Source organism: Castanea sativa, chromosome 2 (assembly GCF_040712315.1).
Source record: "Castanea sativa cultivar Marrone di Chiusa Pesio chromosome 2, ASM4071231v1".
In the NCBI taxonomy this organism is placed as follows: domain Eukaryota; kingdom Viridiplantae; phylum Streptophyta; class Magnoliopsida; order Fagales; family Fagaceae; genus Castanea; species Castanea sativa.
Window position 1 is genome coordinate 22,056,987 of NC_134014.1, and position 112,996 is coordinate 22,169,982.

General features: G+C 34.1%; 9 protein-coding genes across 13 annotated transcripts; 6 read left to right on the plus strand and 3 right to left on the minus strand.

Moving 5' to 3' along the window:
• The first annotated feature begins 22,596 nt into the window (after positions 1–22,596).
• Positions 22,597–26,712, plus strand: LOC142623157 (plasmodesmata-located protein 2-like). 3 transcript variants are annotated; one of them, XM_075796559.1, is made up of 4 exons: positions 22,597–23,824; positions 24,042–24,155; positions 24,264–24,314; positions 26,362–26,712. In XM_075796559.1, the coding sequence occupies exons 1-3, from the start codon at positions 23,053–23,055 to the stop codon at positions 24,269–24,271; spliced, it is 894 nt and encodes a 297-aa protein (XP_075652674.1). In that variant the 5' UTR covers positions 22,597–23,052; the 3' UTR covers positions 24,272–24,314; positions 26,362–26,712. The 3 variants fall into 3 exon arrangements, with proteins under 3 accessions (XP_075652674.1, XP_075652673.1, XP_075652672.1); XM_075796558.1 differs by having other exon boundaries at positions 22,598–23,824; positions 26,418–26,712; XM_075796557.1 differs by lacking the exon at positions 26,362–26,712 and having other exon boundaries at positions 22,600–23,824; positions 24,264–24,522.
• A 2,467-nt stretch (positions 26,713–29,179) lies between these two features.
• On the plus strand, positions 29,180–34,201 carry LOC142623665 (putative pentatricopeptide repeat-containing protein At5g52630). Of its 2 annotated transcripts, XM_075797103.1 has the most exons (4): positions 29,180–31,075; positions 31,842–31,914; positions 33,564–33,627; positions 33,792–34,201. In XM_075797103.1, the coding sequence occupies exon 1, from the start codon at positions 29,310–29,312 to the stop codon at positions 31,005–31,007; it is 1,698 nt and encodes a 565-aa protein (XP_075653218.1). In that variant the 5' UTR covers positions 29,180–29,309; the 3' UTR covers positions 31,008–31,075; positions 31,842–31,914; positions 33,564–33,627; positions 33,792–34,201. The 2 variants fall into 2 exon arrangements, with proteins under 2 accessions (XP_075653218.1, XP_075653220.1); XM_075797105.1 differs by lacking the exon at positions 31,842–31,914.
• A 2,045-nt stretch (positions 34,202–36,246) lies between these two features.
• LOC142625700 (mitochondrial import receptor subunit TOM9-2-like) lies at positions 36,247–37,056 on the minus strand. Its single transcript, XM_075799389.1, has one exon. It carries the CDS (start codon positions 36,912–36,914, stop codon positions 36,609–36,611), a length of 306 nt encoding a protein of 101 aa, XP_075655504.1. The 5' UTR covers positions 36,915–37,056; the 3' UTR covers positions 36,247–36,608.
• Positions 37,057–39,675: 2,619 nt separating this feature from the next.
• On the minus strand, positions 39,676–49,681 carry LOC142625854 (uncharacterized). The gene is made up of 4 exons (XM_075799591.1): positions 49,397–49,681; positions 49,072–49,306; positions 47,022–47,174; positions 39,676–40,626 (listed from the first exon to the last, which is right to left on the minus strand). Exons 1-4 carry the CDS (start codon positions 49,598–49,600, stop codon positions 39,926–39,928), a joined length of 1,293 nt encoding a protein of 430 aa, XP_075655706.1. The 5' UTR covers positions 49,601–49,681; the 3' UTR covers positions 39,676–39,925.
• A 1,334-nt stretch (positions 49,682–51,015) lies between these two features.
• On the plus strand, positions 51,016–55,660 carry LOC142623947 (uncharacterized). Of its 2 annotated transcripts, none has more exons than XM_075797439.1 (5): positions 51,016–51,286; positions 51,411–51,500; positions 53,838–53,966; positions 54,066–54,161; positions 54,700–55,660. In XM_075797439.1, the coding sequence occupies exons 1-5, from the start codon at positions 51,274–51,276 to the stop codon at positions 54,819–54,821; spliced, it is 450 nt and encodes a 149-aa protein (XP_075653554.1). In that variant the 5' UTR covers positions 51,016–51,273; the 3' UTR covers positions 54,822–55,660. The 2 variants fall into 2 exon arrangements, with proteins under 2 accessions (XP_075653554.1, XP_075653553.1); XM_075797438.1 differs by having other exon boundaries at positions 55,238–55,660.
• A 2,645-nt stretch (positions 55,661–58,305) lies between these two features.
• LOC142624113 (uncharacterized) lies at positions 58,306–61,031 on the minus strand. Its single transcript, XM_075797624.1, has 2 exons — positions 58,722–61,031; positions 58,306–58,628 (listed from the first exon to the last, which is right to left on the minus strand). Exon 1 carries the CDS (start codon positions 60,961–60,963, stop codon positions 58,891–58,893), a length of 2,073 nt encoding a protein of 690 aa, XP_075653739.1. The 5' UTR covers positions 60,964–61,031; the 3' UTR covers positions 58,306–58,628; positions 58,722–58,890.
• Positions 61,032–62,667: 1,636 nt separating this feature from the next.
• LOC142623812 (28 kDa ribonucleoprotein, chloroplastic) lies at positions 62,668–66,680 on the plus strand. The gene is made up of 4 exons (XM_075797271.1): positions 62,668–63,383; positions 65,633–65,734; positions 65,912–66,184; positions 66,294–66,680. The coding sequence occupies exons 1-4, from the start codon at positions 62,910–62,912 to the stop codon at positions 66,345–66,347; spliced, it is 903 nt and encodes a 300-aa protein (XP_075653386.1). The 5' UTR covers positions 62,668–62,909; the 3' UTR covers positions 66,348–66,680.
• Positions 66,681–75,247: 8,567 nt separating this feature from the next.
• LOC142623811 (nuclear transport factor 2-like) lies at positions 75,248–86,472 on the plus strand. Its single transcript, XM_075797270.1, has 10 exons — positions 75,248–75,392; positions 75,620–75,778; positions 75,928–76,062; positions 79,686–79,992; positions 81,835–82,097; positions 82,185–82,374; positions 82,580–82,701; positions 82,786–82,851; positions 83,193–83,274; positions 86,014–86,472. The coding sequence occupies exons 2-10, from the start codon at positions 75,740–75,742 to the stop codon at positions 86,229–86,231; spliced, it is 1,422 nt and encodes a 473-aa protein (XP_075653385.1). The 5' UTR covers positions 75,248–75,392; positions 75,620–75,739; the 3' UTR covers positions 86,232–86,472.
• A 2,502-nt stretch (positions 86,473–88,974) lies between these two features.
• Positions 88,975–90,006, plus strand: LOC142623201 (metalloendoproteinase 2-MMP-like). The gene has a single exon (XM_075796595.1). The coding sequence runs from the start codon at positions 88,975–88,977 to the stop codon at positions 89,941–89,943; it is 969 nt and encodes a 322-aa protein (XP_075652710.1). The 3' UTR covers positions 89,944–90,006.
• Positions 90,007–112,996: the final 22,990 nt, after the last annotated feature.

Here is a 112,996-nt window from a genome sequence, read left to right on the forward strand (position 1 = left end):
AGGAGATGTGAGAGTTATATGATATAACTCTTTAGGTGATAGTCTCTTTCAAACTTATGTGATAAATTTGTAGAAAATATGATTGATTACTATCTACTTATCACCTTACATGTATCTCATGCTTTTGCTAGTTGCACATACTACACAAGTTGTTCTTTGCTAAACCTAGTACATGATATTGTGTTTGAATGTGTTTTGGCCATCCAAGATTATATGTTCCTTGATTTTAGTGCAAAATGTGTTTAAATGTTTGAGTTTTGGGGACAAATTATGTGAAAATCTTGTTTTTGGAAGATCTGGGTTAAAGAAAGAAGTTTACGCTCATCTTCTCATTGAGGGCGTCTACACTACCTAAAATCCTAAACATATTGGGGGCACACTAGGTAGGGGAAAGCCTATGAGCTATTAGATAATGTTAGGTTCTAAGACCTTAGGGACTAATGTATTAGAACTTCAATGTGTATTTTGTTGGCAAACCATCATCAAAACATATAGTCTAGGTTTAGGCCTTCTCAAAGTATGTTTTATAATAAAGTTAGAATCGAGTGACTGCAGAACTTATTGGACTAAATCTGCAGGTTTCGATCGATCGAAAATTAGACTCGATTGATCAAACCTCGTGCAGATTGTTTTACAGTAGAATTTCCAACTCAGCCCAAGCCCGTTTGTCGTGTAAGGCTGTAGGGTTTTATGTTTTACTTTACGTATAAAAAGAAAAACCTTAGCTACATTTTAGAGGCTTTTGATATGTTGTGTGTGTGTGAATCTCTTGTGAGATTTAGAGTTGTTTACCTTCATACATACTTAAGGTTATCAAGATTGATGTCAAGAGTTTGATTATCGTTTCAGTTGCTGCACAAAGAATATTCAAGAAGATCAAGAATCGCAAATAGGAGAACTTGTGATTGCAGCTACTTGTGATTGTAGTGGATCAAAGAAAGAAGTAGTCTGTGGACTTAGAGCTGTCATGTGGTCGTAGTAGTAAGTTTTCTACTCGAGATAGCAATAGGATGTTAGTGGTCTAAGTCTTATTGTAAAAATTTCAATTCTTTCATAGTAGATCTGTTTTACCTTGAGGATAGTTAGGCTAAATCCTCCACATGTGTTTTACCGGTTTGGTTTTCCTGGGTCATCAAATCTTTGTGTTCTTTATATTTTCCGCATTATATTTTTTTTACACATATTGGTTTAACCTAGTGTTAATTAACGAACTTGTTAATCAACTTGGCTTAATAATTAGGTTAATCATATTGTGTTAAGGGGTCTTAAATTTTACAGATAATATCTAGTAACTCTACCCATAGGGATTTTCATCCCTCCCTTTATGAAAGCAATCATGAGGATTACTACTTCTCCCTCCTACCTCGTGGTATGCCAGCCTCCCTGTTTATAATACCTAATAGACACCCCTGGTGGGATTCGATATTGAGCTTTAAAGCTCTCTATACCCTCTGGGGAGTCTACTAAATAGGCGAATCTACCCATTTGGGAGGGGCAATGAAAAGAGTAGGTAGACGAAGTGAAATTAGGTGGGCCAAGGAGAGAGCGGACTCTAAATAAAAAGAAAGACAAAAGAGACCGAAGTGAAGAAAGAAGGAAGAGATGGCTAGAGACTACTTACGGGAAAGAAGAAAGGCTCCTCGGACTAGCTCTTGAATTTTGAGAGTGCAAAAAGTGAGGTAGATGAAGCTTCTGAGCAATATATATATGAAAGAGAAAAGCAAGCGAGAAAACTCCCGCTCGCATTCCCATAAAATCTCCAGCCATTGGATCCACATTGCACTGTAGAACATGGTAAACATGGAGCCGCAGAAATTAAATGAAGGCGCGTCCTGGATGCCAAAGTCTCTGATGGTTGAATAAGAGATCTGGGGTTCAATCCTCGCCTATACCAAAAATTGATTGGTGTCTTGGTCTAATGATAGAGCTATCATTAGGAGCAGACGCCATAGGTTGAAACTCTTTCTTAAAAAAAAAAAGATTTTCGCCAGATTAATGTTGGATTTCTTTGCTAATGTGATTGCTTAACCATTTCATATAGCAAACTCAATTGTTTGTATCAATTAATTAAATTTTGGGTTCAATAAGCCTCTGTCTTGTTATTAGTATTAGTATTAGTATTAGTGGTAGTAATAAGTTACACACTTACTAATGGGCTTTAAACCCACCACCACCTCACCCTCCACTCTACTCTTATAAAGGATAGAGATGTCATTGGAGCAAAAGCCTGTTGGCTATGATGTTATTATTGTATGTTTATAGTGAGTAATCTGAGGTTCAAATTGATTAGATTTAACTAGGGTTGGGTTGTATATTTGTATTAAAGTTCACTTCATGGAGGTATTAGTGTGATAGTATTGTAACTACTGGGTAAAGGTCAATTTGATCTTTCAAGTATTAGTTCAGATAATTTAATTTGTTTAAACCTAAAAATAAAAGCCACGTCTAGACCTAGTACAATTGGACTCATACTAGAACCCAAAGGAAAATACCTAACCTAACCCATTTAATTTTGGACAAGGATTTCCTGCCCACAAGTGTGTAGGAATTGCTACAAACAGGGTTACGTGGCAACAATTCATGGTGACACTTGTCCTAGTATCATGTGAAACGCACATGATTAGTTTTAGTTTGTATTGTCTGTTAAGTTGCAACATTTCTCACTTTCTAAACATCAAACACGCATATCTATATCTCTCTCTTTGAAACCATCAGTCTCTCTCTTCTCTCTTCGAAATCATCAGATTCTCTCTCCATCATCAGATTCTCTCTCCATCTTTCTTCCTCACTTTTCCTCCTTTTTCGTTCCTCTCATCAGAAACCATAGCCACCTAAACCCATAAAAAAAAAAATCTTGCTGCCAATCCCTCCTAAAACCGAAGATTCAACATGCAACAAGGAATCCTCCAAAAATTTAGATTTGATCTGTGCATAGTGAAGATTTTGGCTCCAATATGTGCAAATTTTTTGGAAATTGGGCTTTAGATTTGGTGCTATGTGTGCAACCTTGAAGGTACACAAGTCTCACTAATTTCTAATCATGGTCATAGGCTCATAGCCAAACCCAAGATGGGCTTATAAGAAGCTGGGACATTAACAATAGGGCTTGGAAGGGATATGGCTTTACGAATAGAAGGGTTGCAGAGAATTAGAAAACTGACATGGTCACCACTGGGAGCATCATCTACCAGACAAACTAGACCATTACATGAAATGGCTATGAACAATTTGTTCAATTGGGTTTTATGGGGATTTTTATTTTGGGATTTTAGATTTTTGCTATTTGGATGCCAAGAAAATATTCAAGACTGAAATTAATGTACTTTTTGATGAATCAAACTAATTCAAAGCTTCTTAAGATGATGGCAGATTTATCTATGGCTAGTTTTAATGCTTGAGATGGCTGAGTGTTTTTTTTTATGTGTGATGGCAAAGAGAGAGAAGGGATGGACGAAGGAGGTGAAGAAGAGAGAAAAGGGATTTGATGGCTTTATGGGTAAAGAAGAGAGTGATTTTAAAATCCTCACTGTGCATAGATCGGAACGAAAAAGAAGGAAGAGTGAGGAAGAAAGATGGAGAGGGAGTCTGATGATTTCAAAGAGAGAGGAGAGAGAGTGATGGTTTGAGAGAGAGAGAGAGATATGGATATGCGTGTTTGACGTTTAGAGACTGAGAAATATTGCAACTTAACGGACAATACAAACTAAAACTGATCATACGCGTCTCACATGATACCAGGACAAGTGTCACCATAAATTGTTGCCACCTAACCCTGTTTACAGCAATTCCTGCACACTTGTTTGTAGCAAATCCTTGTCCTTTAATTTTTGTGTCAGGTTGGGTTAACCTACAACTTAAATGGGTTGACCTGTTTTTAAAATAATTATTTCTTTTAATCAGACCAAATGGATGGGACAATTTATAATTGACATTCACATTGCACTCACAGTATGTGATTTCTTACGCATGCTAGCCTAATAATTTAGTATATCACATATTATTACAAATAAAAATCTTAAACCTAAACCTAAATGTTTGAAATGTCATTGTCTTTGTCTCTACTTCTTAGTCTCATAGTCATATGTCATCATCTTAGTTCTCACATCCTCCTACAGCACATTTGATGTGATCCACAACATTTAGATTTTTTTTTTCTTTTATGGTGATGATATCATTAGAGAACTTTGGATTATGTAAAGTAAAGTTAAGAATTTATGTTAGAGATGGCAATCCAAGCCCAACTCGAGGGTACTCGGCCCAACTCGACCCTAATGGGTCGGGTTTTACCCGGCCCGATTACAAATAGGGTCGGGTATGGGTCTAAAGCAAAAAACCCGAAATGGGTCCGGGTCGGGTCTAGGTATTATGCATACCTAGCCCGAACCCTACCCGTATATATAATATTTTTAAAAAAAATTAAAAACCTAGTATAAATACTACTCTATCACTTCTAAAAACATATTCCTAGCCCTAATTGTTCACCTCTCAACCGCTTCTCTCTCCATCACTCTCAACCATCCCTCCCTCTCCCTTACTCTCTCTTTTTCACTTGCTGCCATCGGTCTCTCCTCCACCTCACCAGTCTCATCGGTCCCTGCCTCCCTCATCGAGCCGCTCACTCATCCCTCACCTTGCCACAGAGATCGCTCGCTCCTCCCTCACCACGCCGCTTAATCCTCCACCTCGCTGTAGACGCCACTCACTCTTCCACCTCGCCGCAGACGCCACTCCTTCCTCTCTCACCTCGCCTTGATTGGGAAAAGGAGGGATTTTTGTTGGTTTTTCGTGGTTCTATTTTTAAAGTTTTGGAGGAGTTGAAATAGTGGTAGGCTTAGACTGATCTGATTTGTATTTTAATTTTTATGAAAGATCTGATCTGTATTTAAGGTCTTAAACTTTGATTTGTTGGGGGGTTTTTCATGGCTTTGTTTTTGGAGTTTTGGAGGGGTTGAAATAGAGGTAGGCTTAGAGTCTGATTTGATCTGTATTTTTTTGTTTTTTTGATGAAAGATCTTATCTGTATTGATGGTCTTAGACTCTGATCTATAGTATTGAGCAGATTTTTTGTGCTTTTTACTTTGTTTTGCATTGTTCTTGTGATGGTTTCTGTTCTACATGGCTTAAAGATTCAGACAATGTTTTTTTTATTGGACCACGGATTGGGCTTGAGGTGGCGGGGCCCGTGGGACCCATGGAGTCCAATGGGGCGGGGTTGGAGTTAGAAAAAAAAATCGTTTAATAAACGGGGCGGGTTCGGGTTTTGGAGTCAGGCCTGTAGGTCGGGTTCGGGCATAAAGAAACCCACCCCAAACCCGACCCGTTGCCATTCCTAATTTATGTATTATTTAATTTTTATTTTTGAGCATTTTGTCATTTGTTCTCTTATTCACATTGACTAGGAAAGAGAGAAAAAAATCATTTTATTGTTGTTGTTGTTGTTGTTGTCGTCGTTGTTATTATTATTATTGCATGTGAAAAAATACAAGTCAAGATCGTAACACAATCAACCCAACCCATAACCTGATCGACCTGACCTGCTCACAACTTTTTAAAGATGACTCATTTTTTACTTAGATCTGATTAATCTGACTTGACCTAACCTGTTTTATAGGTCTAGCCTCATTGGCATTGATTTTACGAATGCCAAATGTAGGACCTTAGAATGATAATTACTATGAGGTCACGTATTAGAACTTGGATCATTATGCATGAATACAAAACATTAGATATACATGAAATCTTTATATCGAAAAGTCAAGAAAAATAGAGGTGATTGCATACCTTAACCTATGTCCCAAATTACACTTTGCATCCTAAACTTTCATAATGCATGGTTAGCACCCTAAACTATAATTTGTGTTACACTTTGCACCCCACTATCAATTCTACTGTTATTTTGGACTAAGTATGTGTTTGGATACCGCTTATTTTACTGAAAACTGAAAACTTATTGTTGAAAACAATAAAAAAAAATAATTTATGAGTTACTTTTCATTGTTGAAAACACTGTAGTTTTGCCTTAATGCATTGTTCATGTCCCATGAACAGTGCAAGAGGCGCTGGTCAAAAAAAAAAAAGGCAAAAACGCAGAACGTGAACGCTAGACTTGGGATCCAAACGGGCATTAAAAATTAAAATTTAAGGTGAAAACTTTAATCAAACATATAGTTTAAAGTTGTCAGTGTAATTTCTCATTTGTTTTTAAAAGATTAAAAAGAGGGACAATTGCGTTTTTTCACATGATTCCATCAAAGATAATGGTAGAATTAATGGCTGGGTGCAAAGTGTAACATGGATTATAATTTAGGGTGCTAACTGTGCATTTTAAAATTTTATGATTCAAAATGTAATTTATGGTATAGTTTATGATAAAAAAGTATAATTTTCCCATAAAAATATTTTAGAACATGAACGTCTAGTCTTACAAACTAAAAGTATAACATTTGATAGTCAAGAGTGCTGTGATTTATTGGTATTATTCAATTTTCTAGAAAAATGAATTTGGATTCAAATGCTTACTACACTACTTGTTATATATGTGCGCACGTGTGCGTGTGCGTGTGTGTGTATGAATGAGAATTTCATTATGAAATGGAAAATAAATAACATACAGATAGCATATACATATAATGATGATCGATCAAATGACTTTGTCACCGAAAATGACAAAGCACAAGAGTTCCTTCAAATTTTAACTTAAGTTATTCTCTAAATAAAAAAAATCCTCCTACTTAACTCTTCTTACCAATTTTCTTCTTTGGATTAATTCAACAACTGAGAGGCAATATTAATTAGTATATATTACTTAGCTATGCATGTTTTGGCTACTTACCCCTTCTCTCTCTCAAACATATTGAAAAAGTGGGAGTATATAAGATATTTTAGTTTCTCTCATTTGTATTTGGTTGGGGTGGAAAAATGGAGGAATGTAAAACTCTTTTATTTGATTGAGAAGAGATATAAGAGGATAGAAAATAATTTTTTTTTTAAATTTACTATCATGCCCCCCCTATTAGATAAAAAAAAAAAAACATGTTATATATTTATTAAAAAGTTGTGCATGAATAAACACTTTATTTTAAATAAATTTAAAAACTACAAGTTCAGGAACCCAAAACATTTTTCTCTCAAAAAATTTAAAAAAAAAAAAAAACCCGTTGAGAAAATAAAAGACAAAATTTGAACAAAAGGAAGAAAAAAAAATGATAATATAAAAAAAAAGACAAAATGGCAAAGGATGAGCGAGTAAAAAAAAAAAAGAAAAAAAAGATAGCAAAAGACAAAAAGGAAAAAGATAAAAACAAGTTAATAAAAATTTGAATGTTGGTTAGGCAATTTTGTCCTTAAACCCAGCTCCTTATTTCACTTATATTTTCTTCCCAATTTGGGTAGATTGAATTGTGGAGAGAAAATTATTGGGTCCCACCATTTTCTCTCATCCATTTCACTCTTAACCAAACACACATCTCCTTTATTTTCTCTCGTCTTTCCTCTCCCCAATTTTCCATCCCTCCAGTTTTCATTCTAACCAAACAAACCCAAAGGGATTTAGAGGAAAATACAATAAATCACCGCAACCAACATATCATGACTACCTAGTTAACTTCATGAATGCAACACTTATCTCATGCACATGCTATCTATCATATATTTATTTCTTGCACTTACCACTCATTTAGTACGAAAATTAACTATTTATGTCGTTCTACAAAATACAAACTCTTAAATTATATATTTTAGGATTTTTTTTTTAAATAACTATAAAAACCAAATAATTTTGTTAGTTAGCAACGTTTCCAAACTATTTAGAAAACTAAACATTCGAGTCTTTTAGACTCGATTTCACTGTAGCAAATCGAGTCTTACAGACTCGATTTCCATGAGGTGTGTAGCTGAGGTGGATTGAAAAAATCCACGTGGAACTCGAGTCTCTAAGACTCGAGTTCCCTCCAGAAAAAACCCAGAACACCCAACGCAGAAAACCCAGAACAGTAGAAATCACCAACGCAAAAAATGTAGCAACTAGAAACCAGAAAATAGAAATCACCAACGCAGAAACCCAGAACAGCCAGAAACCAGAAAATGCAGCAACCCATAATAGCACAAAACAGCAACCTAGAAAACACAAACAGACCAACCAAAAAAAGAAAAAAAATCCCAGAACATCAACCCATAAAAAACAGAAAATGAATCAAAAAGAGACAAACCAAACCAGAAAACACAGAAAACGGACCTTTGGTGCCGAGATCAACAAACCCAAGCCGCTCCAGTGCCGAGATCGTCAAACCCATGGTGCTTCGGTGCTGAGATTGTGAATTTTGGGTTTGAGTTTTTGCTCCGATTTCAAGATCGAGATTTTTGGGTTTGGGATTTTGAGAAAAGGGTTTGGATGTTTGCGGAAGGAGAAGAAAAAGAAGAAGGAAGAGCTGTCTCGAGAAGAACTGTTTTGGGATAGTAGATGGAGAAAAAAAAAAAGGAGAAAAAGAACGGAGGAGGAAGATGGTCTACAAGAACTTGAGTCATAGTTCCACGTGGATCTTTTAGTCCGCCTCAAAGTTGCCAGCACATAGAAATCGAGTCTCTTAAACTCGATTTGCTATAGTGAAATTGAGTCTAACAGACTCGAATTGCTAGTTTCCTAAATAGTTTGGAAATATTGCTAAACTAACAATATTATTTGGCTTTTATAGTTATTTAAAAAAAATCCATATATTGTAGTTTAGCAAATCCTAAAAAAATCCCAATATTTTGTTATCCCAAGTAAATAAGACTCAACTCTCAAAATTATGTTCTTATTCTCAAATATGTTGATTCCAAGTTTTCATATATTGATTAACACTTTTTAGGTTGAATAATTAAGATATTGGAGGAAATTAATGGTAGAGTATTAAATTGGGTTTGTGTTGTACAACAAAAAAATTTGTGTATGTTCTTGGTATCATAGGAAAGCTTGCACAACATACAATTCGAAGATTTTAGCTTTATGTAGTTTCGTGCAATCTGATACCAATAATGTACAAGATTTTGTCTATCAATTTTAGAGAGAATTTGGATAAAAAAATAAACCTATTTCTCATTGAATTGAAATTAACAATTACAAGTGCTCTGCCTTATATAAGGCGGCAAAATCCACCAAACCCAATTCCAAACCCACCCAATAAAATGAGATCTAAACCCATCCAATTAGTAACTAAATTAAACAAGTATTGATCCAATTAAACCCAATTAACATAAGTATTATTTGGGTCTTAACTAGGTACCCAATTAGACTAAGTATTACCTAAGTATCATTTACCAAATTACTCAACTCCAAAATATCCCCAAAATACCATTGAAACCACCAAAATTACTAAAATACATTTCAAATGTTCAAAATATCCACAAAATCTCTAAAATGACCAAAATACCCCAAAATATCTAAAGTGGGCCAAAATACTTAGAAACCTCTAAAAAGATCAAGAGTCTTTCGAAACCTCTAAAATGACCAAAATATACCTGAAACCTTTAAAATGACCAAAATACTCATGAAACTTATAAAATGACCAAAATACCAGGAAAAAAAAATCTAAAATGAGCCAAAATACCTAGAAACCTCTAAAATAACCAAAAAAAAACCCGTGAAACCTCGACAAAAAAACACCTAAAAATCTCTAAAATGATCAAAATATTAATAAAATCTAAAAAATGAGCCAAAATACACAAAAACCTTTAAAATGAGCAAAATATTCCTAAATCTCCAAAATCACCAAAAATATCATGAAACCTCTAAAATTACTAAAATACTCTGAAACATCTAAAATGACCCCAAAAGCAAATACCCCATTTGACACCCTAGTCTTATATACAAAAAAAAAAAAACATAATTAACTCTCTCTCACTACATTTTCTCTGTCTAATATGTTACATAATAAAGTAATTAATCTCCTTAATACATGTAGAATTGAACTCACATGATTGGCACATAACTGTATTAACTTGACTAAAGCTACAGTATAAGTAGTCAACTGTCTAAACAACTGCTATTTAATATCAATATGTTTATTCTTTTCTTGTGAACTCCACACTTCCCTCAGAGCTTCAAGTTTGTATATATCAACAAAGCTCGTCTTGAATAAAAGAGCAGGAAATTAATGTTGACTGATTGCTTGAGTTGATAGATCTGCCAGTTGAGATTGAGAGGCAATGTGAAGTACTTTAACCATAGCTTCTCCAACTTTATCCCCTTATAACATGACAATCAACTTCAATGAGCTTGATTCTTTCATGAAAAGTTGGATTAGAATCAATGTGTAATTCAACTTGATTGTCACAAAATAACAAGGCTAACTTAGAATGATCAATCTTGAAATCCTTTAAGAGAGCAACTAATCAAGTTAAATCATATACTACCATATCTCTATATTCTTTCTTTGCAGAAGATCAAGACATTGTGGTTTGTTTCTTAATCCTCCATGAAATTAAGGAATCACCCAAGAATATGCAATATCCTGTTGTAGATCTCCTCAAATCAATACAAAAGGCATAATCCCAATCAGCAAAAGCGTTCAAATACAATTCAAATTCTGCAAAAAAGAGAATTTCTTGTCCAAGACATCCCTTAATATATTGTAATACTGCATCTAAGTGAGGTTTTCAAGGGGTTGCCATGAATTGACTTAGCTTGTGGACTATATATGTTATTGTGGGGACTCGAGGACCGAGGAAGACTAAGAGTGCTATAACGTTTATTCATTCGTTGGTGAAAGCACCTTAGACCTAAGGAGTTGGTTTACCCAAGAAGAAGATGAGAAGGGAGGCAATATCTCCTGGAAGCTTGAGTGGAGAAGGTAGCCTTCTAGGAGAATGTCAGGGCATCTGAAAGAAGTTTCCTGTAAAAGCTTACCTACTGCCTCCGCATTAAATGTCTAACAATAACTTTATCAGCTGCATTGATGAGGAAATGATATCAGAACAGTAGATTCACAGCTAAGCAGCCCCTTCTACCACCTTCAACAGAAGTTTAATGGGACAAGTGTCCTAAGGAGAACCTAGAATAATACAGGTGAAATGCTAGGAAGCAAGAAGGAAAGGAGTATATAAAGGAAGAAAACTTCCAGATGAAGGGATTTGGGAGAAAAATCAAGAAAAAGATATTAGAACAAGAACAGTGGTGAGAGAGAGAAAAAGGAGAGTGCATATCCTTGTGTAAGAACTTATCCTCGGGTTAACCTGAGGAAAGCATTAATAATATTTGTTCTTCACTTCCAACTTTTTCTTCTTTCTTGAATCTTCGGACTTAGACCCAGACTTGATTTATTCATCACCAAACTTGTTTTCCCACTCTCATAAACTAGGGTTAATGAGAGGGTTAGGTCATGTCATGGATAAATATGAAACCTGTGTTTGTTTTTTTGGAAAATATGAAATTTTAGTGTCCAATTATATTAAGAGGAATCAATTACTTCATTCTAGCAGATCTGAAATTATTTTCCTCCATTTTTTTCTCCTTTGTTTTCCTGTCTTTATTTTAATTATAGTTGCAAGAAAGAAGCTGCTGCAGCAGAAACCTGAAACTATCACACAACACAATAACCAGGTACTCCTCTTTTTAATTAATGTAATTAGTCTTTAAAAGTGTTTGGTAGTTTATTATGTATTAATTAATTAATTTTAGTAAAGTAATAAATTAATTGCAATGACTCAAATCAAGTCTCTTTTAAACGAACAATGCCAACAAGCAAGAAAGTGTTATTATTGTTCTAAAACGTACCATTCTATTATTGTTTTGTTTGTGACACAATCATCTATTATTGCAATGGGTGTCTTAAGTATGTCGAGCTCAACTTTAATCCTCAACTCAGTTCCTCACGTTCTCTCTTTTGCCAGTCTCTCTTCCAAACGCAACATTTCGGTGTTGGGCCGCTACCCAAAAATAAAATACTACTTTTTTTTAGCTGAAATAATAACATACTACTTTTTAATGTTATTTAGAATATTTGAGTAAATTACATTTTTGTCCCTCAAATATGAAGTTGGTTGATTTTTTTTCTCAATTTTAAAAATATTTGATTTTTTTTTTAACTTTTTGAATTTTAAACTTGTAGCAATTAATCACTTTACTTCATTTTCCTTTATATATTATTCAAGTGATTAATATAAGGATGAGATATTGAGGCACACTGTTTTTTTTTTAATTTACTAACAAGGTACATTGTGTTTAATGTTCCAAAATCCAACCAATCACATATTTTAAAAGTTAAAAAAATGCAATTTATGAATGTGGCATTACTCATATCTCTCGTTATTAAAACTAACGTGTAACCCACACTATGTGCGGTTACAATTCTACATAAACTAAGATTTTTAGATCCTTTACCTCAAAAAAAAAAAAAAAAAAAAAGATTTGTAGATCATATGTTTAGCTATAGTATTTATTATTTTAGGTTGTATCTTTTGTTTTAATTCTCTTTCTATTTTAGCTTATATTTAACTTAAATCATGATAATTTCATGTAATTTTTTGTTAGTACTTATTTTAAAATTGGACAATGTTTAGCTACAAAATTAGTTGTAGTCTAAGGCTACAACTTCCTTTAATAAAATTAGCATTACTACATATTTTGAAAATCTAACCGTTAAATTACATGTTCTTTACTCTCTTAATTCATATGTCAAATTTTGTGCAAATCAGATATTATTTAATATATGATCTATAAGTTTCTATTTTATGCATAATTTCAAATTTTCCTTGAAAGCACTATATGGTTTTAAGGAGGTTTTTTGATCCTAATTAACTATATGTATTTACAATTTGGTCAATAGAAAATATTTATCGTTTTTTTGGGTAATAAATTATTAGTTGCCCACATAGTTCTTCTAGCATAAATACCATGTATTATCCCAAGATCAACCTTCAGGTGGTTTAGATCATAGGTATTTATACAAACAAAAAAAAATGATTAGATTAGGTGTATGATTGTTTTTTTTTATTTTTTATATATGTTTCATTTAATATTGGACTCTTTTTTTATTGAATGATTAAATTGGCACAAAAATTAATCTTAAATTGTTCATGTGGCACAAAATTGGACCTCAATTAAAATCTAATTTAGAATCTGTGAGGGCGCAGTTTGGATATTAAGCCCAAGAAGTAACTGAATTAGGGCCCAAAGAGCCCAACACAATGAATTTGTAAAGGATGAGCTAAAAAACTAGGCTTCAATGGATTAGACAACACTCACAATGGACTAAAGATGGTAAAAGAGCAAAGAAAAAGCAAAGAAGAACAGGTCTTCTGCAAATAAATTCTTCCTTTGTAAAGTCCGAGGAGAGTGGTTCTTGAATATATTACTCTAAGACTTGATTACAATTTTAGTTCTTGGTGCTACAGTGTTTTTCTTTACAAATTCTCCGATCCCCATTCCTGGAGTATCTCTTCCATTATATAGCTCATTTCCTTTCATCTTGACCCTCCATTTGTTGATTATATAGGCCACTACTTGAGTGCTTGTCCCATCAGGCACCGTCTCAAATCTTTTGTGAGTTGCGGCAACCAAGACAGCACTATTTAGAGGCCTTCTCCACATAAATGTGGTGGTAGCTACCACCTATTCAGTCACGTCAGGGCTAACCCCATCTCTGAAATTCTTCCTCTACAGTGTGGCCTCCTCTGGTGATGTGCCATTGACGTGACCATGGCTCGACTCTCTGGCCTCACTGTCCGAGGGTATATTCTCCTCGAAACTGCACTGGACTCCTCGGTCTTGGGTATGACACATGGCATTACTATCTTGTTAAATTACCGTATCCCACAGAATCTAATTAAATTTTCTCTAAGTTTGACTATGCATACATACATACATACATACATACATACATATATATATATATACACACACTAGTTGTTAACCCGTGCGATGCACGAGAAATAAATTGAATATAATATATGATTTAATCTTACTAAATAATAGTATATAATTAAAACATATACTGATAGTTATATGTTATAAAATGAAGAAAAAAAATGTCTTGTACAATTATTATTATTATTATTTACAATGCATTAAAGAAAACTTATGCAACATAAAAAAAATGACATTATATATTAATCGAATTACCCGTGCAATGCACAGGGAAGCTATCGAGTATGAGGTATGATTTAATAAAATACAAATTATAGCGATTTTGCAAGATGATATCTAAATAAAATTGAACATATATAATAAATTAGAACATAAAATCGTGAGTTCTAGTTAGCTCAAGTGGTAAAATTGAATACTATCCAACATCATTATAACTCTTTTGGGAATGAACCTTAAATGAGCACAATGTTTAGAAAATTTATTTATTTTTCTATGATATATGAATATTTTGCAAACATAACTTTGACAGATTTTTGTAAAAGATTTAGAAAATTCTTTGTTTCTTCTTCTTTGATTGCACATTAAGATTCTAATTTTAAAAATTCCTAACCTCAATATGAAATATGCAATTAAAAAAAAATTAAATAAACATTAGGATTCCAATTATCGTGCATGCAGACCTACTCCCTTCTCTTGAACAATGTACCTCATAACTATTCAAGATACTATTTAATGATGATAATTACATAAAAGAAAAAAAAAACAATATTAAACTGAAACACAAAATACTATTCTATCCAATAGATGTTATAAGGTCCTTTTTTTCTAAATATTTGATATTTGAAATTATTTTCTACTTTGATCTTGATTTTCAGAAATCAAGTTTCAAAAGATGCTACATAACAAAATAAGTTGCAATAGAAACTTTTTAACAAAACAATTTGCATAAACCAAATATTTAACAAAGAAAACACCAACATTGCAATGTTAAAAGAAAATTTTGTAATAAATTGAAAGACAAATATAGTTTTTCTAAAATTATTATGATTGTTTTGTAAGTTTTTAAATCTGCCAATCAGTTTCAAAAAACCGCCTAGTCCATAAAAGAATGATATCTAAAATCAAATAAATGTAAATTTAAATGTCTTAAAAACTAAGTTTATCAAAATGTATGACTATAAAACAACACAAATCAACCAATAGTAACTTCGAATTTCAATACTTCGCAAGAAACAACCAAACCCATTAAGCCAAGAGTTTAAATAATATTTTTGACATTCAAAATTAACGGTCTTCATCTTTCAAACATTTTGTGGCTTGAATGTGTACTTACTCGGATGTGGTCATAGCATAAGTCCCACCCTTTCTATGAAATAGCAGTTAATCTATGAATAAAACTTTGGCATACTTTTCTCTTGAAAAAAAAAATGGAAAAATAAAAAGTATAAAGAAAGGCTGCATGTTATCTATATTGTGCATGAGACTTGTTTACCTGGCATTCAATGAGAGTGCTAGATTGAACCAAATAAATAAATAAATATATATATATATATAATAGAAAAAGAAAACAAATTCACAGAAAAATAATACAGGTATCAAAATAGAAGTTAAAAAAATATACTGTAGCATTCCTATTCCTCCCCCAACTCCTTAAGCCAAAGTTTCATCAATCAAACAATCAATAAAGCCAAAATTTAAAGAACCCAACTTACAGAAAGAAGCGGAGAAGAAGGAAAGGACAGTAAAGTCAGTGAAGAAGACTTCTTTGTTGAAAAGGTTGTGTTTGTTTTCTAAATCTTTGCAGTGTTCAAACTTCAAAGGCTTTCATGTAGGGTTTACACGTTTTTGGGTCTTTGGGTTTTAATGAGAAATTCCTATATAGTCGAAAATTGGGGCTAGAATGAATGAATGAAGGAAAGAGAGGTGAAGGGTGTGGCTAGAGTCTGAGATAAAAACGAAGAGAAAAACGGATTAGTCTATGATCGCGTGCTGTATTGGGGCTGAGATTGTCAGCGTTGTTTTTCAAAAATAGAGGTGTGCAGTTGGAAAAGAGAAACTGCTTGCAAATCAAAGTTTTTTTTGCAGTCCGGTTATATTTATATGTACCGAGGGGAAAACAACTATATAATACAGTGTAACGACTTGTTTCTCTTGGTTGTGGTTAGTTGTTTAAAATCCCAAAAGATATAATTGTTCAGTGTCTTATGAAAAGACACAATTGTTCATTTTTTAATGTAGACGTGTGGCATAAATTTATGTAGCCACATGGCGCAATGAGACGCAGTCAACAAAAAGTCAAACATTTTGACTATTAATTATTGTATAGATATATGATTGAGCTTGACGTACTTACAACACCGATTGTAATTATAACATTTTCTTGTTGGCATTGTTCATTTGATTTGAATAATAGCAATTTATTAATTTACTAAATTAATTAATTAATATGTTATAATCTACACTTTTACATAATAATTAATTTAATTAAAAAGAGGAGCACTTGGTTGTTGTGATTTTAAGTTTCTACTATTACTGCACATCCTCAATGTGATGGTTACTTCACAAGTATAAGTACTTGTAAGTTGTGGGAGGCAAAGACTAGGGTTCAAGTCTCTAGGAGAGAACTTCACACACATATACACTTAAATTATACCAAAATAGAATTTTTATCTTGTATAGAAAAAAAAAATTGCTATTGAAATAAAGACAAGAAAACAAACCATTCAAGAGAAAATAAGAGAGGAGAAGAATTTCAGATTTGTTGTATCAAGTAATTGACTACTCTCATTTCTAAATAATAATTTTTTTTTAAAGTAATTGATTACTCTCGATATAATTGGACACTAATAATTTAATATTTTCCAAAGAAACAAACACAAGATTCATATTTATCTATGATAGGACCGAACCTCTCATCAACCCTTATTTTTTTGATAAGTAATCCAATTAAATTCACATTCATAAATAAATAAATATATATATATATATATACACACACTCAACTTTCGAAAGATATCCACTATATGGTTAGTTCATTGTTTCAAATTTGGTAAGCCAGAAGTTTTGGAAAGTAATATCAAACTTAAGTTTTTGGCCAAAGTGCAAAATTCACCCTTTAAGTTTCATCATTTTTCATTTCAGTCATTTAAGTTCGTATTTTGAGTCTTTGACATTTCAGTCTTTTAAGTTTCAATCCTCCTCAATTTAGTCATCTGTTAACATTTCACCCATTTATGCCGTTAGTATGCTAAAAACTACATCGTTTTGGCCTTAATTTAATATTTATTTCTTAATTAAAAAATCATTAATTATATAAAATAATCAGAAATTAAAATAACACTCACCCTCATTTAAAGAACACGAATTGGACACATGAACATAGATGGAACCTCTGATAAGTCCAAGTGTCCAACTCTTCAATCATCTTCTTCAGTCTACACCAGGCCCAACAACCCCACCCAAAATCCCATCTTTGACAGCAGTGTCCAGATCTAGAACATGCCCATCTCCACCACCTTCATACCCAACAACCCCATCTAGCCATCCCTCCTAGTCCTAGAGGGTTGAAACATAGGCATTTTTAGAATCCCCTTTTGAAACTAAAAACCAAACCAAAATATACACCAAGCTCACACATGAGATGTGAAAAAATGAGATAAAAGAGAGAATATAAAGGTCGTGAGTGGGTGGGTTTCTAGTCGTGTTCTTCAGATGGAGAGGGCTGCTATGTTAATTTCTGGGGTTCTTTTTTTTTTAATTAGCATTTAAAAAAATTAAGAAATAAATAATAAAATAAATATTAAATATTAAATTAAGGCCAAAACGGCGAGTTTTGGGCAGGTTAATGGCAGGAATGGATTGAATGTTAACAAAGGAATGAATTGAAGATGATTGAAACTTAGGGGACTGAAATAACAAAATACAAATTTAAAGGGCTGTAATGAAAAATGATGAAACTTAAAGATTGAGTTTTGCATTTTGGGCTAAGTTTTTTTATCACAAAATTCCCATTTAAGTATATTTATAAATTCTTTTTGTTCAAGTGAGATTTGGTGTGATCTGAGCTTTACTAGATTGAAGCCTGTCATGAGAACTTCCAACGACGCATTATTTGTTCTAAACCATAGTTGTTCGATTATGATGTAAAGGAGGAGATTAAATCACAATCAAGCTTTAGGACCTTTTTTTTAATTAATTTTTTAATGGCTAAGTGTCGGGCACCTTTTTTTTTTTTTTTTGCGATATCTTGCTTGCCTTATGTCCGATCTAGGCTCGTGAGCAGTCATTTTAAAAGGGATTTAGTTATCTATCATAAGAGCTTGAATTTATCTCGATCAAATTATCAAATTTTTGGTCAAATGTTAGTCAAACTTGGGAAGACACTGTTTTAGGAGATAGATTTTGGTGTAACATAAAGGAATTTTGTGGTTGAAGAGTTTGTTGATTGTCGTTCAACTCAGTCAAAATTTGGCCAACAAAGTATATTTTGGAATTTTGGTTCTCAAATCAAGAAATTGGCGCATCCAACGTCTAATCAAGACAAATTATTAGGGTGACAATTTAAACCCACACCCGTGGGTACCTGCCTCACTCAACTTTAATGGACGGGTTTTACTTGTCCCACATAACACATGGGGCAGGGATGGGGGTTAACATTTTCCCTTGCACTTGTCCCATTTATATTAAATAATTATAAAATATTTTTATAGGTTTTTTTTTATAAGATATACATGTGTTTTTAGCCTGTTAACTTTAAATTTATGATGATTTTTTATATTATATTATTGAATTTATACTTTTATGTTTTAATATTTATGTTATTTATTGATGATGTGCTAAAATCGTCAATGAATTGCAGGCTCTAAATCACCCCAATGGGTACTTGTGGAGTAAGAACAGTAGGACCAAACAGATGGCACCAATGTGGTACCGACCAAGGACCCTCCGAAGGTCAAGTCAGTGAATGAGAAACTTCTAAGAACTTTATAATGAGAAAGCTAGGGATTTTTCTGCGTACCTGAGGAAATTGGGGGCCTATTGCTTATATTGTGGGTGAGTGGTGAATTGGAATCCCTTCAAAGTAGGGATCTTTCCTTGCTGGAAAGGTTTAGTACTTAGGGTTTCCAAGATTTACGAGTATCTTTCCATATGAGAGTGGTATGGGTGAGTAATGGGCCTTATCACGCAAGATATTTCCATATGCAGGCATTCATGGGGATCAAGCCAAGCCATGCTGGACCTGTCGGCCTCTTTACCCCGTCGATTCACAAAGGTTCCTATCAGGTTTTTGTACAGTTAACGAGGCCATGGGAGCCGTCGGCTTCTTTGTGTGATGCATCCAGGGGTATTAAATCTCTAGCTAAAATACCCCTATCATTTAAATTTTTTTAATTGTTGTATTGCTAAGTTTGAATTGTTTTTGTATTTTGTTTTTTGAGAGACTTTCAACCTATGACATCTGTTCGCTCTTGATGATAGCTCTTTATTATCAAATAAAGACACCAATCTATTTTTGGTGCAGGCAGGGATTAAACCCTAAATCTCTTATATAACTACCAAAGACTTTACCAGTTAAGTTAACTGGAGCCCACGTATATCTTATTATTTGAATTGTTGGTTTGTTATGATTTGAGAAGGTTTTGTAATGTTAGAACTTTTTTTTTTTAATGTTTCATGAGTTTTAATTTAATGCGTTCAAAATAAACTTTTAATAAATTATATGTATAAAAAATTTGAGTGTGGCGGGATAGCTACCCGCAGGCACCTACAAGAACCGGGCGGGAAAAAAAAATCACCCTAAAGTGGAAGTGGGGTAGGGGTGGGGACTAGGAAACTCACCTCATACATGCCTTGTTGCCATTCCTACAAATTACTTCAGTTTTTATGATTATCTTGGCCTTAGAATTTAATAATGTGATTTAAAGATTTTTCAGGATCCCATTTAAAATGAAAGTTTTCACAAAAATTAAAAGCAAATAAAATATAATATCGATAGTTGTGTCTTACAAATCCTTGCTACAATTCCCCTCAAAATTTTGAAATTTCTTCCTATCTCACCCAATCAAAAAGCTTTTTTTTTTTTTTTTTTTTTTCTAAGTTTTTTGTTTCCCAAATAATTTAACATTTAGTCTTTTAAAAATAAACTAATTTTTACTTTTTGACACATATTTTAACATGAAAGTTATAAAAAATGATGGATAAACTACATATTTGGTTCACGTTTTTTACACCATATTTCAATTTAGTTCCTAATATTTTAATTGTATTAATTTAGTCCCTAACATTTTAATGTCATGTCAATTTAATTTTTGCCGTTATCTCTTGGATAAGAATTGCTGATGTAGTTAACGACTAAAATAAAAAATTAGTTTCCGTTGACGTGGCAATAAACTTTTTTTTTTAAAAAATTTGTTTGTTTGCCACGTCAGCAATTTCCATCAAAGAAATAACAGCATGTACTAACGCTCTGTTTGTTTCAGCATCAACATTTTCTGGAAAATGGTTCATTTTCCAAAGAGCATTTTCTAGAAAATTATATCATTTTCCAATGTTTGGTAACGACCTTAAAAATGAGCTTGAGAATGTTTTCTGGTGTTTGGTATGCAAATTTTTATTTTTATTTTTTATATTTCTTGTGTAATTTAAAACATGCGTATTATGTAAACTAACTAATGTAATCAATATTAAAAAAAAAAAAACCAAGGATGAATTTGGTTTTCATACTAAAATTTTGACAATAGATACAATAAAAATTAGTTGTCAAATTTTCATGATCTCTACCACTCATTTTACTTATATATATGGACAGGAACGTCCACACATACACACATTTATATATATTAACCATTTGTCTATATACATAAAATTGACAAGAGAATACATCTTTAATAACTACAAAATAACAATAACTTTTCATTGTCTACTCTTTTTGCTAATACACTAATTGTCTACTATGGTCAACCAGAAGTCTTTAATATTACTCAAAATTATGTATTTATATAATGTATCTATATAGTATATCATCACTACATAATATTTGCATAATGTATCTATCAACAAAAAAGATTATGCTATGTAAAAGTAATTTAGAGCCATATAGGCACTATGTTTAAAATTTTCGTCTTTTACTTCCTTCCTTCATTCTTTCTTCTTATTTATTTTTTATATATTTTTTAGCACTTTTATGTGCAAAAAAAAACTTATACAGGGAATCCATCAAACCAAAAGTTTCTTAGAGAAAAAAATAAAATCAAGTTTGAAATTCAAAGTAAAGAATTGAGATTTTGGTAGAGAGGAATGAATAATTACCGCTGCAAATATGTTCTCTTTTGCAAGTTGGTAGAGAGGAATGAAATAATTACTGAGCAATGAAGGAAAAAAATCTACTCAAAGAACTGTGTTATAAAGGGGAAGAAAAATATGGAGAGAAAGTGAGGGAGAGAGATCTACGGAAGAGGAGAGACCAGAGTGAGTGATAGTGAGGGTGTGAGGAAAGAAAAAGAAAAGAGAAAAGAGAAAGAGTGAGAGTGAGAGTGCGTACTGTGAGATAGAGATTGTTTTCCAAAAAATTTTTTTGGAAAACAAGCTATAAAAAACAAGCCTTATTTTTATTAGGATTTTTCATTGACTAAAGATAGTTTTTCGTTGACTAGTTTTTTTTTTGTGCTACCAAACATTGGAAAATGTGGAAAACTATCTTTACAGAAAGTTTTCCAGCAAAACAAACAAAGCGTAAATTGACACCATACTGTAAGGTTAGAGACTAAATTAACATAATTAAAATATTAAGAATCAAATTAAATTATAGTGTAAAGAATATAAACTAAATACGTAATTTACTCAAAAGTTATATTTTTTTTTATGAAGCGCCGAAAATAAGTAAAGGCCAAACTCATTGTCATTGATACCCCATGCTAATTATTGACACCCATATTAGCATGGATATCGATGAGAATTATGATCAAAGGAGGAGAAAGAAACAAAAAAAGAAGCTGTCTGCTAGAATGGCGAATACAGCTAAACGTCTGCACCTTAATTTTTATACTCTCCATACTTCGGTGATTTAAAAAAAAAAAAAATTTGATAACTACTTTCCCTACTTTAGTAATTTTACTATTTCAAACCATTGATATTATAAAACAATAGGGAGTACCAAAAAAAAAAAAAACTAAACTAAACTTTGTTGTGTGCTTGCTGCTACCATGTATAAAGTAACATTCACTCGAAGGAATAAAGTAAAAAAAAACACACACACAATTCATATCCAATTCAAATTTGAAACCTTGATCTTTACCAAAAATACCAGTTTGTTGGACATTGGTTCATTCAGAACACCGAATAAAAAATGAATCACGAAAAGTTTAGCAATAATTTATCCAAAAATCAATCTCCCAACTTTGTTTTAATATTCAATCTAACTGCTAACTGTGATGTGCTAGTAGTAAATGATTCATGTAGTTGTCATGAGTGGCTTCTCCAAGTTAAATATTCTTGGGCAAACGCTAGGCTCCAAATCTTAAATGGCATTATCACCTGTTTCTTGTGCCCCCTAGACCTCACGTACTCAAAACTTAAATTAGAATAAAAAGAAAAAACAATAAACAACCCCATTATTCAATTCATGGTTCAAAGTTCAAACCGTAGCTCAAGTATGATGTACTTCAGTCAAACTTCACGCACTTCTTTCCCACAAAATCAGATTCCTTTGAATTCAATTCACGCCCTCCACTTCTCCCCTATTACTGTATTACATGAAAGAATTTTGTCTTTTTTTTTAAGCTTTAGTTATTTTTATTTTTGGTGTGTTGTTTAGGACACTTTTGTTCTCATTCTCTGAACTGAATCTGTTCAAATATTAAAAGCTAACATTATTAAACCCAAAAAAATAGTTCACTGTTCCAAAAAATAATATGTTTTTATCAATTGTACACGCTGTACTCTGTGTGGAGTGGAGGCATAACAAGTAGCACAATCCCTGATACACCTGTGCCCTCATCCTCTGCAGCTGCACATCTCTTAAGACTTAAGAGTATTCAAAGGTAAAGTGAATCCCATCCAAAGCACCACAGAACCAAAAACCAAACCCTTTTTGAGCAAAAAGCAACAGAAATCAAAGAATCATAAACAAGACCCCCAAATATTTCCCACAGTTCCAACCACAAGAACCACTTCTCAAAAACCTGCCATGATTTGATCCCTCAACTCCAACCCAAATGGGATTTTCCTCAAAACACTTTTCCCTTTTCCTTTATTCTCTGATTTTCCTTACCAATTTGGAGCTTATCCCACTTGCCAAATCTGTTTCTAATACAGATTTAGTTTACAAGGGGTGTGCAAAGCAAGCCTTTTCAGATCCAAATGGGGTTTACTCACAAACACTCTCAGCTCTCTTTAGTTCCCTTGTTTCACAGTCTTCCAAGGCTAGGTTCTTCAATACCACCTCTGGTACTGGCCAAAGCACCATCTCTGGTCTCTTCCAATGCAGAGGAGACCTTAACAATGCTGAGTGTTACAACTGTGTCAACAAACTGCCCCAAATGGCTAACAGTCTTTGTGGCAAAACTGTAGCCGCTAGAGTCCAGCTCCTTGGCTGTTACCTTCTATATGAGGTTTCTGGGTTTGCTCAGATTTCAGGGTATGACTTGCTCTACAAGACTTGTGGCTCAACCAATGTGGCTGGAGTTGGGTTTCAGGAGAGGAGGGACACAGCTTTTACTGTGTTGGAAAATGGGGTTGTTAGTGGCCATGGCTTTTACACCACGAGCTATCAAGATGTGTATATGTTGGCTCAGTGTGAAGGGGATTTGGGGGACTCAGATTGTGGGGAATGTGTGAAGAGCTCTGTGCAGAGAGCTCAGGTTGAATGTGGGAGCTCTATTTCAGGCCAAGTCTATCTGCACAAGTGCTTTATTAGTTATAATTACTATCCAAATGGGGTTCCTAGGAGATCTTCATCCTCATCATCTTCCTCTTCATCTTCATCAGGTAAAGTTTCTGTTTTTACCTACAAAATTTTGATTTTCATCTTGATTAATGATGTTTTCTGCTTTATTTATTTGTTTATTCATGTACGGGGCTTTTTTGGCCTAATCCCAAGCGAGAATAGTGGTTATTTACTGTATGAAACATTGAACATTATATATATTATTAGTGTAGTTTATTAATATATTGATGTTGTGGGATGTGTTTTAAATTAATGTAGGGACAGGTGGAAATACTGGAAAGACAGTGGCTATAATATTAGGAGGGGCGGCAGGAGTTGGGTTTCTAGTTATTTGCTTATTATTTACTAGAAATTTGATGAAGAAACATGAAGGTATGTATGTGTATCTGGAACATGAGGTGGTTTTTTTTTTTTTTTTACCTGCCTTTTCTGCTTCTAATGTTGTTACCAATTTGAATTTTTTTTGGTATTTTTGTGCAGATTTTTGATAGGAGAAAGATGAGGTTCAAAAGAAACAAAAGTTCATTTGAGGTAGATTCTTTCTACGATATTATTTTTGTTTTTAGCCAAAGGAAATGGGTTTTTGTGGTGGATAGAAGTGGTAGAGTGAGAGAGAGAGAGAGAGAGAGGGGTTTAACTTTAATGTTGGAAATTGTTATTACTTACCTACCGTGTAGGTAAGCATTTGTTAAGCTTAAGTGAGGGAATGAAATTAAGAAAATGTTTACAAAAGCAAAAATTGTAAGAATGAATGTTTGTCATTTTGGGTGGTCATGGTGGATGAAAAAAGAAAAAAAGAAAAAAAAAAAAGACGGTGGACTAATGGGATTTGGCCTTTAGAAGAAAAAGAAAAAAAAAAAGTCATAGCCATAGCCATGTGGGTGTTTGTCTCTTTTTTCTAATCTCCAGATGAATGCATGATGCATCTCCATTTTCTTCACACAACTTTATGCTTTTTAGAAAGTTGCAATTGCAAACCTCTCTCTCTCTCTCTCTCTCTCTCTCTTTATTTTAGAAGTACATAGACACTCTCCCCCACACGCGTTTGTGTATATTTGTTAATTTGGGTCTGATAATGACACTGACAAATGTTTTAGAGCAAATATCACAATCTTCTATACTATCGGGAAGATAAATTAAGCAATCACTTTCACTGCCTTTGCCTCTTGCTCTGGCTTTCCATGCACTACCTTGATTGGAGTGTTACTAAGACCTGGTGATTGGTTTTCATAAATAAAAAAAGACCTGCCGATTTGCTTCATTGCATTTTTTAATAGTAAACATAAGAATTTCTCAATAAAATGCTTTTAAATTATCTCTCGCTTGCATTTGGGATTTACCAAAATCATTCTAATATTTATTTCAACAAAATACATCTCATCTATAAATTTCATTCAGTATGATATAGGTGGAGTCCTCCATAATATTACCTTCGAATTGGTGGATTTCAAATATTCTTTGTTGATGGACCGCAGCTTCTAGGATTTTTATATATATACGATATATTTATACACTAAAAAAGATGCTAAAGAAACAAGAACAATGGATATGCTGAAGATAAAAAAAAAAAAAAACAATGGAGCTCCTCGGATGTGGATTAGGAATGCCCCTTATCAAACTCTGATGAATCTCATTTTTAATGAAATTGCTATCATCTCAATAAATTAAAAAACTCAATTAAATTCCTTTTTATCCAACACAAAAATATCTTGGTGTGCAATGTTGGAGATACAAAAGAATATTACTAACTCATTGAGATGCTGTAATTAGTGTAACACCATTTTCATGTGATCTAATATCTGACACTATTTCAAAGGCACAATGGTTAAAAACAATGTGACAATGTTTTATTTTAGTCTGTGTGTATCGTGGTAGATGTCTAACAACTTTAAGGTCATATTGTTTTAATCAACTATGTCTATGTGTATTGTTTTATGTCGGGTCTTATTTATTTATTTTTATAAATATGATAAGTTTTGAATGTGCGATGCTAAAATAATTGTTTTTTTAGTGTAGGTAGGATTTAAACTCAAATTCCTTATTTGATAACAAAAGATTTCACTAATTGAACGGATAAAAACTTACTTCATGTCGGTCTTAATAATCTTTAGAACACCCTATTATAAAGTGCTTTTAATTATCTTTAGATCACCCCGATCATGAATTGCTTTGTGCTTTTAATTCTTTATTCTGCATCATGGAGGCTGGGATATTTGTATTAATAGAAGCCAAAGAAAAATCAAAACTCAATCAAGGCCCGCCCTAAATATCAGCTCATACTACATTTTAATTAATTGTTTAAAAAAAAAAACTCATAATCTGCTTTTCTCAAGTCGTGATAATATAAGAAAATTAAGTATCAAAAAGAAAAAATGAATCAAGGATAAGATATCTATAGCCTGTAGGGAGCACACACAATTGACAATAGATATGAATGCTCCTAAAATATTGACAATGGGTATGGATCCACTGAACCAACAGGACCTGTCCTTTCTCTCCAATTATTTTTGGATACCACAAGTGTTTAAAACTTTAGTAGGTTGGGATTGATGTATTAATTTCCCTTCTAAAATTATAGATTAAAGATATGGATATGGAAGCTTCGTGACACTCCTTTGTGTTGTGCATTGCAAGATGATGATGATGATGATGATGATTAATTGATGATTGATGCTCCTCCTCCTTCAGACTTCAGAGCTCCCTACATATGATGACAACGGATTTCACGCGGAAACACAATTGGACAGAGTTGTATTGTATACTTCGGCTTTTATATATGGACGTAGCAATATTGTTCAAAGCTGTTAACGTGCACTACTCCAGAATGCCGCTATGGGTCAAAATATTCGTGCTGTATACACACTCTAAGTTAGCTGTATACACTACACAAATACAAATAAAATACAATACAATACAGTTCATGCTGAATCAACTCCTACGTACACAAAATAGATGTGGATTCCATTCTGTTCATTTATTTATTGTTCATTTATGCTGGATGAACTCCCAAGTTATTGTTTATAACTTGGGAGCTAAGACTGCTTTTTAGCTTAAAAACTCTTTTTTGCTTTCGAGTTTTGATGAGTGTGCTAAGTAAACTCCTATCTTCAAGCTCTAAAAGCATAAATAAATAAATAAGGGTAAATGGTATTAGGATCTCCTAAACTTTTATCTTGTTTAAAACCGTCCTTTACTTCTTCTTCTTTGCTAATTTGGTACATGAAACTTGGATGGTGTACCAAATAAACCTTTCTGTTTGTGTCTCCTCAAATTGTTAATGGAGAGATCACATGACTTAAAAACGAAAACAAAAAAGTAAAGAGATGTAGAATTTTTTTTATGGGCAATGAAACATTAAATAAAATAACCCAATCCCCAATATCACGGCCAAACGAAGGTTGAAGTTCACCATTCAACCATTTCCAAATTCCTTCACTAAACCATCACCAAAACCCCCTTTTTAAAAACAATTTTTTTTTTAAAAAAAAAAAAAAACCCCACAAGTGATGTACTTGAGGAGATCTATAGCTTATTTGGTACATGAATTTAACACATGTTTTCAGTTTTTAAATAACATTACGCGTATTTTCATACATTTTTTCACTCATACATATTTCGAAAAAATATAAACAACGTTACTAGAACAACGTTACCAAACGGATCCCCATTTTTCCAAAGCATTTGAAGTTGATATGTTCAAATCTCTGCAGGCGTAGCTAACTAAAATTAATAGTTTAGTGTGACAAACTAACATGTTATTTGACAAATACGGTGATAAGAATCTTATAACTCAATTAACACTTCTTACTAAACAAACTTAAATAATTTATTGAAAAAAATAATAAATAAAATACAATACAAGAGAATCAAACTCCACTCATCCCAATTTCCAATAGGCAAAATTTGTAATGGAAGAAATGAGAATCATTCCCTCAAGATTACACAAAAGAGCCCACCTAGCTACATTATGAGCCACTAAATTTGCCTCCATATAGGTGTAATTTACAAAATATTATGAGAAATAGTTCAAAATGAGCCTAGCTTTGAAATATTATGAGAAATAGGTCAATAATTTGTCCAAACGATCAATGAGGAGATATTGAGTTTTGAAGTGGTGGAGTGACGTTTAATGCATCTCCTTTCACTAATGACATATTTGTATCCAAATCATTCTGCATATGTTGCTTTAGCCTTGTTGCTTTGGCTTATGCTTTAAGATGATCTTGATCATTTGTTAATTCCGGCCATGTGAATATAACTTCTTTGCTATGATTTCTACCTATTGCTTTTAGGCATGTTTTCTCTTCAAAATTTACTTTCACAAAAGGAGGGAGGTGTATCCCATGGACTTTTTCTTGAGTTCTTCTCACTTGCATAAATCCCAAGACATTACAATTTCCAAGGTATATTTTATTAATTTGACTACTTAACACCAAAGGATCTGATAGTTCCCTTTCATTTTGCTTTATGATGCGATTTATTGTCATCTATATTATATCACAACATATAGCTGTGAATAATATGAAACTTTTTTTAGTACTTTTTGGCACCTTCAATTTTGCTTTTGAATGTAGAATAGTTTTGAACCATCAGGTATGGAATTAAATTGCATATCATAGAACATGATTGGCCAAGGAGACAAAATCCAACGGATTTTTGCAATTAGGCATTCTATAAAGAGATGTGTTCGAGTCTCTTCTTTGACTTTGCATAAAACACATTATTTATCTTCAATTTTCATTCTTCTTCGAATTACACATTTAGTCGGAACACTTTACCAAACGATCTTTCGGAGGAAAAGTTTTAACCTTTCTTGTATTTTGAGTTTTTAGAACTGCTTCCAATCTTTGACTTTTTGTTTTTTAAGGAACCGTCTTTTGATTTTTTTAGAGAGTTGAATTAGTTGATAGACCAACTTAGTTGTGAACTTTGCCCAAATGGCTAGAGACTCATTACAGGGACAAATTCAAATCCTCAACTATCAAAGTTAAAAAAGAAAAGAGGGAAGTTACACTTTTCCACAATAAACTATATCACATTTTGTACTCTCTCATAATCTATTGGAATCATGATAAACTATTGAAATGCATGTATAGCTAATAATAAAATTTAGTATTAAAAGACTAATTTACCACTCCCTCCAAAGTAGACAATAGAGAGTTTATTGGTTTTTTGAAACTATATTTCATTATACCTAACATTAAAGTCTAAAACAGTTGTTTCTCACAAAAAAGTCTAAAACAGTTGTTTCTCACAAAAAAGAAAAAAGAAAAAAGAAAAAAGATAAAAAGGATAGAGAGTCTAAAACAGACATAAATGTTATTATTATTATTTTTTTAAAAAGGCATGTGCATTTTTGTCTTCAACATTTTGTTTAATTAATTAAACCAATTTGCGCTTCGCGCTTCTTCGTCAGTGGAGTTGAGTCAGCATTTGGACAAACAAGATCTTGAGTTTGAGCGTTCAAACGCATGCAGCGGAAGAAGACACCAAAAAGCTCCTCCATTCCTTTTCCATTTCCATAACATGAACGATGATGCATTAGACCCACGCACACTCCATGCCCAAGCCATCAAATCCATCAACACAGACCGTTTTGTCTACAACAACCTCATCACACTCTACTCCAAGTCCAACATCAACAACCTCTTCTCTTACTCTCTTCGCCTCTTCCACCAAATCCCATCTCCCAACGTTGTCTCATGGACTGCCCTCATCTCCGCTCACGCCAACTCCCTCTTTTCTCTCCAACACTTCGTTTCCATGCTCCGCCACCCCACTTTGCCAAACCAGCGCACTTTTGCTTCTCTCTTCAAAACCTGTACCTCACTCCCTTGCTTCCGTTTCGGCCTTTCTCTCCATTGTCTTGCGCTGAAACTTTGTATTTCTAACGAACCCTTTTCTGGGTCTGCGCTTATTAATTTTTACTCTAAATATCGGCTTCCTGGTGATGCTCGTAAGGTGTTCGATGAAATTCCTGAAAGAGATGAGGTTTGTTATTCCGCAATTATTGTGGGTCTCGCGCAAAATTCACGCTCTATTGATGCATTGTCAATGTTTGTTGATATGAAAGCTTGCAATGTGGCGTCCACGATGTATAGTGTATCTGGGGCGCTTCGTGCAGCTGCAGAGGTTGCTGCATTGGAGCAATGTAGGATCATACATGCCCATGCGGTTGTTACTGGTTTCGATATGAATGTGATTGTGGGTAGTGCTCTCGTTGATGGGTATGGAAAGGCGGGTTTTGTCTTGGATGCGAGACAGGTTTTTGATGAGAATTTGTCGGGAATGAATATCGTGGGGTGGAATGCATTGATGTCTGGTTATGCACAGCAGGGGGATAAGAACTCGACCCTTGAACTTTTCAATTCGATGGAAGCTCGAGGGCTTGTACCTGATGAATATAGCTTTCTAGCAGTCTTAATGTCATTTTGCAATGCGAATTTGGCTGTTGAGACTGAGCAGTGGCTGACCCGGATGGAAGTAGATTATGGTTTGGAACCAGGGTTAGAGCATTATACATGTTTGGTGGGTGCATTGGGACGAGCTGGTCGATTACAAGAAGCTGAGAGGCTTGCAATGACAATGCCTTTTGTGCCAGATGCTGCAGTGTGGCGGGCATTGCTATCGAGTTGTGCATATCATGGTGAAGCGGACATGGCTTGGGCTATGGCTAGACAGTTATTGGAACTGAATCCGCATGATGACTCAGCTTATGTTATTGCTGCCAATGTGTTATCAGCTGCAGGAAGGTGGGATGAGGTTGCGGAAGTGAGGAAGTTGATGAAAGATAGAAGAGTGAGGAAGGAAGGTGGGAGGAGTTGGATTGAAGTGCAAGGAGAAGTTCATGTGTTTTTGGCTGGGGATAGAAGGCATGAGAGAACAGAGGAAATTTATGAGAAGTTGGCAGAGTTAATGAAAGAGATTGAGAAATTAGGTTATGTGCCGGTTTGGAAAGAGATGTTGCATGAGGTAGGGGAAGGGGAGAAAAGGGAAGCACTTTGGTATCATAGTGAGAAGTTGGCAGTGGCATTTGGAGTGGTGAGTGGAGCTGCACCACCAGGGAAGGCCCTAAGGATTGTGAAGAATCTGAGGATTTGTAGGGATTGTCATGAAGCTTTTAAGTATATGAGTAGAATATTGGAGAGGGAGATCATTGTGAGGGATGTAAACAGATACCATAAATTTTTAAATGGTAGTTGTTCTTGTGGAGATATCTGGTAAATTGTAGGAAATGAGCCTCTATAATGCTGCTCAAGGGAGAAAGAATGCACGCCCTTTAAATGTTACGGGTGTGTTTTCTGTACTTTTTAATTTTTTATCATTGTTCTATCCTTCTTTAAGTTTCACTGATAAAGGTGTTATGGTCATAGTATAACAGTTGACTTACACATTACTTTCACGCAGTGAGTCTTGTTTTGTTAAATCCTTTGCCACCTAGGTATCCATCAGGAAAATCAATTATTCAACATTTTTCTTCTTCTTCTTCTTCTTCTTCTTCTTCTTCTTTTATTTTATTTTTTATTTTTTTTAAAAAATCAAATGGTAGAGGTCTCCCCCAGAATTCCTCTCGTAATAAATCCCTTCCTTAATATGTTGAACCCCGGACCTTCATATTGGTGGATGTGAAGTTTATGTTTTACTGGAAGTACTGTTTCAATATGTAGGTTCTATTATAGAATTCACTAGCGAACCCCATGCTGGCTTTGCAAATCTTCTTGTGCACCATCTGCAAGATCAAGTATAAGGGATACCTTTGAATTTGGTTGGATGATTCCGATAGTTTTCCTCCTTATGTATGTGGAACACATTACATGCACTCCAACAACCTGTTATAGTGATGCGGTGTGTGGCCTGCTAGTTCATGGCATCAGTTTTTGCTTTATTTAAATGAGTTTTTCCATTGATCGTTTTATTAAATAATGAGCCTATAATTTTTGTGGCTTAAGTTTTTCACTTTAATTCTATCATTGAAGATGATTATTCTTTTTCTGTAGTATTTGAGTTTCTCTTTAGTGTTCGATTGTGAGATTTGTTCCTTTCTTTCCATGCTTATAGGAACGAGATGTTGTGATGACAGATGCCATCCAATTTTACATGGAAAGAAAAACTACATACAGCTTGGCAAGAGGTAGTAGCAACTAGGTTATATGCCCAATAATTTTGGTTCACATTTTGAATTTGGTAGAAGATTTTAGTGTCAATTGAAGCATATTATGTTCTGGTTTTCATTTACATTTTTCTTAATTATTTAAATATTGTTGTCACATTGTGTAAGAATCCTTAAGCACTTTTGTCCCTACTCTTAAATGTTGTGATGGAGTCCTGACATTCTGAATTCTTGTCCTCAAATTAAATTGAAAGCTCTGTAATTATAATTATAAATGTGCATCTTAGAAAGGCCTTAACTTATTCTGAGGTACCAGAGGAACTTGATATTCAAAACTAATCCCTGCTTGAAATTGAGCCTTTATTGTTCCCAAGCAACCATCTTTGTATCCCTGCTCTGGTGTACTGTCCCGTGGTTAGTTTCTGGTTAGATGTTTATCAATTGGTGGCGATTACAAGCACCCTTAGGTGGTGAAGTCTAGGTTTTTTTTTTTTTTTTTTCTTTTTTTTGCTTTCTTATTTTCTTGCTTTCCCTCCCTCAAGTCCTGTGTCATCATCCTTTATTTGTCTCAAGCTACACCTCAATTATTTTTCCGGGTTGATGATCATTGACATACAAAAATGTTTATATAAGAATTGGATGGAGGGGCGAGGTTTTGAGATCAAGACCTGTTGGCTGTGTATGGAACTTACCAGTCAAAATAAAATCTATTTGATGTTTATTTATTTTTTAACACCGCCAAACTTCTTTTGGCGGTGTTACTGCTTCTATGTCACTCATGTTTTTTCTTCTTTACAAAAAATTTGCTGTTAAAGAGTATTTCAGAATCTGGTAATGCACAATATGCCTTTTTTGGGGCTAAGGCTTTGTTTGTTTGTTTGTTTGTTGTTGTTGTTGGTAATGCACAATATGACACGCTTTTTAAGGTTATTTTGGTTCAATTTTGCACTTTAAGGAACAGTTGTGAAAAAAATAAAAAGCAGATGTAAGTTTCAGCTGCAATAGTTTTCTAAAATCTTTTACCAAAATTTTTCCCAGCCTCTCATGCTTGGTTATTTATGTTGTATATAATTTCCTCCATTGTCGCTTTATAGAAAATTCAGATTGACACTCCATTTCTTTCTCTCTTTTTTTTCTTATACAGATTTAAACATGCATCTATAACTTTCATGGTTTCATCTAGAATTTTTTTTTATTCAATCTGTCATATATGGGCAGAATGATGCTGCTTGCGAAAATTAAAAAGCAAGCAATGAATCAAGGTCATTACATGCTCAGGCTGAAACGCAGATACCCATGTCAGCATCAATGGCAGTTATGGCCTACGTCCTTATGCTTAGCAATGGAAAAATTGGTAACCTATAGTACCATTGGACTTCTGTTAATGTCATTATAGCTGCCGAGATATGTTGAGTCGGGTCTGGTGGAAAAAGAATTTGTCCTTAATAATCTGTTAGTATTATTTCTGAGTTGATTGACTGTAACATGGCACTCACATCAGAGCAAAAAGCAGCAGGTATTGGTTATGATGTTGATCACAGAGATTGCCTTGATTTAAGTACTAACTGATCTGTTCAAAGGATATTGTTTCTCTTCCCTGTCTTTCAGCATATGTTTGTCAATTACTAATTGCTGTGATCCCCCCATTTTCTCATTTGATTTGTTTTCAGATACCTTCAACACTGGCTAACATTAATATTCAGCGTTGTATCTCTTGATATCCACCATGACCAGGTATGACTAAAATCTATTTCTGCTTATTGCATATACCAACTTTCAGTACATGTTTAGTTCGTTAGAGTAAGTAGTCCAACATGCATTGCGTTTTGTGGTATAAATATCTTAGCAAGTGCCTCAACTCATGGCTGCTCTGGTCTTTTGCTTCTAATTTTGTGCAGGTGTTCCCCTTTACGTAGTACTGGTGCATTGCTGTCAAGTATGATTATATTGCCAAACTGCACCTGAAAAACAAAATCTGGTGAAATGCAAAAAACAAGAACTTAAGTAGAGAATGGGTGGTATGGTTCTTTCCAAGTTATGCACCTAGAAACTGGCTTAGATGACACTGATATACATGACCAGGCTTGCAGCATCAAATCCCTTTATGTTTGGTTTAATTCTCTAGTCAATAACCGTGATGAAATTTACTAGCAGAAACAAACTGATCCATTATTTTGATGTTCTTATGTTGTAAGGTTCAATATTCGTTGACCCTAAGATACGGTCTTCTTGTTTTTTATATTTATTTTTGTAAGGTTCAATTCCAAAGTAATCAATTTTGATGTAAAATGGCTGAGATCAATTCAGAAAACCGTTGTTAGATTATTCTAAAATGCCGGAACCTTCTCCACGTCACAATACCTAAGTAATCACTTTTGTTTTAAAGTGTTTGAAACATATCAGATAAATCATCACCCCAATACACCTAATCTCTTCCTTCTTTTCTACTCTAAATTCTTATCTACTTCGGCTTGTTTTGGGTTTCTTGACTGTTTCAGCTCAGATTTACATTGACTAATATTGTTCTTGAATTTTTCAGATTTAAAAGAGATGATAAAACAAGCCCTACCAAACTGTGAATCACCTGAACTCTTTGAAAGATGAAATCTTAAAGTCTAAAGAACTAAACGATTTTTTTTTTTTTTGAGAGATAATTACAACATGCTGTTAACCCCGCAGCTCAAACCATTTTCCTATTAGACCCTCAAGCACTTTGTATATGAGGAGGTGTCAATTCAACTACAAGGCCTTTGGCAAACTTTGAAGAATGAAATTTATACATACATTGAGCTAATTATTAATATTAAACTAGCATGTAATCCGTATTGTCCTCATCGTGGTGGCTTACACCTTGAGATCTCACACAGATCTTGATTTTCATTAGATCTACTAGAGTTGGGTTCAACATCCATAAGACCTTTCAAGTCCTTACCTTGGATTGCCATCCTCAATGTCATGGCTCACTCAACAAGATAAATTGGCATAACTGACTGATCATATCATTGACATAAGCTTCAAAAATTGGTCAATAACCTGTATCTTCTCAATCAACATCAGTTGGAATTTTCTCAAATCCAAGATGATCGGGTTGATTGGTGAATCAGCTCTCAACCTGAATCCAACTGACTCGTGAGCACTGCTAAAAGGTGTGCAAGGTCAATTTAATCTCCACAAATCGTTTAGGATTCATTCCTCATCATTCAATCCCTAAACAAACATCATCTTTCTCTTGAGCTTGAGTATATATATATATAGGTTGTCAGCCAACTACCTAAAATTGATTTTGAACCAACTTCCAGGTTTCAGTTGGGAAGGGGTAAGCATACCTCCCATTTGAATTAGTAGTGTAAATATCATACTATTTCAAATTCGCAAAATGCCAAATACATTTGTCAAGGATAACTGAGGTGTTATACTAAACTGTAACAAATAAGCTTGAAGATCTCCATATGCATGTAGATAATCAGAAAAAAAAAAAAATATATATATATATATATATATATATATATAATTCAAACAGACAATAACGGATAAATATCCATTCTAGTGACATTTTAGAAAAATGGGAACTAGACACATCTAATAGATATTTAGGTATGTAAATAAGGGGGGAGTGGGAGATGGTGTTCGAAACGTAGACACCAGGCAGCACAAAAGGTAGCAGTGCCACTTGACTATTAGCTCGAACCCACACCTAATAGTTATTAAACCTATGACCTCACACTCCACCTGGCTCTAGTTACAATATGCTCAAGGCATGTTCTTCATAAACATCAATGAAAATTACTTGACAGTGTCAAGTTCAAACCTAACTCTATTCATTATCTTCTCCAACCTAAAGACTATCATTTCAGCTGAATAGCTTCAAATCCATTTCATAAAGCATCTAGCGAAATAAATCCCCAACTTAAAGTAGCATACTTCAAATAAGTGAGAACAAACAACAGCTTAAGAATGAAACAAAGAACTTCTTAATGGAATCTAGTTCAGGTTAGAAGTGTAACAGCAACTTAATACACATTCAGCTAAAATAGAAGGGTTCCAACTAAATTACTTTTAGCCCAAAAATTAACCAAATTTAAAGGCTTACATGCTGGCACACACACTCAATTTCAATGAATGCATCTATGCTATCAGGACATTAGCATTTACAAGGAATAAGCTACAGTTCAAATAGAATATGGGGATCTTAGAATCAAAAAGCACCATCAAGAACAATTTATTCAAATTCAATCCACATTCTTAGTGCAAGAGAAAACTTCAAAGCATCATACTGAAAACAAAAACTCATAAGATCAATCAAACAACTCCATACTTACTGAATTAGCATATCCCCAGTTCAAACATTGCCAATGCAAAATTATAGCCTCAATAATTCTTATTGAACAAATTTTCTTTTACTGTTTTTTTTCTCAGCCACCAAACAGCAGCATAACATAGAAACCCAACAGAACATATCAAATATAACAACTAATAACTTCGTCGGCATCGATTTGCAAAACAAATATCCGAACCAAACTCCACAATCCGCATAATTAAAAATACTATCAATAATAATAGTAAAGACAGAACAGAAACATAATTAGGGAGCAGAACCCAAATTAAAAACTCTCTCTCTGTCTCTATCTCTAAAAAAAGTCTGAAACTTTTCGAAAACCCTAATTGAAAAGAAAGAAGCAAAAGGCTCTCTCTCTCTCTCTCTCTCTCTCACACACTCACTTGGGAGTGGGAGTGGTGCCGAGGAGGCTGGCATTTTGGAGTTCGATTTCGGTGAGTTGTTGGTCGCGGTCCATCTCGATGATGAGTGGCACAGCCAAGATCAGGAAGGTGGTGCCGGCGATCCACGCCGCCTTGCCTGTGCTACGGAGGAGCTTCTTGGACACGACGGCGGCTTCGGAGGCGGCGCGCTTGGCGTGGATGACGATGGTCGACTGGGACACGTTGCGGCTGGCCCTTGATATGAGGGACTGTTCGCTTTCCTTGCCTTGGGTCACTCGCTTTTTCCCTTGAGACGACGCCATTACAAGGAGCTATGCGTGCGTGTGAGAGAGAAAGAGAAGAAGAGAGCGAGAGAAAGGGTTTTATGGTTTTGGAATGGAATGGTTGGGTCTGCTTTGCTTTGCGGTCACGGTCAAGGGCAAACCAAACCAAACCAATTATAGAAAAAAATTGTCTCGAAGGGTTTCAAGTTTCAACTTGAAAAATCAAGGGCGTTTGGTAGATTAGGATAAATAACATTTTTCAGTTTTTAAATATATTTTTATACAATTTTTTTATCAACACGTATTTTTAAAAAATACAAACAACGTTATTAAATCAAAATTATCAAATAGCCTCCAAAATATTGATTTTCTTTTTTATAAAATATTCAAAAATAATGCTACTACTGTACTAAAGTATATTAAACTATGCTAGGTTCAAACTCTCTTTAAAAAAAACTACTCACTACTAACACTCTTTAAATTGATTCTCAAAAGAAAAAAAAAACATTAAGTTTAAATTTAGGGCAATTTTTATATTGTTTATTGAAATACAAGATTTTCTTATTGTAATCCATTGAACTACAATGTTCTTAACCAAGTGATATAATTTTTTTTCTTTCTAAAAAAATGTGATATAATTTTAATACTTTATTAAAACTATGTCTTTTAAATATAAAATATTCCCATTGGATAAAATTTTGTCTATTTTCTTTCTTTTTCTTTTTTTTTCCCCCCCTTTGTTCTCCCTTTCTCCTCTTCTTCTCCAATCACGATCAGCATGGCTCATACGAGTCCCATAGTCTAAACCATATCTCATCTACGACATTGCAACTTTGTGTTTCAAAATGCAGATCAAAAGACCTTTTAAACTAATTTTGGTACTGTCAATTGAGAGAATTAAGTCTAAATTCATGGATGACAAATAAGGGTAAAAATACATTAGGATAGTTTTTTTTTAGTGTTGAATTTAGGTTGGCAAAATTTTCAATCCAAGACACTATCAATAGCTTAAAAAAATATGTATTTTAATTTTGTTAATTTGATTTACTTTTGAATTTTGAAACTTAGTTTAATCTTTTATTTTGATTTATTTGTGTCTTAAGACTTAATTTTGATCCAGTTAGAATATTATACTCAATTGTGTAAATTGCAATAATTTATTGAATAATATGTTTAAATAGTTGAATGGAAGTCCAATTATTTTATTAGGCATGACAAAATGATCCCAACTCGATGACCAAACCCATTTCTTGCATGTTGGGATGAATTGGTTTTTAGAACTATCATGAATTGTATTAGATTGGCTTAATTGTGGATTTCTCAAGGTGAGAAGATCAAATCAAGTTGAATTTTTTTTTTCAAACCCAACCTATTTTGATAGATAAACACCCTCTACAATCATGAATGTCTTAGAAAATGGACTATTACCTAAGATCTAGTCCAACTAAACCAAAAAGGTCCATCTCTTAACCCAAGTCAAGTTTTTGCTATCCAAATGCCAAAGGGCTTTGTAGTTTGTACCACGTGGAGAGAGAGCTTGCACATTGTGCGGGGATGGTATTAGATTGGTTATATAGCCAATCCAACATCACCACATGTTCAAGGCATGCCAAAATAATAAGAAAGGGAGAGAGATAAAAGTTATGTATAAATAAGAAAGCACGTAGCCATTAGTTATCGTCTACATATCTAAAATAATGGATAAAAGTAATACCAAAATCAATCAAGGACTATTATAGCTACATCAACAAATTTCAGCCATATGTTACAAGGTTTGACCAAATTGCATAGAAACAACAAATGCATGTTGTCTTATTTTGTCAAGACTCTACCTTGTTCTTCTCTAATGAGAAGACAACACCTTACTCAATAGAAAAGTGATATATGCGTATACTATTATTAAAGAATGAAGGAACCAAGGAAGAATCAATCTATCTTAAGCTCTCTCTCCTTCTCTCTTATTATTTCGTACTCTATTGTTTCTCCTCTCTCCTTCTCAATTATAACACAATACTCTATTGTAACCATTTAAAAAAAAAAAGCAGAATATTCAACTAGTTTGTGCATTGTGGTTTTCTCCCTCTCCAAACATAGAGGGTTTCCATGTTAAAAAAACATGTGTCAATGTTCTCTTGCATTTTTAATTTCTGTAATTTTACTTTCTAATTATCAAACACCAAGCTCAGTTGGATGTAAATGACATGGTAGAAATCCAGTGCGTTGCTAAATCAAAACTATCACGCACACACATATATTGGAAATGTAACTCAAACAAAATGCACTACTTTAAGGCATGTCAAGCACATTAGACCAGAAATGGTTCGAATTATTTTACTCCAGATTACTAACACGGTAACACCCAATCGGATCTGGCAAAGAATGAATTAGAAGAGTTTAGGGAAGGGTCTGACCAATTAGGGACAATATAACCAATTTTCATTGTTTTCGGTTTATATCTTTGCCATGTCATAGAATCTGACAAATTAGGACTAGTGTAGCATATACTTCTCAAAAAAAAAAAAAAAAAAGGACAAGTGTAGCATATTTAAATTATTTTCTTTTTTTTGGGGGGGGGGGGGGGGGGGGGGGAAAAAATGTTCAGAATTGAATCAAAATATATTCCCTTAAAAATACGAGTTTTTAAATTTTGATGCTTTTAAATGCAGATTCCCCGCATGCATATTTCTACCAAAAAAAAAGTTTTAATTTTTAAATTTGACATTTTTCATATACATTTGTCCACCAAAATTGATTCTAAACTAAGTCTAGACAAACTAGATATTAGATAAAGCAAATTCAATTTTGAACCAATTTTGGTCTTCATTCATGTTATATCAAAATTGATTCAATTCTGTAATTTGCCATTCTCTCCCATAAAGGAATGGAACTACAGAACCCTATAGAGTCCAAGAATGGGGCTTGGATTGGAGCACCCAATAAACATGTGCTAAATTTCAAATAAAGTTAAATAGGAGAACAAAAAAAAAAACCCAGATACTCTTGCAGTTTGCTAAAATTGCAAAGATAACTAACTTTATACTACTCAAAGATCATTCAACTAATATAAAACCTCTCTTTATATACTGCAAGCATGAGAATGGTAAGTTTAGAAGATTTTCCACTTCCAGGGATTTGGATGAGATAGTGTTCATAACCAAATCCCTGTTAGAATAACCACCACTTGTTCGAAGACCTCTGCACACAACCAGAGATGTATTACACACCCAAGGAACTGAAACAGTAAAACCCAAACCAGAACCTTCTTTCCCACAACTTCCACTTCCAACCAGCACATCCTTGTACGCTCTGCCTATTCCAGAAACATACTTTCCCATTGGCAAAATTTGCTGAAGAAAAGATGGAGCAGACCCAACAAGATCCAAGATATCGGAATCAGAATGAAGATTCACCACCACGGTGCCATGTCCAGGGTGAAGTTGATTGCTAAGAGATTTTAGAAATTGGGAACTTGGGTCCCAAAGCTTGCGAGGGAAGATGTCTTCACCATCGTACGCATCAATGAAGACCATATCATATAGATTTGTGTTGTCAAGGACAAATTTCTCAGCATCTGATTCATAGAGGTAGAGCCTCTCATGGATGCCTTTCCACAGTACTTCATCAATAGTACTAGGTTTGGAGAAGGCACGTTCACCTGATGGGGTCATAACTGAGAAAGCAGGAAAACCCATAGCATTGATTGAGGCTGAGATGACAAGAGGATCAATTTCAACTATGTGAATAACAGCACCTGCAGGGAGCACAAAAACTGTGAGTCAAGTGTACAGGAACAGCTGCCAATCATTCTATACAAAAATATAATGGATATCTAGTGTTGGTAAAAGTGTCAAGCACACTTAATCATAGAGGCCTCCTAGAACCTAAACGCATAGCATAAGTGCAAGCTTGATTGAAGTAAAGAGTAGATTTTCCAAACATAACCCATAATAACATCTAATAGAAATTGTTAGGGACATATTTTATGTAATTGACTAATCCTTTGACAAAATGCATTTTCCTTGTAATTGGGTAGATCTAGGATGAGTTTAAGACTTCAAGAAACATATTGTTCAAGTCAAGTGTTAAAGCGATAAAGATTTAACCAAGAAACAAGTGAAGAAGAGCTGTTTATTAAAGCTCGATAGAAGTCTCGACAGAATCCTTTTTATTGAGATTTAATGTTGAAGCTCGATAGAAGTTGTTTCTGACAAGACTTACGAAATCAGATTTTCGGCTCATGCTGAAATATTTGTATAGGGTTTCTTTTCTCACAATCCTAAACATATATAAGGCTTATTTTAAAGGCCGTTGCACAAGAGAGCGCAAGCAGATTGTGCCCTAGTTTATTATTCTCTCTGTAGAAGCTACTGCGTCTTTACGCCAAGGGTTTTGTGACCAAGGAGCTTCCTAATCTTCATTGTTGATGAATTAAAGAACTTTGCAGCCAACAACCTCTTCAAGTTGCTGGAGTTAGTCACATACTAAGATCCGTGCATCATTGGTTAGTCATGTACTAGGATTTATGCATTGAATGGAAAGATTGTCGGTATAATACAAATTTAATTGGGTATTGGGGTAAGGGTTCAACTATAGGTTGGTATTTCGAGATAGGCCAAAGAGTTTGGTAAGATTCCTTATTCTTGTAACCGCTTGTAATTGATAATAGTGAATTCCTGGGAATGATGATCTTAAATTCATCCTGTGGGGTTTTACCTAGGTGGTTTTCCCCATTCGTAAACAAATCACCTGTGTCAAATTTATTTTCTGTTGCATTTAGTTTAGTTGATGATTTGTTTGTGTTACTACGCCATTGCATGAAATTTGATCTAATTAATTAACTTGGGTAATCAATTAATTTGCAAGGAGTCAATTCATTTTAACCCAACAGAAATATTCACAACATATACTAAAGAAAAGTTAATAAATTAAAAATAGTAATATATTTTTCCTATTTAACTCAAATGGATAGTGCAATTGCACAAAGCTTGTAAGTTCAAATTTTACATAAGTCATTCCAATTTCTTAAAAATTTTATATAGTTATTTGAAATCAATAATCAATGGACAATATGATAATAATCTATTCACATTAAGTTTAAACATAACATTTTATATAATTCTCTTGTTTTTTTTTTGATAAATAACGTAAGAATATTATTAATAATAAAAAAGAAAATGCCAAGGCGAGTACATTGGGGATGTACTAAGGGAACAAAAATCAAGAAACAAAAGAACAACGGTCAAGAAAAATAGAAAATGAAGAACAAGAAAAATGAGAAAAAACCACACTCCATTCAAAGAGTGTGTGTAAGAAAAAAGACTTAATCTCCAGCAAAGATCGTTCACAAATCTCCTCAAAACTTCTAGCATTCCTTTCTCGCCAAATGCACCAAATCAAGCAAAGGAGGTACTAATCTCCAAACATCAATGTGACGATGTCGCGCAAACTTTCCTTGCCAAGCCTCAAACACCTCAATAAAGTACGAGGCATAACCCAATCGAATGCCAAACAAACAAAACCAAAGACCACAACTCCCAAGCTATGGTGCAATGAAGTAGAAGATGATCCACCGACTCCCCACACCTCTTACACATAGAGCACCAAGAACTATCACTCGTCTTTTACGAAGGTTGTCCGTTGTTAAGATCTTACCTAAGGAAGCGTACCAAGAAAAGAAGGCTACCCTTGGAGGCGCCTTCGATTGCCATATCATTTTCCAAGGAAAGGAAACAAGATTATGAGGGTAGAAGGAACTGTAATAACTTCTAACCTCAAATCTTGTATTCCTTGCAGACTTCCAACAAACCTTATCTGGACCAAACCCTCTCACTGACGAGGAATAGACTAGCCCCATAAACCGGTCAAAGGCTTCCTCTTCCCAATCTTGTGGTGGACGACGAAATTGCACATTCCAGTGAAACCTCCCACAGCACCAACCCATAACTTCAGCCCACCGAGGAGTCCTTGGACCTACTAAGACAATATAGCTCCGGAAAGGCCTCTTGGAGAGTACAATCCCCACACCACACATGCTTCCAAAATTTTACTCTAGTACCATCCCCCACATCATAAACAAGAAGTTTAGAGAAGTTCAACCAACCACTTCTAATATATCTCCACAAGCTGACCCCATAAGGGCTTGTCACCTTCTTCGTACACCAATCACCCCACATGTTCCCATATTTTGCCTATATAACCCTCCTCCATAAAGCATCGGGCCTCGGTACCATACCTCCACAACCATTTACCTAATAAGCGTAATTAAAATTACTCAACCGTCTTATACCCAACCCCCCATCCCGCAAAGGCCTACAAACCTTGGCCCAATGAACTAAATGAAATTTAGATTCACCACCAATCCCATCCCACAAAAATCTCTCTGTAGCTTCTCCATCCGCTTAGCCACCTTACCCGGTAAAGGAAGAAGGGAAAGGAAGTATGTAGGTAAGGACGAGAGTGAGCTTTTAATGAGTGTCACCTTACCTCCTTTAGATAAATACATACTTTTCCAACCTGCTAATCTCCTCTCCATTCTCTCAAGAATAGGGTTCCAAACAGATAAGTCCTTGAATTTTGCACCTAGAGGAAGGCCCAAATATTTCAAGGGCAGAGAAGACTGTCCACACCCCAACAAACCCACCAAATCCTCCAAATTGGGTACCCCTCCAACAAAAATACCAACCTCGCATTTCCCTAAGTTAATACGAAGCCCTGACACCTCCTCAAATCTAGCAAGAATGGCCCTCAAATTAGCAATCTGAGAAGGTTCAGCATCACAAAAAATCAACGTGTCATCTGCAAATAAAAGGTGGGATACCATTACTGAAGAACCAGTCATACTGCCCACAAAAAAGCCTGAGAATTGCCCAGTGGATACAGCCACATCCAACATACGACTCAACGCCTCCATCACAATATCAAACAACAATGGAGATAAGGGATCCCCTTGCCGAAGCCCCCTAGAACTTCCAAAGAAATCAGAAGGGCTACCATTGATCAGAATGGAAAACTTCACAGTTGAAATGCAATACCTTATCCATTTTCTCCATTTTTCTGAGAAACCACAACGCCGCAGCATATACATTAAAAAATCCCAACTCACATGGTCATACGCCTTCTCCACATCCAACTTACATAGCACCCCCGGAACTCCTGACTTCAATCTACTATCAATACATTCAGAAGCATATATAATTCTCTTGTACTTTATAAAAATAATAACTAAGACATCTAATCAAGATGGAGTATATATTTCAGTCAAAATATATTCAAAATGCAAACACCAAAAAGCACAAGAATTATAAATTATCCATGTTTGTATCCTTTGATAGGTAAACAAAAAAGGTATATGTCGTAGGTAGCATTTATATAATAATTCAAAGGTCCATGTCTTTTCCTTCAAAATCGAGCCATAAAATTTAATGACTCATATTTTTTAGCTAAAAAATAAAAAAGCAAACATAGGCATGCTTTGTGCTTTTCCTTCAAGATTGGGCCGTAAAATTTCATGACTCATATTTTTTTAGCTAAAAAATAAAAAATAACGCATAGGCAAGCTTTGTGCTTTTTCAAAAAGCACTAGAAAAGCATGCTTGAGGGATGATTCATTTAACAAGCTTCACTTCATGCTTTTACAAAAAGCACTAGAAAAGCATGCTTGAGGCACAATTCATTTAACAAGCTTCACTTCAACCAAGTGTGCTCTTAACCACACTGTGTATGACAAAGACAATTCTCACATACTTTTCAAATCAACACAATTACACAAGTATGCAAATGCAAATTTATTTCCAACACAGCATCAGAGGTTTTTCTCTGAGCACCATTTGGATGTCAAGAGGACATTAGGAAAGAAAATCTATAGGCAATATTATGAAGCAAGGTCATAACATATGTATAAAAACTACGTATAAAATTAAACAGCAAGTTCCATTTTCCTACCATTGTGAGGATATGTAGCAAACAGTTAAAATCCCACTTTTAAAGTAATTAATCAATAACTTTGTCTATGTTCGTGCTTAGTGCCATATATTTTGTTCACAACCAGTCTCAAGTCCAGAAAAAGGAAGGTTACGGTAAGTTAATAGTCAACGTAAAATTGAGTCACTATATCACGAATATAAGGAAATTTGTTTAAAGATAGGGATAGCTTCTATTGATGAAAAGATGAGGGATTGATCATGTTTAGAGGAAAGTGATTAATGCACCAGTAAAAAAGAGTAAATTGATTCAAGTAGAGGGAATGACCCAGAAAAAATAAAAAGTAGAGGACAAAAAAATGACATATCAATCAAGTAACGAAAAGTATAACTTCGGATAGAGTAGAATGACGAAAAAGAATACATGTGGCTGACACTAACTAGTCTATTTAGGATACATAGCTGACCCAAAAATTTGGGAACTAAGGCTTGGTTGTTGTTGAAAAATAATTAACTTAATCATAAAGACTGCAAGTTTATTTAGTGACAGGCTCCTGGCATCTGTAGTAATGATCAGAATGGAAATAAAAGAAGAGAAGAGAGGTACATCATTGGACATAAGTGTAGCTTTCAGAAATTGTGAACCTTTTTGAAAGCTAAAAATTCGCATATAATAATGTCGTATGTGCAGCATATTAACAGATCTCAGATTCATTTCAAGAGTACTGAATTTGAGAATAAACTGGTCCTCGTGAATTGCAAAATATGAAACAGACAGCACCTATTAATGCAAACCATACAAATCCATCTTCTAGTTTTTCAAAGAACTAATATTAAAGCCCATTTGGTTGCTTCCTAAGTATTAAAAATTAAAAAGGAAAAGGAACTAAAAATTTTACTTTACAAGAATCTTTTAGCTCAATTGCAGGTTTCCTTATTCTAGACGAAGGAGTTCTTACTGCATAATCTTAGTGCTTTAAACATCCTATATCCAGATGTATGGAATATAGCTTCTGACAATCCAGCTTCAGACAGGGAGAGAGAAAGAACTGGCTCAAGTTCTTTTTAGACTTTTCAATGTTTTATGGATGTTTGAATTCACTGCTTACAGTTCAAAGCAACCGAGCCAGAAAACAAAACATATTTTTGGCTAAAAGGTCAAGTTGTGAAACATTATCTAACATAAAATGTACTTTTAGATTTCCTAATAAACTCCCAAGTGGGAAGAAAGAAATACTAATAATTCAAAGAAATAGAGCTTCAGAATAGACACTTTTTCTGGAGCTGAAGTTCTACACAGAGCTTTTTGGTTGATAAGTAACAGCAGCCCTGCGAGTTGGTTGGTTTTGTTTGTGTAAGTGCAGTGGGGAAACGGTGAGTCATTTATTGCTTCACAGGGATTTTACTTATGTCTTGTGGTGTGAAGTCTTCTCTTTGTTGGAGTTCATTGGGTAATGCCACTGACAGTTTCATCCTCATTATTTGGGTGGAAGAATTGGTTGGCAAGCACTCCTCAGTAGTTTGGAATTTAGTGCCATCTTGTTTGATGTGGTTAGTATGGAAGGAGAGCCATTCTCGCAAGTTTCAGAATGTCAAAAGATCCCTCAAAAATTTGAAATCGTTATTGATTCGCAACCCGTTTGAGTGGTCTCGGGTTTGGGGCTTTACTTATTGTACCTCTGTTTTAGAATTTCATGATTCTCTTAGCTGTGCAGTTTTTTTTTTTTTTTTTGACACTTTGTGTTCATCATCGTGAACATAAAGTGCCTGTTCTTTCTTCAATAAAGCAATTATACTTACTTATCAGAAAAAAAGTTATAGCAGCCCTAAGCAACCTCCAACAGCTCCTTTTAATTTTGTACCTGTTGTATAGAGCATATGCCCTCAAAGTCATAGCAAATGCTACTTTCAAACAGACACACAATTCGACTCATTCATCCAGATCATGAATGTTTGGAATCCATATTATGCAAGGAGATATTGCTTTTGCTAATTCGCATTGAAGGGTGATTTGAAATCACAGTGGAATCAATGCACTCAAATTAAAATATTTGATGATTTTCTTTTCTTTCTTTTGTTTTTGTTTGTTAGTTTGTTAGTTTGTTTGTTTTTTTATTTTTTATTTTTTACTTCAGAAAAAGCAATATCAGTTCATTAAAATTTCAAACTACGTCTGACACCAATAGAAGAAAAGCGCATAAATAATGGGTAAGTGATATTCTCTCACCTTTGATTCTACTAGCCAAAAATAATGGTAAGCTTCCTCCACCATGACCAATACATAAGATATTCATTGATTTCTTCCCATGCACTGCATTAATGATATCATAACCGCAAGATGCTAAAGTTGACAACCCAACTGATACCATACTCTTCAGATCTGCAAAATGTAAAGAGAACAAAAGGTTACTTCAATTTCTTTAAAAATTAAAAAGAAAAAATTCTGGTCAAAAAAAGGTGTAGCAATGGTTCAATTCATTCAGGAATATTTCTTTGAAAGGTAAGAGTGATCAACATAACATACAGACGCAAAAGGTACCATATCGTCAAGCTCAATTGAAGTTAAAGACAAAACCATAACCAAAGATCAACTAGCACATCTATCGTGACAAGAAACAGAGATCTATAGTCTTTGATCAACACACGCAGAACAAAAGATTTAAAAATAAATAAATTCAAAGCACAAATAAGCGCAGTATCCCACAAATAAACTTCCTAGAATTCCAATTTGCCAAATTGCACCAGTTTCAGAAATGAGTATGACTTCCCTCTCATCATATACTAATTTCTATCAGTGAGAGTTCTCCACACTCACTAGCAAATCTTTATTGCTCATGCATTTCATACAGAATAGCAGTAACAGTAGTACAGGTTGAATCAATAAATAAACACACCCACATATATCTAAGTACCAAGATTCTCAAATCAAGGATCTCTAGAAATACAGAAACTTAACCTTAATCAACAATCATTCATTGTTCAGCGAATAAAGCAAGAGAAAAATAATCAAAATAGATCCTCAACCATAGCCAAACATGGGGTTTTCCGACATCTACTTTTTAACATGTACAAACTATTACAGACCCACAATGTGGCTGCTAGGTTTCTTTTCTTTCCTTTCTTTCTCTTTTTCTGAGAATATAAAAGTGACATTTATGAAAGGAAAAGCTTATTTAGGTGCCATTAATATTTGAGGTTCAAATTCAATAAGGTGCATAAATGCTACAAGTAATTAACAAGTGTTGAAGAAAATACAATCTGCCTGCTAAAAAAAGAAAAAAGAAAATAAAATTCCAAGCATAAAAGTACCTATCAGATACTCAAGTGTTAAGCATGCATATGAGATTGAAAAGAACTGAAAGTTTTTTTTATTAAAAGCACATCTATCCACTTTCTCCATTTATTGATTAACTTGAAACAGATTTGATCTCTTTCTTCTTTTAGATTTTAAAAATTTTATAAAAAAAAAAAATCTAAACAGATGAGAAGATATAAAAGACAAGGAAATGAAGAAGAAACAAAGAATTTAGGAGGACAGAATCCACTAAAACATGAAGGGGAGGACAAAAGCCACAAAGAACAGTGGGCAACTATCACAGACAGAGTTCCTTTATTGTCTGGGGTTACACCAACTAATGATATTGCAAATTCAGAATTTCAAAAGAATCCTCCAAAGGTCTACAGATGGTGACACAACCTCTAACACACTCCACAACTACATTTTTAATCTTTTGATCTAGCAATTGCTTTAGAGTACTCTCCATTCTCCTACAATGATTTACTGAGCTAATTTAGTATTTTGACTAACCCCTAAAACCTATTGTGAAACCTTCCAAGTCTGCCCTAACAACTTCACCAATACCAAAAACAGTCTAGAAAAGCCAAGTCAGCCCATATCTTTCAAACCCAAAATGCCAAAATATGGACCATCCAATATACTACCACTAAACCACAACAAGACTTAAAGAGTCATTTGCCAAGAGTCTTGTAGCAAAACTAGCACCTCCTGACGTTTCCCACAAAAATGGTCAGGGCCCAAATCCCCCCACCCCCATTGTTGTAACTTAGGAGGCACGAAAACAGACACCGCTAAGGGAATGACACAGCAACACAAGTAATTTCTGAAAATTCATAACATGACACGGGTACAGCACCCTAGTATCATAGCCATCTAATCTTAACCGTTCATTAACAAGTTGATCGAATTCACAAGCAAGACAAGACCACAAACAGCATAATAACAACAACAACAACAAAAAGGGTGAAGAAATATGTACATGGAACAGCAAGGCAATGTGGCTGCTGCATAAGGCAGATTGAAGCGGGTTCGGATTGGCGATAAAGCGACATTACTTTGACAGTGCTCTGGCGAGTATCATCATTAAAGCGAAGAGCGCGCCATTGGTAACCAAGTATCCGAAAACGCTCCTCATTTCCACTTCCTGATCCTGGACATACCTCTGCATACCGTTCCTGCAACCATCTCTCCATTTTAGGCCACTGCACCTCACTCTGCCAAAAAAAAAAATTAATAATTAATTTAATTGTTGAGAGAAAGAGAAAGAGAAAGAGAGAGAGAGAGAGAGAATGCGCAAGGCTAACAGGTTTAGAGGAAGGGAAAGCGAGGACGGAAACGACGCCGTTTCCTTTGTCGGAAGAAGAACGGAGAACGGTGTGACCGTGGGAGTCCGATCCCCACCACTCGGAGGAGAAAGACCAGTCCCCTTCGTCCTCTATACGCTGCCGTATTGCTGTCGAGAATCTTCGCCGGAAGTTCCATGCCCACCTTGACCTTCGCCACATCATCACCCCTAATTCCCTTTCAATATTTGGACTAAGCTAATTGGCCAACGGTCCCTATAGACCCTAAACCCCCTTCTTTTTAAAAAAAAAAAAAAAAAAACTCTCAGGGTTTTAGTTGACAAATGATCTTTGATTTATGATTTTTACTTTGTTTTGTTTACTTTAATTATTAAGCTAATTTTTTTAAAAAAAATGGATGGGAAGTTAAATTTAAATGAGTTCATTTTGTATTTTTATTTTATTTATAAAAAAAAGACTCTCTTTTTGATGCGGAAAGAATCATGAAGGGGTTATACTTATTCTTGCACCAATTTTATCCAAAAGATATACCAATTTTATTTTAAAAGGTATTGCTTTAAATGTTGTTAATTCTATTTGAAGTTTTTTTTTTTTTTGTGTGTGGGTAAAACGTGTTCTCTTGTTCTTCTTTATTTGTTTGGAAATCATGTAGAAGTAATAAAGAAAATCAATATGTTGCATTGATTCGGTACCTTGTTCTTCTGTCAATTTCGTACCAAATGCAACATATAAAATAAAATTTTAATAAAGGGCTTATGCTTGATGCTACAATAATTATGAGTAGTAATAATAATAATATATAAGGAGATCTTTTTTGATAGTTTGAAGATGATAATAAAAGGGTATTCTACACACTAGTAATAGTTGAAATAATAATTGCTGATAATCATATAACAATTTTCTTTATTGAAAACATACTTATGAAATCAAGAAGCACAACTTTACAAACAATCCCGACAAATTATAAAACACACCCAATTCAATTAGCCAACCATGTAGCGACATGTGAATCTGAAAATTTATTCATTCAGCTAGCATTTAATTATTGTCCCTATTATTTTTTTTAGTTTTTATTTTATTTTTTTTATGAAAATGGGGTCTTATTTATAAGATAAAAAAGTTTCCGCATCAACAACATTTAGCCGTGAGGTACAAAGTCGATTTGTACTGCAGCCTGCCAAATCCCTCACATCTTAGTAAGAAAGCACATAATAATAAATTAAAAAAAAAAACAAAAAAAAAAGTCTTGTATAATACCTGATAATTCTAATAATGTTGTTTGTATTTTTTAAAAATATATTTGGATGAAAAAATGTGTAAAATTAAGTATAATATTATTTAAAAACTAAAAACATATATTTAAACATATACACCAGATGTTTGAATTTACATATCTTAATTGAAAAAGTTAATGTGAATTCGGCCAGAAATAATTGTAAAAAAAAAAAAAAAGGGATAGTTTTCCAAACAGAACTACAGAAGCGTTGACATTTCCGTTTGGGAGGCGTAGCCAAAAATTTAAAATTTAAAAAGAGAGCACGTGGAAATGGAATGCGTCATTTTGATTTTGGAGTGTAGAGTTTGTTTGACCCAACACCATCAGAGTAGTAATTCGATTCGTTGCGCATTCGGCATTCCTATACTATTTCATTTCATTTCCTTTCCTTTCCTTTCCGCCATCATCAATCACAACCAAAAAGCAAAGTTAGTTCCAAATTCACACTCTTTCTCTATCGAATATCCGCACCAGTCAACAACTCTTGCTTCCCGTGTTTTTGGCTTTCTGTCCCTCCATACCATACTATGCTTTTTTTCTTGGTTGCTTGATAATAATAATAAGCTCAAGCCTCACGACTCTCAGCACCAAACCGCAAAAAATGGAAGAAACAGGTTTGGTTTTTTTCATCTTGGTCTTCTTCTTTTTCTTTGGTTTTTGTTTTGTTTTGTTTTGTTTGTTGTGCAAGTTTTCTTGAATACTGAAATGGGTTTTGTTGTTTTATTTGGAATCTTCAAGTGTATGTGTATCCAAAGGTGAAAGTCAGGGAACAAGAAGATCAAGAGGATTTCAAGGGACCTCCATTGAATGATGATTCTTCTTTTCCAGGTATTTCTTTCTCTTCTCTTTCCTACTTCTTCTTTTTTAACTTCCTTTATATTATTAACTTAATTTAATCCTTTTTTTTTTTTTTTTTATTGAGTTATAATCGCCTTGTGAAACTGCCCTGAGATTTTTGGTTGTTTTAAGATTTAGATCATCCATGTGGGAATTGGTTATTTGGGTGAAATTTGAATAATCTTGTTAATCTTTTTTCTGCCAAGGTAGTTGGGCCGTGTTACTGTAGTTATTATTGTTATGGATTTTCATTCTTGTTCAACTAATCTCTTCAATAAATATGAAAGATGAAGACAGTCTCAGCTTCAGTAGGACCTTTTGACTTTTTTTTTTTTTTATTTATTTTAAAATCCAAGTACCCTTTGACTTCGTCAAAAGAAAACCCGATAAATCGAGCAGCACAAAGTTCCATCTGAATATTATCTTGTCTTGGGTTACTGTGCCTACTCTATATTGCATTTGTACGAAATTGACTGAAAAATAAATAAATAAGAAACATCGGAGAAACATGAGTACTAACCATTTTGTTTGGAAACATCCCGGTTTTAACTGGGCCCTGGTTTGGCAGGTAATTGGAAGATTTTTTCTTTTCTTTTCTTTTCTTTTCTTTTTTAGATGATTGGATTGGGGGAGGTGGATTCAAACTCTGTATGTCTCTGTTTGAAACACTGGGAGGTGCCAACTAGGCAGGAAGATTAAAAATTAAAAATTAAAGCTTGTGAGAATGCAATGCAAAAGTACCAGAGAATGAATTACCGAAGTCATAGGTGAGTGTATTAAAAAACTTGAAGTGCGGTAAGGACACAGCACAGGTGTTTTTCTGCTGGTGCATTAACACCCTGCCAAGAAAAAACTTAGTACAACCTAGGCCAACCTATGGAGGAGGCTGGCCAAGGAGGCCCTAAAGGTTAAAGTCAACAAAACAGGTAGAGCCAATAGTGACAGGGTAATGTTAGTGGAGTTATGGGATATTTATAGGATAGAGAGGACTTGAATTTGGTGGGAATTATCCCCCAAGATCAGGCTTTTTGGCCTGTCTGTTGATTGGTCTCTTCGCCTTCGGACCTTCGGTCGACTAAAAGGACGGGTACAGGACAACCATGAACCACCCCAAAACTGTAGGCGCATGTAACAAGTTCAATCGAATTAAATGTGATTGGCAATTGGTAGGGCACGATAAAATACTGATGTGAGACCCTCATTTTGAGGTGGACATAGTATCATACTGACCGGCCAAGGGGAAGATTCCTACAGGAGTACAGTAATGCAGTTACATCCTCCTGAGATGGGTTGATCGTTGCAGGCCCTAGGACTCAGTGACCGAAGAAGGGTCAGTTGCCAAATGTGCATTATGAGGATCTTTTTGGCCCAACCCCTTTCTAAAGTAATTATGGTATATAAAGAAAGCTTTAGTTACCATATTAGTCCTAACCTTTGCACCATATTTCAAAATGGTTCCTAACCTATCAAATGTGTCATTTTAGTTCCTAACCTTTTTTTTCTTGTATCAAAATAGTCATTGTTGAAAAGTAGTGGATGAAAAAGTCTGATCTGACAAGCGGAGATGTACTGGATTTACATTAGTAAAATTACTTGATCACAATTCGCAACCTTATTGCAATCAACAAGGCACACTTCCATCCACTACTTAACAGCAATGACTATTTTGACACTAAGAATGAAATGATATTTGAAAGGTTAGAGACCATTTTGAAACATGGTGCAAAGGTTACAAACCAAAATGGCAATTAAATCAAATAAAATTTACAGAGGTAGTTAACATTAGGGAAATTTACTGTCACTAGTTTGTGTAGTTTCTTGCATCAAACTTTGATCAGAGTGACTTACAGGTCCCATAAATATATTTTCCCTTAGCAGCATCTCACAACCAGACTAGCTCAGAATGTTTTATCACTTGCAATCCAAGAAATATTTTCTAAAATGCTAAAGGCAAGTGCAAAGTCCTACTGTGGTTTACCTCCTGAGACAAAGCTTTGATACATCTTTCCTGATGATATTTTATCCTCTTTGGAAGTTGAAACAAAACTAGCCTTGGTTCAAATGTCACTGATTTCTGTCTGGACACTGATAATTTATGAGGTCAATTGATACATGAAACCAACAATTTTAAATTGAAACATTATCGCAAGAATATTGTTTAAATTTAAGACCTCTAACTGCTGTGATGAAGTTTGTTAAACTTATATCTTCCTTTTTTTGGTAAAACTATATCTATGCTTACTTTCAGTAGATTGAATGGTAGTTGGGTTTTAAAATATAATCCTTAACTTCTTTTTCTTATTCTTCTTCCTCTCCTCCCCATTTCAGCAAAGGAAAATGAAGAAATTTCTCCAGCATATGTTGCAAAAATTCCTAAGTCTTATGTACCAAACGTACCTATGTCAACAACTTCTGTATCTGAAAGTTTGATTATGCCCACAATTTCTGCATCTGAAGGTTTGGTTTTGCCCCACAGATTTCTGGAAAAAAAATTCTGCATGTATTTTTGTATGGAGATATCTTACAGTTATGACATCCTCCTCTATTGATCAACAGGAGCAGGGGAAATTGACAAAAAGATTGATGAGGATGATAAAATAAATATTAGAGCCTGCTCAATCCTGCGTCCACGCGCTGTCTTATCTAGTCCAGGTAATTTCACATAACTACTTCATTATAATTTTAGGTTTTCCTTTTCTAATTTATCTATCTCATTCAGTTCTTACAATCAGGTTCTATTAGTTGTTAATGGCCTTATATAGACAATATGGGAATAATTACTCCCAAATGAAATTCTAGAGAATTTTAAGAAATAAAATATAATACAGTCATACAGAGGGAAATTATTATTATTATTATCATCATCATCATAATATCTGGCAGTTTGTGTAATCACAATTTTTCTATTGATACTTTCTGCGTTGACTATCTTAGGGGAATTTCAAAAAAAAATATCTAAACAACTAGGTGTTTGCAGCACAAGATTGTTATTGTCTTCATCACAACTTCTAAAATAGTAATATCATCCAAAAACAAATCAAGGAAATATTCTTGTGTGTGTGCAGCACATAACAACCATCCATGTTTCACGTTGCTATTGCATAACTTATAAAGTCAACCATAAACTACAATAGATATAGCATAGCGACATCTCACAATGGTAAAGGTTTGCTTTTAACTGCAATGATAGAGACCTATGAAGAATACTTCACTGGAACAAGTCAATCCCTATGCAGTGATGAACTACGATTGTGGGAAGAATCTTTGGCTAGAGAGAGAGAGAAGAAGAAGAAGAAGAAGAAAAGAAGCTAAGATGATTCACTTTTTATAGATGGAAGCTAAGAGTCCAATCATTTTTCTTTTGGTGGGGATAAAATTTTAGGTCACAAAGCTTTGCTTTTCCTGGCAAATTATAATGCTATCCATGTGTAATATTTAAACAAGTCACATGACTCTTTAAAAAAGTCATGTGACTAAAATTACAAATGGATGGTCTCTTCGATTGTCATGTAATAGGTTGGAGCAAAATAGCTCCGAATATGTTCGGAGCCAAACTTTTTCCAAAGTTTTAACATTATGCTTTAGGAAGAGAAAGAATTAACTTAAAGAAACTTATTACCCAATCCAAGTGTCATCAACATCCACACACAATTTGAGACAAATTTAACTTCACCTATGATCTATTTGCAACCTTTTTAACTCTTGGCATTTGGTAACTTTCTATTCAGATAATGACGTGATGATTGGGAATAAAAATAGGGTCAAAGCAAAACGACCTTCAGGTTTGAAGAATCACAACTTGGTTCAAAGCAGACATACACAGGGTAAGATTATCTCAAGCGACATCACTGAATGTACTGTTCACACAAGGAAATCCAAGGATGCCGATGATAGTAAGAGCGATCTTAGAGGAAAGAAAGGGTCCACAATAGCAGTTCCAAGTCAAAAAAGATATCTCAGGACTAACAAACCAAGCTCTGTGAAAACTTAAAAGTGTTAGATTATATGCCTCTTGTTGCTCGTACTTCAGTAGATTGTACTAAAATGCAGGGGTCTCTTCCCTTTATCTTAAAAAATCTCATGTTTTATTGTAATCATCCTTTACATAATACAATTCACACGAGGCAAAGTTTCACACCATGTATAAATCACTTTATTTTCTTTTCCCTTTTCCCCCTCTCTTTCATTCCAGTGTTTCTGACATATTTAACTGTCTTTGCTTTGCTTTGTTTTAGGTGCCAAGAAGTGAGCAGTTTATATTGTACTAACTAAATTATCTCAAAAAAAAAAAAAAAGACTGGAGTTTTTGCACTGCACACTCCAAACTAAAAAAACAAAAAAATTCTACAGTCAACACTAATTTTCAGTTAATGTATTATATATACAGTACTGTATGGGGTCCGAGAACCGAGGAAACTTAACTATATAGCAATTTTCGTAACTCGGGTTGAGGGGCAAAACGCATCCCATGGACTTCACCCACCTGAGGAGGATGAAAGGATAAAGACAACTGGTTTCTCCTGAAATCCCAAGAAGAGAAGAAGATCTGGTAGTAAGAACAAGGATGGTGTGAGGAAGCTTCTTGAGAGGTACATTACCTGCCTCCACATTCAATGTTCTCCATCAACCTTATTAGCTGCATTAATGTAAAAATGATCCCTGAACAATAATCCAACAGCTAGCACTACCTTTTACCTCCTTCATAAGAGTCTTGATGGGACAAGTATCCAAGGAGAAGGCTAAGAAACGGACAAGTGGAGGTTAAGATGCATGGGAAAGAGCTATAAAAAGGAGGGAACCCATCTAAGAATGGGGATGAAGAATTTTTAAGAATTTCTAGAGCAAGAAAGATAAGGGGAAAGGGCACTTAGTGTAAAACTTGAATAGCTATTTTATAAAGAGATTGGTCATCGAATCTTCTCGAGGAGGTCGTTACTTGTAATTGTTGTTTCTCCTCCTTCATTCAATATCTAGACTCTTTGGCCTTAGGCTTGGACATGAAGTATAGTTGCATTTGATTAAAATTCTCGCACTCTATACAAATTTTGTTGTTTGGGCCAAATTAAAGGGCAAAGTGCCACTGGTCTAAGTGGGCTTGGGCCCTAATCTTTTTTGAGCACCTACAAGTACCATTTAGATTAACATATAATTATTGAACCATTCATCCTAATTATAGGAAAATTTGCTATGTAACCTTAAAGTATGACAATTTTACAATCAACATTTTAATTAAAAATTAATCTACTCACTAACTTGTTAATTTATATACTAATTTTAGAGTAGGTTCTAGTTAGTTCAGCTGGTAAAATCTTCTGCTATCGAATAAGAAATTTGGGGTTCTATCATCGCCTACACCAAAAACCAATTGGTGTCTTGATCTGATGATAAAGGACAATCATTAAGAACCTATGAAGCACGGGTGCGGCGTTTGGGCCGCCGCACCCGCGTCGGACGCGGCCGGACGCAGCGACGCGTAGGCGACGCCGCTGCCTGCGCGTCCGTGCCGCGTCCGGCAATAAAAAATCAGTTTTTTCGGCGCGATTCGGGCCAACGCGCGCGAAATCAGGCCGAATCGGGTGAAATCGGTCCGGCCGAAATCAACCGATACCGGCCGAAATTTAAAAAAACAAAAACAAAAAAACAAAAACAAAAACAACAATAGGTGCGTATGGCTGAAAAAAAAAAAAAAAAAAAAAAAAAAAAAAAAGGTGCAAACGCACCGTTTGGAAAAAAACCAAGACCCAACCCTCTCCCTCTTCATTTTCTTGAGCCTCTCTCCCACTCTCTACCTTCACTCTTCAGCTAGGCTCTCTCCTATTCTCTGTATTCTAGTTATTATTTACCATTGCTCTTAAATTTGGTATATATTTATATAATGTATAAAAAGTATGTTTAGCAATATATTAAAAATATAAATATAAATATTTTTAATAATTTTTTAATCGCCGCACCCGCACCCTACTTTTTCAAAAATTGCCGAGTCCCGCACCCGCTCCCGCACCCGAATCCCGAAACGCACCCGTGCTTCATAGTTAAGAACAGACATTATAGGTTGAAATTCTACCTCTTAAAAAAATATTAATTTTGGATGGTGGAGTGAACATTAATTTTGAATTAAGGTTTTTGTAGGATGTACATTGCAAACAGCCCCATAATTGTTGGTGGATACAAATAACGTAAATCTTAAATGGTTCCAAGAATTTGAATTTGTTTAGGAATTTGGTCAACTGCTTTTTTTTTTTTTTTGAGATAATTTCAACCTATAACTTCGACCAAAAAGCCAATTAGTTTACCAAGAAGCCAATTAGTTTTTTGGTATAAACGATCAACTGCTAATTTGGTTAGCAATATCCCAGTAAAAAAAATGGTAGTTACGTTAATAAATAGGCAAAAAAATTCTGATTTGTTTTTTTGTTTTAAAATTATTTTGGTTGGGTAATGTTGAATTTTAATAAATAAATAAAAAAACAAATGAATGAGTCATATCTACCCAAAAAAAGAAATTCCATATAATCGCTTTTCATAGGTAAAGGGTGTGGATGTTCAACTAGACTTCCTTTAACCAGGTAAGAATTAACTCAATTGGTAAAATCTTTGATGGGTGAATAAGAGATCTGGGTTCAATCCTGCTTACACCAAAAACCAATCGGGGTCTTGGTCTGATGATAAAATTTAATTTTGGTGTCTTGGGAGAAAATTTTAATAAAGAAATAGCAATTTGGGAGAAACTTTTAAAATTCTTTAGGTCCTCCATTTCAAAGTTGTAAGTTATAGGGATCAAATTGAGGTGTGTGTATTTTTCAAAGACTTAAAAATGTTTGCCTCTATAATATTTGAATATCTATAAAAATATATTGATACAAACTTGTATACTCACCACTAAATTAAATCTTAGCCAATTATAAAAGGGTAAATACTAAATCCTTTTTCACCGACCTCTTTTGGCAATCATGTTTCCCTTCTCTGCTCTTGTTGCAATCCTTAAAGCATCCCAGAAAATTAAAAACTAAGATCTGCTTGAACATTGCTAGACATGCTTCCATTTCTGCTAGGAGGCTTACACCTGAGCACACTTTGTATATATACTCTTGAAGAAACAGCATGATCATATGGTCCCATCTGTATTTCGATGCATGAAGATTAGTAATCAAGTGATCAAACCAAATTTCAAACTTCTACTGGGTTGTGGGACGATGTTACATTTTAACTTACTTGATTTATCCTCTGACTGGCAACTCCAATCTACAAAAGCAACACCTCCAGATCCCCAACCATGTCCTCCTTAAATCTTAATCCTTATCCCATCAACTTGTACCCATTAGTTCTTTGTATTTAAGTCATGGATCTGAACAATATGGTACATATATTGTGAGCAAAAATCTCACCCATAATGTCCATCAAACGGAACTTTTATCAGTTGAAATGAAGCAGCATTTGATTTTGAAATTTTAATCTCCAACTCCATGTGTATCAAGTCTAGAACACAACAGACTCTACTGAACTCAGGGTGTGAACTATCTCCTGAAAGAAATATATGTGCACTGCGGTTTACCTCGATCCAACTACATCCCGGTTGCTTCTTGACTCCATTCTCTTTCATTTGAGCCCAAATTTTCTCAGCTTCTTCTCTCTTTCCACCGCTAAAAAACAATTCAGCCAAGATCAAATACACACCAGAGTTACAAGGGTCTACTTCCAAAACCCTCTCGCCAGCAATCTTGCCCACCTCAATGTTCTTGTAAATTCTACAGGCTCCTAGCAAAGCTCCCCAAACACTTGCAGGAACTTCAACTCCATCTGCTCTCATTTGATCTAAAAAGTTCATTGCCTCATCTATGAGTCCAAATCTCCCCAACAAATCAACAATACATGTATAATGTTCAATTTCCGGCTGAAGACAACACTTGGATTTCATGAAATCAAAGTAGTACCTACCTTGGTCTACCAACCCAGCATGGCTACAAGCAGATAGAACACCAACAAAGGTTATATGATTAGGCATTATATCAGTTAATCTCATTCTTTCAAACATCTCAAGGGCTTTTTCACCATTTCCATGGTGTGCAAAGCCGCATATTATAGAATTCCACGAAATGATGTCATGGCTTGACATGGAAGAGAACTCCAGCAGAGCAGAATGCATGTTTCCGCATCTTGCATACATGGTAATCATTGCGTTGGAAACTGAAATGAAACTATTAAAACCAGATTTTATAACTTCTGCATGAGTTTGTTTTCCAAACTGTAAGGTTGGCAAGTCTGAACATATTGTCAAAACACTAGTGAATGTAGCTTTATCTGCAGATGGACCTGATTCTTTCATTCTAATAAACAGCTTTAAACCTTCCTCACCTTGATCATTTTCTCCTAATCCAAATACTGTGGCATTCCACACAGTTGCATCCCGGGCTGGCATCAATTCAAAAATCTGAATTGCACCCCCAACCTCACCTAATCCAAAATATCCAACAATCAAATTTGTCCATGTCACAACATCACTGTATGGGAATTTCTCCATAATAGCATGAACTTGTTTGATGAGCCCATTTCTTACTAGTTCCAACAGGATTGAGTTCCACATTTTTTGACATTTCTGTGGCATTTCCATGAAAAGATTTATAGCATGAGTAACTCTTTTGCTCCTCACCAACCCACTTATCAATTCATTCCAAGACTCAAAATTGTGCTCAGGCATTTTCCGAAACAAATCCTCTGCAATTTCAATCTGTCCATTTTCTATATATCCAACCATCATTGCATTCCAAGCCCGAACATCCCTCACAGGCATGTTCACAAAGAGCTCACGAGCTTCAACAACCCGTCCTGCACTAGCCAGCCCTGAAATCATTATAGTCCAAGACACAATATCCCGAACAATCATTTGTCTGAAATACTCTTCAGCCAAATCCAAATCTCCACAATTTACAAGCCCCCCAATGACCAAGTTCCATGAAATCACATCTTTCAACAGCATCCCATCAAATGCTTCTACTGCTTTGTAAATCATACCATTGCGAATATATCCAGCAACCATTGAATTCCAAGTAACAACATCTCTGAATGGCATCCCATCAAAAACCTCTCTGGCACCATCCACATCCCCACACTGCATCATCCCATCAATCACTGTGTTATATGAAAAAATATCCCTTTCAGGCATTTGTTCGAAGAAATTGACCGCTTCAACAAATCTCCCATTTATAAAGTACCCACGAATCATCGCGTTCCATGTGACCGTATTTCTCAGAGGCATTTTATCAAACAGTTTCTGAGCTTCTTCGACAAGGCCATTTCTCATGTAGCTTGAAATCTTGGAGTTGAGAGGCTTTAGATTGGGAAGTGTTGTTGTGGTATGGTGTTGTGAAAAGGATTTGGGGTTTGTGAGAGAGAGTGTTTTGGTGAGCTTTAGGGAGAGATTTTGTGTGAGTTTGAGGGCTTGAAAGATGAACAACATACTCCATTATTTTTGACGACCAACTGGGAGGGAAACAACAAAAACAGTTTGAAACACTTTGAGAGAGTTGGAGTGGTGATGGAATGCGGCCGGGCTCATGTGGGCTCGTGAGTCAACAAAGTAATTAAAGTAAATTAAAATGATAATTATAATAAGAACACAGTTAAAAATGTAAATTGTAATGATTTTCGTAAAATAGTAATTAGATTAAAAACTTATATGAAAACTTAAAGCACGTGTTTTTTTTATGGATTATATTTTTTTTTCATACTTGCAAAATTTTTAAAATATAAAAAAAAATCAATAACTATATTATTAATCAAATGTTTAAATTTCAATTTTTTGTAATCTAAAATTATGCATAAAAAATAAGTTTATAGATTGAATAGTAAATAAAATCTTATAAATACAAAATTTGACGTATGTATTAAGAACATAAATAACATATAATTTAACAGATATATTTTAAAAATATTTAGTCATGTTAATTTTTTTAGTGCGAGTTGTAGCCATTAACTACAACCAAGTTTGTTGCCGTAGATAAATGGAATAGAGATGGAAAAGGTTACAAGTTTTGGAAGATATTTTAATTAAAAAAGTATTTTGGATATTAGGAAAGGATTTTTGTTTAATTAAAGAATTGGTTGCTAGGAAACCTCCTGCCTTGCACTTTGGAGGATGTCCTCTTTTAAAAGTTTGGAAAGAAGACTTTTGAAGGATGAGGTATCTCTTCCATTAGTATTATTCTTATACGGTGGCACATTTTTCTTTCTTAAAGATAAGAGCACATTAACATGTTGCCCTTGCACATTAATTTTGTATGCACACCTTTGTTCTTGCATGCACACATTTGCCTTTACTTCCTGCACACCTTTATCCTTACTTCTTGCACATCTTCCATCCTTACATCTTCATTTTCACAAAAAGATGAGAATATTTTTATCTTTTTCATGACATGTAAATCTTACTCTCGTTCATACTACATTGATAGCTTCCTTCCTGTCATGTGCTTTTGTCGAAAAGATTCCCATTATTTATTTTCTGCGGGATATCACATTATCTTCTTGTGAGTCACATTATTTTTTGAATAAGTGGTTGAAGAATCCAAACCTTCACACACCTAACCTCTTTAAGTGTCATTTTAATCAATGGTTCAATACAATTGGTTCTTGTTGAATTTCGAAATATATAATTGGTAAGATAATAATGTATTGTGATTCTTAATTTTTATTCATTCAGCCCAAAAAAAAAAAAACATTCTTATTCATCTTTTATTAGGTATCCAACATTTTTATTCGATTCATAACATTGGTGATGATTTTTCTAACATATAACAATATAATGGGCTAATAATTCATTATGTATGTTGTATTGTATTTAAGATGGTGCTATACACTACGTATTCAAACACGAGTTTAGAAAACACAATTTTACTATTTCATAATTATAACTGAAATTGTGATTTCATGATATTAACCGACGTGTATAAGATAATGTGTAATTAAATTTGTGTAACAATAATTAGAATGTTTACATTTTTTCATCATTTTACAATTCTAATTGAAATCGAAAACATAATCTTCGCAAAAATGTGTTGGATAGTCTGTAACTTTTTTTTTTTTAGAAGAGGATAGTCTGTAACTCTGTAACTTAGTCGTATGTAACAATAACTGGTTATAAAGACCAAGGTACAGACCCACCAATGAGCAAGGTGTCTGATCTACTTTGGACTTACCTTATCCTCCAAATATCTCTTCCAACAGCTCTCACTGGACACAATCTGCCCACATCAGCTTAGATAACATACGTAGCTGACACACCCCCATCCCTCACTCTTTCCTCACATCAAAACAACTTTATTCTACTCCAACTCCATAACAGAAAAAACCACCACCGCCACAACCACCACCACCACCACCACCATTAGAAGAACTAACTTCCAAACCATGGCGGCCACTGCAGCTGCGGCTGTAGGCTCATCTTTCTCTTCATCCATCCACACCCTCAAGTGTAATATCCGTCCTAATAAGCAATGCCTATCAGACCCTCTTCTTAGACTTTCCTCCTCTACTCGCATGTTAGCACCAATATCTCATTCTTACAGGATTGAACAGCTTTCACTCAATGCCACCTCAAGCAAGTGGAGGCTACTCAGGATATCAGCTGCAGTTGCTCAAGAAGAGGTAGCAGTAACAGCTGAAGAGGTTGCTCAAGAAGATCAGGTGATAGTAACATCTGATCAAGTAGACACAGGGTTGGTTGAGGAGGAAGATAATAAGAGAGGAGGGGAAGTGTTGGATGTTGAAGAAGGTGAGGATCTTGTGAGCACTAAGCTTTACTTTGGAAATTTGCCTTACAGTGTTGACAGCGCCCAGCTTGCTGGCATCATTCAGGATTTTGGAAGTCCAGAGCTGATTGAGGTATCTATTATCTAAATTTAATGCAGTATTTTCCCCCTAGCTAAGATTATATTTTTCTGTCTTTTGTGTTGGTATTAATGATGGGTACGCAAGTTGATGAGGAGTATATATTGGGCTACATGGTGAGATCAGGAAGCATATTTTCATGCTATATGCCTTATTGGTAGTTGGGCTTTTTTACTGACTTGCAATGAGTTAGTGTTTTTTCTTTTTTAATTATAAACACTCCATTGATTAGAACCATGAAAAAATATTAGATGAAGTATAGTGACACTACAAAAATATTACAACATTCTTGTTTTTAGTTGTGGTGGATCCCAATATAATATTTTATTTTAATCTATAGTTGGATTTCACCTCAACTGTTGTAAAATGTTGTAGTCGTAGAACAACTCAAAATCTTATCCAGAACCCAAGCATATTCTAAATGCTCTTGTATCAATTGAAAGTTCTATTATGACCTCATACTAACTTAAGTTGCAGAGTTTTTTTTTTTTTGCTAACCAACAGCATTATCATTCAACTAGCAAAAACAATGGCTGCCAGCCTTACAAGCATCTGCAATTACTACAGGAAGACTACACTTATTAAAACAAAAACCTCTACCAAATCTGATTGCATACTTTGCAGCCTCATGGGCAGCAGTATTGCAACATCTTCTAACCCAACTAAATTTACAATTCAAAAAGCAATTACATAGATCAAGTATATTACTAACAGTAGAAGCAATGGACCAATCAGGTTGCAAATCTGAAATGGTTAGTGGGTCAAAACAGGACTTAGCATCTCCTTCAATGATGATATGCTGCCAGTTTTCCTTTAGAGCTAGCTGGATTGCCCAGAGCACAGCTGCAGCTTCAGCTTGCAGAGGGGAGCACCATACATGCATTTTAGCCCAAGCTTTAAGCACCACTCCATCTTTATTTCTAGCCACCGCCGCGGCCTTTAATCTATGACCTCACCCTTGATCTCATTATTAGAGGAGGATGTGTCAGTTGAGCTATAGCTCATTCTCAACAATTTATGATTTATTTCAATGGATAGCCTAAACAAATATTAATTTCATCCCCAATTGTAAACACTAAAACAATGGAGATGTAAAATAGAAAAAAAGACACAAATTTGATGACGAATTGGAAAACTAGTTAAGATTCTCTTCAAGGGAAAAATCATTTCAGGGAACTTATCTTATAAAAAAAAAATTACTAGAATAAAAAGTTACAACATCCTACTTACAAAACTTTTGCACAACTAAACTCTCTATTGTAACATTAGCAAATGCCCTGTTTGCCTTCCAACTACCATGACCCCAGAGAATTTTGAATCATTTTACGTGAACACCCCCCAAATTGCTTATGATGCTCTCTTTACTCACTTGACGATTAATCAAGTATTCAGCCCACTTTCTTTTTTAGCAAGCAAAAGGAAAATGATAAGTAGATTTTTTCCCCTTTTTGGCAAGTAAAAATATTTATACTTGGAAGTGACTTGCCAATTAATGGTGGAAGTGAGTAGTTTGTGATTGCTAGGGATTCCCTCTTACATTAGTATTGTAGAAGTGAGAAATTCTGAAGTCTAGGTCACTGCTGGGGAAAAGGGTCCCCTCCCATTGCTGGACATCGCTAATTGACAAAAGCATTAAGGGTTGTGAATAAGCTCAAGGTGATTAGTACTGATCAGTAACTCTTGGAAAGGACCATTTTAACTAATTGACTTGGATGCATAGCTGGAACAGCTTGATAGTCATCTCACTTAGGGGCCCTTCTTTTTAGGGGTTCATTTCTAAAGGGTGGAGTGGGGCTAATTGTTTAGCTCCTTTGTGGTTCTCTTTTTTTGAATTCTATTAATTCCTTCATCTCATTGCTTAGTGATGTCCTCCTGACTTTGTTATATAGAACAGGATTCACTAGGACCTTTACTCTGTAATGGGTTTGTATTTTATAATTTCAAAATAGAATATAATCAATAAAACTTGATAATGTAAACATTATTTGAATAAAGAATGATGATTTTGTGTTATGTTTAGTCAAATGTTCTTCCCTAAGCCCCAACATTTACAATTTTGAGGTTGCAAAGTTGAACAAGCGGAATTTTCTTGAATATGTGACCAGGATTGGAGAAGGATAGCTAGCAATCTACCAATTCATTGATTGCATATTACTTTGGCATAAAATTTATAATGAAAACATCATCATTGCCATTTTTATTTGCATCACTATGTCCATGCTGATTAATGCAAATGGTTATAGGTTCTCTATGATAGGAATTCTGGGAGAAGTAGAGGATTTGCATTTGTGACAATGAGTAGTCTTGAAGATTGCAAGGCAGTTATTGAAAATCTGGATGGAAAAGTAAGAGACTCACTCTCTTTCACTCTCTATATGTGTTTGTGGGTTATGCAAGTGTTGTGTATCTGTATTATTGACTCTAAGATGACTGAATGATAGACAGAATATTTAATTATCTGGGTTCTTTCTTTCTTTCTTTCTTTCCCTTTGCTCAATACTAGAACAATTTGGATATTTCAGGAATATCTGGGCAGAACCTTGAGGGTGAATTTCTCGGACAAACCTAAACCGAAAGAACCTCTATATCCAGAAACTGAGTACAAGCTTTTTGTTGGGAATTTATCCTGGTCTGTCACGTCTGAGAGTTTGACACAAGCATTTCAAGAGTATGGAAATGTGGTTGGAGCAAGGGTTCTGTATGATGGGGAGACAGGAAGATCACGTGGTTATGGTTTTGTATGCTTCTCCACAAAATCAGAGATGGACACTGCCCTTGAATCTCTTAATGGAGTGGTATTAGTCTCCCCCCCACCCTCCTTTTTTTTTCCTATTTTTTTGAATCTCTTAGACATATTTATATATTGAGATTCTAACTGGTCATTGTTGTTTATTTGCCTTTTAGGAACTAGAAGGACGAGGAATGCGTGTAAGCCTGGCTCAAGGAAAACGATCATAAGAGATAGATAGTCAGGGTTTGGTTAGGAATCAAACTTCCAATGCAATGGCGCTTAAGGAAACGAAAAGGATTTGCTATTTGGCTATCACTAAGCAAGGACTTCAGTCACTGAAAAATCTTTTCTATGTTTTTGTCCATAATTCGTTGTCCACCTTTTTATCTTCTAAGTGAATCTGTCATTGTGAAAATTGTATGATTGTCTTTGCTATATGTAATAGCAAGCGATGTTATTTTGCTTAGCTAAAAAGTATGAAAGAAATCTCATTAACATTGAGTCATGTATGAGGCTGTGTAGAAAGTAGTAACATCTGCTATAAGCATTCAAGGCCTAAAGCAGGGGTAAGTTCCTTATCCTAGCAAAATACCTATTTTCACTTAATACCATTACGCTGTCTGTAACCATGAAGCATTGCTAAAAATATCTGCCCAATTTTACTTGAGTGGCAATGTTTTATGCCAATGTACTACTTTTGGCCACAGCAAGCACCAACTTGTTACAATCTTGAGTTCTGAACACAGGCGAAGACCCACCTACACATGGTATTTGGCATCGCATTCCTAGCAATCGAAACTTCTAAGACAATATTATTAGAAAGAACTCAACATGTGAGAGTGTTGTATATATATGTATATACATGGATAGATTGTAATAATGATATTTGAGTTTAGAGAATATTGTTTCATAAAGTGAAAATTCAAGTTTTGAAATTTTCTAAGTGAAAATTCGAAATTCAGCATTTTTGATTAGTCAAAGCTTTGGCTCGATTGAACCAAAGTTTCGACCGATCGAAAATGGTAAGAAAATAATCCTAGAGTCTCTGAATGTCTCGATCGCTATTCGATTGAAAGTCGGGAAACAAGATTCTCTACAAAATTTTTTGGTGATTGTTCAAAAATGTTGAAGAGGTTTTAAGCTTTGTGAACATTTTTATAAAACATTTTAACTCTTCATATGTGCTTTTTGATGAAATATAATTTTATGGATGTAAGTAGAGGCTTATGTTCACTTGCAAAATATTGTTTGGACAAATTTGCAAGAAACACAAGAAATCCTATGGTCATTCTCTACAATTGATATCTATAGAACCCAACATCTTGATTGTATCCTGGAGAGAAATTTGCAATAACTCTTTAGCAACAATAGTGTGGGGGGAGTGGAGAATATTGTCTAAGGAAAACGATATTGTGCCTCCAAATTATCTATATTCTGTTTGTCTTCTGTGTTAATTTTGATCTTTCATTCTTACTTTTTCTAATATCCCAACAGAGTGAACATGGTTTTCATTCATAAGGGAAATCAAAGATTTATATATGAGCCAATGCTGGCTTAAACAGATGCAAAGAAGAGCTCTTTCCCCAAACAAATAGAGCTGCTGCCTAACATTGCCTTTTCTCATGAGTAAAGTGATTTTCCTTCTTGTGTCCACTTCTTAACGGGCTCTTTCCGTTAACAAATAGAGCTGCTGCCTAACATTGCCTTTTCTCATGAGGAAAGTGATTTTCCTTCTTGTGTCCACTTCTTCATGTTGTTGACTTCTTGTGAAACATGCTTGGAAAATTGTACCATCACTAACTAAGATTGAGATCCTTAGAGATTATGTTTGCATTACAGTAGCAGGATTGCGTTGCAGGAATATGTACATTTTGATTCTCCCAACATCATACATCAGATAGGTTCAATGAACCAAGCCAAGCTGTTGCACCAGTAAACCTTCAGTTCTTGTTTCTAACAGGCAATGATACTATTTTGTAGTCAAAGTATGCAATGTTGGGTTGGGAGACTTGGGTCAGTTTTTTTGTTAGTAAATAAATTGAGCTTCTCTTCAAGAAAGTTATCCAAAGAGGGAAGAATACTATTTATGAGTGATTATTGTGAATGTTTAATGTTGTTATGCATGAAGCAGACACAAAAAATGTTACATGATCACGCAAGTTTGTAAATGTCGTGTAAAAGTCATATACTAATCTAAAATGATATGATGCAGAATTGTTCGAAAACATCCTGGCTCAAAATCTTCCGGAAAACAATGATAATGATTTTCATTCTATTATATTTAAGATATCATTTGTTATATAAAATAGAGGTTGGGATTGGTGCGATAGCAAGTGCCTTCTACCAAAAAGTGACAAAAAATGCTAAGATTACAACAAGGTTCACAACTCACCTCGTGGTGAGTTGTGAAGGTGTGAACTCACTACTTTTTTTTCCATTACTCACAACTTGCTACCTGTCAAGTTGCTACAAAAGTTGTGAACTTTGTTGTGATCCTAACATTGTTAAAAAGTGATAAGTCTAGAATCAATTTTTTTGAAAAATTAGAGGTAAAAATAAGACCGCTTGTTATGAATCTTATGATTGACATATCCTAGATTATGCAAAAGTAAGAGTTTTGTGCACTGGTGACGCAGATATGATTTTTTTTTTTTTTAATGCACTATTCAAGACCTCAAATAATTGTTATTTATCTTGGCGAATACCTAACCATGTATTATTACTTTATTATACAATATAGCCTTAATCATAGCGTCAGCACCATCAGCTATTTAATGCTCTTCACCAATGAATTGCCGGGTGTAGCTAATGAAATAATCATTTACTTTTAAATGTCATTATTCACCGGTCATAGTCTGGTCCCTTTAATTATAATTATATGTGAGGGGTCTAATGTTAATAGGTTTCAATTAGTTCAAGTGATAAAGTACATGATAGTTAAATAAGAACTACTAGATTTTTGTTGAATAATAAATCTCAGGTGGAGGAATAGAATATTTGAGATTGTCAATTTATCAGTAATTTTAAAACCACCTAGTTTGTAAAACACTAACTACTGAATTAAGTAGGTCAATTTTGGGTTAGGCCACTATTGGACTATTTGTGCTTTTAAATACTAATTATGTCTCATGTGAGCCTCTCTTTAAGTTAACAAGGAATTGAAATAGAGAGAAAAAACAAATTATTAGTGACGTGTGTTTATGTCTAATGTTGCTATGTGTAAAGCAGACAAGTTAGAAACATAATTGTAGATGATGTTGAATGTTTACAAATGTCGTGCAAAGGTTTAATAGACTAATATATGACATCAGTGCACCATTGCTGGAAAACATTGGAGCGCAACTGCTTATAAATCTTCAACACAAACAATGATTGAGCTTTTAAAATGTTAGTATTATTGAGAAATAGCTCACATCATTCAAACCCAATAGGCTGCTCTATATGCATACATAATAATATAATATATACTGTGTTATGAACCTCAACATATTATACGAAAATTAATTAGCTAATCATAATATAGGGACCCTTTTTTTTCCCCTTCTATTGGGTAAGTTCATAATGTTATGACTTATTACCATCAACTTCTTAATAAAGTATACAATAAGTTTTGCCCGTAAACCTCAATTGGAGGAATGAAATATTTGAGATTGTCACTAATTCTACAAAAAAAATTAGAAGGAAATTTGCCTAAAGACCACCTAATTTGTGAAACACTATCTACAAAGAAAACTTCATGTGTTGGTTTATTTGGATGAATTATATTAAGGGTCTGTTTGGATAGAACTTATTGCTGAAAACTGAAAATACTGTAGCAAAATAATTTTTAAATGGGTAAAAAACACTGTTCATGCCAAACGTTATTGTTCATTGGCCTAAAATTACTGTTCATGGCCAATGAATAGTAACAAACACGCGTAAAAAAAAAAATAAAAAAGTTGGACGTGGACACGCGTTTGCGCTATCCAAACGCCCTCTAAATACAAAGATTTGGTGAAGTGCAATCCCCCCTTAATTACATTCCCCCTCCCCCACTCCTTCATATATTATATTATATTATTGTTTTATTTTCTCTCTCAAATACTCGCTAAAACACAAATTCTTCTAAGTGAGTTTTCTTTATGTTAGGGACATATTTTATGTAATTGGCTAATCCTTTAACAAAATGCATTTTACTTGTAATTTGGTAGATCTAAGATGAGTTTAAGACTTCCAGAAACATGTTGTTCAAGTCAAGAGTTAAAACCATGAAGATTTGATCAAGAAACAAGTGAAGAAGAGTTGTTCATTAAAACTCGACAGCAATCTTGACAGAATGACTTCTATTGAGATTTAATGTTGAAGCTCGACACAAGCTGTTTCTGTTGAGACTTACGAAATCAGATTTTTTAGATCTGATTTTTGGCTCATGCTGAAATATTTATAGGGTTTCTTTTCTCACAACCCTAGATATATATAAGGCTTATTTTAAAGGTCATTGCACAAGAGAATACAAGCAGAAAGTGTCCTAGGTAATTATTCTCTCTGTAGAAGCTACTGCGTCTTTACGTCAATGAACTTTCTGATCTTCATTGTTGATGAATTGAAGAACTTTGCAGCCAATAATCTTTTCAAGTTGCTAGAGTTAGTCACGTACTGGGATCCGTGCATCATTGGTTAGTCACGTACTCAGATTCGTGCATTGAACGGAAAGATTACCACTACAATACAAGTCCAATTGGGTATTAGAGTAAGGGTTCCACTGTAAGTTGGTATTTTTGAATAGGCCAAAGGGTTTGGTAAGATTTTTTATACTTGTAGTTGCTTGTGATTGATAATAGTGGATTCTTGAGAGTGGTGACCTTAAATTCACTCGGTGGAGTTTTACTTCGGTAGTTTTCTTCATTCGTAAACAAATCACCTATATCAAATTTAATTTCCGCTGCATTTAATATAATTGGTGATTTGTTTGTACTACCATGCTATTACATGTAATTTGATCTAATTAATTAATTTGCAAGGGGTTAATTCATTTTAACTCAACACTTTAGTTGAAATCGTTTTGGATGGTGATGTTTCATTTCTTAAGCATAGAGTGGACCTTCATGTTGTTGTTCATTTTTGGTGTTGTTAAGTTTAATTTTCTAAGGATTTGTTTGATGGTTGTGGTGGTGGGCTCATCTAATTACTATTTGCTTCCTAAGAAAATCGAAGTAAAATATATATGAAGTTCCATTCTTTTTGTCCATGGTAGCGTGGCTTAAATTTTTTTTTCTTTGATTTGAGTATTATTGATTGGTTTTTATTTTTTTGGAATTTCTTTTTGCTAAATGGATTAGATGAGGATTTGGTTAGCAAATTTTTGTTTCTTTAAAATTTTTTTTAACCTATTTGAAAGTTTTAATTAAATAACATTTTTTCCTTTTTTGTTTTCAAAAGATTGTGCTATGAAGGGGTTAATGAACAATTTAATGTGATGAGGGCATGGAACCCAAAAAATTAATACCCCCTTTAAGAAACTTTAAATTTAACCATCCTTTTCAATGGTACTATTTCCTTATTTCTTATAGTTCAAGGAGACATTATTTAAGTTTATAGTTTAGGGATGATTGCACTTAATCTAATAATTAATGGGAAAAAGTGTTATTAACCCATTTTTATATTAACTGATTTGAATTTCATATAAATTTTTTATACTGAATTCACGATGAATTCAAGTTTGATTGATATGCATGTACGACAAGTCAGTAACCTATGCAATGCATAATAATTTTTTTTTTAATTCAATAGGGAAATTTGAACTAGGGATGTCTCAATTATGATTTATCTTCTTCTTCTTCTTCTTTTTTTTTTTTGTCTAAATATGAAATTTGATCATTATAGCCACTATTAATAAATATTTATTATTATTGTATATGTGTATGGAACTACATATTCTACCATTAGATATTATGATTGTGTTTGTATATGGAACTATATATTCTATTTGGTGGTTCAAATATGGGAAAATAACACTGGTCTCCCCTAATGTTGTCCATTATCACTCTCACGTTCCCTTTAATTTAGAATAAGACACTGACCTTATCTAAAATACAAACTATTTACACTGATTTCTCCTAATGTTGTCCATTATTACTCTCACATCCCCTTTAATTTAGAATAAGACACTAACCTCCTTTAAAATACAAACTGTTTACACTGATTTCACTTGGATGATTGATTTTTTTTTTTTGAATTTTATGTTTTACCCTTTACTAAATCTGTCATCCAAATCCCCTTAAATAGGAAATTTTGGTTTTATTAAATGCTTTTTTTTTGGGGGAATTTTTCATTTTTCCTTTCAAGGGGATTTATCATGTGAATAGTTTGCATTTTAGGGGAGGTGGACATATTATTCTAAACTAAGGGGAAGTGAGTGTAATAACATAAAACCTTAAAGGATATTAGTGTAATTTTTCCATTTAAATATGGAATGAAATTTAAATTCAATTAAATATATATTAAAATGATGCCATGTAAAATTTTGAAGACTCAAAAACTTATATAGAGTCAACTTAAAGTCAAATATTTTCGATTTTATATATAAAACTAGTTAGTGATCTGCGCAATACATGGAAAATTTTAATCAAATATGATTTTTATTTTTTTTATCTTTAAAAAATGATTTTATCTCTTTTTAATTCTTTAGTTAATTAGAGCATGTTTGGTACTCTGAATAAAAATTGCAATTGGAATTATCATGTTTATTACTAGGAATAAGATATGTTATAATGGAATAATAAACATATTTATACATTTGGTTGTAACTTTAAAATAAAACTCAAAACTTGTATTTATGAAATATCTTACTTATACAATTATATTTTCTAAAAAATAATATTTTTTAACTTTAATAGAGAGATTATTTTTTAATTTTTTTTTTTTTTTATAATTGTGTTTGTGCATAATTGTTTGTATTTTTTAATTATGTTAATTTTAGAAGTTACTACAAACTAATGAATAGGCATTACAAGCCAAAGGCCTTATAGCTGAATTGACACCTCCCCATGCATAAAATACTTGGGGGTCTAGGGGGGAAAGAGTTTAAGCTGTGTGATTAGCAGCATGTTGTAATTATCTAAAAAAAGAAAAGAAAAAAGAATAGGCATTACAAATATTGTTAGAAATGAATAGTTATTTTCCAATTTAAAGAATAGATAGGGGTAGCAATATTTAACACAATCTGTGAACATGACACAAAGTTAGTAGCGTAAGGTTTAAGCTCAATGGGCTTGTGTTAAATTTGGGTGGTACGAATTGACTTGTTTATTAAACAAGTTAATTTGAGTTTAATACACAAAGCCTATTTGAACCCGTTTGACTCGTTTAATTGATGACCAATTTTAACAATACATTTCAAAATTTATTGATGTAAAATATATGTTATTTGTTGTCAGATTTTTTGGAATCTTCTCGTACACTTATACATTTTCTATAATATGAGAATTGTTATTAGTCTATTAATGTTAAGTATACGTATTAACTTATGTATACGGCCAATTTATCAAATGGGTTGTGTCAAGTTGTCTCAACCTTAACACAACTAATTTACTAAATGGGTTATGCAAGTTGTATCATGTCAACTTGCTTAATAAATAGGTCATGGTAAGATTGAGGATTCTAACACAATTAATAAATGTATTGAGTTCATGTCAACTAGATTAATAAATAGGTCATGTTAGGATCGATGGATCCTGGCATGGTTAATAAACGTGTTGTGTTCGTGTTGAACTCTATAATCGAATAATCATGAATCGACATGACACTTAAACAAGAATTGCCACCCTTATCTATCCACAGGGAATGATTATTACTTGTAATAATGATGCAATCAAATAAATATTTTTTTTTTGAGAAATAAGTATAACATGCTGCTAACCCCACAACTTGACTTAAACCATTTCTCCCCTAAACCCTCAAGCACTTTGTACATGGGGAGGTGCCAATTTACCCACAAGGCCTTTGGCGATGCAATCAAATAATTGAATAGCTATTCCACATGAATAGTTGTTCTATTATATGATTTATTATAGCATACCAAACATGCCTTTGATATGATTGTGTTTGTATATGGAATATTTAAATATGAAAAGTAATAATAATGGTAGTTATTAATACATATTTACTATAATTGTGTTATTTATGAAACTATCAAATTCATATATATAATTATGGTAATTATTAATAGGTATTTACTATGATTTTTTTATTTTATGTATGGAACTATCTATTCTATCATGTAAAGAAATATATTTATAATGTTACCAAATTTCAAAGTTGTGAATAGAATTTAAATTCAATTAAAAAATATATATTACAAAAGATTCATGTCAAATTATTATGAAGTCAACTAGTCAAATATTTAATTATACATATATTTTATGTAAAATATATATTAGTATAAAATCCTCAAATTCAAACTTATCATAATGTTGTTTAGATTTATGTTAACAATTGTTCACTAACACTTTATTTGGGAGTTCATAAAGAAATGTAATAAAATAAAATAAGTAAGTCATAAAGGAATGAATACACTGAATATAATAATAAAAAAGAATAAAAAAGAATATGAATAAACTAAATATAATAATAAAAAAAAGAATAAAAAAGAAAAAATGGAATAAAATTAAATAAAGAGCCATAAGTTTAAGGGTATTTTGAGAACTTTAGTGAAATTTTCATTAAATTTAATATCATTCCATCCGATACGAGAAAATAAAAAATTGAGATTTTGAGGGAAAATAAAAAAAATAAGCGTTTTTTCTTATCCATTTTATCCCTTCCAATTCTGCTTAAACACCCCGAAAAGAAAGTGGAAGAAACATTCCAAAATGATTCTTTTGATTTTCTTCCATAAACCCATGTTAGAAAAATGTACCGAAAGGATCATAAAGGAATCTCATGAAAAAGTTGTTAGCAGCAGCAATGAAATTTGAAAAGTGAAAAAAGCCCCCTTGTATCCGTACCTTTGTGGTGTGTCTGGTGACGGCTTAAAGCCAAAAAAAAAAAAAATCCCCCCCAAAAAAAGAAAAAAGAAAAAAGAAAACCCAAAAACAAAAAGGGGAAAAAAGAGAAAAAGCGAAATAGAGAGAAAAGAAGAAAAGAGATTAGAAAAACAGAAACAACAAAACCAAACCCAGTGCCAGCCAGAGGAACACAACACCCTCAACCTGTGTTGTGTTGTGTTGTGTTGTGTTGTGTTTTGTAGTGGAGAATCCTACATCTCTTTCTCTCTTTACAACCCCAAAAAAAAGGTCATCCCTTCTCTCTCTCTCTAAAACCCCAACAACACTTTCTATCTTCTTTCATTCTTTCTTCTTCTTCTTCTTCTTCTTCTTCTTCTTCTTCTTCTCATAACTGTTTATTATCGTTTCTCAGATCTCTCTCTCTATGTTTATTTCTCAATATTTCATGAGGGTTTTTGTTATTTCATAATGATGTATATATGATAGTAATACTGTGTGTTATTGTGTTATTTCAGATCTTAAGAGAGAGAGAGAGAGAGAGAGAGAGAGAGAGAGTAGATAGAGAGGCATTGTGGATCTTTCTTCTTTTCTAAGGGTTTTGTGATTTTTAGGGTTTTAGGGTGTTTCAGACAACAATGGCCACGCCCTTTCCTATTCCCGTCACTGCTGCTCAGGTCTTTTTCTTAAATCTATTTTTATCTATTTAGCTAAAGCTTTTACTTAAGCTAAGGTATTATAATGTTTTATGTTTAGTAAGTTACTGATTAATTATAATCTGTATTTGTTTGTTTGTTTAATGTTTAATGTAAAAAAAATGGGTCAGGTGGGGACGTACTTTGTGGGACAGTACTACCAGGTTTTACAGAATCAACCGGACTTCGTGCACCAGTTCTACTCCGAAGCCAGTACCATGATTCGTATTGATGGCAACAACCGCGACACTGCCTCTGCTATGCTTGTATACTTCTCTCTCTCTCTCTCTCTCTCTCTCTCTCTTTATTCTTATATTAACAATGTTGGATTAGGTTTTTGTATTCATGAAGTGGGTTATAACCAAAATATGATATAAAGGAACAATTAAGTGTGTTGCTGCTTTACTGGGTTTTTATTTTATTTAAAAAAATTTTGTTCAATTTTTGTTTGTCTGCCTGTATTTATTACTACATTGTGATACATTTTAGTAGCAGTGGCAGGTTTAGATGGTATTTTTGGTTTGTTAAAATTTTGAGGTGGAAGGGTATGAGCCATTGGGTCTATGAAGGAAACAAGGGAAGTGAATTGATGAGGTACAGAGTAGTGCCATAGGGTGAATTATTTGTTTGGAAATGTCACATGTTTTTGGTCATTCAGTAATTGCTCCAGTAGTAGTGTACAAGACATGATTACATGCTCAGTAGAGCATCCCAAAGTGCTGGAATTGAGATAGTTTTTGAGCTGGTGAGGGTGGGGGTGGATTTGAGGGGTTGTAACTTATTGGGGAGCACAATGATATTATGATTAAGGCACATGCTTGATGCTTTTCGACTAATTTCATGCACTCTTTTGCCTGTGCACTCATTGGTATAATGAATTGGTGGCTTTGTAAGATAAAAAAATATGTGATATGGTGGAAGCCACTGATAACTACAAATTCCATGCAAATTTTCAATGTATAAGAATGTGAAGTTTAATATTATGGTAGCCTTTCCCTTGTTATGTGCAATTAGTGTTATTTTTTTTGTTGCTTAAATGAAGTGGGTGAGAAAGATTCAAACCCAGGTTCTCCTTCATGGGAGAACTGAGCAATGCAACTGAGCTACAAGGCTCTTGATTATATGGAATTAGGTAATAACGTGAAGAGGCGTATACACTACTAACATGGTAGAAGAATGTTGTGCTTCCCATTCCACTATTTTATATTTGACAAAAATCAATAATATAAAGTTAACATTATTATCATTTTGGGAAACATGGTTCTGTAATTGACTGTACAACTTATTGTTCATTATAAAAACAGTTATATAATCAGTGTGCTTATTTATTCGTGGATAAATTTGTAAAATAGAATATCCAAACCATTCATCTTAGGACCCTACTTAGGTGAGACCAGAACCCTGTACTGATCCTATAAGGCACCTCCCTCCACCCCCCCCTTTTCTCTTTCATGTTTAGTTATGACCATACTTAGGTGCTAATGATTGTTCCAACTCAGTTATGTTTTGTTTTTGATAAGTAATAGAATTTTTATTGAAAACGAGAAGGGCTACTCTATGCTCACGTTGATGTACATAAAGCACCTTTAAAAAAAATACAAGCAAATCAATCAGAAGATCTAAGAGAAAGTCGGAAATAAAAAAATTGAAGTACAAAATCTATAAGGTGGAGGAAGTGTCATTTGAGCCAAAACCAATTAGCCAACCAGCTACAAAATTATGTTAAACATACAACAGAAACTTAGATCAGAAAATTATGTTCCTACTCATTATGTGCTGCTTTTATTCTAAACAATCATCATTTAGTCTTTTTAAGCATCCGGATTAGGCAGAATAGAGATGAATGAAAATTTTAAAAACTTGACTAAAGTTATAAGATTTATATTTACTTAAAGTGGATGTATTGATTATATGCTACTAATCAAAAAAGAAATTTATTGATTAATGATTATATGCTAACAAGAAAATTATGTACTTAAGGCAGCAGTAAGCATTTATGCAATGAAAAATGGAATAGCATGCAAGTACACCTGTTTTCATTGGGTCCAGGCATCCAGCTAACATCTGTCTGTCTTCACCCATAGCGTTCACAATCATGTCGGCACATTTGTTACTGATGTCATGGTTCCATTATTATGATTAATTAGTATTGACGTATTCTGGAACTTGGTGTATTAAATGATACCAGTTATCTTCTAAATGATTTTGCTTTGAACCAGGTTTTATATATCAGAATGTAGCTAATCTCATTAAAAGCACACTCTCATCTTTACCTACATACTTCCTTTCCCTACTTCCTTTACCGGGTAAGGTGGCAAAGTATATGGAGAAATTACAGAGAGACTTTTTGGGGAGTGGAATTGGTGGTGAACCTGAATTACATCTAGTTAAATGGGCCAAGGTTTGTAAGCCTTTGCAGGTTGGGGGGTTAGGTATAAGACGTTTAGGGGCTTTAATTCTGCCTTGCTAGGAAAATGGTTGTGGAGGTATGGCATGGAGATTGATGCTTTATGGAGGAGGGTTATAGAGGTAAAATATGGAAATATTTGGGGTGGTTGGTGTGTGAAAAAGGTGACGAGTCCTTCTGGGGTTAGCCTGTGGAGATTCATTAGAAGTGGCTGGTTGAATTTTTCTAAACTCCTTGTGTATGATGTGGGGGATGGTACTAGAGTGAAATTTTGAAAGCATGTGTGATGCGGGGATTGTATCTTCCAAGAGGCCTTTTCGGAGCTTAATTGTCTTAGTCGGTCAAAGGATTCCTTGGTGGCTGAAGGTTGGTCTGCTAGGAGGCTTCACTGGAATGTGCAATTTCGTTGTCCACCACAAGATTGGGAACAAGAAACCTTTGATCGGTTTATGGGGTTGGTCTATTCTTTGATTGTGCAGGGGTTTGGCCCAGATAAGGTTTGTTGGAAGCCAGCAAGGAGCAGAGGTTTTGAGGTTAGAGGATATTATAGCTCCTTCTACCCTCCTATTCTTGTATCCTTCCCTTGGAGAATGATATGGCAATCGAAGGTTTCTCCAAGGGTAACTTTGTTTGCTTGGTCTGTTTCCTTAGGTAAGATCTTAACAATAGACAACCTTGTAAAAGACGCTAGTGCTTGATTGGTGTTATATGTGTAAGAGATGTGGGGAGTCTGTGAATCATCTTCTACTTCATTTCCCCATAGCTTGGGAGTTGTGGTATTTGGTTTTTTGCTTGTTTGGTATTCACTAGGTTATGCCTTATACTGTTCTTGAGTTGTTTGAGGCTTGGCAAGGAAAGTTTGTGCGACATCGTAACATAGATGTTTGGAGATTAGTGCCTCATTGCTTCATCTAGTGCATCTGGGGTGAAAGGAATGCTAGAAACTTTGAGGGTTGTGAACGTTCTTTGCTAGAGATTGTCTTTTTTCTTGCACACTCTCTTTGAATGGAGTGTGGTCTTTTCTCATTTTTCTTATTCTTCTTTTCCTATTTTTCTTGATCATTGTACTTTTGGTTCCTAATTTGTGCCCCTATAGTACATTCCCAATGTATTCGGTTTGACACTTTTTTTATTATTAATAATATTTTTACGTTACTTATAAAAAAAAAAAAGTTTTCATTGTATGTTTAACATAATTTGTAGCTGATTGGCTAATTGGCTTTGGCTCAAATAACACTTCCTCTGCCTTTGAGAATGGGTTGGAGGGTAAGGTATTAGGTTAAAAAACTCACACTAGGTGCATGTGTAACTTACCAATAAAAAGAACTTTTGAAGCCAATTGGCTAGATTAAAATATATACTGTTGTGCTGATTTCATAGTGGTTCCATCCTAAGGAGCTATTCTTTGTTCTGATTTGATAATATGTGAGCGTTAATAGAGCTCCTTATACACTTTGTTCAATTTTATTTTCCTTTGGCCAGCAAATCCATGCACTTGTTATGTCACTCAGCTATACGGGAATTGAAATCAAGACAGCGCATTCCTTGGAATCTTGGAATGGAGGTGTTCTTGTGATGGTTTCAGGCTCAGTGCAAGTTAAGGATTTCAGTGGAAAGAGGAAATTTGTGGAGACATTTTTTCTTGCGCCTCAGGAGAAAGGTTATTTTGTGCTTAATGATATTTTTCACTTCATTGACGATGAACCGGTTCTCCACCATCCTGCAGTCATATTAGCCCAGAGCAATCTTGAGTCCAAATTAAATGCTCCTACTACTATTCCAGATCCAGGTATTTGTCATTCAACCTAAAGTGTGGGGATGAATAGTTCTCATTAATGCAGGGTGCAATAATCACAATTTTTTTATCCAACTGATATAAGAAGCTTTTGATTTTTTTAGTAAAATAATCTTGGAATCTGTGTAATTATATTTATTGCTCATTTACAATAATTTTAATCATTAAACAGAATTAATTCTGTAATTACTGATATGGTCAGATGATGTTGGATCTTTAGAAATTCAGCACTAAATTAGGAATCCTGATGAGATCTTGAAGGGTTCTTGAATAGAGTTTGATGTTTAAGGGTTTAATAATAAAAAGATTGATTGAGGAAAAAGAAGTAATTAAAAGATTGGATATTGAATGAATTTGCTGGCGATTTGGTGTCAAAAACAGTGAATAGAACCAGAAACAAAGAAAGATAAACTCTAGTTAATCACACCTAAGTTTCCTAAGCAATAGTAATCTGGAACGAGAAGACAGCCACACCCTCAAAGCTTAAAGTAAGCTGCTGGAAATTTATTAAATTCAATCTATCTGTATCTTGATCTCTATTATTGATTGCATAAAAGCCTTTATACAGGCTATTCCCAAACCCTTTCCAAGGAATTATTAGGGCTCTTAAATAACATTTTCCAAGAAAGAATAGTGCTTTTAATAACAACGAATAGTAATTAAGAACTTCTAAACCAAATAAAAAAAATGATTCAAAACAATAAATAAGACTCATGGTAAAATTTAATTACAATTCCAGAATATCTGAAAATTACCAGATTACCCTTTTTCTAGTAATACTTAATTAAAACAGATCTGGTAAATTTTATTTTATTTTATTATTATTATTATTATTATTATTATTTTTTATATAAGATAGAAATTTTACTTTAGTCTAATCTAAGTGTATATGTGTTCTAAGCTCCCCTCTTGGAGACTTGAACTCCGTCCCTTACCCCCTACACCTCCACAAGCACTTATACTTGTGGAGTGATCATTACACCAAGGGTGTGCGGTGGTATATTTGGTAAATTTTTAACCTAAATAAACTTAATATTAAGACTCAATATTGACTAAAGTAACTTATTAAGGATGCCAAGAAGGCCACTAGACCACAATTCTAGAATATATTTGAATTGGGTAAAACTTAGATACAATACCTTAGGTACAGTATATTAGGTTCTCCAATTAAATTTAAATACCTGGTCCAATAAAATAAAACAATGTTATTTATTTAGGATAGCTAAATTTTATCCACCCAAGTGTTTAAAATATAATTGGGGAACCTAATACCCCTTTGACTCTTTGCTGGTTGCATCATTAGATCTTTTATTACCAATGAGAAGTATATTGTTGGATGTAGCCAATGAGCTCTAGCTCAAATGACATCTCCTTGTAATAGGTGCATGTGCACATCACCAATAAAAAAGGTATACTTTTGGGTTTGGTTATTACTTTTTGGTCAGAAAATTTAAAATTGTGGTTGGAGTTCAATATAAAATTATGTTCATGCATACTCGTTAGGTTGCAGCCTAGTGGTTGGAGGCTTGGGATGAGCTGAAGACCTAGACATCTTGGGTTCAATCCCAAGTAGGAGTTACCTTGGGTTACGTGATACATGGTTTTGGTGGGTGGGGTTGTATCTGTGGTTTATTCCCCAAGGCCATGCCTTGGTGATGTTCCACGCCATAAAAAAAAAGTTTCAAAGCATGAGTTAAATCTGAAGCACCTTTCATAAATTTTTTTTCTTAAAAAAAATCTATGTGACAGTGACAGATTTTGTAACTGTCCCTTTGACAGATACCGGAAAATTTTCCAGTACCCAATAATTTATTAATGAAATGATGGCTTTTGCAGTATCCAATTATTTGCTTGGCGGAGAAGTCCAGTCAAGAGAATTCATGTCTCCTATTGAGGTAAATGAAAATGGCCCAGTTGACAATTATAGTTACTCTGAGCAACGGTTGCAGCATGTCCCTGAGTCTGAACACATTCTGGAGAACGATGCTGCAGAGTCAAATGGTTTGCTTCAGAATACAGTGAATGCGGTACAAGACCACCTGCTTCCCAATGCTGAGGAACCTATTGGAGAGCCTCAAAAGCACACTTATGCTTCAATTGTATGTACTAAATCTAGCAATTAGCTATATTTATGAGGAGTCCTTTAAAACATGAGACTGATTTTGTCTGTCTGATTATTTTGGAAGTTGCGGGTAGCTAAAGGACAACCCACACAAGCAGTAGCTTCACAGCCTTCTGCTAACAAAAGCATACCTCTTACCTCGGAGTGGGATCATGCTTCACAGCCCACTACTCAGCAATCAAATTTTTCATCAAATGCATATGAAAGGTCTGTGGCGGAGGCGGCAGAGGAGGTTCCCATAATGGAAGATGAAGGTATTCTTTCTAGGTCTCCTAATATTTGTTTCCACTATGGTATTAAGACAATAGATTTTTTTAAGATTGCATGGGATTTTTATTTTGGGGGGAGGGGGGGCTTATATGTTTTTTCTCTTAGGGAAGATTTCGTTAATTCACAATTGCTTTGAAAGTGTTGTTTATGTTTCAGCATGTGTTTGATTTTATGTATGGATACCCGTAGGTGAAATTAGGTCTGTTTATGTGAGAAATTTGCCACCTACTGTGTCTGCTTCTGAAATTGAGGAGGAATTCAAGAATTTTGGTACACTCAGTGATGAGGGCGTCGTCGTTAGAAGTCGCAAGGTTCATACCCTTGATATCTCTATTGGCTGTATCAATGCATTTTAGCTTCAAATTTTATGAAGCAAAATATTTCTTATTGTGCAGGATGTTGGTGTTTGCTATGCATTTGTTGAATTTGAAGATATGACTGGTGTTCAGAATGCAATCAAGGTGAATATGCTTTGTGAATCCTTGATATTAAAGATCTATTAGTTGCCTTAACCAACCCAAGTATTTTATTCAAGATGGAATAAGAAGGCTTTTAACGTATTTTCTGACATAAGCCTTCTTGCTAATACTTTCTCAACTTGGTTGACCTCATTCCAAATTTCAAGTTTATGTGTACCTTTTCTGGTGGCATTAAGCTATTAAATTTCATAAATTTGATATAGTTAACCTTAGATTAAATTTTTTTTTGGGGGGAATTTCTGTGATTTTTTAATGCATCCTATTACTTATTGAGAGGAAAAGGGTTTTTATATTAAAAATTTCTTTGATTTATATTTCTGTAGGCGGGTTCTCTTCAGATTGCTGGACGACAAGTATACATTGAAGAGCGGAGACCAAACAGCAACATTCCATCACGGGGAGCAAGTATGTATTTTTTCTCTTTCAATTTTATTGAATTTCATGAAATGCCATAAAATTCCTTACATTTGAAGAATTAGTGCATCGATCTATATTACATTCTTCTTCGACGGTGAACTATATTTATAATAGGACCTGAGGTGGCCTATTAGTGTCATTGGAAGGGGCTCTAAGAATCCCATATATATATATATATATATATATATATATTGCGGTGTTCATATCCCCTTTTGACTATTTGATTATTTGAACTTTAAATTGTAATTTTTTTGAGCGATTCTGTGTACCGCTGCTTGTGTGTATAGATTTCTTTTTATTTTTATAAATTCGTCACTACTTAGAAAAAAGATGTAAATAAACTGTTTCAGCTTATGTACTGATGGTCTTTGTGTGTGACATATAGCCACTAGACAAGGATTTTTGGTTTGGTTTTTTCCCACTCCATTATGCAATTATGGTATCCATGGCTTGAATTTCTTGATGATGATATCTTGTTATTAAGCTTGTGATTTGGCGAGAACTTAGGTAACTTAGGTCTTGGGTAGAAGAAGGGTTTAAGAAGAAAGAAGCTTGTGATGCAGCGAGAACTCAGATCTAGCGTAGAAGAAGGGTCTAAAAGAAATTCTAACAACAGACAATATTAATGCCAGGAAAAAGATAATAGGATTGAAGTTGGAACAACAATCAAATATCAATTTCTAGATTTAAAGAGTCCAAGAAATATTCAAATATGAAATTTCATGAGGTAGATAAGAAAAAGATGTCTACAACTCAAAAGAGGCTTTTTATAATATCCTTTAGTAATCTTAGAATCCTAGCCCTTCATCTTACAGTAAAAATTAAATCATGACCCACCAACTTCTTTAAATGTCATGAACTAGTCACATGACCTTTTAAAATATTAGAGACGTAATGACAAATTAAACATAACAGAGAGAAATAAAACATATTGGACATATGGATTTCTTTCTGGGTTGGAGAAAAATCATTCTTGAGTCTTGCTTCAAATTTCCATTATCTATTGGAGTTTTCGAATAATGTTTTTCGTCCTTTCTTTCTTTGTCATCTTAAGTACATCAAGAAATAGCTCTGTAGCCTTAATGTGCCAATGAAAACTTATGCATAACAAGTTGAAGAACCTTTCTTCAATTGTAACATGAACAAGTCATGTGGAATAAATTCATCAAGTGCCATGCGACTTTTTTCTAAAACTCAGCTCAACCTCATCTTTGCATTTCTTGAATCTTGTCGAATTAAGTCTTGCTCCATAAAATCCTCCCAAACACAATCAAATCTGGTATCTTTATCTTCCTAAAAATATTCCCATAATTCAATGTTGTGTTGATAAAAGAATTATTAAAAATTACATATTTCTAAGGAAAAAAAATCCCATCTTCACAAAGATTTTTCAACTTGGAATTTCATTGAACACTAGTGCATCATTCAAATCAGCATGTGTATGTATGCAAACTTTATGTGTCCAAAAGAACACTCGTAGGACTTGCATTGAACACTTGATGTGCATCACTCCCTTGAATAGTTTGTTTAATATGTATTGAAGTACTCACATAAAAATCACCCCCATCAAGGTAGACTTTATAGATCGGTGGAAAATCCGTGTATGGCACACGTGCCTTTTGAATTTTTATCCTTCAATTCAACTACGCACACCAACTGATCCTCCAATCTGCCTTGTCCTACATTATGAAAGGAGTTTTCATCTTCTATAACATCGTTCCCATCTTGGATCACCTTCTAGTATGTCCAAGGGCTTGTGCTTGGCGTTTGAAATATCCAAACAGGCTCCTGTTGGTCCCCCATCATTGAAGAGCTTTTATAGCTCGCGACAAAATTTCAATCATACGCCTCATCTTAGCCATCTCTATCTACTGGCATTGATTTCCTCTACTCCCACAATCTCTACCATAACCAGCAATAGCTTAAAGTCGCATATTCAACTCAAATATGAATTTTGTGACCTAGATATAGGTATTTTTCTTTGATATCACATGATGCGGTGAGGATTTAGCTCTTTTCTTTTGATAAGTTACCCATTCCCCTAGTTGGTCTTGATCCCTCAATCTCACCCTCTAACCAATTATTATGGGAGATGAAGTGTAAGTTGAGCTATAGTTCATTGGCAAGAACTTTGGTCTAATTTAGAAGAAGGATTTTAGAAGGAATTCCAGTTACAACTTACGAACAGGATCAAAGAAAAAAAGAAAAAGAAAAGATAATAGAATTAAAGTAGGAAGAATCAAATATCAATTTCTAGACTCAAAGAGTTAAAGAAATATTCAAGTATGAAATTTCGTAAATGGATAAGAAAAGGCTGCCTACAATGACTCAAGAAAGGGCTATTTATAATTGACTTTAGTAACTCTACACAATACATATGACAATTAAATCCTAGCATTCAACTTCTTTAAAAATCACAAGCTAGTTCTGTGACCTTTTAAATATTAAAGACTTAATAATAAATTAAACAGAAAAAGAAATAAAAGAAAATAAGGACTAATGGCTTTTTTATGGTTCCTTTCTTTTGGGCATAGATTCTTCTGCATCAGCTTGCTAAGCAGAATGATTGATATTTGATGCCTGCAAAGAGGGGACATAAGAAATAATTTAGTTCTGTTTTGGTAAATCTATCATAGCATGGGGAAACAACCAACTTTCTGCATGTTGCTCTCGCCACATCACTATTTCAAATGATGTGTTCAATTAATTGTAAACTGTTATGGACAGGAAGGGGCAGAGGCAGGGGCATCTACCAATCAGATGCACCAAGGGGGCGTTTTGGCTCTCGGAGTTATGGTAGGGGAAGTGGCTATGATGTGGGTGATCGAGACTACAACAGACTGAGGGGAAATGGTTTCTATCGGCCAGGTCCCCGGCCAGACAGAGGATTCTCAGGTCAACAAGTATCAAGAAGTGGACACAATCCATCAGAGCCTTTTAATTAGAATTTTTTTAACGATGGGAAGCGACGTTTTGAGCCAAGCTGCAGCTCAGCACATTCACGTTTGTTACTTCGAAGACTATAATATGGATATTTTCAGAAGTAAGCTTTATTTAGATGTTTTGGAATATGAATCACATATCATGTCTTTTTTTTTTTTTTTTTTTCAAAATTACCTGAAAGGGTTGATACTTATTTTTTTCCTAGAAGGAAATTATTAAAATATAAAAGCAATGTGTTTGCAATTTTGAGTTCTTAACCTGGTGAAATATGCATTGTTTTTTCTATTGATAAAGCCTTTTGAATTGGATTTTATTTATTTATTCATTTATTTGTAATGTCTGAAAACATTTTGATTTTGTTCACCCTGAGTCTTTGCTCAATTAGTTCTTTTTTGCTAAGGTTACAAATCAGCAAATGGTCCTGTAAAGGTGGCATCTAATATGTTATTCCTTAAATGATGTGCTCCTGGAGTCCTAGTTAGTAGAATTGAAAAGAAATGGAAGGCGTTGCTTTTCTTAACCCTTGTTTTGGAATTAGAATGGCTCCTAAACCTGCATGTTGGGATTGATGGTCTGTTCTTTCAGTTGTTGCTTAATTATACTCAATAATTTAGCTCACCTTAAACCGTTCATTTTCTACTTACAAATTTCATGGCGCTCGCTGGTTGCATCATTTTGTCTTGGAGAGTTGACTTTCATTCCAATTTACTGAACATTTAAAAGTAATTCCGTAAGTGCAATTCCATTCTTCGTGTATTACAGATCATATACAACAAATAATAGTGTCTTTATAAACCGTGTTGGTTCTAACATAGACCTATCCTAATAAGCCACCCCTAAGTCCAAACAGTAGTAATGGGCAAATTCTTATTTGTTGGACAAGGGAGATGTTCAGATCAGTGAATGCTTCCATCAGTCTTGCACCCCTTTGTGTGTTTACGAGTAGCTTGTACTCGTTAGTTTGGTCTAATGCTGTAGGTATAGGGCATCACGGTTGTTTTGTTCTCACAGTCTGTTTACGGACCCAACCATTCCCAAACACAATTTTATAACTTGTGCAATTGAGTGGATAATGGAAAGTAATGAGCCGCACAAAGTAGAAAATATCTATCATTTACAATTGTACAAGTCAACAAATTGTGAAATTGGACGTGATTGGTTTTGTCTCTAGAATTCTTCATCTCAGAAGCCAGGCTTTGGATACTTCTATTTTAAAATTTAAACGGCAATCCTTGAGCCATCTCAGTGCAATAATGCGTTTGGCCAGATAAGAAAGTAGCCGTCTTTTATATTATATGCTCGAAATCATGACTCTTGATGTTGTTTTGCGTATCGATTCCCATGTTTGAAATGAATCAATGACGACTTCTTTACGTTTGCGTATCAGTTCCAATGGATTTTTACGTCACAATAAAGTGTACATGACTTCAGCTTTTCACTTTCTACGTTTTTCCAATCGAATCTTCCCAAACACATTCGGATACAATGGCAACGCAACTTTAAAGACTTCCCTCCATCAAAGGCTCAAAACTAACAGATTATATCATCATAAAACACACAAGAATGTTCAACTTCCTCACTACGCTTATCACATCATATATTCAATCAGATTTAAACTGAAATAAAAGTCTCAAACGTCACTGCTTGTCTTATTGCATGTGTTCCATGCCTTATTCAACAAATCTGAAACACCTTTCATTTACTGATAAAAAGAGAAAAGAAAAAGAACCACCTTTCATTTATCACGTGGGCCAACTATTGACGATGGTTGTGAAACTTTGTGAAAAAAATAACTCAGCATTGGGACAGTTCAGAAGTTTTTTATTTTTATTTTAAATTTTCTTATTTATGCAACAGAGAGGATAATGCCCAAAAAAAAAAAAATTTTGTAACTTTAAGTCTCAGTTTCAGTTGATTTTTTTGTGTATAAGTGTGTAAAAGTTTTTATCCTAAGACCGTTACTAAAAAGCATGGAATGTATGGGATCGAGGTCAGTCCAAGAAGATTTTGCATTCCACTTTTGTAATCCATGGCTGAGATTGAAAGATGAAAAAATAATTTTTAATCTCAACCAGTAAATAAAATATATTAAAAGAAAGTGAAAAAGTAAAAAATGTAAAAAAAAATTTGTGAGAGAAAGTGGGTGAATTGCATCGGTATTGCACCTGACTCAATCCTACGTTGAGACCCAATAGTAGAACTAGTCTCCTTCTAGTATTTTAAGACTCATTAACTTGGATTCAGATCCTCTAAATTACCTAGGATACTTTATCAATAGATTTCTTAAATTTTAACAATTCTTTTATAATTTAAGCGTCAAGATTTTACCATTTCAACATTTCACTAATAATACTCTTAATTGTTTTGTTTTATTATTTTAAGAGTATTGTTAGAAGAATACTGACATGACAGAATCTTGACTTTTAAATCATAAAAAAGTGGTTAAAATTTAAAGAAATCTATTGGTAGAGTTTCCTGAAAAATTTAGAGGATTTGAATCTCATTAACTTATACTCCCTAAAGAATGGGCATATAAGTTAATGCTGATTTGGAATTGGTCTATGGTCGTACTTCTAGTAAGTCTTTCAATCTTAAATGTTCATATAGAAAAAGTCATGTACATACGACCGACTTGGCAAAAGAATTTTCGTTCTGCTTTCACCCCATAATATATAAGTAGCAACCAAACTATAATGCTTATGCAACATTATAAGTTCTAGAGCTTAACTTCAAACTTTTTCAGTTATGGCTTACAAAGTTATTTCACTGTTTTCATTCAATCTTCTTCTCCTCTTCCTCCTTCCTCTCTATTCTCATGCAACTTCACGAAACCCCCATGACAAAAAATTGTCATCCGTTGAGTATCTCAAACGTCTTCAAGGATCTCGCGAGGGAGACAAGGTCAAAGGCATCCATAACCTCAAAGCCTACCTTGAAAAATTTGGTTATTTGAGCTATAACCATTCGAAAAATCAAACTCATACCAATGATGATGATTTTGATGAACTCTTGGTATCTGCCAATAAAACTCACCAACTAAATCACCATCTCAACGCCACTGGGATTATGGATGCCAATACAGTATCAACAATGATGAAGCCTCGTTGTTTGGTGGCAGATATTACCAATGGTACGAATTGGATGAGCTCACGCAAGAAGAAACATCACCACCGCCAGAAGAAACATCACCACCGCCATGGATCTTTTCATACCCACTTCCCTTTCAGCGATGGTAATCTCAAGTGGACAACGAGCGACCTCACCTATGGATTTCTCCCTAGCACCCCAGCAGAAGCCATGAACCCTATTGCAAATGCATTCCAAACATGGGCTAGCAACTCACACTTCACTTTCTCGCAGACGCAGGACTACACAAATGCGAATATCAAAGTTAGTTTCGAAAGGGGGGATCATGGAGATGGGAGTCCTTTCGATGGACCTAATAGTCCAGGTGTTGATAATACCGTTGCCCATGCTTTTCATCCAACGGATGGGAGACTCCACTTTGATGCAGATAATCAATGGAGTGTTGGAGCAGTTCCAGGTGCAATGGACTATGAGACAGTTGCCTTACATGAAATCGGGCACCTTCTTGGGCTTGGGCATAGCTCAGTTCAAGGGTCCGTCATGTGGCCTGCAATAGATACAGGAGCGACTGCTCATAGTTTGCAAAAGGATGATATTGATCGCATTAAAGCCTTATATAATTCTTAAGTGTCCAAGGATTTGCAACTTGAAATTATTTAGAAAATAATGCATTTGTCATGTACTATTAAATTAAGGGCAAAAATTGTTTTGAAAATATAGCATTTGTCATGTATTATTAAATTAAGTGCAAATGTGTGTCGCTAGGAGTTCTAGAGCATTTTCTAATTAATAAAGAGAAATACTTAGGATAATGATTAATAATTTATTTAAAGAAATTTTTATGAAAAAAGGAAAAAAAAAAAATTTTGATAGTTTTTTTAATTCCCATAAAAGTAGTGTCAAAATTTTCTCAAAATGGATTGTTAATTATTTTTCTAAGAACATTTGTTAGCATAACTCACTAATAAAAAGGAGGAAAGATTAGTGCAAGAAACATTAAAGCTTTTAATAACTCATAGGAGAAAGTGAGGCTCAATTTTATCCGCAACACTTATCACATCATATGTTCAATCAAATTTAAACTAAAATGAAGCCTCAAACGTCATTGCTTGTCTTATTGCATATGTTCCATGCTTTATTCAGCATATCTGAAACACCTTCCTTTCGTGTACTTATCAAAAAGGAAAACAAGAAAAAGAGAAAGAAAAATAGAAACACCTTCCATTTCTTTATTTATTTACCTTTTTTGGGGTACATAATTAATGCAACATACATATTACAATTTTCGTTGAATGTTTTATTTTACCTAAGTAAGCCTGGACCCCGACATTTTGGGGCTAAGGCTTTTGTTGTTATTGTATGCGTGGAGTGGACCCCCAGTTTCCAATATAGCCCTTTGAATACTATGAACCATGGCTAAGTAAAACCCAACATTATTGGATAATTTTGTACCCTTCGGACAGACAGGGCCACTGCTTTCAAGCTTTTGAACCTATTAAGCCTTAATTCAGACAACTGGTAAATATCTGGAAAAAAGTAAAGCAATTGCAGCATTCATAACTTGTTCATGGAGAAGAGGTATCTGTATGCACTCTTGCATTGAGTCACCTTCTTCCTCATCTTCCGTCTCCCACAGGAAACTAGCATATGCTGCAAGAACATGACTGGAAAAAAGACCAAAACACGTATTGTCATATATATACCTTATTTTTTTAATATTTTATTTGTTACAACAAGTAGGAAAGGGGAGATTCAAACCTTGGTTCTCCTTTGAAGGAGAGCAAATAATACAATTGAGTTAAAATGCTCATAGTATTAGCATATGTACCTTGTTGAGAACTTCCTTTTGGATTTGGACTTTTGGAGTTAAAATAAGAACTTATAAATTTCGTACTCAATGCAGATTGCAGACTTTTATCATGAAATGGAAGCCTATCCTGCTATCCATGAGAATAGGATTTGCGCAAGGGAAGTGAGTTTGCCACAACTATTGGTAACTGTCCAAATTTTATTTTGATGTTATAAAATGGGCTTTATACATACCTGCCACAACCAATTCTCTAGGTGTCATAGTTACTTGGATGGATATCTTGTAACGAAAATAGCAGCTCCTGCCATCAAGCCTCTAGGACGCAAATAACTTGATTCTCTCTTGAGTTATTTGTGTGAGTGTAGGGCTTTGATCTAAAATTTGAGATAATAAGTGCAATCTGAAATATGATTTGTAAGGTGGTTGTTGATGGAGCTTTTAAATATTTTTGAACCCTGCTTTACATAACGTTTCATTTTCTTCTCAGTATTTGTCTTGTCTTGTGGACCAACCATTTGTGAAGGATCGATGTGAAATCCTGTGAAAATTTTAATCCAACATCAAGACAGTTCTGAGGCATTTAAGGTTTTGTTTTTGGTTAAACAGAGCTTAGACTGACAAGATAGCGACATATATGAAGAGGCATATGAAATTTCTGATGTAGCCTTATGATCTTTTATCTTAGACAATTTGTCCGGCTTAGTCACTGAAAAGTGAAACCCATGAAATGGTTGCCGTTGATATCCAGAATACATAATCAATAAACTCAGGAGCAAACTTGTCTGGATCTATTCTATACATGTTACATTTCATTCTACTGGAGTTACATGTAAGTCACAAACACACACACACACACACAAAATCTCATATCTTATCACTCTAAATGAATTTTCCAGTTTACCAATGAGTCCTTCGAAGTCTCGTTCCCTCTCCTTTTGCTAATGATATCAACTAACATATTTGAACCAATTAAATGAATTTAACTACACGTTGAAGAAAAATTTTCAGCCATGGGCATAGACACTCACTTTGCACTAAGATGAGTAGAATCAGATATGTTGTTTATGCCAAGATGTATTTGCAAACATTACAAATCTGTCTATTCACGTTGAGTGTTTTAGAATTATGCATAGCTTATGGGAGGGGTGTAAGCCAGGGTCATGTGTAGGCAAATTCGCTAAAACCTAAAGGGCTCATTATTAGACCCCATCCACGTCTGAAAAGGAAAAGGAAACATACACAAGCATGCATACACGCACATAGTGACATAGGGACAGTGATAAACGCAGGGCCGGCTCAAGCGTTTTGGAGGCTTAAGGTGAAATCTTCAAATTGAGCATTTATGTTATCACTTAAATAATATTTAGCTAGCATTTTATATAATAATTTTTTTGAAATCCATTCTTTTTACTTTTTAATATGCATGATTTTATTTGTTGAGAAAATGCAAAAGTTATAACAAATTTTACTACAGACCCGTGTTATAATGAATGTGATTAATGACATGAGGCTTACAAAAATACTAGAAATATTATAAAATTTACAACATGAGAATTATAAAGATGTATCACTAATCACAAATATTCATTCAATAGTTTGTTTGAAATCTATCTATCATATTCATTGTCAAATCAAATTATAAAAGTTATGGAGACCACCACGCACCCAAGGTGCAGTGATCACTCCACAAGTATAAGTTATTGTGAGGTGTGAGGGGCAATGACCGAGATTTAAGTATTTAGAAGAGAGTTTCGTACACATATACACTAAGATTAAGCTAAAATAGAATTTTTATTTTGTATAAAAATAATTAAATAAATAAAAGTTATGTAGTAAAATTTATAGTATTTTTAACATTTTCCTATTTGAATTACTTGTGATTAGTAACATGTCTATTTGTAAAACCTATTTATTTAAATTTGTCTTATCTCTATTTCTACTATTACTTAATTTTTTGAGCTTTTTTAGTAGTGAAAAAAAAATGTAAACTCAAATGTTTTAATATCTTCCAAAAAATATATATATATAAAAAAAAAAAATTGGCCCCCACATTTGGGACCTTCCCTAGTAAGGGGGCTACGCAATGGCCTAATTGGCCTAAGCCTAGGGCCGACCTTGCTGTTACGACACAGAATATATTTTAATCTGCAGTACGAGCTAAAGAACTTTTAATTGACATTAATGTTTTTAATCATAAGAACATAATGAAGAGATTATTGGAGCAATGGTTTTACAGTTTAGTAGGTGGGGTGCAATCAGATTATTCTAAAATCTAAGCAAACTCCAGAGAAAAAGCACATGCTTATCGACTCTATCGTATTACTAGAAGCATGTGAAGAGGAGAGGGAAGACACTGTTCACGCAGTTTGGGGCTGTCAATGGGTGGTGGGAAGATGGCATCTGTAGACCACACATCAGTGATCGTTTTGCAAGCTTGAAAGACCTATTATTGGGCTTTTTAAAGGCAGGAGATTGCTATTGTTGACAGATTTGCCATGGTTTGTTGGAGTATATGTATGGTTTGAGCGTAATGCAGTTAGTTTGAAGCAAGCCTCGCTCCATTACTCCTAGATTTACTTTGATTCGTTAGCAAGACTGCATGAATTTCATTTGGCTGCTGTTCAACCAGCTATTATCTCTCGCCCCAACTTTTGGCTTCCGCCCCAGCCACCTTTTTATAAAGTGAACTTTGATGGTGCCCTGTTCTGGGATTGTTCCAAGGCAGGGATTGGGGTTGTCATTAGAAATTCAGAAGGCTTGGTTATTGGTGCTTTGTTCGAGAAAATTCCTCTACCTCCCTCAGTGGAGAATGTTGAAGCTCTTGCTTGTCAGAGAGCTATTACGTTTGCCATTGAACTAGGACTGCAGGTTGTAGTCAATGAAGGTGATTCTGAGGTCTTGATCAAGAAGCTTAATTCGGATGGCATCTGTTTTTCACACTTTGGCCATTTGGTAGATGACTCTCGCGCTGCTTCCTCGAAGTCTTGAACTTGTTTTTTCTCTCATGTCTTTAGAGATTGTAATAGAGTTGCTGATAAGTTAGCTAAAAACTCTAAATTTTGTTCACTCCTTTGGTTTGTATTGAGGACATCCCTAAGAATGTCTCTCCTTTTGTAACTCATGACAGACTTCATTTGTTCAATTAATATATTTGGTTTGGTCGTGTTAACGTGTAATAGGCTATGGGTTTTAGGCTTACCCTGTTTACTTGTATAGCATACATACTTGTTCTACACACTCTGCCTACTATATAAAGGCACTCATATATATTTTATTATTTGAGAAATACAATACATTCATTTAGAATTTCTAACATGGTATCAGAGCCACTGCTCTAACATTTTTTTGTGTGTCTTATAGTCTTGTCTTTGTTGGTATTCTCTACTGCCTCAACTTCTCTGGTCAGTAAGCTTTTTGCGTCCTCTCCCGACTGCTTCGTTGCCAAAGACCACTGCCTTCTCGGGTCTGTCCATTGTGATCTTCGATTACGATACTAGAAATACCATTCTGTAGATCTTAAACTGATCTACTCAACATCGTAGAAATCATCACCATTTGACCATTAACGCCCCGGTCAAAGTTTCGGTGAAGATCTTCCATGCACCTCACGTGCCTTAAGTGTTGTTCTAATCTTGACTTCACTGCCACCATCAGAATCATCTTCCTTCGATCTACATGCTCTACGCGACTCACACGCCTCCACTGCCATTGCTGACGTCATCTGTGATGTCACCCTACCACGTCAGCCCTAGCTAACGCCATCTTCCACGCCAACCCTTTCTTGCTGATGTCATCTGTCACGTCACTTGATCACGTCATCTCTGCTTATGTCAACCGCTTATGTCAACACCCTATGTCAGTGACCGTTGACTTTGACTGTGCGTTGATCGTTGACTTTGACCGTGCACTGATCGTTGACTTTGACCCAAAGTTAACTTTTTGCAATCTAGTGCTCCTTACCTAGTTTTTCGTATAGATTTCATTTTTGCGGTCCATTTTTGCATATTTTTCTTCTAAATTAAGAATAAGGACATGTCTTCTTTTTATTACAACAATCGTTGCCAACAATTCAACAAACGTTTTTACATTTTTGCAAGCGTCTTCGTTATAATATTGAGACTTGCTATCAACACAGCAAATCAGCTGTTTCCATTTTTGCTGTTACTGTTGCTAACACAGAGAGTATCCAACCAATGGCTCCTGTCTCCACAAAGTCCAAGTTTTCTGGATCCACTATCACCATTGCCACAGTTGACCTACAAAGCATCATCGCTAATACCATTCGTATGGTTGGTAATGCATCTTATTCCTCTTCTCTCTCAGTTTCATATGGTATTTCTCATTCTTTTTGGCTTATGGATTTTGATTGTTGCAACCACATGAAACTTCATTCTTCCTTATTTTTTCAACTTGAACTTGCACCACACCATCTTAATAATCGCATAGCTAATGGTTCCACAATATTTGGTCATAATATAAGTTCTATCTCAACCTCTAACCTCTTGGTTCTTGGGGTCTTTAATGTTTCTAACCTTTCTTACAATTTATTTTCTATGGGATAATTAACTGAGTTGGGTTATTGCATTATCTTTGATTATTCTGGGTGTATTGTGCAGGATCCAAGGACGGGATAGGAGCTGGGACCAATCCCAAAGTTGGGCGTATGTTTCTCGTGGACAACCTTCATCTTCCTCCTGTTGCTCCGGTTTTTGTTACTGCTGTAGTTTCTTCTATTCCTTCCCTTGCACTTTGGCATGCCCGACTTTGTTATGCATCTTCCTCTCGGGTACAACACTTGACTTCTAGAGGTTTGTTAGGTTCAATGTCTATAGAAAATTTTGATTGTGTTTCGTGTCAGTTAGGAAAACAACCAGCTTTGCCTTTCAATACTAGTGAATCAATGTCCACTGATATCTTTGCCCTAATTCAATCTGATGTCTGGGGCCCTTTCTTTGTCTCTAGTATTGGTGGATCTCGATATTTTGTTGTTTTTGTTGATGATTATTCCCACTATACCTGGATTTTTCATATGAAATATCATTCTGAATTATTGCAACTATATTCTAATTTTGCAAAAATGGTTGAAACTCAATTATCCAAACAAATCAAAATTTTCCGATCTGATAATGCTCTTGAATACACTCAATATGCTTTCCAAGCTATTTTGCATTCCTATGACACTATTTATCAACTAATTTTTCTAGGTTCCTCTCAACAAAATGGTAGAGCTGAACGAAAATTTTGTCATATTTTTGACACTGTTCGTGCTCTACTTCTCTCTGCCAAAGTTTCCGCTCCTTTTTGGGGTGAGGTTGCTCTTCATGCTGTTATCACACTCCTAGTCCTGTCATCCAAAATCAAACTCCATATGAGTGCCTTTTAGGGTCACCTCCAGACTATCACCACTTTCGCTCATTTAGTTCTACCCGTTTCGTTCTTCTTTAGCCGCATAAGCATAAAAAACTTGAGCCTCGGTCTAGACTTTGTTGTTTTCTTGGCTATGGCGAAACTCAAAAGGGGTATCTATGTTATGATCCTGTCTCTTATCGTTTTCGTATCTCTCGTAATGTTGTCTTTTGGGAACATCACTCCTTTGTCAAACTGTTTCACTTCCATGCTTCCCTATCTACCTCCTCTGTCTTAGATCTTTTTCCAAATGAGCCACATATTCCTTCTATAGTTCCTCCTATAGACTTCTCTGTCCAACCACCATATATTTTTTATGCCTCTCCTGGATAACCCTCTAATGAACAGGTGGAAAATGAACAAGTCGAAGACGAGCCACCCAACATTGAGCTTGGGTCCCCTACTCCTATACATTTACTTGACTATCATTGTTAGATTGCCCTTGATACACTGCACGAGACTCACACCAATCATGAGGCCTCCATTTTCCGTTTATGACAGATTGCAATGAAAGAAGAACTTGATGCATTATCTAAAAACCATAGTTGGGATTTGGTGACTTTCCCCCCTAGGAAATCTGTGATTGGTTGTAAGTGGATCTACAAGATCAAGACTCGCTCTGATGGGTCCATTGAGTGATATAACTCGTCTTGTTGCAAAAGGTTTTACACAGGAGTATGAGATTGATTATGAAGAGACTTTTGCTCTGGTTGCTCGAATCTCGTATGTTCGTGCTCTCTTAGCTGTTGCCGCTGCAAGTACTTGGGACATTTTTCAGATGGATGTCAAAAATGCCTTCTTTAATAGGAATCTAAGTGAAGAAGTTTATATGCAACCTCCTCCTAGCCTATCTATTAAACCAAATAAGGTTTGTCACATTCGATGTACACTTTATGGCCTTAAACAAGCTCCACGAGCTTGGATTATATTGCTAGTCATTATGATTCTGCCTTATTTCTTCGTCGCACTAACAAATGCACTATTTTGCTTCTCTTATATGTGGATAATATGATCATAACTGGTGATGACTTTAGTGGCATTCAAGAACTCCAGGATTTTCTCAGTTAGCAGTTTGAGATGAAAGATCTTGGACATCTTAGCTACTTCTTAGGTCTTGAAATCACTCATTCTACAGATGGACTTTATATTACTCAAGTCAAGTATGCTTCTGAACTCTAGTCTCGGGCAAGACTCATTGATAACAAGACTATTGACACTCCAGTTGAACTTAATGCATATCTAACTCCCTCAGGGGGGAAACCATTATCTAATTTCTCTCTTTCAGACGCTTGGTTGTCAGCTTTATTTATCTCACTATCACTTGTCCAAACATTTCTTATGTTGTTCACTAGGTGAACCAGTATCTGTTTGCTCCACGATTGACTCACTATGCTGCTGTTTTGCGCATTTTTCGAAACCTGAAGGGCACTCTCTTCCATGGCCTTTTCTACTTTGCTCAGTCTCCTCTTGTTCTCCATGCATCCTCTGATGCTAATTGGGCAAGAGATCCCACTAATTGCAGGTCCACTACTGGCTATTACTTTCTTCTTGGTTATTCTCTAATTTCTTGGTGAAGCAAGAAACAAACCCTTGTGGCCCGCTCCAGTATTGAAGCAGAATTTCGTGCCCTTGCTGATATCACATCTGAGCTTTTTTGGCTACGATGGCTTCTTAAGGACTTAGATGTGTCCACATCTTTTGCTACTCCTTTTTATTGTGACAACCAGAGTGACATTCATATTGCTCACAATGATGTCTTCCATGAATGGACTAAACACATCGAGATCGATTGTCATTTTATCCATTATCATCTTGTCTATGGTGCTCTCAAGCTGTTCTCGGTTTCCTCTAAAGATCAACTTGCAGATATCTTCACCAAGTCACATCCTATGGGACGCCTTCGTGCTTTGGTTGACAACCTCAAGTTAGTCTCATGCCCACCTTGAGTTTGAGGGAGGCTGTTAACGTGTAATAGGCTGTGGGCTTTAGACCCACTTTGTTTACTTGTATAACACACATACTTGTACTACACACTTTGCCTCCTATATAAAGACACTTATGTATATTTTATCATTTAAAAAATACAATACATTCATGTAGTATTTCTAACAGGTCGGTATTCTCAAACAAAAAAAAGTATTACTAAAAGCATGAAATCAATGCTTATTGTTAATTTAGCATTAATTTGGCGAAAATGATATTTTGGTCTTTACATTTTGGGGTCACAGTCAATTTGATCCCTGTGTTTTGGTAGCAATCAATTTTGTCTATGTTATTTTCAAGTTACAGTTAATTTGGTCCCTACATTTAACTTATTAACAGAAAATGCTTATGTGGCTAACGGTGTGCATTATTGGCACACTTAAAGCTTATGTGGCATATAGAATGGTTTTTAAAAATTCCATCTTAGCAATTTAATAAAAAAAAAAAATTCACGTAAAAAAGAAAAAACAATAAAATCAAAATTTAAGCTAAACTAAACTAAATCCAAAGTGTAAAATTGCAGTGGAAAGTGCAAACAACTCGCCACAATAAAATTTGACTTTCACTTTTAAAATCAAAATTAGCTAAGCAATCTAATAATCCAATAATCAGGTTACCTTCTAGACTAACTATTGATGATGAATGTGAAATTTTGTGAAAAATATAATCCAGCCTTGGGACAGTCCAAAGGATTTTTAGGTTTTCTCTTTTAGGAAATAGATAGGATAATGCCAACATAACTTCAAATATAAAGAGGCATATGAATTTTCTTTTGTAGCTTTATGATTTCTTTACTTAAGTGAATTTGTCCTCAATTAATTACTGAAAGAGTAGAATTTATTACACACATTTACACACGCATGAAAAGGTAGTTAAAACTGTGACTTGAACCACCGTGCACCCTTGGTGCGATGGTTACTCCACAAGTCTAAGTGCTTGTGGGACGTGGGGGGTAAGGGCCAAGATTCAAGTCTTCAGGATGGAGCTTCACACACATATACACTTAGATTAGGCTAGAGTAGAAATTGTATCTTGTATATATATATAAAAAATTGTGACTTGAAGTCATAATTTTCAAGTTAAAATTTCAATTGCCTTTTTATTTGTGTGTAGCGGTATGTGACTAATGTGCATTGGACCCGTTGAAATGGTAACATGTGTCCACTTTTAACCACATGCCATCAATTCAACAGGTTTAGTGCAACTGGACACTAGATTCAATCTAAGCCTTACCCTTGAATAATAGATTTTATGCATTAGGACCATTATTGAAAACCATGGAATGTATATGGGACTGAGGCCAGTCCAAGAGGATTTTGAATTCTAGTTGAAGAGTATACGTTCAAGATTCAATAGTAGAGAATTGGCCACCTTTTAGCATTTCTAAGGCTCATTAACTTATATTTGCGTGAAGAATTGGTCTATAAGCTAATGTTGGTAAATGTATACTTCGGATTTGGAATTGGTCTATGGTCATATTTCTAGTAAGTCTTTTAATTAGGGGCGTCCACTCACAACCCAGACTCAACCAACCCACCAAAATCGACCCACCCGTGACTGACCTAAGAGCTTTAACGGTTTGCGGTGGGTTACGGATCCCAGAAACCAACTTCGGCGGGTCAGTTGGCAGGTTCTCTACTCTAAAACCTACCTTAACTTACCTAAATCCGGCGATCCAAGCTTTTTCAATGAGTTTTTGGTCAAAATACTTCAGTTTCGACAAGATTTATGCCAGATTTGGAGAGATCTCCCAAATCTAGTGATATCTCAACCAAATCTGGTGGAAATCTTATAGGATCTAGTGAGATCTCACCAGATCCAGTGAGATCTCCGTTGGATCTGGTGACATTTTGCCTGATTTGCATTGTTTTGACTGGCTTTCTCTACCTTAGATAGTTTCGATTGAACCGACAGCTATCCGACTCGAATCCGACCGCTCCGATTTGACTCCCTCACTGGTCGGTGATAGCTCCGATTTGTTGGGTTGCTCCCAGGTTGGGCACAAACTCGACCCTTGGACACCCCTACTTTCAATCTTAAATGTTCAGGAAACAAAAGTCATAATTCACATTCTGAAAAAAAAAAAAGTTATGTACATTGATATGACCAACTTGGCAAAAAAATTTTCAACTTGCCTTCACTTGATCACATAGCGTAAATTATGGGCTCCACCCCATAATCATTTAATTTGTTTTTCCTTTCTTTTCTTCTTACATCAATAGTGAGTGGTCATGAATGGGTTTTACCCATGGCCAAAACCCAAGGTTGGCCACTCCAAGGGTATGTTTGGCTAGATAGATTTTAGAGAGGATGGAAAAAAAAAAGAAGAGAAAATGTTAGGGAAAGAAATATATTGAGGTGTTTGGTTTGGAGAGAAAATGAGAGATATTTTGGTGGGGATTGGACATTTTCTCTCCAGTCCCACCAAACTGCAATCTCCTGAAAATAGAGAGAAAAGGTAGGTGAAAATGGGAGTGTAGACACTCGATTTTGCACCCATGATTTAATCAAGAAAGATGACTAGAATGACCAATTATTTACCCAAAATTCATGATTGCATTACATGCATTAATTTTTTCATCGCATATCATAAAAATGATCTTGAGATTCTAACGGTTGCGACGGTATGCCCGGTTTCCAAATCGGACCGTCGGATCGAACGATATCGCATTATCAAGTTTGCACAGTTAACATGCATTGTGTTTAGGTAGAATCAACCACATATGATTAATTTAAATTAATTTTGATTAGCTAGACAATTGAAATTAATTAAACAATTTTGTGATTGGTTGTTAGTTAGTGTCAAAAATAGGTTTGCTTGTGTGGGGATAAAGGAGATAATTGGATAATAATAAAATTGTGGATAATCAAGACTAGTATTTATCTACAAGATAATTGTTACTGAAAAGACCTGAATTATCAAGAAAAGTGTTTAATTTTTAGAATATGAATTGAAAACGCGTCTAAGTGCAAGTCCCGGCTCGAAAAATCTCAAAAAAGGAGTCCAAAACGAATCAAAACTCAAATGAGGGACCGTCACCCAGAAGCGCCATTCGGCACTTTTGGAGTGCCAATTGGCACAAACTCAGACCCCGGCTCGAGGGCATTTGGATTAAGCTGAAACACATCATTTTTGATTTTTTATAGATAAGGACGCATCCCCATTTGTATTTTGATCATCTAGCTAATTTTTCGAACACTCCAGCCTCTATAAATTGAGGCTGCATCTCAGAATTGAAGAGACTTTTTCATGCTCTCTGATTTCCCATCTTTTTGACTCTCCTTTCTATTATTTTCTCTCTTACGTTAAAGACATTCTATAGGCTCTAGCCTTAGGAATTTCTTTTTTTGTAAGCAAGGTATTTTAGGTTTCAAAGATAATTGAACAAATTTCTTTGAACCCTAAAACATTCCCTCAATAAGAAGAGTATGTCCATGCAAGAGGTGGTTTTTTCTTTACCCTTTTTTTTGTTTATTTATTTATTTTGATGATACATGAGTAGATATTTCTTTTAGTTTTAATTTCTAATGCTCATACCATTTATTGTCAATATTTTGTTGTTGAAATATGTTCTTGATGTCTTAATTGTCATGATCTACCTTTTTAGTTTTAAAAAAAATCTGCTTATTAACGCATCTTTTTCAAAAATCAAAAAATTGATTTGTATTTTCCTTAGATGCAGATTTGAATTTTTTTCTAACACAAAAAAAAAAAAAAAATTGTATCTTCCTTAGATGCAAATCTGGAATTTTCAAAATAAAAAACTGATTTGTATCTTCCTTAGATGCAGATTTGAATTTTTTTCATTTAAAAACTAATCTATATCTTCTTTAGATGTAGATCTGAATTTTTTAAACATAGCAGATTTTGAAATAAAAAAAAGAAGGTCATGAGTAGTGATGTTTTGTTTATTTTGTTTGATGCAAGTAGCGTAGGTTTATTTCATGGGTGTAGTCCTCTTATAAAAAATCTTTCTTTTTTATTTTATTTCACATAAAACGAATCTGATTTTTTAGCTCTCTGCAAATCTAGGATTTTTTTTATTACAAAATAAATCTGATTTTTTTTTTTACATAAAAACCAAAAACCAATTTTTTACTTTGTTACAAAACAGATATGGTATTTTTTTAGGCAAAAAGAATTTGTTTTACATAATAAAAAATAGATATGATTTTTCTTCACCAAAACTAATTTTTATAACTTATACCAAAACAGATTTGATTTTTTCATGAATCAAATCAATTTTTTTTATTCACAAAAACATATATGATTTTTTTTAAAAAAAAGAGGACACATTCATAAATAGATTTATGTGAGTTAATTTGGTTAAGTGTTTGATGTACGCAACATATCATTTATATCATGCATAAATAGGTACATTGGTCATGAGAGTTTAGAAGATCAGATTCTGTTTGGGCGGAATGGGTGCCTAACATTTTCCCATTCCGTAACTTATCCTCCAAATTTAGTTTCTTTGGATCGTAGACCTAGGCTTTATCTTTATCTTTATTTTTGGGTAGATTGTAACTATGACAAAAAAATCATGTATCTTTGGTAGTTTGTAACTAGGACCTAAAGCCATTTAATACTCAATTTATCGACTTTGTAATTTTTTATTCAATTAATGATAATGGAAAATTTTAGTCATGTAAAGTTGTTTTTAATTTTTTATTATTTTTTTTATATAAAAAATAAGTGGCGACTCCACACCACTTACCAAAAAATAGAGGTGTCTTGAATAAGCACTCAAATATCTTTTTTGAGAGCACCCTCTCCAAGAAGTTTGTGGTCTCTCACAGGGAGCAAAAAGAGAAAGACACAAATACCCTTAGAAGCTTTAGTAGAGTCAAGGACGAGTCACAGTGAATCAAAATGAGTTTAATGCCAAGTCCACCGAGTCAAAACGAGTTTTTTTTTTTTGTTTTTGTTTTTTTTTTTGGGAGGGGGTGGGTTAACTTGTGTGTGCATTTTATTATTTGGTCAGGTGGGTCACTTTTCTTCAACCTGTGCATGAGTGTTTTTTATTTTAAAAGAGTAATTACTTCTAGCTTAAAAAAAAAGATGTATTAGGGTATATTGGTAAATTTACACAAACTCTATTTTCTACCCTCTCATTTTTCTTCTCAACCAAACAAAAAAGTTTTTCATCCCTTCACTTTTCCACCCCTCCAACCAAACACAAATGAGGGAAATTAAAATCTTTTCAATCCTCTATCCCCATTTTCTATCCGTCCAACCAAATAGCCTAAATGATCTCCAAAAACCACCGTAATTCATGACACTTCCATCCATTCCTCTTGCCAATATCCCCTCCCCTAAAAAATTCAGTTTTATTTCACATTTTTTTTTCGCAACCAGACAAGTGATACCACAAGGGTCCCAAATAATATTATTACCAAAATTATCAATCTAAAATAGTAATCACATACAATAGCACAAATATTTACATGGAAAACCATTTTTCCTTGAAGGGAAAAACCACAGTGTTAGGGTCATATGTTTTGTAATTGGCTAATCCTTTGACAAAATGAACTTTACTTGTAATTAGGTAGATCTAAGATAAGTTCAGTACTTCAAGAAACATGTTTTTCAAGGCAAGTATTAAAGACATGAAGATTGGTTCAAGAAACAAGTGAAGAAAAGCTGTTCATTAAGTCTTGACAGATAGCTCGATAGATAGCTCAACAGTAACTCGATCTATCGAGAATTACGATTTCAAAATTTTTAGATCTAAAATTCGACCCAGCCTTGCATATTTGTCTTAGGTTTCTTTTCTCACAACCCTAGACATATATAAGGTTTATTTTAAAGGTCGTCGCAGATGGATACAGAGATCAAGAGACTTATTTTCTCTATGAGAAGCTACTAGTTTGTACACCATAGGGTTTTGTAGCCAAGTGCTTCCAGATCTTCATTGTTGATGAAATGAAGAACTTTGCACCCAAAAACATCTGTTCAAGTTGCTGGAGTTAGTCACGTACTTAGGATCCGTGCAAAGGGTTAGTCACAAATTGGAGGTTTGTGCATCAAGGGAAACAAGACTACTACAAGATCAAGTTTAATTGGGTATTAGAGCAAAGGTTCAACTGTAGGTTGATATTTCGGGATAGGCCAAGGGTAGTTGGTACGATTCCTTATACTTGTAACTGCTTGATTGTTGATTAGTGGATTCTTGGGATTGGTGACTTTAAAATCGCCCGGTGGGATTTTTTGCCTTGCGAGGTTTTCCCCATTTGTCAATAAATCACTATGTTAATTTATTTTTCATTGCATATTAATTTATTTGGTGATTTGTTGGTGCCTCCACAATTTGCATGCAATTGAACCTAATTAATCAACTTGGGTAATTGATTTAATTAATCGGGATCAAGCTATCTTAACCCAACACACTGGACAAACTCCGATTCAATTCATTATTATCAAATCAATTACAATAATACTCAAGTTTATGACAAACTTGAGATTCATCAAATACAATAATAAATCATCATGTTGTGAGAGACCGCGCCCCGACCCTTTTTTTTTTTGGATGTTGGGCCAAACCCATGTGAATGGGTAGAGTCGTATTATTGCCTCTCAAAATGGAGGTTTGACTGATTATATTTTCCCCTTTAAATTAAGAGTTTTACAATAGAGTTGCCACTTACTTAATTATTGGAATAAATAAGAAAACTAAAATTGAAAAATTCATCATTTTATTAATTTGAAATTGAATTTACATTGATCATAGAAAAATTACATAGCTTTGGTCCTAAATACAATCTAAGATAAAGTACATGACTTTGTTTCCTAGTTACAGTCTAGAAATTGAAAATTACAAGGATAAACATTGATCTATCAACCCTTGATCTAAACTCAGAGCCTATGTTACAAGATGGGAAGGTGTTAGACAACTACTTGCCCGGTGAAATCGGTCTTCTAGACTATAGTGGCCAACATTCATATCACATTATCCAATATGTTATCAATCTATTTGCATGTTGAATTTAATGTGTGTGCATGTGATAAACCCTAATTCAATTTATTAAGCATTTCATTTTGATCGAAAAATAAATTCTAGTGAATGTGTGTGGATGGTGAAATTCTAAATTCAAGGATTTGAAAGAATTATTAAACAAACATCTTTTTCATGTTTTTTTATGCAGATTTAAAATAAAAACTAGTATTATGCATGAACATGTGATGAACAACCAAGAACATGTGAAGAACACATAAGAATATTTAAGAACATTCAAACATATTCAAGGGAATTTAAATAATTACTATCATGCTTTAATCTTAACTTCTCATCATGGCAACATAAGAAACAAGTTAGGGAAATAGATTATACCTTCATGCAAGATCCATATGGTGAAGGAGGAGACTCTTGGTGGAGGTCCTAAGGGTAGAGGAAAAGAAGATCTAGGAGAGGCAGAGTGAGTCTCACTCAATACCTTGAGTCTCAGGAAGACCAAGATATGACAAGACTACTCTACTTCACTAAGACTCAAGAGAGGAGAGAGATGGGGGGTTTTTGTGTGCTTTGAAATGGAGGAAATGGGGATTTATATAATAGTGGTGGAGAAAATATGAATGGAAGGTCATTTAATGAGGGTTGACAAAGAGTCATGAATCTAGACCTTATTTTAGCATTTGGGGAAATCGGGTGCATTAAATGTAGAGATTGGTGGGAGTGAGGAGCAAGCAAAATTCAGTTTTTCCGTAGCTACTGCAATAGCTTGTAGAGCCAAATTCAAAAAATTATATCTTACTCAATTCTGATTGGAATTGTCTTGTTCTTGTGCTCAAATTGAAGCTCCGGATGTCTAGTTTCTGGAAAAATTAATTTCATTCATAGATTCAAAATATTCTGAGAGATATCAATGAAATTGTGAGCAGATATCATGTGTTAGAAAACAATTTCAGCACAATTAACATTAATAGGTCTCAAATTAGTTTCCAATTAACATTAATAGGCTCCAATTATTCCCATTTCAGACTTAATTAGTTCCAAATTTACCCTAATTAAAAGAAAATTGCACAAATTACTCATTAAATAATTAATGTTTAACTATCTAATTAATTAAGTGTGTGTAACCTCACCAAAAAGTTTAGTCCTTACCAATCAAATTCTGACACGTCATTAACCTCAAATTGATTATAATTATAACTAATTGGAATCAATTGTTCATATAGTCGGACTCAATTTGTGATAGTACATCTCGGCCATTAAAACTTAATTTGATGATAACTTTAAATCTGATGGTCTGATTAGGGGTTATGACTAGTCGATTTGATCGTTATAACATCAAAATTATTTTAATGAAATGAGATTGAGGATCTAATGACCAGAATCAAGATTCATATTTCCAATGTGAAATTACCCTTTTACCCGCCATGTGAGGTTAAATGCGAGTTGCAAAATGGAGTGTCAACACATGTATGTCTCATAGCTAAAAAAAATCTCATTGTTTTCTTTGTTCTTTCACACACTAATTATTTATATTAAAGGTGGCAACATTTTGTTCTCTCCTTCCCATTTTCTTCTTCATGAAAAACTCCCTCTCTTGGCTATCTTTCTGTCTATGTGGCTCTTCTTTCTTTGGCATGTAGTTCTCCTTGGCTATCTCTTACTCTATACAACACCCACACTAATTCTTCTAATGCGGCACACCCTTGACTGCTCTCTTGCAACTCTCCTTGGATGCTTTTTCTTTGTCTTCCTTCACTTTTTAACATCAAATAAAACCTCACAAATTCTCCTTGATTTGTGCACTTTACAAAAAATGTTGCCAACAAAATCCAAGTCTTGTTGTGTCTCTCCTTGCACTACCTCTCAATCAAAAATCTATGTTTTCTCTCTTCGTTTCACGCTCTACATCCTCTCTCCCCAGAGGAAAGACCCTTGTCTTTGCCAACTAGTACCATTTTCTTTGTTGACTGTCAACTAGTACTTTGTCTTTGCTAACTGCTTCTTGAACCAACTTAAAGTCTTTATCAATAGTAAACTTCCTTAAGATGACTTGTTGCTTTAGCCTTTATCCAAAAATAATCCAAATTGAAATAAAGGTACTACGTCTATAACATTTTTACAATATTTTAACAACAAATCATAGGTGGTTAGTTATTATTGGTTCTAATTTGAACCTACCACTAAAATTACTTTTCTACCCCACTAATAATAACCCTAACAATCTGCCACATTGAATTTGTTGTAAAAATGTTGTAGACATAGTATTTCTCAAACCAAAAACCATTCCAACATCAATTTCCAATAAAATTCAAGTAAAAAAATTATAAGAACTAGTTCCCACATTCCACATAGCATACATTTTATAATCAAAAATCAAAATTAATTAACCAAATTGCTAAGGTATTTCTTCAAAATTCAAAATTAAGTAATAGATGCTAAATTTTAAATTGAATTTGTGGAACAGGATAAAATCTTACATGACAATAAAAATGTTTAAATAGTGAAAAGCTAAGTGATCAATGATTGTATGCTACCTAACTCAGTAACGGCTTTAGGAATTTGTTTTTTAGGGTGGCCACTAAGAAACTTAAACTATACAAAATCTAATAAAGAGACAATTTGAATATATCAATGTCACAAAAAAAAAAGCACACAAATACATTAAATATTACAATTTTTTTTGTACTAACAAAAAGAATAAGAAAAAAAAAGATTAATAAAAGATAAAGTGCAAATTGAAAATGCTAATATGAGAATAATAAAGCGACCATAACAATTTCATAGCAAATCTTATGCAACAAGTTGTTAGCCTGTTATTGGTGGGTAAAACATGTTAATATTGAATCTAAATTAAAATTAATAACAGCTTACCATATAAGATTTATTGTGAAAATGTTGTGGATGAAGCATTACTTTTATGTTTATTGAACTCAAATTCGTATGATTCCCAAGTAAATGTGTTCAATATATTTTTTTTGGTGGTCAAAATAGGTTAATTTAGTATATAATATATATTTTTAAAAGTATATATATACACACACACATTTTTTCCAAGTGAGGGTGGTCACAGAACATATTAGTTTAAAATAATTATTTATATAATTTTTTTTTTTGCATCTATAATTTTTTTAAACAAGGGTGGTCCTAGGACCACCCTCATATACAAGTAGAGCCGTGGATGTCCAGCTTGATGCGGAGGCCGTTGTTCAACTTCTCTCTAATTCTGCTAGTGCTAACATTTGTGCTTTGCCTCTCCTTGATGACTGCAGACAGTTGATATCTCAGATTGGCCAAGTTCGAATCAAACATTGTTTTCGTGAGGCCAATACTTGTGCTGATTTTTTGGCTCGGTTAGAATCTCACCAGGATAGAACTTTTGTTTTACATCATGACCCGCCTGTGGGTCTGTTGGATTTGTTAAGCTCTGATAGAGTTGGTATGTACCATAGAAGATACATTTCTGATCTGTCTTGTTCCCCTTAGTTCTTTTCGTTAATGAATTTCCATTCTACCAAAAAAAAAAAGAGCCGCCAGTGACCTAACTATTGCTGTATTAAATTTCAAACTTATTAAAAAAAAATAAAAGAAGTTTCAAATTCACAACGTGGATTTTGCTCTTTAACCTACAAAATTGCTTTTGGAAGGTTCAATTCAATACCATGTGTTCATGGAATGCCCAAGGACACACGTATTGGTCATCTTATTAAACCACTATTAGTTTTGTTTCCTATGTATACCTAAGACATTCTTTAATCCTTTATTGGCTACCACTCCAACATAGTAACTAAATTTTATTGGTAATAGTAGCCAGAAATACCGTTTTGATTCTTACATTTTAGGGTTACTATCAATTTGGTCTTTACATATTTTGATAGTAGTTAATTTGACCTATGTTATTTTTAACTTGCTGTTAACTTCCGCTAATGAATTGATGGTAGGTACCAAATTGACTATAAGTTAAAAATAACATTGGCGAAACTGATAGTGACTTCAAATTGATATTTTGGCCTTAATAGTATGGTAGCGGAATAGATACTAAAGCAACAAGATAGATAACTGAGTTATAGAGCTTCCAAACTGTGGTGTAAAGATCAACATTGAAATAAACTTATTTATATATAACATAACAGGATAATCCCACAACCTATACATAATATCCAATAGACATTCTAAAAAAAATTTATTTAGCAAACTCCTACATTAATTTGTGATTCTTGTTTTTTTTTTCCCCTTCAAACTCCAAGAAAGAAAACTCAAATTAGCAGCTCCTCGTATGATTTTATTTTTTGAGTGTGGTAGCAAATGTATATAACCTATCAATTGAGTCATCATAGTCAGAGGAGGACCACTTTTTAATGGAGTTTTGGAAACTGTGGATTTTGCCTGAACTTCAATAATGACCATGAATCTTTTCTCAGAATGACACCAATTGTTTAATTGTTGAAATTAAATGAGAGCTTTGTTGTAAGAAAATAATTCTTATTGCCGTCCTTACTTAACGGCATAGATATAGCAAAACCTATTAGAAAAAATTCTATTTGTTCACACCATATTAATAAAATACCACAAATAATAGATTTGGATAAAATTTTATACTAAAATTAGAAATCAATTTCTAATCTATAAACCTATGATTTTTTATTGGTTTTCTCCGATTAATCATATTTAGATTAGTATGATTTAGGCATTGTCTAGAGTATACATGATAAGTCTATGTCCATCTTATGAGTAATTCTACGGAATCCCCCCCAAAAAAGGGGGTATGGTACCCACTATTAGGTAACCTGTTATACCAAGTTACTTTTTTCTCACATTTAACGGTTCCATCCTCACATTGTGCAATTCCAACATCATATGTGACAGTTATTTTCTCACATTTGGTGGTTCCCTTACTTTTTTCTCACATTTGACAGTTCCATCTTTACATTGTGCAGTTCTAACATCACATGTGACAGTTTTTTTCTCATATTTAGTGGTTCCCTTACTTTTTTTTTTTCACATTTGATGGTTTCATCCTCATATTGTGCGGTTCCAACATCGCATATGACAGTTCTTTTGTCACATTGGGTGGTTCTCTTATTTTTTTCTCACACTTGACGGTTTTATTCTCATATTGTACAGTTTCAACATCACATGTGACAGTTCTTTCCTCACATTTGGTGGTTCCCTTACTTTTTTTCTCATATTTGACGGTTTCATCCTCACATTGTGTGGTTCTAACATCACATATGACAGTTCTTTTGTCACATTGAGTGCTACCCTTACTTTTTGCTTCAGTAATAAAACTGAAGGATCTAAAATTAATGATATTCGAACACCAAAACCATATCCTTTGGGAGTTTAGGGTTCTAAAGTCATTCAAATCCAAGAAACAAAAAACCGCATATGAAAAGAAAGAAAGAAGAAAAGTGTGATTCTGATAGTTGAAAATGAAAAAAATAAGAAGAAAGAGTTCACACCTTGCCTTGCCCACCTTGGAGTTTGCAGAAGCAGTCTCAACTCTTAAGAGCATCGACATCGACATCGTCTTCTCTGGATCGCTTCAGAAATTAGAATTGAAGGAACACAAAATTTTTTTGGTTGCTTTTATATGCTTACATGTTCTACCAGTAACTGGTAACTATTAAATTTAATTAAATGGTCAAGATTAAAGCCAATAGAATTGTGTGGTTTAGATTTTAGTGGGTACTGTACCCCCCAAAAAAAAAAAAAAGGGGTACAGTAGAATGACCCCCATCTTATTTATGAATATATATATAACTTGAGATATGATTAGCAAAAAATATATAGCTTGAGATAAGACATCATCTATTCATCTACATATTGTACCTTGCAATTTAGATTATTAGGTGAAATATAATCAACATTTTTATACTCTTATCATGTCAAAGTTATTTTGAATGATCATTCACTTTTTTTTTTTTTTTGAGAGAGGAATGATCATTCACTTGATATTAAGTTGACGATGTGCCGCATGATGTTTGGTATATTTTGAAATAAATTATCTCTTATTACCTATGTGTAATACTCGTTATGTGTTAGTATTTGGGGAATAATTAACTTCAATCATATAGCATGTGATTAGAAAGAGCGGAAATGTTAAGTTAAATAAATATAATGAAGACAATAAATCTATAGAATGAATTGACAAATATTTAATAATTCAACAAATTTAAGCATAAAACTAATTTTGTATGAAAAATTCTTAAGCAGTCTCGGAGTATAGTGAAATGGTGCTCCCTCCTTTCATATTCATAGTGGACCCCACCATGAATTTAATGAGCGGATACCACCATGAATGTGAGAGGAGGGAGCATCATTCTCCATACTCCGGGAGTACCTAAGAATTACTCGTTTGGGAAGTTTTTCTGCTAATTTTTTCAATTGTGATTGTGAAGAATGCAGAGAAGAAGAAATAGTTGAAGAAGATCAGAAAAGAAGAAAGAATCTCTCCACTCTTTCAACTCTTAAAACTCTCTGCTGAACTAAGGATACAAACGGCCTATTTATAGGCAAATATTTTACAAAATGACAAAATAATTTACAGTGGAGAAATGTGAATTCTGACTTCCTTCTTTACAGTTGTCGAAGAATTGTGATGATGCAGTGCCAGCTGGGTAGGAATTATTCTTCCGCAAAATTCTTTACTGACAATGAGAATTATGGCACTGAGGGAAAGGACGAAGCATCATTTCCAAATTAGTTTCACTTATATAAATCTTAGAAAAGTAATCATAAAAATCAATTTAACATAATGAATTAGTGCACCATCTATAAATAATTAACAAATGAAAATAAATGCACTTACTCTATTAATACTTTTTAAAATTACATAACACAAATTTAGGCTACTATACACACACATATTATATGTCATTAAAATGAGTAAAAAAGAAATACAAATTGTTAAGATTAATATAATTAAAAATACGAGCATATTACTTCAATGGATTTACAAATATTTTAAACTAATTTAAACATAGAATTTCTTTTTATTTTTATTTTTATTTTTATTGCATGTATAATTTAATTTCTTTTTGCTTATATATGATTTTTGTTTTAATTGTTGCCAAAGTAACTAAACATAAGAAAGAATGTCATATTTCAAATAAGTATTCTAAATGTTTCTTATATAAATTTTATTAAAATAACCATATAAATTTCTTTTATTTAAATAAATAATCAATACTGTTTTTGTTATGTTATAAATAATTAAATACAATGGCAAAGCCAAGAATTTTTTTCAGGGGGCTAAGCTAAATATAATAGAGTTCTTAAGTGAAAAAAAGTTCATAAATTAACTTTGACTCAAAAGTTGTGCCCTGCGCTCCTCCATGGCATTAAAATCATTTATAATTGATTCTAAACTAAATTACTTAGTAATTGCTCCATGGGAACAATATTTATTTATTTAGGTTCAAATCTTTGAGCTTCTCAGTATTAACCACTAAGTTTGTAACACTTTTTCTTTTAAAATATTGAAAGTTTGAACATTGAATTTTATAATCTTCAATTTCTTGAATTGATA

Coding starts and splice junctions, on each gene's coding strand:
- LOC142624113 (XM_075797624.1), bottom strand. CDS start 60,963: ATGTTGTTCATCTTTCAAGCCCTCAAACTCACACAAAATCTCTCCCTA.
- LOC142623947 (XM_075797438.1), top strand. Junction 51,501..53,837: donor TGATGATTCTTCTTTTCCAG/GTATTTCTTTCT, acceptor TCCCCATTTCAG/CAAAGGAAAATGAAGAAATT. Junction 53,967..54,065: donor CACAATTTCTGCATCTGAAG/GTTTGGTTTTGC, acceptor ATTGATCAACAG/GAGCAGGGGAAATTGACAAA.
- LOC142623665 (XM_075797103.1), top strand. CDS start 29,310: ATGAACGATGATGCATTAGACCCACGCACACTCCATGCCCAAGCCATC.
- LOC142625854 (XM_075799591.1), bottom strand. CDS start 49,600: ATGATGTGGCGAAGGTCAAGGTGGGCATGGAACTTCCGGCGAAGATTC. Junction 47,175..49,071: donor ACATTGCCTTGCTGTTCCAT/GTACATATTTCT, acceptor TACATTTTGCAG/ATCTGAAGAGTATGGTATCA. Junction 40,627..47,021: donor TTTGGCTAGTAGAATCAAAG/GTGAGAGAATAT, acceptor TGCTCCCTGCAG/GTGCTGTTATTCACATAGTT.
- LOC142623811 (XM_075797270.1), top strand. CDS start 75,740: ATGGCCACGCCCTTTCCTATTCCCGTCACTGCTGCTCAG. Junction 82,098..82,184: donor AGCACACTTATGCTTCAATT/GTATGTACTAAA, acceptor TTATTTTGGAAG/TTGCGGGTAGCTAAAGGACA. Junction 83,275..86,013: donor CATTCCATCACGGGGAGCAA/GTATGTATTTTT, acceptor TGTTATGGACAG/GAAGGGGCAGAGGCAGGGGC.
- LOC142625700 (XM_075799389.1), bottom strand. CDS start 36,914: ATGGCGTCGTCTCAAGGGAAAAAGCGAGTGACCCAAGGCAAGGAAAGC.
- LOC142623157 (XM_075796559.1), top strand. CDS start 23,053: ATGGGATTTTCCTCAAAACACTTTTCCCTTTTCCTTTATTCTCTGATT. Junction 23,825..24,041: donor TTCCTCTTCATCTTCATCAG/GTAAAGTTTCTG, acceptor AAATTAATGTAG/GGACAGGTGGAAATACTGGA.
- LOC142623201 (XM_075796595.1), top strand. CDS start 88,975: ATGGCTTACAAAGTTATTTCACTGTTTTCATTCAATCTTCTTCTCCTC.
- LOC142623812 (XM_075797271.1), top strand. CDS start 62,910: ATGGCGGCCACTGCAGCTGCGGCTGTAGGCTCATCTTTCTCTTCATCC. Junction 65,735..65,911: donor TTGAAAATCTGGATGGAAAA/GTAAGAGACTCA, acceptor TGGATATTTCAG/GAATATCTGGGCAGAACCTT. Junction 66,185..66,293: donor TTGAATCTCTTAATGGAGTG/GTATTAGTCTCC, acceptor TTTGCCTTTTAG/GAACTAGAAGGACGAGGAAT.